This window comes from Ambystoma mexicanum, chromosome 12 (assembly GCF_040938575.1).
Source record: "Ambystoma mexicanum isolate Mex_15411 chromosome 12, UKY_AmexF1_1, whole genome shotgun sequence".
In the NCBI taxonomy this organism is placed as follows: domain Eukaryota; kingdom Metazoa; phylum Chordata; class Amphibia; order Caudata; family Ambystomatidae; genus Ambystoma; species Ambystoma mexicanum.
The window spans coordinates 992,877,496-993,017,464 of NC_090936.1; the positions used below are offsets into that span (position 1 = coordinate 992,877,496).

Consider the following 139,969-nt stretch of genomic DNA (forward strand, 5'->3'; position numbering starts at 1 on the left):
GAATGAGACGTATCCATGAGGTTGGCCATGCTGACTCAGACTGCTCTTTCTGGTTGGTGTCTTTGAATGCGTGTTTTCTGACAAGCTACTTTATGTGCCAGGCACAGCATGTTGAGGTCTGTGCCGGCAGAGACAGGAAGCCTGTGTAAAGCCTTCCATCCAGGCTGGATGTGGTCATGTGGCGTCAACTTGAAGATACTCATTGGCTACTTTGATTTGGTCGAAGTGCACTCCTAATATTTACCTGACCTATCTAGCCCATAGGGATTGTCAACATGTGGTCCATCCCAGATGTTCCAGCAGGCCGGTACAGTTCATATTTGCAGGTTTATTCTGGTTGGCAACCACTGAACCTAAAACAGATGTTGGTCCCGCATTTGGCTTAATATTTTAGAAGATAAGATATATAACCCCATGGCAATGAAACATAGTTTCCGACAGAGGACCCCACATCCACGATCTCTGCCTTAAGTGCATTCATTAATAGCCTACTGCCATTCAACTGAATATTGATTTAGAATTGTCTCATGACCTCAACCGGTTGGCGGAGATAGACATTAGACAGAAGAGGTGAGATGGCCCAGATCTTAGGGATCTCATTGGAAATGGGCAACTAAGGACCAACAATATTCTCTATCCATCACCTCTGAACGGAGACCAGTGAGGACAAGACTTCCATGGATACACTTGCTCAAATCTGGAAATGGTCCAGGTGCACTGTGCGGTCGACTGCATCAAAAGGTGTCAACAGTCTCATAGCACCGGGACTGTTCATTAAACAGTGTGGATGGCATCCTGTAGCTGCTCCCACACATGTGGACTGGCAGAAGCAGTTCCAAGAGAAGACCAGAAGATTGTGATGCTCTGTGTGGCCTGACAACTTCTCAGATCAGCTACCCGGATGACAAGTGGCCAGCCGACATGTGTTTCGACCCCTCAGTGTCCTTTTCAAGGCTAAGGTTTGAATTTTCACGATGGCCAGGTAGAGTTCTGCCAATGTGTACGTGTCCTCCTGATGGTGCAGCACCATCAGGAGGACACGTACACATCGGCAGAACGCTGCCGCACATCAAACAGCCCTAGCGGGCCTTTGCGAAAATTCCAATTTACCATGCTTAAAAGACAGGGGATAAAACAAGCAAACCTGAGTCTTGAAAAGGACCCTGAGGGGTCGAAACACATGTCGGCTGACCACTTATAATACAAAATAGACCTCATAAGTCAAACCATATGTGTAGATATGAAATCAATCTAAAACAAGCACAAGGTGTCCGGGTATAGACTAGCTCCATTTCTAAGAAGAGGTGTGTGGAGCATCTCTAACAACCTTTGACCATGCAGCTAGGTAAATCTAGGCACCAGTAGAAAGGGACAATACAAATAACTTATAGATAAAAGTGTAAAACTATAGATAAAAGTGTAAAACTAATAGAGTGAAGCGCAAGTGGAGACTAAGATCTAGTGCCCAAACTTTCTTTCCAATTCCATGAGTATCTGGACACATTTAAGCTTCTGCATCAGATCCGCTCCGGTTTTGGGCCACTGTCGGCGTCTGCAATCTCACTTATTGAGTCGTGAGATAATATCTTGACCATCGAAGACTGTGCTGTGATCGGTTTCCCAGTTCTCTTAGTCCTCTCTACTTCCTTCCCGGTCATTGATTACTCATCTTACGTTTGCGGTTATCAGAAATTGCATAAGTAGCTACATTTGCTTCTCATTGGCTTGAACCTTTCTTGGAGGATGGAGGGTTGTCAGGTACGCTGGAAAAGTTTGCATAATTATTAACATTCACTGTGTAATTCCTCTTGTGTACATGATATCTCACAAACTGTTAAACAGATACATGCCCACTCATTCTTCACCTTATTTTAATGTTTGGTTTTATATGTCATTCATGTGTCAATGACACGCAAATCTAACTTGGTTCTATGTGTAATAGTCGCCCGTTTGTAGTCCCACTGAAAAGAGGTTATTTTTTTGGCCATACTGGAGCAGCTTCAAAAGGGCTCTGAATACACATAGAAGCCATTCATTGGGGAAGCAGGGGGGGCTCCCCCCAAAACGCATACACAAAGGGCCCCTACCCCTCCATTGCCAGCCATATCCCCTTCACCACTCTGTCTCCACACCCTCTCCTAACCCCGCAAACCCACTAGATCCATTTTGATGGCTTCCCAGCACACTGCCATCACCACTCAAACCCCCCCACCTAACAACGTACCTGCTCACCCCTTCTGCATGACGTACTCCTCCGCCATCTTCCAGGCCTGTACCCTCTGCACCCTCTTCCCCATTGTTAGGCTTTTATGAGTGGCGTTTCCTGGGCAGCCTCCTTTCTGGGCAGTCCAGGACACACAACCCATAGATCCAGAACGTTTACACTACTATGGAAGGTAGAGCTGACCAGTTGGAGTCTCGTTCTTGCGACCTCGCTGGACTCACCTAGACAACCTTAGTCTCACTGATTTCTTTTCCGTCACTCGGATATCCAAGGCAAAGGTGAAGAATCGAGTAGTTTGGATGTGCAGTAAGTGTTCTTTTGGAGCTAAGTTGGAGTTAGTGTACAGCCTGTGTGTATCCAGCTCCAAAGGCGACAATAGATCCTCCCTTGAGTGCCCAGAACTGACGCTACCTGCGCGGTGAAGGATTAGCTCACTCTTTCCTTGACTCCTGCAGTGATTTTATGATGGCCAGCCAGTGTACGGCAGGTGGTGTAGCCTTCTGCAGTTATGCTAGCATGGAGGACCAAAAAGAGGCTAGGTTCCTAGTGTAAATAGATACCTGGAATTGCTTCCTATGAAATTCCCTGTCTCATTAGTGATCAATTACCTAATTCGCAAGGCTCTTTATGGTCACACTACCAAACCTTTAATTAATAAAATCTCTACAAATTGGCCTGAATCAGTGCTTTGGTCAAATGGTCTGGGTGTCTTCTAAATCCTATCCTTCTCCAAAGCACTCTTGTTTAGGCAAGGCCTTCAAATGTAAGGCCCCAGTCTTTGAAATCAACATCCTTCAGACCAGAGTACAATCATCAGCCTTTCGGTACGAGCCGAATAAACATCTGTTTGCCTAATCTTGCAAACCTCATTTGGGATGGTAGCGACTGTTAGTGTGGCAGAAGCGCAACAAAACCTACAGATGGGTGCTTTCTGACATCCTTGAGCAGCTTCCATTTAGCCCTGCAAACCGCCCGTACTGGTAACTGGCTGATACGCAGTTTTAAACTGAAGCAGCGTACAACAGGTTCAGGGCAGAGCAACAGGTAAGATTCGGGTTTCACGTATCGATGGACAACTGATGCCACACAACTGTAATCCTTTAATTTCGTAGAGTATCGTAGTTGCACTGCCAATCCCATAAGGTGGCAAAGACAGCGCATCTACTGAAGTCCGGGAACCAATCAATTTTGTTACACTGCTCCCTAAATCCTTCAACTTGCGAGGTGAAGGCACCTCCAGCTTGGTCAAAATCGTAGCTCTCGCCCAGTTTAGTCAATAAGGGGCAAGATGGTGCAATCCTTGCCTTTAGCATAAGGGCACCACTTCTGGACATTAGCTTTGCTTTCATAGGGAGCACCCCGAGCTCGAGTCGCACATATTTGATTGAGGCAGATCTCGATAACCCCAATACGGCTCTAAAAGTGGCCCTCTACTACATATAGCAACTTCAGATCTCTCATCTTCAGGGCCTCCAGCCCATAGAGAATTGACAGGCAGAACCACTGTTTGTAGAGGGCCAAAACACCTTTTAATGAGAAACCTGCATATTCAATGGATAACTTTTTCAACATACAGGTTATTTGTCTTGCCCTTCTAACCTTGGATTCAATTAAGTCCCCATACCCAGGTTTGGCCGATATCTCAAGACCCAGATATTAGTATGCGTCAGTGTATTCAATTGCACCAACATTAACTGTGATTTTGCATCTATTCCATTTTTTCAGCCAAAACCGACATAACCCGTCTTTTGCGCAAATTTATCGTTAGCTGATTTTCTTTCGAATATAGTTCTAGTTCGTTGTGACCTTCAACCCGGATAGCATGGGATCGAATACGGCCAGGTCATCTACGTACAACATCCCCGGAACCAAGCAACTTCCAATTTTAGGGGAACGTCCTCCACTACCGATCAGACGACCTAACAAATCAGCAATGTAAATATTGAAGAGCAAGGGAGCTAGCATACAACTCTGCCTTACTCCCCTGCTAATTCTCATCTGCTTTGAGAGCCGGTCGTCACCTAACCGAATCTGGGTCGATGTGTTAGTATACATAGCTACAATTACTTCTAGAAGCCAACTCGGGCAACCCCACTTCCGCATTTTCTTCCAGAGGATGTTACAGTCCACATAGTCAAATGCAGCCCTAAAGTCTACAAAAGCAAGATACACTGAGGCACTGGATCTTAACTTTGCCTGTGAGATTATCGTGTCTAGGATTCTAAGGTTATGTACCTAGCTAGACTCCAGGCGAAAACCAGTCGGGAAGGGATATAAGATGCTATTCTCGCTAACCCAAGACTGCAGGTGTTCCAGCATATTGGCGGCAAATACCTTAGCATTGATGTCAAGTAAAGATAACAGACTATAGTTTTCAGGGGCCAATCGATCTCCAACTTTAAAGACTGGCACCAAGATTGACTTTCACCAGGAGTCAGGTATTGTCCTGATGACACAAACTTTGTTGTACAATCGGCACAAAATACCCGCCCATAGTTCCACATTGCCCTTCAGTAATGCGGAAGAGAGCCGGTTAGGCCCGGGTGCTCTAGAGTTTTTAAGCTTTTTCAAGTAAGTACATACATTTGCTGAATTAAACACCATGGGTCATTCAAAACAAGACGTTCCCAGCTCATCAGACCTGTCCTTAGCGTGGAACATTCTACCCTCGATATGGTTGAGCCATACCCTCTCCGAGATGGGATTTAATATCAACTGCTCTGGGGACCTCCTGGCTAGAGACAAAATCCTCCACATACTGCTTACGTTCCCAGTCTTCAATGCCTCTAACAGCTGTTGCCAATTCCCCATCAACCCCATTTTCCGCCTTCTTGCATGGCAATTTCTATATTGGTTCTTCAGCCTGTGGGAATTTCTCCATACAGAGTAAGTCACAGGGTTGTATTTGGATACATCCCTCAACTGCTTACGTAATCTTCTTTTCACCACATTAATCTCAGGATCATAGGAATGGGTAGTCTTTTTCTCAGACCTTGTTATCACTTTACCCCTCCTTATACCAGTTCTACCGGCAAGCATCTTCAACCAATGTTCAATTCGATTTACAGAACAGGATAATAAGTTGGCATTAACATCGTTTAATTCATGCTGTAGTGTTTCACAAGCTCTAATCACATTAAGTTCTGTCCACATCAGCCTAGTATCCACCTGAGCGGGGACAAGAACTACCGGGCCCTTGGGCCTATGCTCCAACGGGACTAATGATCACATCTAAGGACTGCATGATCGCTGGCCTTGCTATTACAGATAGATAAGGAACTAATTCTCTCAGCCATTACATTGTTACATTACACAAATTCAGAGTGGCCCTCCTATTCGCACCCTGCCAGGTGGGCTCCCCTGGAACGTCCCTATCCGTTCTGCCATTTAGGATCGTCAATTTCCATTCACACAAATATCGAAGCCAGTTTTTGCCCCTTACATCCTCTCCTTCAATACCATTTTTCTTTCCTTGGCAACGGTTCCAAATTTAACCACATTCAGATGGTCGCCACACCTGGCATTTAGGTCTCCACCCAAGATAATACCATCCTACTTTGGCACTCTTAGCCAGCTAATAATCACTGCATCTACTTAGGTGAATTTGTCAGTGCCAGCTCCACGAAGGGGGTTATAGATATTAACCAACAATACCTGTTTTAACTTTGGAGCATCCCCCAGTATCACTTCGACAGCCAAGAGGTTACCATCAGGGTCAAGTGGGAACACTAAACTGGATTGTAACTCAAGCTTTATTCCAATCAATAAGCCTCGGAACGGGCACCCCACCATCCTTTTTTTGCCAGAGCCTGGTGAATGCTGAACCCATCCTCCAGGTACTGCTCGGTTAACCATGTTTCTTGGAGCAAAAATACAAAATGATTCAATAATACATTGAGGGAGGCACCTTTCTCAAGGAAATGGGAGTGAACTCTGGTATTCCATGAGGCCACGGTACATTTTAATTTGGCTGTACCTTCAACCCTGTCAAACATACTCTTAAGCCATTGGCAGCCTTGAGCATTGTCAATCACCATGCCTATTGGTTATTTTTTGCCTTTTACGGCAGCCCCCTTAAGGCTGTGCGAACAGGCACAGTGATAACAACAATCCTCCACTAGCGGGACAATGGGTGCCACATCCATCTCATAAACAAGAACTCCAGGGAGTCAGCCTGCGCTCTTATCAAAGAAGCTGTCACTGGTAGGCAGCAGTGTACCTGCGCACACCCACCCAAACCAGTTTTCACAAGCTCGACGTACTCAAAGTCAAATGAGGCCAATGTGCGAAGAACTGGTATTTTCCATGCAGGTACTTAATAGTTCCCTTCTATTAATATGTGGGCTGTGGCCTTTCACTGCAGTCTTCCTGATTGTAAATTTTCTAAGATCAAGTGACTGTTTGCTCACTAGGGCAGATACTGGGGGAATCAGAGCGCCACCTGCTTCAGAAACTGCCATGCAGTGGTTACCCTCCACCCTAGCTCATCTCCCACTGCCGTATGAGCCACCTTAGGCACTTCAGGCACAAAGTCAACCCTTGTAGGGGAGAGGGATCCGGAAGAGGATGCAGTGCCTCCTCATTGTCTTTGAGTAGCCAGCTAGTCAGCGTGCCCACACTCAAAAGATTCTGCTTCTTCTTACGAGCCGCCCTTTTCCTCAGCTGTTTAGATTACTTCCTCTGGCTGACTACAGTCATGATCGTCGAGTTTAGTGGCTGGGAAATATCGTTACCAGGAGACACCACTGGGACAACATTTCTGACGGCAACCTTTTTTAGTTTAGCTCTACTATGAATCTGTTTGTGTGTTAGGTAACATCAAGGAGATTGAGCCGAAGTGTCAATCTGACCGCTAATATCATCGGGACTTTGAGAGGGTATAGGAATAGGCCGATCTTCAAAGACACTAACTCCAATACGTAGGTTACATAGCCTTCCCCCCACAAAAGCCGTAACCTCCTTGCATACCACCTCCCAGCACGCTGCCAGACCACCTTGTATCTGTGCAATGATCTCACTTCACTTTGTTTGATCACATCTTTGTTGATTCAGCTGCATAATTTTAAAATAATTGTTACTGCAAAGTTCAAAACATGCCCTGAAGAGCCCACCTCTAGGCACTCCGTGTGATCATCATAAGAGTAATTAGTATTTCCTGACAGGCGAGTGGACCCAAACTCTTTGTACCGCCGCACCATCTGCTCCTCAGCATGTACTTCAGAAGGAGGTGAGTTGGGAGTATGGAACAAATTGGGTGAGGCCGAAAGTCTTTGGGAGGCCAGTGGGACCACCCCGGGTGGGGGGCAGTAAAGGGTTGCAAACGGGAGCAGGGAACTAGGACATGGGGGAAGGAAAAGACGGGGGTAAGGGGACCGCCAGGGGAGGCCACACCGACAGGAGGCAAATTGACCAGGGGCAAAGGGCCAACAGCCTCCGTGGGGCAGCCGCCATTGCACATCAAGTAGCAAAGCTGTAGTAAAGAGTTATTATGAATATCCCCAAACGATGCGTTTGAGGCTGCCCCTAAGGACAGGGCACTCATAGATTTGTTCGTCTTGGCCTCGGATGCAACTGGAACAGCAGGCTCACACATCACTTTTGCGCTCTTGGATTTAATGTATATAGTAATGTGCCCCTCACATGGCAGCAGAGTCCTCTCCGCCACGTCCAGCCCGTGCTGCACGGGTGCTTGACCTCCTTCGCACTCCTCAATGGGAATCGTTGAGGGCTCAGAAGGAGCAGCACGTTTGTACCTGTTGGCCTTTCTGTAGGGTTTACTTTTGCTTTTACGCAAATTGTATTTCCTTTGCTTGCAAGGCGCTTTGCCTGGCATAGCTAATAGCAGCGCAAAAGACTTAACGCTTGTGCCTTTACCTGCTGGTATTCATTGTCGATGTTGGAATCGAGGTCCTAGTCCTTACCCGCTAACAGCGCAGCAGGCTTATTTGCTCTTCGTAAACAGTAAATCTGGAGCCTGGGGGACCAAAATCGTCATAGCGCACTGGGCTCACAGAGAACACAGAAAATACACTCCCCGCACACCGCGACGCTGCGTGTCCGGCTATGGGTTTATGTGCACATTAGCACAGCAGCAGCAATGGAAAGGGAAAGCAGACTGGTGCACAGTCCTCCAAACACAGAAAACACACTCCCCATACTCCCCGTACGGCTATGGGTTTATGTGCAAATTAGCAGCAGCAATGGAAAGGGAAAGCAGACTGTTGAAAGGTCCTCCAACAGTCCTCCAAACACAGAAAACATACTCCCCCCAAAGTTCACATCATTTTTAATTGGTCAGGAATAATGGGGATTTTTTGCAATGTAGTTCACATTTCTAAAGCTTCTTTTGTGCATGCTGCACTATTAGTGGTATCACATTTTAAGGCATCAATGCTTTGACATATTGACGGTTTTCCAAATGCTGTCTAGTATGAGTATATGACTGTGTCCATGAGGGTATTTTATAACATGGACCTAGCTAGAAAACAACAGACCACTGTACAGGAAGGGAATGGGTACAGAGAAGCTTTCATAAGGGGTCTGGTGGTCAGCGGGTGTATGGAGCAGTGTAGGGGGAGAGAGAGCAGGTGTTTCGCACACAGTAATTAGGGTTTGATGAGGGCATTCTGTGTGGAGCAGGACCTTCAGTTCCTTCATGAAGAGCAGGACTTTGGGCCTGATGAGACATTATTGCAGAGTCATCATGCATAGCAGGAGAATAGCTCTTATCTATTTTCTCCAGTCTGGTGATTTTGTGACTTTGAGTGTTGCATTGGCCTCCAGAGATGGTGAGTTTCTCGGCCAGGTAGGATAGTGCATTGGGTGATATTGTCTTGTAGGGCATGCATTCTGATTTGACAATGATGCAGGCCTGGGCAGGTATCCAGGTGCTGTGGGTGATGTTCAGAGGGATCGGGTAGAACCTGAGATAACCATCAGTCGGTGATCCCACCATATAAGTGGGGGTTGCACCAAGGTTTGAATGTTGGTTATGATGTCCAAGGCAGTGTTAAGGGCTTGATTTTGAGTAGGCATTACATCTGGTATCCAGTTGTTAGTATCCACTGGCAATGGAGCGCAGGTTGTATTTCATAATGAATGCAAGAGATGTTAAGCTAGGCTGTTGTTTCGTAGGAAGGTGCCATCGAGGGTGGTGAGATTTCTCATCAGGTCTCCCTGAGTTACTTGTCGGCCCCTGGTTCATTTAGGGCCATTATATCGCAGGATTGGGGAATGTCGGCAGTGTGGTTAGGGATGTCAATGCAGCACTTGTTCTTTGCTAGTTCTGTAGAAAATCCTTTTCTGGTAAAGTGTTCACTGAAGCTAATCTTGGTAGAGGTTTGTGCCAGGCACTCAACAACTTCCACCAGTATCATATTGAAGTCAGATGTTGATTTATCATTGTGGGTCATTGGAGCTCTTCCAGAGCCTGGAGACTCGGACAAATTGGTCTAATTCTATATTCTTCCAATCCCCCATGGGCTTTTCTGTTAAATAGCAGGACTTTCTCATGTAACTGCCAGAAAGACCCTGCCACGATGCTAATAGACAATCTGATCAAAAGATGGGGATTGCTGAGAAGGTGTGTAAGTTGGATGACCTGTTGAGTGAGTGGAGGGATTGGCATGTCGGTCAAAGTTGGAGACCTTGATAGAAGTTACATCTGTTATGCTTGAGAGTCAACCCTTCCCCTCCCTCACTGAAGTGTTAGAGCCCACACCAGGTGGCTCCATTGTGTGGTAGGTGACACTGCACAGGTAAGCGGTCCCAAGCAGAAGGTGGGGGCCTCTACCAAGGTTTAGGTCACATTGCACAAAGCAGAGCTGGGTGGTAAGGGCTTTAATGCGGTTAGAGCTTGTGCAGGGGGAAAAGGGTAACATCATCTGAGATTTCTGGTGACACAGCTTGTACATGTCTCTTTGATCAGTGTGTATAGATCACAAAGGGAAGCTTTGAGTGAAGCATTTACCAGTGGTAAGAGCCTCTATTCCAAGACTGCTGATTGTCTGGAAAGGTAGACGCCGTGAGAAGAGCAAATGAGACGTATAGAACACTGGCTTCTACTGTGGTTAGAGCCTGGATTCCACACTTTCTGATTGTCTAAATAGGGGAGGATATGCTCTAATAAAATGCTAAAGGCCCCTAGAACGAGGGGGTCTTTAAATTGTCCACTGCTTAGGATTACCTGTTGATTTCATGGGGCCTTAAAGCTTCACACGTTCTGTGCTGTGAATGCTGCTAACCCCATCCCAGCGTGCATATGCTTTGCTTCATATTGCAAATGTCATCAAGTCTTGATTCCACAGACCCTATGTCTCCTGCGTTACAACGCTGTGAGTGGAGCCATGCCTTGAGGAAAACAACAGTCAATCTCATAGACAAACCATGGCCACCCGTGGCTGACTATGGAGGACCCAAGGGTGGCTGTTTGCCAATCCCCATAAAAAACAGGGTGTGCAGTCTCCATGGGGTGGCTCTCAAGCAGGTGTGTGGCACCATTTCCACCGCACTCCGTGGTGGCACCTCAGTGATCTCACCAATGTTCGGGTCTTCTTCATTCCAAGGAAGGAAGAGATACAAATATCTGTTGCGCATTTGCAATAAATATTAGTTTATTGTCTTGCATACACAGTGATACATTGTCATCCATAATATAAATATATAATCTCTCATAATCAAGAAGGCCAAATAAATATAGTTATTATAATTACCGTCATTTAAATATTAACCAGGAGCAAGGTGGAAACGGGCTACAAATCGCGCTATGATCAGTGCACAATAACATTGCAATAAATAGGAGTCGTAAAGTGCTTAGACAGTTCAAGTTTGGCCTGATGAGACAGCATGTGCAAATCCAGGGGCCAAGGACACTCCCTGCTTGGTTAGGACTGGGACTGGGCCAGACTCTCCCGAGAATTGGCCCTAGACCCTGTTCCCAAAAGAGCAAGAGTTTCTTAAATACTAGCCAAATGTCATTAATACAAAACCGAGGGCCTCATTTATAAAAATTGCGTAAATTGCACGGAGGTGACCTGTTATGTTCACGCATGTGTGTATAGAGCTCCTATGCAATTTTCCGCATTTGCACTGAAAAAGAGAGGTGCAAACTGCTGGTGAAATCGCCTTTACGCCTCTCTTTTGCACTTGAGTAAATGCTGCATGCCATTGATGTATGGCAGACAGCTTTTACAATGTATTTCTATGGAATCTGCCTGCTTTCGGCTGGCACAGGAATCCACTGGGTTTCACAACAGCATTAAAACTTCATGCTGAAGTAAAACCAAGTGTTTTATGGCGGGAGAAGGGGAAAAGTGGGGTGGAGACATAACGTCAGTTTCGTGCCTCCCCTTTCAACTTTCAAAAAAGGCAACAATGTCACAGAGTGTAAATAAAGTTGTTAAAACTGCCGTGACAGTTTTATTCCTGATTTGAGTAAATTAGGTTCTAATTTGTCATGTTCCTTTTTGGGTATTTTTTCACTCCAGACCTGGTATCACTTTAAAACGCTACGCCGAGCCGTATGATAATATATTTTTTAGAAACAATTACATTTAGATGTCAAGAAAAGCTAGAGATGTTCTATTGATGGACGAAATATTGCTGACCAAGTGGCACTTCCGGTATTTGACGGCTCACCTTAAAACGGTCTTTTCCTGGAGTATATCATCGAAGTCCATGGCATAGCAGCATATAAAGGTAGACCGGTCACCAGCGGCACAACCTTCTCTAAACCTGATCAGCCACCGACCCTGTGTGTATTGACTCCTCACTACGCGCCCGCATGGCTTATGGGTCCTTAAGGTGCATCATTTAATGAAAACTGTTTTGTGCAATGTGTATGTATACCTGTGCCAAGAAGCTCTTTTTAAGCCCTAGTCATCATTATGTTACACGTTCCAGCATGGACCTCCCTACTGAAACCAAGATAAAGAATGGAATGTAAAGTGGTCTTATATAGTGCTCTTCTGCCAATAATGCTGGCCTCGCTGCGCATGGCTGGGTAATTGTAAAGTTTTCTTTGGAGCGTGTTCTTTTTTTTAGCACAATAGCAACAGGGCCATAATGCACTGAACAGAGAGGTCCGGTAACAAAGACATAAAGAGAATGGAATTAGCTAATAAAAAGTAGCTTACAATTCCAAATAGCAACTTTTCATCAATGTGGGGAGCAGTGTAGGGTACAACTGCTTGCTGGGAACTGCACTAGGTCCATATGGCCACAGGCGGCAAAGAGCCCGCGGTGTGTGCTTTGTCTCGGCTCGCTAAATAGCCTCGTGCTTCAACTTGTGCCATAGAAGTGAAAGGCTCTCCACACAAGTGCCAAAGTCGGGAGCCATGCAGAGCGCCTAGATCTTACACTTACCAGTAACTAGAGAGAGAGAATGAAAGTCCTGGGGCAAGAACTGGCTCCAGACACAAGGGAGCCAGCAAAGTTCCCGAGGCCATGATCACTAAAGCCGCTCTAATCCAACCCAATATTTCAGAAAGCAGATAGCCCAAATCCCACAGAGTCCTCTGGCCAGGATTTGGGAATCCCTGGGCATTGCAAATAAAAAATACAAGTTATATTAATGTAGGTGTTAGTGGCAATGGGGATCTTCTTCCGGGAGACCTGCCCCTTTTCAAAGATCTATCGATCTATCTTTCTTTGAACCCCCAATCCTGTTAGTCTTCTTAAACATGATGCACTTACGAATACATTGCTGTGTCTCCCCAAGACGGTATCATCGTTTCAGGTACACAGAAACTAACTATGCAAAGAATTGCCATGATATGATAGGTTATTTATAACACGCTTAATACCCAGAGGTTTCTAAGCACATACCCGGGGATCGAACCTGTGTTGCTCCGTGTTGTCTTGTTTCCAAGGCGAGCACATTGCCCCTGAGCGAACCTCCCGAGACATCAGCATGAAGGTAATTCCTTTTTTTTTGGGGTGGGGATGATCATGTTTCAGGGGAAAAAAATAATTTGAAAAGCAAACCAGAAGGAAATCTTGTGGGCACAGGGTTTAAGGGACAGCGTGGAAGTGCCCACCCCCTTAATCTGCACTTGGGAGCTCCCAGGCGCCCCTTCGGCGGGGCATTTGTTTAGTGGCCCACTTTTGTTGGCTTTGTGGTCCTACAGCAGTGCACCTTCTGGAGGGTTAGAGCAATGTTTTACAAGGGAGTGTTAACAGTGGGATTAGTTCACGGGGGACCGCCTGCCCTGGACTTATCGCGTAAGTGGCAGCTTCCTTGACGAGCTGTACCTTGGACAGGAGCTCCTGGTCACGTTTTCGGGTGGTGAGTAGTAAATGAAGTATGCGGCTACTTTTTCAAAAACATATTTTTTATGGCTACTGTTTGGCCAGGAGTTAATTCACGATAACAGGCCACAAGTCCTGACCTGGGAGTAATTGACACATCTCGCGTTATCTGCGTATCGGTCCTTGTCGCCCTTTTATGGCCAGGACCAGCGCTGCCAGCTGTGGCTCAGAGCGAGCCCCAGTATGTTCGCTATCTTCTGCGCCCACTCAGAAGAAACAGGCATTGTGGGACTGGGCCAAGTTTTCCCTGGGCCAAGGGTGGAAGAAGCAGAAAAACACTTTGTTTCCAAGTCAGGCTGTACAGTTCCCGAAGCCTGGACTATCTGGAGTTTGCTCCCACAGGAGCACCTAGCATCTGACGATGAGAGCGATTGGCCGCGGCGTTGTGGAGGACTCGAAGCGTTTGCAGTCACCCCTAGGGCGGAGACTCTGCCACTCCTAGTTCTGCAGCAGGGAGACTGTGAGAATTGGTCATGGAAGCAGTGCAGTAGGGTACAGCATATGCACAAGGATAGAAGGCAGGACAGGGTTAAGGAGGTGTGATGAAGTTCGCATAGCCAGGTGAGGTGTTAGGTAGACCAAGAGGAGAGTTATAAGGTGGTGCCGGAAGTGAAGTCTTGGTACGGTGGACAGGAACTTGGGGCGGGGACCCGGTAAAAGGCCGGGCGATGAAGGGCATAGTGGGGAAACAGGTAGAGACTAGGACATGATGTGGTGGAGCACACTAAGGATGCCCAATTAGGCAAGAGGGGAAGGAAGAAAAGGAAAAATATGCAGTACTGGATGCTGCAGTCACCAATGCCTGAAGGAAACATATATATAATATAACCTTCAAGGTGTTTTATACAAGCTAAACGCAGCGGTAAGGGGCTAGTTGGAGGGTAATGGTTGCTTGGTTGGAGGGTGGATGGTTAATGAGAGAGATGGTGTATGCCTGGAGTCCTGTGCGAGATCTCATGGCCCAGGGCTACTTATAAGAGGCGAGGCATTTCAGGGTACTGTGCCTATCACCCCAAAACCCTGCTGCCCGGGAAGCCCAGACTGTAACCCATGGGTTCATACATGCCTACCTCAAGCCCAGGGGAACCGCTAAAAGGACCCCGATGGATGGAGTGAAATCCTCAGCAGATGGCTCTGTGGAGGGGTTGCTCTAAGATCATAGGACCTCATTACACGGTAGGTGGAGAACCATGGCTCAATTAGCGCCATGGTTCATGCCGGTAAAATACCGGCACCGCCTTGGTGGAAAGGGGAATTACCGCCCCATTCCAAGGTTGGCGAGGCGGTAATTCCCCCTTCCACCATTGCCCTTCCCCATTCCCATTTTTGCCCCATAGGGCATAATGGGAAAGGGGAAGGTGCGAATTACGGCACCGCAAATTGCGGTACTGTAATTAGCTCCCTGGGTCCCTTTGCGGGTTGGTTTTAACGCCTGCAAAAAGCAGGCGTTAAATTCCCCAAGCCGCAAAGGGACCTCGTAGTAAGGCGGTAAGGATTTACTGGTACCGGTAAAATACTGGTACCGGTAAACCCTTCCCGCCTACCGTGTAATGAGGCCCAGACTCTTGCGCCCAACAGGAAGGGTGGTGCTCACGGGTGATGGCACCCATCCTGGCATGATTCGGAGATTTGCATAAGAGTGGCACTATTCAGCCTTGGCCATAGGTTGCCAGGGCACCCCGGGTAGGAAAGGTCATGAACACAATGAGACTGAAAGGGATGACCACATGCATGCAATTGTGGTCGTTACTAGAAGTAGACTGGATTATCGAGAAATTATGAGAATTTTTGACTGGCCAAAGGTCAGGGCCTGGGTTGAAGCCTGCAACATGCCAGGCTCCAGACATGTGAACGGCTCTGCCACTGATTCATCACCAGGCGTGGTATGGACTGTCTCTGGCCCATACTTAGGGCCCTTTTTCACAGGTATTGGCTTAGCAGTGATAGCCTACATTTTCCTTTAGTCCAGTTTACCTCTACTGAGTCCCATTCGAGGGGGAGAGTTGACATTCTTTGGAAAGGGAACCTGGGCAACATTTGAGTTGACTATGTCCACTTTCATCTGCTCAAATGTTCTCCAAATGTCCTCCAAATATGAACCCATCAGCCCCGCCGATGTTCCCGTTGGAGCACATACACGACCCATATCTTTTCGTTTGGCATATTACGTGGGACTTAATACTGCCTTATATATATCACCCTCCACATCTTCTTCAAGTCTTATCAAACAGTCACAATTAATGTTATCATGGACGTCTTAGATGTTTCTACGCAAATTCGAAAGTTCCCTAAAATGAGAGCTGTCCAGCTCACGCAGAAACAATTGAAATCCTTAACAGGTCTGACTCCATGACTGCTCTGATAAAGAGTCGTTTATGATGTTTGATAGGTAAGTGTGGCATATGCAGTCTTTACATAGGTGTGGAGAGACCAATGCTACAGACTATCCTCAACATTCCACATGTTCTGTCCAAGCTTAATTTCTTTCGCCACCTGTCTCACTCGAGGCATTGGATGTTGGCTACTGGACTAGTGATGGACATTACGCTACTACAAGGAGGGACAGCAAGAGATTTCACACACAGAGACTGGGGTGTGCTTCAGCTATTTACTCTAGTAGCTATGGAAGGCATTGGCCGGCGGAGAGGAGCTTTTACAGTCAGACAATGGGGCGCACAACTCGCAGCCTAGTCTGTTCCTACGACGAGATGGAAACGGGAGGGCCTCATATCCTCCTGCAGAGTTCCTTGCCGTCATCATTCCGAGGCGTTGCCGACTTCAACCATAGCTGTGCGGGCTGTTGGGGTCAATGGGGGAGGAGTCCTCGCGCCCCGACTGGCCCATCAGCTGCCAGAGCCGGTGGCTGAGGTTCTGGACCTGGCAAGTGCCCAGTGAGCAACCGACTCGCATCAGCTGAGGTCGGTGGCCCCGATAGTGGGCATGGCGCTTCAAGCGAGGGCGAGCTGGGTCGGGGGGGACGGCAGAGCTGGGGGTCCTGTGCGGGAGCCACCAGTGGCTCTTGGTGTTGGTAGGGGATTGAATTCTTCCGTTAAGTGGTCCAGTTGCCTCCTCCATATCGTTGAGAGATAAAGTGCTGCCAGATTCAGTAAGAATACGGTTCAACAAACCCATGTTCTGGTCCAAATATGGAGGCTCTCTGTCGGGGGGCTTCCTGCAGAAAAAAGAAAGAAGGAGAACAAGCGTTAGCATGAACACCCAGTGTGGTACCTCCAGAAGAACTTGCCCCACCATTCAACACAAACTCTATACCCACTCACCCAGCTATGCCCAATGCCATGTTATTATCACAAATCCTCCTAGATCAGAGGTCTGCAACCTTTGGCACTCCAGATGTTTAGGACCATAACATCCATCATGCCTAGCCAGCATGGTGAATGGTGAGGGGTCTTGGGAGTTGTAGTCCCAAACATCTGAAGAGACAAAGACTGCAGACACCTTTCCTATATTATAACATGAACACTTCCCCGTTGACAACGTCCGTAGCACTTATGAGGAGATAAATATTCTCAGCATGTACCACACTACATCATTATAGCATCATTTTAAGAACATGAGTATTGATAGTTATCAAAAAGATGTTCTCTTGTTTTACTATGCAACATAAAGAGTGGACCATTGGAAGGTTTTCGTATAGAATGCACTCAGAGGTCCATGCTTTTTCTTGATCACAGAGGTGGTCGCTGAGTTGTGTCATTTGGAGCTTTGACCTTCAGCCAGTCTATTTTATGGCTGCACTCTCAGCTCGCCTGTGTGTTTGCATTTTGTATTTTATGGAGCTTTTTATAGTGCCTTTGTCAAAGAATTGCACAGAGACAAAAAAGGCAAAATGCACAGTGATCACGCTGAGTACATATTTGTTTTCTTTGTTGTGATTCTGGTTGTACAATGACAACCTTACAAACAAACATCATAAAGTATCATACAACACACACAGACACAGAAACAAGGTTCACGTAAATCCACTTAATACGATATTTCATAGGAAACACATTACAAACTATACAGACCATCAGTACTCTACAATACTAAAGACCATAATGTATAAAACAGATAGAAGAATATAAAATAATAATTTGGTTAAGAAAGACAGGAAAGAAAATAGAATTTACGATGAAAACAAACAAATTGCTAAGGAAGGAGCAGTGCGAACAACAAGAGGATGTGTATTCCATTGTTTAAGAGACAGAAGTGAAAAGAGCGAAAGCAAGATTGATCCCATGGAGGTGTAGGAACAGTGAGGAGAAATTGAGATGCAAGACAGCGGGGAGGCAGATTAAAGGAAACCAGCGATGAGGGGTATGGTGGTACAAGTCCATGGGGTCTCCTTACGACCCGGGCGGTAAGGGATTACCGGTACCGGTAAGGGCACCGGTAATCCCTTACCGCCCTATTCCGAGGTCCCTTTGCGGGGCCTCCCTTAACAGCCAACGGCTGGTTTTACCAGCCGTTAAGGACGGGACCCGCAAAGGGACTTTGGAGGTAATAATGGTACCGCAATTTGCGGTACCGTAATTACCGCCTTCCCCATTCCCATAGAGCCCTATCGGGGCTCAAATGGAAATGGGGAAGGGCCATGGTGAATGGAGAATTACCGCCCCCGCAAACCTTGGAATGGGGCGGTAATTCCGCCATTCACCATGGCGGAATCGGTAGTTTACCAGTGGCAACCATGGCGGAAATAGCACCATGGTTACCGCCTGGGTCGTAATGAGGCCCCATGGGTGCATTTCTAAACAATACAGAAGAAATGTAAAACAAGGCAAAAGTCGAAGAAAATTCAGGAGAAAACTGCGAGAAAGAAGAGAGAAGTGGAATGGCTGAATTGTAAATAGAATGAAGAGGAGAGACTTGTTAGGCAGGCAGTGAATTAGGAGAGCAGAGCAGAAAATATGTATCCTGCAGGCTTTACCTGAGACCTTTATTTGCCCTAAGGCCGCGCTATAAATACATACATCTATATACAGAGCATGTTGGGCGGTCTTTCGAGCAGCTCCAGCCAAACCGTATGTCTGTAAATATATACACTAGGTGGGGCAAAAAAACAGTGCACGGGTGTACAATTTCCCACTCCAGGTCAAGGATATACTTACACAGTTCTGCCTTGCAGGCCTACAGCGTAATGACACGCTGATAGAAAAGCAACATTTGTTGCTGACTGTCTCCATTTTACATCAGTTTCAACTCTACAATCTAGCTTCTTCAGACAGCACTGCATAAAACACAATTTTGAAGTCGAACTGCTTCTCACTGGCAATTTTGAAGATGAACAGCTCGTCAATGGAAGTTATGGCGTTGGGCTGCTCGCCAATGCCCGTTTGAAGAGGGCTGCTAGTCGATGGCAGATTAGACATTGAGGTGCTCGTCAAGGGCACTTTGGAAGATGCACTGCTCGTCAATGATTGTTTTGAAGTTGAGCTGCTCGTCAAGGGCACTTTGGAAGATGCACTGCTCGTCAATGCCTGTTTTGAAGTTGAGCTGCTCGTCAAGGGCACTTTGGAAGATGCACTGCTCGTCAATGCCAGTTTTGAAGTTGAGCTGCTCATCACTGGCACTTTGGAAGATGCACTGCTCGTCAATGCCAGTTTTGAAGTTAAGCTGCTCATCACGGCACTTTGGAAGATGCACTGCTCGTCAATGCCAGTTTTGAAGTTGAGCTGCTCATCACGGGCACTTTGGAAGATGCACTGCTCGTCAATGCCAGTTTTGAAGTTTAGCTGCTGATCACGGGCACTTTGGAAGCTGCACTGCTCGTCAATGCCAGTTTTGAAGTTGAGCTGCTCATCCCTGGCACTTTGGAAGATGCACTGCTCGTCAATGCCAGTTTTGAAGTTGAGCTGCTCATCAAGGGCACTTTGGAAGATGCACTGCTCGTCAATGCCAGTTTTGAAGTTGAGCTGCTCTTCAAGGTCACTTTGGAAGACGCAATGCTCGTCAATGCCAGTTTTGAAGTTGAGCTGCTCATCAAGGGCATTTTGGAAGATGCACTGCTCGTCAATGCCAGTTTTGAAGTTGAGCTGCTCATCCCTGACACTTTGGAAGATGCACTGCTCGTCAATGCCAGTTTTGAAGTTGAGCTGCTCATCAAGGGCACTTTGGAAGATCCACTGCTCGTCAATGCCAGTTTTGAAGTTGAGCTGCTCATCAAGGGCACTTTGGAAGATGCACTGCTCGTCAATGCCAGTTTTGAAGTTGAGCTGTTCATCCCTGGCACTTTGGAAGATGCACTGCTCGTCAATGCCTCTTTTGAAGTTGAGCTGCTCATCACGGGCACTTTGGAAGCTGCACTGCTCGTCAATGCCAGTTTTGAAGTTGAGCTGCTCATCACGGGCACTTTGGAAGATGCACTGCTCGTCAATGCCAGTTTTGAGGTTGAGCTGCTCATCACTGGCACTTTGGAAGATGCACCGCTCGTCAATGCCTGTTTTGAAGTTGAGCTGCTCATCACGGGCACTTTGGAAGATGACCTGCTCGTCAATGCCAGTTTTGAAGTTGAGCTGCTCATCCCTGGCACTTTGGAAGATGCGCTGCTCGTCAATGCCAGTTTTGAAGTTGAGCTGCTCATCAAGGGCACTTTGGAAGATGCACTGCCCGTCAATGCCAGTTTTGAAGTTGAGCTGCTCATCCCTGGCACTTTGGAAGATGCACTGCTCGTCAATGTCAGTTTTGAAGTTGAGCTGCTCATCAAGGGCACTTTGGAAGATGCACTGCTCATCAATGCCAGTTTTGAAGTTGAGCTGCTCATCAAGGGCACTTTGGAAGATGCACTGCTCGTCAATGCCAGTTTTGAAGTTGAGCTGTTCATCCCTGGCACTTTGGAAGATGCACTGCTCATCAATGCCAGTTTTGAAGTTGAGCTGCTCATCAAGTGCACTTTGGAAGATGCACTGCTCGTCAATGCCAGTTTTGAAGTTGAGCTGCTCATCACGGGCACTTTGGAAGATGCACTGCTCGTCAATGCCAGTTTTGAAGTTGACCTGCTCATCACGGGCACTTTGGAAGCTGCACTGCTCGTCAATGCCAGTTTTGAAGTTGAGCTGCTCATCACGGGCACTTTGGAAGATGCACTGCTCGTCAATGCCAGTTTTGAAGTTGAGCTGCTCATCACGGGCACTTTGGAAGATGCACTGCTCGTCAATGCCAGTTTTGAAGTTGAGCTGCTCATCACGGGCACTTTGGAAGATGCCCTGCTCGTCATTGAGCTGCTCATCACGGGCACTTTGGAAGATGCCCTGCTCGTCATTGAGCTGCTCATCACGGGCACTTTGGAAGATGCACTGCTCGTCAATGCCAGTTTTCAAGTTGAACTGCTCATCACGGGCACTTTGGAAGATGTCCTGCTCGTCAATGCCAGTTTTGAAGTTGAGCTCCCCGTCAATGCCAGTTTTGAAGATGGGCTTCTTGTCGCAGTTGTGCATAAGGCTCACCTCCCAGATTGTGTATGTGACTGGGTCATACCTAAATCAATGCATTTAAGTGCACATAGGATTGCATTGTAGAGTCTCAGCAGCGAGAAAAAAGGCAGGACGAACCATGGAAAATATGTGCAAACCGTGGTCAGTCCTGGCGGACGATAGCAACCCACAAATAACCAGGAGTTGCCATTGTTCATGAAAACTGCGTAGAAGCCTGCCCAATGCTTATGTAATTCTTACTCTAGCTCCAAAGAATCCTTTTATCCTAGCACCATGTATGGAGGTTTGCCTGTCCACTGATGGTTTCTCCCCACCTTTCCCTGGGCATCAATCTGCCATCTCTGGATAGACTTTCAAAGAGTTCTTTGCCACCAATTTTTTCATCTCTTCTAGACAGTCCCTGTGGAGCCTGATGTCTCAGGTGGAATTAATTGGGTGTTCTTGCTTTGCTGGTCAATTGGGATGGCCTTATGTTCTTGAAGAACTTTCAGCTGCTCCTTGTATGGACTGAAAATATTGTTGAGCTGAGTCACTTCCTGTTCTGAAGATCTGACAGAAGATGATCTGCGGCTCCTACGAGGACATCTTTTGTTGCCATGGTGCAGTCAGCGGGTCCTGTCCTGGTGAATTATAATTAGTTATTTATAATGCACTTAATACCCAGAGGTTTCTAAGCACAGACCCGGGGATCGAACCTGTGTTGCTCGGCGTCGTCTTGCTTCCAAGGTGAGCGTGTTGCCCCTGAGCTATCCTCCCGGTCAAATGAAGTTAAACGTAGTTCACAAAATGCGTTGAGAACTGGTTTCATTTATATTCCGTTGATTTCATGAAGTGTGACCGGCTGTGTACGCCATATTTACTTCACATTTTCTCTACAATTAATGTTTGCTTTTTAATTACATTCTACTATGAAACATTGCCATTGGAAAAAGCTTTGCTGTTTATGGGCACAGCATATAATGGTGATTACCATTGTAACTAGTTTAGTTGTTCAAATTAAGTGATGGTGATGGTCATTTCCCTTTTAACTGGTCGATTCATTATCCTAATTAAGTGCATGCATCACTTGCAAAACCTCTATGAACCGTTTGTGACGGTCCACTCATATTAGGTGTGTTTCAACCTTCACCTAACGTGTTTGGATAATTGTGAGCGATGGTTTCTCGTGCAATTGGAAGTGGCAAAGTTCTGGAAGTGCCCAACCTGATCAAGAGAACGTCCACATTTAAGGGTGCTAGGCAGAGGCGTTGCTAGGGGGGGGGTGCTGATGGGGCATTAGCCCCGGGTCTTTTGGTTGTAGCCCAAGATTGAAGCTCAGGAGCTACAAGCAAAAGGCTAGCTAGCCCTGAGCCCTGACAGTCCCAACATTAGCACTGCCCCGGATCTTTTCCAGACCTATCAACACCCCTGGTGCTAGGCTTACAAGAAATGCTGGAATGTACCGGTCGAATGGTACCTTACCCTTCTGTCCTTCTGTTTTCTATACACAGCCAATTCTTTAGTAGGCCGCACTGGGCCATCTGCCTGGGCAGCCCCAGAATTCATCTTCTGGAGCTAGACCAGCAGTGTACGTGAACCGAGGTTTCCCCTCTGCCCCTGCTCGTCAATGGCGCTTATCCTCTCTTCCCTAACCTTTTAGCTTTACCCTGCTCCTTTTCCTTCCTCAGACTAGGTCGGGTTTACCCCTCGCCGGGGGCACAATAAACCAACTCTCAAACCAGCTCAGGTGCTCGGAGACTACTATGCTGGTGATTCGGAGCAGTATAAAACTATCAACATCGCATAGGCTGATTTGCCCAGGTCAGCCATCTTGCTGGGCTGGAATAAGAAGGTGCATATTGTACACTCAGGGAACTGCACAGGTCCTTTCAAGAGGTCCAGAGGTTGCTTTACTCATCATGTCCCTTTCCATATGCTGATTCAGAAATGATGCCAACCAGTCAAGAGCCCGGCCAGCATGCTGATGGGAGTGCCACTGTCACTCTGTCCAACAGTCTTTTAGAAATGCCTGCCTGTTTGGGATTCTTTCGATTGTCTAGCGTTCAACTCACTTCGGTCACCCCCTCCAGAACGCACTCCTTTTAGGAAAGTTATTCTCTGTTTTTGCTCTTAAATACTGTCTTCTGTTTTTATTTGCCCTTCCTAGCACTTTTCCACCAACTTGTAAAGCAAAATATTTCAACAACAGCACACTTTTGTTGTAGAAATAAAACTGCAAGCCCACCTAGTTTGCCTATTTCTCATTACCTGTCGCAATACCCTGACCTGAGACCCTATGTAGTCTCCAGCATTACCCTGGATGTCCCATTCTACTTCCCCTGTGAATCATTTCTCACCATCTGTCTGTTGCCAAAGAGGGACCGGTAAAATAGCTCAGTGGGTTATGCACCCGCTGCATGCCTCTGGGTTCAGTCCGCAGGTACCGGGTTAGAATCCCGGCAAGGTGGACTCGTCCATTCATGCTTATGAGATTTGAAGCACAACTGAGGTGAGCCATAGCAACACCTTTCACTTTATTGTGGTGAATTCTACAGACATGGCTAATATCCAGGGCCTAGCCCAGGCAGAGGAATAAACCCGGGCAGGGCCAGACTGGGCCTTAAAATTGTCTCTCGCACCAAAGAAAAAGTGGCCCACAATTGCAAATGGCTATTCATTCTTTTTGTGACACAGTTCGAATAGTACCAAAGGGGGAGTTTTTTTAAATAAAATGTGATGCAAATTGTGTATTTTAAAGAATATTTATTCAGCAACACTGGTCAAAACTGCCAGCCGCATAGTGAAGTAACCCATCAAACTGGCCCACATTAGCAAAAAAAAGTGGCCCACTTTGACCCAAAAAACTGGCCCACATCAGCATTTTGCATTTTTGGTTCGGCCCTGGGCCTATTGCCCTTTAGGCCAGTCCGAGCCTGGACCCGGGACACCCAACTTTCCAAAGCCTGGAGGAGTCTGCGAGAGTTCTTGGATTTTATACAAGAGAATCTTTCATATTGCCAGACTGTGCCGGAAGCTGCTCATCCACACACGCGGCTTTGTTTCACCTTTGATACACTTCTGCTGCTCATAAGGGTCGTTTCAGGAGAGGTTTTTTGAACCATGCATGCATGTTTTTGGGTTCCTCCGCCAGGCGCAGACAGGTTGATATATTGCGCTAGGAACAAACTGTTGCGTCTGGGGGCATTCCATGAGACTATTAACAGTAGGCACATTTAAAAGCCCATTCACAAAATGATAATGATACTGTGGTTTTATAGAGTGTGCATGCTACAAACCGAATTGTTCCTTGGCGCTGGAACAATCAATGTTTTCATTTTATTAATCGGTTTTAGCGTCTGTGGAAGGATGAAAGGATGCCAGAAACGAGATAGGGGGTGAGGGAGGAGCAGGGGGCACTATAAAGCCCACATCGATTAATTTATTTACGGAGTATACATCGTGAAAACCAAGGCCCGAATGCATCTGGGCGCTAGAGAACCTGGCTGCCGAAAGATCAAGTACAGAAACGTTGCAACGGTGCAAGTGCAAAGGTTGCACGGTATTAGCACTAAAGCAAAGTTTGCCCTATTTTTAAAAACACTGGGACACATAAAAAAGAATTCCACCTCGACAAGTGCAGTTGGCATATTAAAAGCACAAGGGCAAAAATTGCCCTCGTGTGCAAAAAATAAATTTCTGATGCATTTTTATATCAGGGCTAAGTTTGCCCTAGTGCTAACACCATTCCGTATTAGCACTAGGGCAAACTTTGTTCTGGTGCAAACATTTTGTGAAAATGCATCAATTTTGCACTAGGGAAATTATTGCATTTGTGCTTTTAATATACCAAACTGCACTTGTCGAGGTGCAATGATTTTTTATTGTGTCCCAGTGTTTTTAAAAATAGGGCAATCTTTGCCCTAGTGCTAATACCGTGCAAACTTTGCACTTACACAGGTGCAAACGTTCTGTAATCTCAGGAGGTTTAAACAAAAAGACGCGTCTTTAAGGCCTTGGAACTAGAGACGATCCGCCAGGTCTCAGAGTTGCGCGGGAAGGGCACTCCATAATTTCGGTGCCAAGACCGAAAAAGAGCGACCCCCACGTGAGCTTTGTGAAACCTGGGAACAACAAATACAATTTAAGAGCAGGCGCACATATGACATCTAAAATACGGCATTGCCTGGAAACTTATATCCATATGGGGGAGACCCTAGGGCACTGCACGGGCAATGGGGCGCACAGTTACGAGATGCAGGGGAATGCAATCAGACAATGTTTTGCTATTCACACATAGTAGTAGGGGGGCGTACATGGCATGTGCGGTTCCGGCATGCAGCTTTGAAAAGTGTGTGGCGAAAGGGGGAGTGGACGAAGTCTCCTCTTGTGACTGAGGAGGGAGGTGTGGGCATCTGTGGGTTCAGCCGGCTGTGTGAGGTGCCCCCAGAGGCCAATAAAGCTGTCCCGAGAAAACCTGCAGCTACTCCCCCACTCCCACCATTGCTTTATCTGGGATGCTGTCACAGAATAAAGCTGCAAGGCGGGTCTCCTAGCATTCACACAGTCCCCAAGTAAGCACCAGTCTTCACAAACTAAAGGCTCTTTCACTTTTAAGGTGTACTTGGCAGAGGATGTATACTAATTGACCTTTTCACAATTGACCTCAGGAGAATTGACCTAATTTGAAAGGTCAATTAGGACATATATGGGGGGGGGACCCCGCAACCCCGGTCCAGTCCATTGACCTAATTTAAAAGGTCAATTAGGACATATATGCGGGGGGGAACCCCCGCAACCCCCGCCCAGTCCAAAAACCCATGCAACCCCCCCACCCAGCCACCTTATATTATTTATAATCCAAAACCAACCCAAGACATATTTAAAATAACTAAAATAAAATAAAGGTCAATTGTGCAGAAGGTCAATTAGGACCACTATAATTAGGTCAATTAGGACAAAAGGTCAATTGTAAAGGGTCATTTTGGGTAATGCCCTTGGCAGACACATGTATCCTTCTTTATCACACACTTTTATTCTGTGTCAGCTCTTTGGTGTGGGCTGGGCACTGCATAGGCTTGGAGAGAGTAATGTAGTGCACTGGGGGCAGCGGGGCAGTGCATAGGCTTGGAGAGAGTAATGTAGTGCACTGGGGGCAGGGGGTAGTGCATAGGCTTGGAGAGAGTAATGTAGTGCACTGGGGGCAGGGGGTAGTGCATAGGCTTGGAGAGAGTAATGTAGTGCACTGGGGCAGTGGGCACTGCATAGGCTTGGAGAGAGTATTGTAGTGCACTTGGGGCAGGGGGGCACTGCATAAGCTTGGAGAGAGTAATGTGGTGCACTGGGGCAGGGGGGCAGTGGATAGGCTTGGAGAGAGTAATGTAGTGCACCGAGGCCAGGGGGCAGTGCATAGGCTTGGAGAGAGTAATGTAGTGCACTGGGGCAGGGGGCATTGCATAGGCTTGGAGAGAGTAATGTAGTGCACTGAGGCCAGGGGGCAGTGCATAGGCTTGTAGAGAGTAATGTAGTGCACTGGGGCAGGGGGCAGTGCATAGGCTTGGAGAGAGTAATGTGGTGCACTGGGGCAGGGGGCAGTGCATAGGCTTGTAGAGAGTAATGTAGTGCACTGAGGCCAGGGGGCAGTGCATAGGCTTGTAGGGAGTAATGTAGTGCACTGGGGCAGGGGGCAGTGCATAGGCTTGTAGAGAGTAATGTGGTGCACTGGGGCAGGGGGCAGTGCATAGGCTTGGAGAGAGTAATGTAGTGCACTGGGGCAGGGGGCAGTGCATAGGCTTGGAGAGAGTAATGTAGTGCACTGGGGCAGGGGGCAGTGCATAGGCGTGTAGAGAGTAATGTAGTGCACTGGGGGCAGGGGGCACTGCATAGGTTTGGAGAGAGTAATGTAGTGCACTGGGGCAGGGGGCACTGCATAGGCTTGGAGAGAGTAATGTGGTGCACTGGGGGCAGGGGGCACTGCATAGGCTTGGAGAGAGTAATGTGGTGCACTGGGGCAGGGGGGCAGTGCATAGGCTTGTAGAGAGTAATGTAGTGCACTGGGGGCAGGGGGCAGTGCATAGGCTTGTAGAGAGTAATGTAGTGCATTGGGGGCAGGGGGCAGTGCATAGGCTTGGAGAGAGTAATGTAGTGCATTGGGGGCAGGGGGCAGTGCATAGGCTTGGAGAGAGTAATGTAGTGCACTCGGGACAGGGGGCAGTGCATAGGCTTGGAAAGTGTAATGTAGTGCACTGGGGGTAGGGGGCAGTGCATAGGCTTGTAGAGAGTAATGTAGTGCATTGGGGGCAGGGGGAAGTGCATAGGCTTGTAGAGAGTAATGTAGTGCATTGGGAGCAGGGGGCAGTGCATAGGCTTGGAGAGAGTAATGTAGTGCATTGGGGCAGGGGGCAGTGCATAGGCTTGGAAAAAGTAATGTAGTGCACTGGGGGCAGGGGGCAGTGCATAGGCTTGTAGAGAGTAATGTAGTGCATTGGGGCAGGGGGCAGTGCATAGGCTTGGAAAAAGTAATGTAGTGCACTGGGGGCAGGGGGCAGTGCATAGGCTTGTAGAGAGTAATGTAGTGCATTGGGGCAGGGGGCAGTGCATAGGCTTGTAGAGAGTAATGTAGTGCACTTGGGGAGGGGGGCAGTGCATAGGCTTGGAGAGAGTAATGTGCACTGGGGGCAGGGGGGCAGTGCATAGGCTTGGAGAGAGTAATGTAGTGCACTGGGGACAGGGGGCAGTGCATAGGCTTGGAGAGAGTAATGTAGTGCACTGGGGGCAGGGAGCAGTGCATAGGCTTGAAGAGAGTAATGTAGTGCATTGGGGCAGGGGGCAGTGCATAGGCTTGGAGAGAGTAATGTAGTGCATTGGGGGCAGGGGGCAGTGCATAGGCTTGGAGATAGTAATGTAGTGCACTGGGGGCAGGGGGCAGTGCATAGGCTTGTAGAGAGTAATGTAGTGCATTGGGGCAGGGGGCAGTGCATAGGCTTGGAGAGAGTAATGTAGTGCATTGGGGGCAGGGGGCAGTGCATAGGCTTGGAGAGAGTAATGTAGTGCACTCGGGACAGGGGGCAGTGCATAGGCTTGGAAAGTGTAATGTAGTGCACTGGGGGTAGGGGGCAGTGCATAGGCTTGTAGAGAGTAATGTAGTGCATTGGGGGCAGGGGGCAGTGCATAGGCTTGTAGAGAGTAATGTAGTGCATTGGGAGCAGGGGGCAGTGCATAGGCTTGGAGAGAGTAATGTAGTGCATTGGGGGCAGGGGGCAGTGCATAGGCTTGGGAAAAGTAATGTAGTGCACTGGGGGCAGGGGGCAGTGCATAGGCTTGTAGAGAGTAATGTAGTGCATTGGGGCAGGGGGCAGTGCATAGACTTGGAAAAAGTAATGTAGTGCACTGGGGGCAGGGGGCAGTGCATAGGCTTGTAGAGAGTAATGTAGTGCATTGGGGCAGGGGGCAGTGCATAGGCTTGTAGAGAGTAATGTAGTGCATTGGGAGCAGGGGGCAGTGCATAGGCTTGGAGAGAGTAATGTAGTGCATTGGGGGCAGGGGGCAGTGCATAGGCTTGGAAAAAGTAATGTAGTGCAATGGGGGCAGGGGGCAGTGCATAGGCTTGGAGAGAGTAATGTAGTGCATTGGGGGCAGGGGGCAGTGCATAGGCTTGGAAAAAGTAATGTAGTGCACTGGGGGCAGGGGGCAGTGCATAGGCTTGTAGAGAGTAATGTAGTGCATTGGGGCAGGGGGCAGTGCATAGGCTTGTAGAGAGTAATGTAGTGCATTGGGAGTAGGGGGCAGTGCATAGGCTTGGAGAGAGTAATGTAGTGCACTGGGGGCAGGGGGCAGTGCATAGGCTTGGAGAGAGTAATGTAGTGCACTTGGGGAGGGGGCAGTGCATAGGCTTGGAGAGAGTAATGTGCACTGGGGGCAGGGGGGCAGTGCATAGGCTTGGAGAGAGTAATGTAGTGCACTGGGGGCAGGAGGCAGTGCATAGGCTTGGAGAGAGTAATGTAGTGCACTGGGGGCAGGGAGCAGTGCATAGGCTTGAAGAGAGTAATGTAGTGCATTGGGGCAGGGGGCAGTGCATAGGCTTGGAGAGAGTAATGTAGTGCATTGGGGGCAGGGGGCAGTGCATAGGCTTGGAGAGAGTAATGTAGTGCACTCGGGACAGGGGGCAGTGCATAGGCTTGGAAAGCGTAATGTAGTGCACTGGGGGTAGGGGGCAGTGCATAGGCTTGTAGAGAGTAATGTAGTGCATTGGGGGCAGGGGCGGTGTATAGGCTTGTAGAGAGTAATGTAGTGCATTGGGAGCAGGGGGCAGTGCATAGGCTTGGAGAGAGTAATATAGTGCATTGGGGGCAGGGGCAGTGTATAGGCTTGGAGAGAGTAATGTAGTGCACTTGGGGCAGGGGGCAGTGCATAGGCTTGGAGAGAGTAATGTGCACTGGGGGCAGGGGGGCAGTGCATAGGCTTGGAGAGAGTAATGTAGTGCATTGAGGGGCAGGGGGAGCGGTATGCGGTCGCCCTTGGTGGCAAAATCAGGGACATCACCCAGTGGAGTTTGAATTAGGGGACATCTCCTTTATGATCTATGCGCCACACAGCTATTTCAGACTGGATTGCCTAGCTGTAGGCAGGGGCCCCCAAGCATCCTCTTGGAATGGGCCCCCATGGTTCTTCAGTCGGCCTTGAGTGGAACCCAAGCGCACAGAGCATATGTGGCATGCGTGCAACGATGTGCAGTGGAAGACAGCTATTGAAACGCAGGCAACAGTGCCAGGGACAGGTGCCACAACACATACAGTGACAGATCAAGGCAAGGTTTAGTGACAGACTCGGCGAAGGGCAGCCGCATAGCGACAGACAGAAGCTGAGTAGAAAGAGCTAAGGCATTGGACGGCCAGAGCAGACACAGGGCTCGGTGGGGTGCAGTGCGGCTCCGCACGCACACACCTGGGAGGGCTCAGAGCGTGTGCATGGGAGTACGGTCTGGTGAGAACATGCCGACTCCCACGTAGGACCTCGGTGACTCACAAGGCACTGTCTGTCAGAGGGGGGAAGAAAGTGCAGCTCTGTTAGCCGGGGGAAGGGAGGGGCGAGGGTGGAGACATAAAGCCGGCGTTTATGTGTCACTCTGTGTGCCAGTTTGCGAGTGACGTTCCTTGTATAGCACACACTCCGCACGCTGACTCGCCACGTGCGCATCAGCGAGTCCAGGGAGTGCAATTGGTGCTCGTGGGAGGTGCTAAACTGAGAAGGATGAAGAACGGAGCCCTCCTCACCAATGAGAGCTCCCCCCAGCGAGCACACTTATTTAACCCCTCGCTGGGTGAAAAGGATTTGGTGCGTAGTTCACAACTTCCGTGCAGGGGCAAAAGTACATGCCAACGTGCCTCATGCCAATCGAGAGAGACTTCTGCAGCGCAGTTTTTTTTCTCCATTTTTTTTTATTCAGGGGCTTTCTGGTTTCACAATGGCTAAAACAGAAGTACATGCCCAAAAATGCAAAGAGGGAAAAAAAGCACTGGGCAAGACTAGGCCATGTGGTCATGTTTGGGCACTTGAGAACAAACATTGAAACACAAACGTTTCAGCCTTAACCAGTGGTCGAAGTGTAAACAAAAAAGGAGTGGGACTATGCTCTCCTTCCTCGCCCAATCCCCCACAATGCAAACACCATACCCTCTTTTTATCCACTGCACCCCACAAAAGTACTATTAAGACAGACTAGAACACAACAAAAGAAAATGCAGCATTTAAATTACAACCATTAGTTGGTGTGACGAATCAACTTCCATGGCACCAGTGTTCAAGGGATGAATATCGGTTTCTAAACTTTCAATCAGCCCCATACCTCTAGTACACCAGAAGGGATACGAACAGATTGGAACACAAGTAAATTATAAACCTCCTTGTCCAATTTTGGTAATGTGGACGGAACAGCAGGCTTATCTCCGCTAGGTCCTGGATCCTTGGTTAGTTGCAACACAGCAAAAATACAATTATTATCCAATGATAAAAGGGACTGTCCAGTCAAGGTTGTATCTAAATATCTACTTTATTAGTAGGACAACAGACACTTGTAGCATACTACAAAATACACCCCACCCTGTAAAGTACACAGAGGACAGACAGTTTTACCAAGGAAAGGGATGCACTCTGGATACTGACAGGAGGGTAGTCGGTAAAGCAATCAGTCTTACTTGTTGAAGGTTATTTGGTTTCAGCACCAAGGAGGCAAGGGGTCGTAAATGTCACTATGGGCTTTCGGAGAAAGGACCAGGGGACAGAACCACAATGTACCTGGTTCTTGAGATGATCTTGATGCTCGACAGCGTCAAGTTGGTTCCAGGATGCTTTGCAGCCCCTGTGATAGAGTTCAAGAAGGGAGACAGTTGCGGATATCAGGAGGCAGGCAGTTTGGCAAGTGAGGCTGGACGGATGGCTGCAGGCAGGCCTACACAGCGGCTCAGGGTCTCGAATGGTTGTCTCTGTGCTGCTGGCAGATCTGGAACACTGGTTGAGGCATCTCGGGCTGCTTTAATGACTGCAGCACAACAACAGTCAGTGGTGCAGGCGGTCGCGGTTCTAGGGCTCCACTGCCTCAAAAATATTCTTAAAATATGGACACTGGTTGATGCTTGTTGTGGCACTCCTAGCTTCTTTGCAGAGCTTGTATCGTCCTTTAAGGTGGATGGGCCACAGCTGAGGAAAATGTTTACAAGCAACAGACTTGTCCATTGTTCAGAGACTATCTGGCACTTTGAACCTAGGAAGCTTGCTGGCAGAACCTAGCGGGGCACGCTGTATGCTGGTTGGATACAGGTTCTGGAGCTGCTGGACGGGTCCTCTGAGTCCAGTATCTTCCTATGTTCCCTGGGAGATGTTTAGGGGAGGGATCTTGCTTCCCTCTTGGAAATCCTGTCCTTCCTTCTCTGGCAGAAGTTGTAAGGTAGACTGTACCTTGAGCCAGTGTCCAATGCTGAATTGCTCTTTCCTGATTCTGTTGAAGGCTTCAGATGATCATGTAAGTGAGGGGCTCAGCCCTCCTTTAAAGCCAAATGGGCCCCAGTGATTGGTGCACGCTAAGCCTACCTCAAGGAACCAATCCAGGGTCCGACCAACAATCTTCTGTTATACGTGAGGTCAGGACTAGAGTGCTTTGCAACAGGAAAGGTAAGAGGTGAGAACATGTACTCCTAAGTCCCACCCATCTTCTGTTGTAGATCAAAGTGTCTCTCTGGTTAACTGAGCCCTCTGAGGCTCTTGATCAAATTGCAGGCCTCCCTTGAAGTTTGTGGTGAGTACAGACATCTATCTCCCTCAAATCACATACTTGGTCCCTCTGAAAGGGAGTTTGCCTACTGTAAACAGTTGTCCCAGACATGACATTCACTGCCCTTCATACAGAGAGGTGGGAGCAAGCTTCAAGGTGTTCGTTTTCATGCCCATTGTTAAGTTCTGTGACCAGGCCTATTTGCAGGCGTGTTTCAATTAACTCTAATCAGTATTCACCGCCACCAACCATAACTTAGACAATAGAACTGGGTTGATTCATGGAGCCTTTCATATTTTAATTAGGCTGCCCATGCCCAGAGGATGGTGTCGCCTTCCCCCTTCTTGAGATGCTTTTGATGTACCCGTGGCTGTCACATTGCAGCTGAACATGGCAGGGGAGGACAGCGCCTGTAGGCTGTGTCCTCCTGGAGCACATGTGAAAATGCATTTCATGCAGTGAGCAGGGAAAATATGCGTGAAATGGCCTCACACATTTTCACAGGTTGGTCTAACATCATTCATTTTTATTTTAAAAAATCAAAAAAGCCCAGGCGATCGCACACTCCCTGTGCAGATGGTCGAATTCTTCACATTTGGTCATTGTCCCCAGCAGCATGCAGCTTTAAGCCATCTCCCCCTTCCAATCACCCACCATTCCTACCTCTTAAGGGACACGCCTAGGGCAATAGCCACACACCCTTGTCCATTATTTGTACAAACACTGTGTCTGCAGCAATCCAAGATTAATTGCAGTAGGCACATATCATTGCTGAGAATGGGGCTTTGTGACTGCTTGACAATGAGTGTTATGTCCCAGGGAGTCTATACAAAGAAAACCCAGCACCTGCAAGATAGCTCAGCATGGTGTGCCACTAGAGGGAGACCCACACAACCCAGGTTAAAATCGCCAGTAGTGAAGAAGTTACTAAATACATAACCAAATGTGTCCATCACTGCTCCGGGTTAAATAAAGTAAGAGAATGATCAGTGATTTCCCCAAAAACGAAGGGAATGTTGTACCCTTTAGCTCCTGCCCACTTTGACCTCTGGCCCTAACCCCACCACCTCGGCCAGAAAGCATTCGAGACAATTCAGCGTAGACAGATGTGCTGCTCTCATTAATTGACAATTCATGAGTTGTCCATTCATTCACAGCGGAGACGTTGTGACTGTTCAGATCTTGGCTTCCCAGCTACAAATTCTCACGCTGCAATAATTTTGAGCCAGTGGTATGGCGGTTTTATGGGAAACAGCCTACGAGAGGGTATACGTATCGCAGAGGGAGAGATCAGCAGAGAAAGCAATGCTTTTGGGATAAGTGGTAGGTAGGAGGGTGATACTAGGGGATGTGAGACACCTGAGCTTGAGGGGCTTGAGTGTCAGGTGCAAAGGGACATAATGAGACTTCAACAATTCCAAAGTCTTTAAGGTAAGTTTCTGGGACACCTTGCAAATCACTTTCTGCAATGGGCTTGGTTAATGTCTCTGAACCAAATTAGGAGCAGCCTGGAGCACCTCGGATTGGCCCACAATATCTGCTGCCATAGTCACAAAAATTCATATTCACTCTTTTGGCGATCTCAGAACGATATCTAAACCTAGAGCAGGAGCAGTACTGGAGATGCCAGGAGCATCTATAAGACTGGACCAGTTCGAGAGATGTCTGGGGCGTCTACAGGACTGGAGAAGTTCTAGAGATGTCAAGAGCATCTACAGGACTGAAGCAGTTCTAGAGATGTCAGTAGCATCTACAGTACTGAAGCAGTTCTAGAGATGTCAGTGGCATTTACAGGGCTGAAGCAGTTCTAGATATGTCAGGGGCATCTACAGGACTGGAGCAGTTCTGAAGATGGTAGGAGTATCTAAAAGACTGGAGCAGTTCTGAGATGTCAGGAGCATCTATATGGCTGGAGCAGTTTTGGAGATGTCAGGGGCCTCTATAGGAATGGAACAGTTTGTGAGATGTCAGGAGCATCTATAGGAATGAAGCAGTCCTAGAGATGTCAGGGGCATCTACAGGACTGAAGCAGTTCTAGAGATGTCAGGGGTATCTACAGGACTGGAGCAGTAATGGAGATGCCAGGATCATCTATAATACTGGAGCAGTTCCGGAGATGTCAGGAGCATCTACAGGACTGAAGCAGTTCACGAGATGTCAGGGCCTTCTATGGGATTGGAGCAGTTCTAGAGATGTCAGGGGGATCTACAGGACTGGAGCAGTAATGGAGATGCCAGGAGCATCTATAAGACTGAACAGTTCTGGAGATGGTAGGGGCATCTATAAGACTGCAGCAGTTCTGGAGATGTCAGGACTGTCTATAGGACAGAAGACATTCTAGAGATGTCAGGGACATCTATACGATTGGAGCAATTCTAGAGATGTCAGGGGCATATACAGGGCTGGAGGAGTAATGGAGATGCTAGGAGCATCTATAAGACTGGAGCAGTTCTGGAGATGTCAGGAGCACCTATACAATTGGAGCAGTTCTGGAGATGTCAGGGGCATCTACAGAACTGGAGCAGTAATGGAGATGCCAGGAGCATCTATAGGATTGGAGCAGTTCTGGAGATGTTAGGAGCATCTTTAGGATTGGAGCAGTTCTGGAGATTTCAGGAGCATCTATAGGATTGGAGCAGTTCTCAAGATGTCAGGAGCATCTATAAGACTGAAGCGGTTTCAGGGATGTCAGAAGCATCTGTAGGACTGGAGCAGTTCTGGTGATGTCGGTCATATATGGGATTGGAGCATTTCTGGAGCTGTTAGGAGCATCTATAAGACTGAAACAGTTTTAGAAATGTTGGGAGCATCTCATCTCTATTACTGGAACAGTTCTGAAGATATCAGGAGCATCTATAGGATTGCAGAAGCTTTGGAGATGTCAGGAGCATCTGTAGGACTGTAGCAGTTCTGGAGATGTCAGAAACATCTATAGAACGGTGGCAGTTCTGGAGCTGTCAGGAGCAGCTATAAGACTGATACAGTTTTAGGGATTCCAGGAGTATCTCTGTACTGAAGCAGCTCTAGAGATGTCAGGGCCATCAATAGGATTGGAACAGTTTGTGAGATGTCAGGAGCATCTATAGGAATGAAGCAGTCCTAGAGATGTCAGGGGCATCTACAGGACTGAAGCAGTTCTAGAGATGTCAGGGGTATCTACAGGACTGGAGCAGTAATGGAGATGCCAGGATCATCTATAATACTGGAGCAGTTCCGGAGATGTCAGGAGCATCTACAGGACTGAAGCAGTTCACGAGATGTCAGGGCCTTCTATGGGATTGGAGCAGTTCTAGAGATGTCAGGGGGATCTACAGGACTGGAGCAGTAATGGAGATGCCAGGAGCATCTATAGGATTGTAGCAGTTCTGTAGATGTCAGGAGTATCTACAGGACTGAAACAGTTCTAGAGATGTCAAGAACATCTATAGGACTGAAGCAGTTCTAGAGATGTCAGGGGGATCTACATGACTGGAGCAGTAATGGAGATGCCAGGAGCATCTATAAGACTGAACAGTTCTGGAGATGGTAGGGGCATCTATAAGACTGCAGCAGTTCTGGAGATGTCAGGACTGTCTATAGGACAGAAGACATTCTAGAGATGTCAGGGACATCTATACGATCGGAGCAATTCTAGAGATGTCAGGGGCATATACAGGGCTGGAGGAGTAATGGAGATGCTAGGAGCATCTATAAGACTGGAGCAGTTCTGGAGATGTCAGGGGCATCTACAGAACTGGAGCAGTAATGGAGATGCCAGGAGCATCTATAGGATTGGAGCAGTTCTGGAGATGTTAGGAGCATCTTTAGGATTGGAGCAGTTCTGGAGATTTCAGGAGCATCTATAGGATTGGAGCAGTTCTCAAGATGTCAGGAGCATCTATAAGACTGAAGCGGTTTCAGGGATGTCAGGAGCATCTGTAGGACTGGAGCAGTTCTGGTGATGTCGGTCATATATGGGATTGGAGCATTTCTGGAGCTGTTAGGAGCATCTATAAGACTGAAGCAGTTTTAGAAATGTTGGGAGCATCTCATCTCTATTACTGGAACAGTTCTGAAGATATCAGGAGCATCTATAGGATTGCAGAAGCTTTGGAGATGTCAGGAGCATCTGTAGGACTGTAGCAGTTCTGGAGATGTCAGAAACATCTATAGAACGGTGGCAGTTCTGGAGATGTCAGGAGCAGCTATAAGACTGATACAGTTTTAGGGATTCCAGGAGTATCTCTGTACTGAAGCAGTTCTAGAGATGTCAGGGCCATCAATAGGATTGGAGCACTTCTGGATATATAAGGTGCATCTATAAGGCTGGAGACCACTTTCTGCAATGCTGTGGTTAAATCTTTCAGGTCAGTCGAGGGTGTGAATTTTATGTATGACTTTTACACAGATGGGCAGTTTGTAACCAAGTACAAGGTACAGGAAAAGTTGGGCAGCGACTTTGGGCTCACTTTTCAGTACTTCTGTTTAAGAGATACATGTCATAGATGGACTCCTAGTTTCTCACAGGAACCTACTATGATTTCACCTATGAAATCTGTCGTGAATTCAGCTGGGGTATGAAGTTAAGTGTCTGGGTTATATCCAGGAAGTGACCCCGTGGGAGGACCTCTGTTGTAGACAGAAATGGGCAGAAGAAGTGGGTCTGGAGCTAGATGACAAAGTGTAAAGGTACATGTGTGGGTATAGTCACAGGGTTGCCTTGAATGGCCGGTCTAAATTGATTCAGTATAAAATATTGCATCGTTTGTATTTGACCCCACCTTGCCAGAGCAGATTTGATGAGTCGGTAGATGGGAGATGTCCCAGATGTAAGGGACTGGAGACAGGATTCCTCCACATGGTGTGGCTGTGTCCTAGGCTCGTGAAGTATTGGGATCAAGCTCTTGACATGATTGGACAGATGTTACAAGTTGTGTTTACCATACAGGTGGATTGTTGTATGTTTGGGTGGTGTTCGGAGCTGGGTAAGAGTGCTAGGAAACACCTCTCTGTCGGTCTTTTGTTGGTGAAAAGGTGCATACTTATGGCCTGGAACAGTTGCGAACCACCAACAGTGAACTAGTGGCTGTTAGAAATGACGTGGTGTAATGACATGGAAACTGGGTTTTTCCTGGTTGGCCCCAGCCTGCTCTAGATCTACCGACATATGAGAATCCTTCAGGGACTTCCTAAGGTGTAGACAGCCACAGGAGGAGGATGCAGAGCGCATTGAAGGAGGAGGCTGGAGGAATAGACAGATGATATTGTGATAGGTGCTGAGGTTTCGGGATAGGTTATGCAAATGGATATTGCTCTTTTCGCTTTGATTCCGGGAGAGGGGGAGTGAGGAAATTGGGAATTCAGAGCTCAACATTGATGTTTCAATGTCTTCTTTGTATTATCCTGGTCGAATATATGTATATGTTCTTCAGCAATTGTTGTGGTAGCTGTACTGCTGGTTGTGTTTGATGTGAACCGAACTAAATAAAAGGTTTTATTTTTAGACCTATAAAGCTGAAGCAGTTTTGGAGATGTCAGGAGCATCTATAGGACTAGAGCATTTCTGGAGATGTCAGGAGCATCTATAGGACTAGAGCATTTCTGGAGATGTCAGGAGCATCTACAAGACGAATGATTGCATTGGTTAGATGCTTTGTATTTACACTCACACAGACTGGGTGTTTAGGCTTTGCCTGTGCTATTTTTTAACACTACTCTCTTAACCAAATATATTGAAAATAAAGCATTTATAATAATAATTAATAATTTCGCATTTATATAGCACTACGAACCCTCACGTATCTGAGCGCTGCTTATTATTACCCACGGTGTGTGGTGCTCATTTATCGACCTCGGAAGGATGGAAGGCTGAGTTTGGCCCTGCCGGGATTCGAACCTGCATCAGCAGACTCTGCACTGATGTCAAAGCGGGTGATCTACCTGCTGTTACACCCAGTTGAAGCTTAATGTAACCAAATCCTTGAAGATTATTCCTCCTAGTAAGCTCATTAGTGACCTACTATCCTAATTATGTTTCCTCATTATAATGAATACATACAACAAAATACTACTTATATATTTGTTGCTACTGCCACTCTTCTTCCTCAGTGGATGAATTTCGTCATATAAACAAGTGATTAGGTACCTGGTCACCTGCCCTGACCCCCAAGAACCAATCAATCATAAAACATAATGTCAAGACACCAATACAAAAATACATATTATTTTGACTTCAACAGGTGTTTTCTGGTGGAGCAAATCTAAAAATTCATTGATAAAATCAGAGAAATGAAACAAAAATATCCCAGAAACTTTACGGCAAAGCTAATTAAAGCCACATTATCAGCAGACCTCCATTGAGGTGTTGTGGGTATTTTTTTAGAAGAACCTTTGCCCGCTAAATCAGAACATAGAGATGTTAATACCTACATCCCATGGTGTCTGGAAATTATGTCATTTTTAAGGTTTAGAATTTTGAACCATAATGTTTTTTAATACAATTAATATATTTTCGTAAAGGAGGTGTGCCGGATATTTTGGCTTTTATTAGCTTTGCCCTAAAGTATTTTGGATATTTTTGTTTCATTTATCTGGTTTTATCAATTCATCTTTAAATTTGTTCCACCATAAAAGATTACTTGAAGTCAAGATAATATATATTTTTTATATTTCTTCATATGCAGACTCATTCTTGTTAGCTAACAAATAGGTTTGACTGTTCCCTTATCTGACCTGATGAAGACTGGTAAATATCTGGACGATGGACAAAACATATGTCAGCATCTCTTAATATGGTATCAAACGCTGGGACCCAAAGAGGGCTAAGACCCCAAAGAGGCTGATATTTTGTTTGGCCTTAACCCAACCTATGTGAAAAAAGGTTTTGTTTTTTTATACATCTTTTTTTAGGGTTTGGGTTAGTGTTACCGCTGTTCAAACAGCCTTGTCTTTTCAAAAAAGGACATTTTTGTTTGTAAATAATTCTCTAATTTGATGACGGTACATTAGCTATTTAACATTACCATAAACAGCACAAGATGTTCCCAAGATAAATTATGCAGGTGTGCCAGTCCTACTGCATGCCATTGATGCATTCTTCTCATCCATAAACATAATAATGGCTGCAAGCCCAGTGGGAGGCCACGAAGGCCTGATGCAGGAAAAACAGTCTGAAGATCAACACAAGTACACCCAGAATTCCCATAAAATATTAGCAGGCTAAAATAAATTCTGGAAGCGAACAAAATAGAATGCATGATTGGACATAACAGAAACCCCATGCTACAACCCACAACTGCAGGCCGAAGAAAGAAGTATGGGGGCAACATCGTGGTCAATCTAAATGTTACTGCCAATGCGAAAGTGAGTTTGATTGACTGCTACAGCACCACCATCTGGGGCTTGGAAACAAACGCAGAATCAATGGGCCAGATGGAAAGAAAGTTCTGGAGAAGGACGCAATCGAGCCGGGGCTCATCGAGGGGGCGTGGCCTAACAGCGCGGGTCCTGCTGGCCCGTGAGGCCACGCCCCCTTGACAAGCCTCGGCTCAATTGGCTACTGGCACCCCTGCCAGGCAGCCTTTTGTAGAGATCAGCACCCTCTCTCCCCATGAGGGAGAGGGTGCTGATCTCTGCATTTATTTTCTATAGGCTTGCCTGGCAGAGGACAGCGCCTCGCCTATTCAGCCTTGATGGTGGCGCTGCCCCTCGCCAGATGGGGAGGGGCAGCGTCACCATTAAGGTTGAAAGGGTGCGGCCGCTGGAAGCAGAGGCCTTTTTCCTAAATACTGAAACTCCCGCGAATCCGCGGGAGCTTCAGTATTTAGAAAGCAAGGCCTCTGTTTCCAGCGGCCTCACGTTTTGTCTATAATGGTGGCGCCGGCCCACAGGCATCCCTTGATTAAAGGGATGCCTTGCAGGTGCGGCGCCACCATTATGGCTAAAAGGCATTTTTTTCTGAAGCCTGAAGCTCTCGCACACGAGCGAGAGCTTCAGGCTGTAGAAAAAAAGCCTTTTCGTGTAGTGGCTGGGGCTGCCAGGGGAGATTAGTGGGTCCCGGCAGGGCCCCGCCTCAAAAAGAAATTTCGGAGCCTGCCGGGGCCCAGCCCCGGCAGGCCCCGGCCCACTTAAAGCCCTAACTCTAGGCTTTAAGGGTCCTCTCCAACAATAACCATATAGGCGGACCTGACGTACCTCTCAATACAAGAGCAAGAAGTCTTTAAGTCAATTCAGTATGCAGCAGAAAGACACCTCAATGCCACCTGCTTGCCGGATAGACCTCAGGGGTACTGTCACTGAGGCGTTCTCGGTCACAGACTGCACAACACTTCAGGTTAAGCACTTGAAAGCACAGAACTGCAAGGTGACCTTTACTATCCTCCTAATGTACCCTTTGGGGTAGCTTATTCTTACAAGGACAAATTATAAAATGACACATTTTATGTTGTGATTATACCCAAAGCAATGTAGTGGAATTAATTTCAATTTACTGTTGGATAAACGATGATTTATTTTATAGTTCAACAATTTTGATACAAGTGAGAAGCAAGGCCAGCCTTTAGTGAGGAGCAATGAATATGCCTAGAGTGAGCATCTAGGATGGACAATGGTTGAGGAGAGGAGGACCGGCCTCGGGTGAGGACCAGGGATGGACATAGGCCAGGAGGAAGAGATAGGCCTCGAAGCAGGGACCGATCTTGAGCGAGGGTCATGCATGGATAGACATTGGAGCAGGGATGGGTTTCTGAGCAAAGATATGGCTCGTGTGATGAGTAGGAATTTACCTCGGGTGAGAAGCCTGGAAGTTACATGGGTGAGTACCTGAGATGGACTTTGGGCATGCAGCAAGGATGGGTTTTGGAACAGGCATATGGCTTGGGTAAGAAGCAGTGATCGACATCAAGTGAAGTGAGGGTTGGGAGATGGAGCTCAGGGGAGGATCAAGGCGTTGACAGTGAGTAAGAAGCAGGAATTGGCCTGGTTGAAGTGGTGGAAGGACCACTTGTATGGAGGGGGGACAGACCTCAGAGGTGAGAGACTGGGCCTTAGGTTGAGAGCATGGAAGGGCCTAAAAACAATGCTTGGTAATGTCACCTGTATTGGAGAGAGCAGTAAAGCAGCCTCGCATGTAGAACCCAATGATGGTGGAGATAATGGAGTGTTGGAGATAATATGGTAGCCCAATGATGTTGGAGATAATATGGTAGCCCTGTCATAATTACTGAATGATCAGAAGACTACCATATGTACTTTCTATATGGATCATACATTACCTGTTATTAAATATACATAAACCTACAACCGAAACATAGAAAAGGGTCAACACAGAACTTCTAAAAGAGCTAGGCATGAAGAGAATACAGAAGAAACATGATACCCGTAACAGAGATGAATGCCAAGGCCACAGTGCCCACCACATTCCCACTTGACCAATCTGTAGACCACTGAAGCGAATCATGTATTGCATGGTTTAGGAACACGCAATATCATTTTAGTGAGCAACAATGGAAAAGTGAAACGACTGAGGTGCGAGCAACTAAAAGATGAGCAAAGAGAAAGGCGCCTCTGGATCACACCACGTCCTCCTTTAAAGAATCGATGGAAAGAGAAATGGGGGGCGGGGGGATTGGGTAGAGGGAGATGAAGCCTTTTGGCAGTGGGTTTCTTTAGGAGCCATGAAGGAAAGGGCTAAGTAATCACAAAGATTATCCATTCAATTAAAAATCTCTCCTGGTGTGAAATTAGCACCCTTTTTGGAACATTGGTTGTGTCTCAGCCAGTCGTATGGTAGCAATTCAGGGCACTATTAACCAGTAGTTCCCCAGAACTGCTGCTTGCCTGCAACTGTGTGCAGCCAGCATGCCTTCTCTGCTTGAGGTCGCCGTGAGTGCCTGTTCATTTCCATGCTGCTGCTCTCCATGTCTCTTAAGCAATGCCTTCCCTCATGGTTCCTTCGCTCCCCTTGTGGTCAGGTGGTCCTGCAGCCTCTCGCCTACAACCCATTCGCCGGATTACCTGTATGCGACGACATAGTCCACACCGTTGCGCAACGACACAGTCCACACCGTCGCATGCTACCTCCTTTATTCACAGCACTGTGGTTACCTTGACCAGGATTGCTGCTCCAATGCGTCCTTATGCTTAAATAATTAATTTTACTACTTTTTTATTTAAGCCACAGGATGCCACTTCGACAAGAGATGGCATACATATACACCACCAACAGATGGCATAGTACCAAATAAGTCCAGAGTCTCAGGCAGGGGAACAAGACTTAAAAAATCAGGCAAAAAAGTCCTAAAGGTTAGGTATAACATGGTAGCCATTTACACATGTGCGGACTTGTGTGAGGCAGGTGGGTGTAACACATGGTCTCACAAGGTGTATAGACTGTGGAGTAGCAGGGGCTCCTTCAGACATTAGAAGGTGGTGTCTAAGTCTTGTTTTAAAGAGTCCCACTGAGGAAACAGCTTTGATGTGATGTAACGGGGAGAGCAGTACAGTGGGGCGGGGCTGGCAGGCAAAAGGAGTGAAAGCAGGAGTCTGTGCTGCTGGGGGACCAGTAGGTTGCAGTGGGATAAGGAGCCGAGATGTAAAGAGAGATGCATTCTGTGAAGTAGTCGGGACAACACCCTGGATGGATTTAAAAACTAGGATCGGTATTTTAAAGGGAGATTTTGCATAGACAGGTATCCAGCGTAATGCTTGGTGTAGACATGGGGGAGGAGCTGCACAGATTGAAAAGTGTTCTCTTGCAATGTTGAGAACTTCGCTGATTGGAGCAGAAGAGTGGAGAGAGAGATTAAGGAATATGCTTGCTCAATAGTCGAGCTTGCCAAGCACTTGAGTTGAGATTCAAGTTTTTTTAGAGTGCTGGGTGAGGTGCTGGCAAATTTGTTTGATTTTACGAAGGTTGCATCAGGCTCTGGTGCCAAGCTAGGTGATGAGTTGGGAGAATTTTAAGTCTGCCCCAAAGAGAGGCCGACTGTTGCAAACTATGGAGGCGAGGGAACCTGCGGTAAAGACAGAGGAAGGGAGAGTTTGGTTGGTGTTGGAAGCATGAATACATTTGGCTCCAGAGACAGCATAGACCCAGCCAGTGTTAAATGGCATTTGGGCAGTTGGTTATGCATTCAGAGACTGAAGGCAGGGACGTAATTTCATCAAAATGCCAGGAGTAGCAGAAGTGACACCACCTGACCCTTGACCTCTGATGACATCACATGACGTGATGTCATTTGACTGCACCCTAAGTGACATCATGGGAAGTGATGGCACACAATCTTTCACCCTTAGACAAAACAGGAAGTGGCATCACATAGCATTACTCCTCAGTAAACTAAGAAAAATATGGTTACAATATCACTATGATATGATATACATTTCATACAAAAACATATCACCATATGTAGCATTAATATCAGTGTGTATAGGCCCATATTTCCAAATTACTGTGAATATAAGCAGACGTCCAAGCCAACAACCTGGACTATTGTACATCACTCGGACTAAACTGTAAACAGAGCATCTCAAAGAAGTCTAAACCCCAAAACGCAGACATCCAGCGCCTGCCAAGTGTCTGGCCACAGACTGGAAACAGCAACTGGCCAACACAAGTCCAACCAGAAAATAGTGGTCTAGAGGGTTGCCCAGAGGTGCGCCAGTGGTTATGAATGATTTGAAACCTTCAAGCCATCACCTTTCTGTTTTGCTTATTTGGTAACCTACTGTTGTTTTTGTTATATGGGAGATAAAGGGGAAGGATGGGTTGCAGGTCACAGTTATTTTAATATGTTAACAGCAGCAGCACCTCCACAACATCACCACTAGAAAAGGCCCATTGGATCATTTTCTTTGGTCCTTTATGCCAGCCACCGCCAGCTTCTAAGCACTGGAACAGGAACTGAACCCATTTTCCACTGCACCCTCTTGTTCCCAAAGCAAGTATGTTGCCTCTGAGCTATCCTTCCAAATATATATATATATATATTTTGCTTGAGGAAGAAACATATGGTTTATTTAAAATGTGGAGGGCAACTTCATGTACAAAAATTATCTCACCTTTCATCTATCTACAGTGTGCCTGTGATGCAGGTCTGGCAGATCGGGGTCAGGTCACACAGTAACCAGGCCGGAATGGTGGCAGATGCCACTGGGGCACACCCCTCATCACAGGCTCAGTGGCTCACTGGATGGGCAAAACAGACAATGAGAAACACTTATGAGATTTGTGTTCATGCTGTGCTGTCATCGAGTACTGCAGGCTGCCTTTACCCATTCCCAGCTAGCTAGACCTAGCCCCCATACCCTTCCTGTTGCTACAGTACTGGGTATGAGCTGCACAGACAGCCCCGCCTCTGAACCCGACCATTCAGGCATACTTCACTAATGGACTGCCAACCTGTTAGTGATGGCGGCTTCATTGTTTTTCCTGCTTCCCTGTTATTTCTCCAGCTAACGAGATCGAGATTCCATGTGAAAAAAGCTGTGGCACATTAAGCTGTATTTACATCTGCCTTTTTCAGGTGCAACACAAATATCTGCTCTTGGCACTGCCTCTTTGTCCAGTGACCATGGGGTTGCAAGGACAGGTCTAGAGGTAGCAGAGGGGGATCCAGGGGTAGCAGCTGCTACCCCAGGCAATCCCCAAATGACATCCCTGACTGCAGGGCTAAAAAAGGGGAGAAGAGAAGAAGATCTGGGTAGATCCGAGACTGTTTGATTGTGCGGACCCTTAAATGCAGCAGTAACACCGTTACTGTCACATTTAAGGGCTACTGCCCAACTCGTGATCAACCGGGCCTCATTACGACTTTGTCGGTATCCTGGCGGTAATTCTGCCAGGATACCGGCAAATGGTAATACCATTCCCGGCACTGAGTCTGGCGGTATTACCACCGGATCATGAGTGCTGGGTTGACGGAGTAAATCCCCATTCATGGAGTCCCATAGGACCCCATGGGGGATTACGGACACCGTAGGGGTGCAGAATTACCTCCAGCTTTCAGCTGGAGGTAATTCCTCTACCCCACTGGCAAATTTGTACTTGGCTGGTTCGAAAACGGTCCTGGTATACGATAATATCGTAATGTTAATTCCGTACCGGGTAAGTTGTAACAATGTCCAATGTCTGCTAAAACCCAGTTAGGTGAAGCAATGACCTGCACATCAACACTCAGTTTTCTGCAGGCTGCCCTTTGGCGATTTAGGGCTTTACAAATATCAAATAATATGACAAATCATCTCCTTGCAAGATGCTGGTTTGAATGTTTAAAGTCATTCACAAAGAGTACTAGAGAATATACCTCATTACAAGTTCTGAGGTGCGAGAAAAAATGGCTGTAAAATGGTGGTAATTCAATTACCATCACCTTAGCTCCAGTTTCCTGCACAGCCGAATTTTGAGGTGGGTGGTGAAGTAGGGGATTCGACTTTAGCATATATCCTGAGGTAAACCCTCCACTCTACCTACAGAACTCTAAAGAAGTGCACGTTGATTCCACATACAGTGCTTATATAGCAGAACCAGAGAACAAGGGGGTCAAAACGCCCTCAGTAAGTCCCTGGTCTCCAATGATGTCATTGTTCTCCTTGCTTTTCCAGTTCTTTTGCCCAGAACGCCGAGATCAAAAGCCTGTCATTACCCGACCTAAACGTACAACGGTGAATCTGATAAAGGATTTCCTGTACCAATTAACATATCATCAGACAGAACCTATTTTAGGAAAAAGGTCTCCCTGCGCATCAATACTGCATACTGAGCTGCTGAGAAATATGTAGCAATCAGAATGTGATGAATCAACTTCCAGGGCACTAGTGACCCAGGAATGAATAGTGGTGTCTAAACCATCAATCAACCCCACACCTCTAGTGCACCAGAAGGGATCTGAACAGATTGGAATACAAGTGAATTCTAAGACCTCCTTGTCCAATTTTGGTAACATGGACAGAACGGCAGGCTTATCTCCGCAAGGTCGTGGATCGTTGGTTAGCTGCAACACAGTGAAAAAACAATTATTACCCAATGATAAAAGGGACTGTCCAGTGAAGTGTGTATAAAAATATCTACTTTATTCTACAACAGACGGTTCTAGCACACTACAAAATACACCCCACGCTGTAAAGGAATACGGAGGACAGACAGTTTCACGAGGGAAAGGGATGCACTCTGAATACTGACAGGAGGGTAGTCTGTAAAGTAATCACTCTTACTGTTCAAGGTTATTCGGTTCCAGCACCTAAGGGGCAAAGGGTCGTAACTGTCTCTAGGGGGGTTCGGAGAAGCACCAGGGGGGCAGAACCACAATGTACCTGATGCTGAAGAAGTTCTTGGTGTTCGACAGCGGTGAGTCGGTTCCAGGGCGCTTTGCATCCCTTGAGACAGAGTTAGTGATGCGAGACAGCTGCGGGTACCAGGCGGCAGGCAGTTCGGCAAGCAAGGCTGGACAGATGGCTGCAGGCTGCGCGGCGCGGCGGCTCGGGGCCAAGGATCGTTGTCTCTTGTACTGGTTGGCGGATCTGGCCTGCTGGTCGAAGCGGCTTGGATGGCTCTTGCGACTATGGCATAACAACAGTCAGCGGTGCAGCCGGACGCGGTTAGAAGACTCGACTGTCTCGAAAATGTCCTTAAAAGATGGATGGTGGATTATGCTTGTGTGGAACTCCCACTAGCTTCTTTGCAGGGCTCATATCCTTTCAAGGTGGACAGCCCAAAGCTCAGGAGAGTGATTGCAGGCAACGGCCTTGTCCTTAGTCCAGAGACTCTCCAGCACTTCCCACCTAGGAAGCTTGCTGGCAGAACCTAGCAGGGCATGCTGTGTGCTAGCTGGGTACCGGTTCTCAAGCTGCTGGACGAGGCCTCTGAGTCCAGTACCTCCCTCTGTTCCCTGAGAGATTTTTAGGGGAGGGATCGTGCTTCCCTCTTGGAACTCCTGGCCTTCCTTCACTGGTGGAAGAAGTAAGGTAGACTCTACCTTCAGCCTGGGTCCAAATGAGTCCTTTTTACTCCTTTCCAAGTCGTCGGATGATCTGTCAAGTGAGGGATTCAGCCCTCTCTTAAAGCCAAATGGGCACCAGTGATTGGTGCAGGCTAAGCTTACCTTAATGAACCAATCCTGGGTCCCCACCAACACTCTTCTGTTATGCATGAGGTCCGGACTAGAGTGCTCTGCAACAGGACAGACAAGAGGTGACAACACAAACCTAAGTCCCACCCATCTTCCTGTCTGCTTTAGATCGAAGTGTCACTGTGGTTAACTGAGCCCTCTGTGACTCTTGAATAAAGCACACATTTCCCTTGAAGTATGTGGCGAGAGCAGACTTCTTGCCTCTCCCAAATCACATACTTCTCCCCTCTGAAACGGGTCTGCTCTGCAGGGACATTGCATGCCAGAGGGGTGTTAGCCCCACCTTTCCTGTTGTCAGTTCGGCAACCAAGCCCCTCCTCTAGGTTTGCTTCAATTATCTCGTTAGCATGTATTGCCACCAGCCAGATTAGACAATAGGAATGCAGATCCATAGAGCGTTTGATATTTAAATGAGGCTGTCCATGGATGAAGCAAGGTGTGACTTTGCCCCTTCTTGAGGTGCTTTGATGTTTACATTCCAGCTGAGTATGACAGGGGAAGACAGTGCCTGTAGACTGTGTCTTCCAGGAGTAAACGTGACTACGCGTTTTGTGAGGGACACAAATTAAAGGTGTGCGGAATGGCCTTGCACATTTCTCCGAGGCTGATCTCCCATCATTCATTTTCATTATTAAAAAATCAAAAAAGCCCAGGTGAGCAAACTCTCCCCATGCAGATGGTCGAATTCCTCACACAGAACCTGGGAAGAAGTGCTTATATCTCACTGGATATATACGTATGCATATAATACACAGACGCATCCATAAATCTATGTGTGTCAGGGAAGTGATTTGACCAAAATGGCTGGGGTAGCAAAAGTGACATCACATGACCCTTGACCTCTGATTAAATCGCGGGAAGTGATGTCATTTGATCCCACCCTACTTGACATCACATGAAGTGATGGCACACAACATTTCACCCCTTGACAAAACAGGACGTGGCATCACATAGCATTGTACACTAAGAAAAATATGGTTCCAATATCACTAACATGATGTACATTTTATACAAGAATGGATCACCATATGTAGCGTTAATATCAGTGTGTATAGGAGGGGGCTTCACTCCAGCAGAAGTAACTGCTGAATTTCAGCAGCCTGGAATATGATGACAACACCTGGAAAATGAGGTGAGTAACTGGGCATTTCAAACAACAATTTGACTTACAGGCGTACATTAGATGGCAAAGCATGGCATATGGTTTAAATACCCTGGTATTTTCTGTCATCCCATAAAGTGTAATTAACTGGGTACATTATGGCAAAACCTGACATATGAAGTGAGTACTTGAGTACTTGCCACATGATGGCAACAGTTTTCAAATTGTGTGATTTCCTGGGAAATGGAGGCAACATCTGGCGTATGATACGAGTATGTGGCTATATGATGGCAGAACCTGGGGCATGCTAGTCGTACTTGAATATACATTTCGAATTTCTTGGCTATACCAAAAAGGAGGGTGGTCGGGTTTGTTGCTTCGTATGGTGTCATTTTGTGACCCTCTTCCTAGGAAACTGGGGCACATTTGCTGCTTTTAATCCTGGGGGATGCCCCATTTGGACCCCGTACTCAAGAGTGCCCTAAGCCTGTTCAAAAAAGAAAATAAATATATATCTTTCTGTTTTGGGCCAGGGTTAGCAAGGGAGACAGAAGGGTCGCAGATGTGATCCCTAGCGACCCCTGAACGATGACCCTGGTGTGTGTATGTGTATTATATGTGTAGCCGGGGCACCTCCACACTAAATCATTTGGTGAAAATCTGTTAAACGCTTCAAATGTTATGAAGAAAACAAAAAGTGCTGTTTTCAGCCTATTCCAATTCATGTTCCCATAAAGAAAAAAGTGGCTCCCAGGAACACCTGTGACTTGAAATCCCTGGGTGGGTTATCGCCAAATAAGAAACAAGTAGGACAAAAAGCGTCGCAGATGTGCCTTTTCTCGGTTTTGTGTAAATTCGTACAGTAGTTTTTAAAAGATTTTACAGAGGGCGGGGTGTTCCCTTTTCCACCAAAACATATTTTAATCTCCCGTGTGTGCACTTTTCAGTCCATGCGTGCTAATGACAGCACCAGTGGGAAGAGAGTGGGGGATGGTGGAAAGGAGGAAGAAGGTGGGCGGGGAGTTCCCTTTTTGGGATGGCACCTATGGATATGTTTTCCTAAGAGTGGGCAGGAATTTCTGGAAGACTAAGTCTTATGATGAAAGGAACAGTGGTGCCAGACAGAGGAGCTCGTGATATCTGTCCCCTCCCCCTCCATCCCTTGTCTTCTCCCTCCATGCACCATGGTCTGGATACCCCTGGCGGGGGCCCAATACGCCAACTCCCAGACAAGCCTACGATCTGTACTGTGAGACCACTACGGTGGCGATTTGACACAGTATAAAAACTTCTTAACATACCATAGCGTGTCCTGAATGGGATTAGTTGGTTGGGCTTTCCAGAACTTAAGGAAATCTGTTCCCCCTGAGCTAGAGTGAAAGAGTGTTCCGGAGGGAGGAGCCCAGAGTGTGCAGGGATCAGCCACCAAACCACTTTGGAACCGGTTCTGCAGATGGACATAAAATTCCTAGGCTGCAATTGCATGTTTTTTGTTGGTTTCCCAAAGGCCTGTGGCCTCGGCCTCTGGCAACGCTCTCTGTTTAGTTTCCATCCACAGGTCAATGTTGCTCCTGCTTGCCCTACTTGCCCTGCTTGCCCACTGACTAGGCAGGCCTTTCCAGGGCCTGCTTTTCATAAAATGTGACTTTTGTTCTGTACGGTTGACGCTTGTGGTTGTGCTGCCAAGCACGCTGGCCACACTGAACTCCCCACCGCACAACACACCCTTCTGCAGGACCATTGTGCATCGAGTTGCAACAGGGAGGGGCCAGCACAAAAAGAGCTCACCAAGTATTTACTTACTAATTGAAGGATGGAAAAATGTGTGTCATACAACACTAATTCCCTCTTCACCTTCATAAGAATGAAAAGCTGCAGCCGAGGCTCGTGACAGGTCCACCCACACAATTCTCAAATAACACCCTCCGAAAGCAGCTCACACTGCTCTCCATTATACCTAAATATAGAACTACACCTCGTGGCTTGAGAGTGGTGAACATAACCTGGAAGCCATTAGCGAGGATTTCCATTTCCGATTGCTTTATTCTCCTGCTGTGACAATATACTCAGAGGATTATGAACTTCATAGTGTCTTTTTATTTTATTTATTTATTTACTTTGTGTTTACTTGATTCAATTTACAAAAAAAGTTACACGTTTTTTCATCCATTAGTCTCCTCCTCCCAAATAAATATAAAAAATAAGTTATTTTCAACCACAACCCTTTCTGCAGTCCATGCTAGAAGAGGTTGCAAATTCATTCCGTTTGGACGGTCACAGCCAGTTCTCTTTCCATATCCCCCTTCCTTATCTTAAAGTTTTAGGTGCTGAAAAAACTGCGAAACCGCTATCACAAAAGAAGTTTTATCCCCTTCAATTAGTTGTGGCCACCAAACGTCCTCCTCCCATATTCTTCTGTCTTGAAATATGTGTTTCATGTGAGTTGTTCTCACAGTAGTCAGTCCTGTGCATGATAATAGGAGATGCCTGATTGTCTCCTTTTCTTCCTTATTTCTACAGAAGCGGCAGATGTTATCCTGAGCCAATCCTCTGATGGCTCTGATCTCGTTGGTCATTAACAGGTTCAGACGTATTCGTAAGAACGTATTCCTAAGGATCTTGTTTGGAATTTTCGTCATGTAGACTGGCAGTTCATTTATTCTCCTTGTTATTGGTGGTAAGCGGCTTGTTAGTTTGCTTCTTGTCATCAAGGCTATCGTCCGTATCCAGTCACCTTCACTCAGCTTTTGTTTCGTCTTTTTAAATAAGAATTGTATTGTGCTATTAGATGCACTAGGCATCCTTACAGAACATGTACACAAATGAATAGTTTTTTTGCAATATAAAAAAAAACGAGATCCCATTTTATCAACTTAATACAGGCAATTTCAATTTAAGACAATGTTAAACTAGATCAAACTTTCAACAAAGCCCATTAACAAACAAACACAGTATAAAAGAATGCACACGAGAAACAACATTATGGAATTCCTTATCAACAGCTATCATCTCACTGCAGGGGATACAGCCTTTTCTCTAGCAGGTATGTTTCCCTTCCTTTGCAGGTTACTGAGTTGAGAGGGAGCCTTCTATTCTTATATGTTCTAAATAGTCCACTCGTGCCTCCACTTGACCCCCCCTGCAATTCTGGTCCCTACTGGAGAGTGCAGTGGGTGAACAAGTGGTACCGTGGGGCAATGCACAACATAAACTTATAGATGAGTATCTCTTTAAACTATTGATTGCTTTCCACCTCAGTTTCAAGTGACATCGTGGACAACTGGAGTATCAGGGGAAATTCTCAGACTGCAATTCCAGGTTGCTTGTCGGTGTCCCCGGAGGCTAGAAGCTTCAGCCTCCCACAGACCTCCCTGTGTAGGTTCCACCTGCAGGTCAATAGTGGCCCTGTCTGCCCAGGGGTTTCCAGCGTCTGCTTTCAATACAATGCAACGTTTGTTCTGTATGGTTGACACTTGTAGTTGCGCAGCCAAGCACGCTGGCCACACTCATCTCCCCACTACACAACACACCCTTCCACAGGACCTTTGTTCATTGAGATGCAATGATAGAGGCCGGCACTAAAAGACCTCAACAAATATGTGCTTACTAATTAGTGGTTGGAAAAACCTGATCCTTATGAGACAGTGTGTGAAAAAGTCATGCTGGGGGTCATGTACAACACAAGGTTATAGATGAATAACTTTCAAATATGAGGTGTTTTGCACCTTAGAGTTCTGCGGGACATCATAGACAACTCGAACTTTGCTCTTGCTGTCTATCAGATGTTATTTGGAACCCCTTGGTGGAATATATCACACTAATTGATAGTTACCCATCAACAATACTTTATGTGTTACTGTTGCCCAGCTTAATGGTACTCATTATAACAGCGCCGGAAAGATGGAAGGTGCATAGAGTTTATTTAGTGGGTGCATTCATCGAATGAGTTGCATTACTGGCTCTGGAAATGGGGATCATGTCCCCTTAAAGAAACATATTTTTTCTCTCTTTTGTGATCTTCGAGGCTGCAAATACCCATAGTTTGCTGCTGCCCCTAAATCATGAGGCCAAAGATCACCACAAAACCCCAACATATATGATGTAGTGTGATAGCATTCAGCATCCTAGAAATGTGCCCAGAAAGTGGTCCCATAAAAAAACTCCCACTAGTCCTCCATTCAGAAGGACTCTTTAGTGTGGCACTGCCCATCTGTGCTTTTGTGGTTCCAGGGTTTGGAAATTCGTGATGTGGTGGACTTTCTTTGTTTTGGTTAGGGTTATTAATCATAAAGAGAGGACTTGTGATGATCAGCAGAGAGCTGAAAATAGCCCAGAGGTTAATGGAAAATTACTAGTTAAACTGCCCAGGCTGATTCAGTAATTGTGTGTAAGAGCATGGGTAAAGGAGACAGGGTCAAATCCTTATAAAAGAAAGTTGAGGGACTCATTAACATACAAATTGAATGTGGTGTCACCCGAAATTACCTTATCGAGATGCCACCTGAAAAAAATGGGGGAACTCCGTCCACCCGCATGTACCCTCGACTTGAGCTCTTTAAAAGGAGAGAAATCATGTGCAAGAGCATTGGGCAGCCGGGGAGATTCGGAAAGCCTGTGGAAGAGTATTGGGCAGCCGGGGAGATTGGGAAAGCCTATGGAAGAGTATTGGGCAGCCGGGGAGATTGGGAAAGCCTATGGAAGAGCATTGGGCAGCCGGGGAGATTGGGAAAGCCTGTGGAAGAGTATTGGATGTTGAGGAAAAGTTTGCAGGTTGTGTCCAAGAGCATAGAGTGGGGAAGGGAATTCAGGAGGGGCAATTCCAAGATTATGGACAAGAGCCTCCAGCATAAAGGTGATTCAGAGATTGTGTGCAAGAGTGTCAGGCAGTCAAGGAGACTCAGATAGTGTGTGCAAGAGAATTGGACAGTTAGGGAGCTTCCAATCTTTCGTACAAGGTACAAGCTTATTGGGCAGTCGGGGGCTTCAGAGATTGTGTTCAAGAGTTTGGGGAGGGTTGGGAGATTGAGAGGTTGTGTGCAAGTGTAGTGGGCAGTTAGGGAATTTCTGAGCATGTGCACACGATTACTTGGAAATTGGGTAATTCAGAGACTGTGTACAAGAGTTCTAGCCAGTTAGGGAGATTCAGAAATTGTGCACAAGTGTAATGGGTGGTTTGCGCAATTCAGAGATTGCGTACAAAGTGTATTTGGCGATTAGGAGATTGGGAGCATGTGCAAAAGCATATTGGCCAGCTAGGAAGATTCAAAGATTATCTTCAAGAGTAATGAGTGTTTCCGCCGATTCAGAGATTGTGTACAAGAGGATTGGGCAAACAGGTAGATTCAGATCTCATGTACAAACATCTACGAAAGCCAAGGCGATTCTAAGATTGTGTACACATGTTTGTGGCGATTCAGAGATTGGTTATAAGATTGCTAGGCATTGATTATGTGCAATAGTATTGAGCAAGGAACGATTGGCGGTGGCCTTGAAGCAGAAAGGGGTAACGAAAGTAGTGTGTTGGTTAGTTAATCAACTCCCCTACCACGCTAGCCACAAAAGGGAGACTTCTGGAGGTGTGGCCATCACATTCCTGTTCTTTGGAGACCATTCTATCTGTTTTTTCATTTTCATTTATTGAGGGAACAGTGTGCTTCAACCAGAAAAACGTACAGTGCGCAGATGCAGTATTCAGGTGCCGTACAATAGCACTAATGTGGTGGAAGCACTTGACCAGAAGTACATAGAGCCGGGATGAGACATGATACATGACAGAGAGTGGTCCAAGTGGATGGGATATGCTCACTATGTGCAGAAGGGAAAGGAGTTGGGCAGTCAAGGGCTGGGAGAAGTGTTGTGGCAAGTCACGGGTTCACCTTCACTGTTCTATGCAGACTCTAGCTGGTCTCCCCCAAAGTGGGACAAGTCCCCTTGGCTTCTGCTGGCCAGCTGGTATCTGGTTTCCTCTTCTACATGGTGTAAGGAAATGAGTCACTCGCTGCATTTCTGGTCGATAGTAACTTCCTAACTTTCAAACTCCAGAGGCCATTCGTTTCATATGTGTTCCACCCTTGTTCCCACCCAGGTGTCCAGGTAAAGAATGAAACAGTGTGGAATGAAGCCCTTTTCGGAGCACCCTTGACTCACATAAACAAGCAATTTATTGGCTTTGACAAGGCTAAATTTGACGCAGGTCTACAAGAACATACGTACAAAATGGGAGCGGCAGCAGGAGGACGTGTGCAGTGACGCTCAAGCCCTCCCTCCACTTGAGTAGCTGCAAAGGACAGATCCGCAGAACATGTGCATACATTTAGGAGATGCAAAATGCTCTTGGATTGGGATTTCCAAAATTAAGAATTTATAAAATTAGGAAGAATTCTCAAAATGACCAAGCCACATTCAAATGGGCATTGGGGATCCAGAAAGCACAAGTAATGGGCATTCTGAATCCTCACTGGCAATTTGAGGCATGGGGTGGTCAACTTTGACGGGCAGTTCCTGATCAAGGTCTAAGATCCCCTCTTGGATATGGTCAAGTGTCAAGGACGTTTGATTTGTCATATTATTATAAACTGGGACACCTTTTCACAATGGATATTGCACCATGACCATGACTGCCAGATGTATCAACACCTGCACGAACTGGTGTAAGTTATTAGACATACAGTGTACAGCTGAAGAGTCCAATAAATTATGCCATTTCTTGCTTGTGCCTATGTCTGGCTTGGCAAAAGACTGACTTCTCCAGCCCTACCGGCATTTCCGTGTCAGACGTGCCTGACTCTCTACCAGCCCTACTGGACTTTTAGAGGCAAGCATGCCTGACAGGTGCTGATTCTCTACTAGCCCAACTAGCCTTTCAGAAGCAGTCTTGACTGTCATAGGTGACTGATCCTCTACCAGCCCTACTGGCGTTTTGGAAAAAGGCTTGCCTGACATGTGCCCTTCTCTCTACCAGCAGCAGTCTTGACCATCAGAAGTGACTGATCCTCTACCTGCCCCATTGGCCTGTCAGAGTCAGTCTTAACTGACAAATGACTGACTTTGTGTGAGCCTTTGTTGTATAATGATCAGACCTTCAGTAGCATTGTAACTTAGGCTTTAACAGTAATAACTGTTGGCATCATATGTACAGTAATTTACAAGACACGTTTAGCATAACTGCCTTATAATTTCCAAGTGTCTGGGGCTTTCTTGCAGTCTCTGTGTGCTTGGGTAAGTCTCTGGCTCCAAATGCAGGAGGAGCACCGGGAGTTGCTTCTGCTTCGTAGCTCTGGAGCCCTTTCAAAATGCAAATTTTCAAAATTCTATGGCTTTAAAGAACGTTGCTCTGAAAGGCGACTCCTTACAATCCCATAGGTTATTAGTACAAAAGTACTTTAACTTGAATAAGAGCTTAAATGAAATTTCTTATATAGCTATCAGAAATCCGATCCAAGATGTCGCAGGTCAACTGTATAAAGACAGTAACAAAAGCCTAACCGTCCCAGACACAGTAAAGAATCAATGAGAATACAGGACTCTGCGCCATCAAATATAAAGGTAATTTTATGTCATTATTCCTTTGTTGTTCATCAAAAACGTTGAGCCCATAAATGATGGTGCCGTGACTCGTAGTCAAACCGAGGTTGCAGCTACCGCTTCCTGCGCCTTCCACGCTTCTCGAATCAAGACTCTTGAGAACTCGGCATTGCAGAGTCTCGCGAGTAATCCTACATATCTCCCTTTGATAACACTGACAAAGGTTTTATTCCATACTATAGTAATTATACTTCACCAGTCTTCTAAGCTCTCGGCCGATCCTCCTTCTCGCATTCACCAACCGGCTTGTGGATTGCTTCGTATGTCACCTCAGGCAGCTCGATCTCGGTCTCACTTTCTCTGTGGGGTGCCCTCTGTGCTTCTGACTCCTGTTCCCCTGCTGCCTCCTGGTCTTGGTTTTCTCGAATGACTGACTCTTCTCGTGCTCTCTCAGTTGGCTGATGCCTCTCAAACATTGCTACATGCTCCACATTCCCTGTGCGGCCGTCTTAGGTGCGGACATGGTTGGTCCCTCTGTGTACTACTTTGATTGGTCGACTGAACTTGGATCCCATCACTTGATCTTTGAGCGGTAGGCACATTTTGATCCAGTCCCCCTCTCTGACTTCTCGACCTTGGGTCGCTCTCCGCCGATCGCTCCATTTCTTCATTTGGGCCTTGCTGTTCTTTATCCTCCATACCACATCTTCCATATTCACCTCTTCGTCTTCCCTTACGCTAGCCAACCACAGAGGTACTAGCACAGATGCTGCCCTCCTCCCCCTCAGCATGCGGAAGGGTGACACTTGGGTGACACCATGAAGGATCAAGCGGTGGGCTGCTACGGCTTCTTTGACGGTTTTCAGGGGATCTATTCCGGATGCCGTGGCTAACTGTATTGCTCCCTTGATGAACTGGTTTGCTTTTTCCACCAGCCCATTGGCCTGGGGGTGGTACAGCACTGCTTTTATTTGTCTTATGTTGTGCTTTTTCATGAAAGTCTCCATTTGTCTTGAGTCTAATTGGACTCCGTTGTCAGTGACAATGTCCTTTGGTAGCCCTTCCCTCTGGAACACGGATGTCAGTACATCTAATAAGGTTGATGTGATGATATTTGATACAAATTTGGCTTCCAACCACTTTGATAAATAGTCGACCAATCCCTAGCGATGTTCAGGGGACATTGTTTCCAGGGGGCCAATAAAGTCTAGTCCTACTTTGTGCCACACTCCTTCAGGAACTTCAATAGGTATGAGTGGCACCTGTCTTGTCTTTAACCTCTTATCGCTGTTCAAGCACTTGTGACATCTGTCGATCATTGTGCAGATCTCCTGATCCATGGCTGGCCACCAGTAGGCCTCTCTCACACAGCGTTGCGTCATGGTGTTCCCTAAATGCCCCGAGTGGGCCCTACAGAGGGTGACTATTCTCATGCCCACTGGTGGAATCACCTGATCGCCCTTGATGATCAGTCCTTCCACCTCAAATATTTGCCTAGTTGGATGGCTCTTTCCTCCGGCCACCCTCTCCTCACCCATTCACTGAGCCTCACCATTGTGGGTTCTTTGCAGGCTTCCTCGTTCAAATGGCCCTCACTCATTTCCAGGAATTCCGCACTCTTCATATCCTGAATGGACGCTAATATGCACTCGTTACTAAGAACATTTTGGCCCTCTCTCTGTTTCCTGGTAGCCTGGAGATAAAGTCAGCCTGGGCATTCTTCCACCCTGCTATGTGCGCCATATCAAATGTGTACTCCTGGATCTTTGTAGCAATGTGCGATAGTCGAGGCGTGGAAGTTTTAGTTCCTCTGGGGCTCAGTATGTGGATCAAGGGTTATGATCCGTGACTTACTTGAATTTGGTGCTCCAGATTTAGGTTCTGAACTATTGTACCGCCCATGCGCAGGCTAACATCTCCTTCTCCACTGTCGAGTAGTTTTTTTCACATTTGGATAATGCCTTGGATGCAAATGCTACTATGTGTTCAGAATCCCCCCTCTTCTGGGTCAGCACAGCTCCCAACCTGTACACACTGGTGTCGGTGGTGATGATCGTGTCCCACTCAGGATGAAATGGTTGTAAGCACAGGGCTTTCACAATCCTTTCCTTTATGGCCTCGAATGCTTCCTTCTGCGCCTGGGACCATGTAAACTCAGCTCCTTTCTTGAGCAGATCTCTTAATGTTCCGGTGACCTCAGAGAAGTTGTGAATAAACTTTGCGTAAAATTCCACAAGCCCCAAAAAGGATCTTAACTCATAGTTATTGGCAGGTTCTGGGGCTTTTACGATGGCCTGCACAAGTTTCTGCTTGGGCTTGATCCCCTGACAGAATATCTTGTATCCTAGGTATTCAACTTCCCTTGGCCCTCAGAACACACTTATCGTAACTCAGCTTCACACCTGCATATTGTAGCTTGTTGAGGACTTTTCTTAGTATAATGTCGTGTGCATGCTGGTCTTCAGCGTAAACTAATATATCATCTTGAAAATATGAGATGTTTCCCACATCCGCAGCAACGAATCCATCATCCGTTCGAATGCAGAGGCCGCTGATGATAGGCTAAATGGAATCCCAATGAATTGATAGGTGCCGAACGGGTTGATGAACGCAGTTGGGGTCCTAGCTTCCTTATGAAAATGTATCTGGTGATAGGCATCCCTCATGTCCATCTCGGAAAATACTTTGGCCTCCTTCATCATTAGTATCCGTTCATTTATGCTCGGGAGGGGATAGCTGTATGTAATGACCTCTAGATTGTGGCTGCGGAGGTCTATACATACTCTCAAATCCTTCGACTTCAGTTTTTTTATTAGCACCACCGGACTTAGCCACTCCAAGGCTTCTGCTTCTTCGACAGTGCCTTCTTTCACAATTATTTTGAGTTTCGACTTCACTATGTTTCCTGCCGTCGCTAGCACAGGATGCACTTTGTGCTTTACAGGAACTACATTGGTTTTGAGCATTATCTTGTGCACATAATTCTTGATTCTTCCCGGCCCTTCGAAAAACAGCTTGTGGAAGTCTTCTTTCGACACCGGAACTTCTCCCACATTGACTGCTAATACTCCGTGCTGGGATCCAGCTTAATCTTTAGTCTGGCTTCATCGTCCCACCCCAGGACTGCTGGACCTTCCCTGGCCAAATACACTCTGGTCCTGGTCTCTCTTCCTTTAAGCTCTTCAACACTGTTGATGTATCCCAACAAACCTACTGAGGCTCCTTCAAACACTGTGGGCTTGTGTTTTGTGCTGAGTACTTCTACTTTATCGCTTTCCACCATCTCTTTATATGTGTGGATGGGTAGCATTTTTAGATAGGAGCCCGAATCAGCTATCACTCTCGTTTCCATCCCGTCCTCTCTGATGACACAATGGGCCTTTTCTCTCCTGGCTCTAGAGCTGTTGAACATTATGATGGCGGGTCTTCCTTCCTCTTCAGACAACGTGTCTCCTTCCTCACCTTCCTCCCCATGTACAGTAGCCACTTTTTTGTTGCGCCCCCTGCATCCAAGTGTGAGGTGTCCGATCCTCTTGCAGACTGAACACTCTTTGTCCCACGCAGGATATTCCCTGTCATTTGCCAAGTGCTTTGTGCTGGTGCATCTATGACATTTGAGGGGTTCCTTTCTCCCCCACCTTCCTTCTCTGGGTTAAGCCCTTCCTCCCTCTAAACGTAACAGCCTGGACTTCTGCTATAACCGAGCAATCAGCAAACTCTTTGCGTCTGCCCGCCATTTCTTCGACCGCTCTCGCAATCTCTCTGGCTTTGTCCAACTGGAGTTCTTTCTCCATGATGTACTTGTCCTGCAGCTTCCTGCTATTTGTGTGTACCGTCAGCATGTCGCAAATCATACCTTCTGCATAGTTCCCAAAATTGCAAAGCACTGCCAACTCATATAGCTTTCTGACGTAGTCATCAACCGGTTCGGAAGCTTCTTGTTTGCAACTGTAAACCTAATTCTCTGTAATACAGTGTTTTCCTTGCTGGCAAATCTTCTTACAATCCTCCCCACGGCTTCCTTGTACACATCGTCATTCTCCCCTGCCTCCACTTCTGGTGTGAGACTGGCAAACACTCTTTGTCCTCTACTCCCAATGCATTTAGAAGCCACATACGTCGTAAACAGGGGTTCCCATTAAGGCCATGGAATTGTGGGCCTGCCTTGCATGGTGGGTTGCAGGGTTTCCATCACTCCTCGTCGCCAATTATGTTGTACAACGATCCGACCTTCAGTAGCGTTGTAACTTAGGTTTTAATAGTAAGAACTGGTGGCAACATATGTACAGTAATATACAAGACACGTTTAGCTTAACTGCCTTATAATGTCCAAGTCTCTGGGTCTTTCTTGTAGTCTCTGTGTGCTTGGGTAAATCGCTGGCTCCAAATGCAGGGAGAGTGCTGGGAGCTGTTTCTGCTCCGTAGCTCTGGAGCCCTCTCGAATGTGGCAACCGCTTCCTGTGGCTTCTGTGCTTCTCGCATTAAGCGTCGCGAGAATTCGGTGTTGCAGAGTCTCGCGAGAAATCCTACAGCTTTTAAAAGCAGATCAGTCTGCTGCATGGCTGGTGGCATGCCAAGCTCAAAAGGCTTTCCAGAGGCGAGCTTGCCATGCAGATAACTTACATCAAGCCTTGAGGTCTTTCCGAGTGGGGCCGCACAGAGGATCTGGAGTTACAGTCTGCCTTTCCCGCCTTGATTTCACCATGGACAGTAGGTGCACAACCTACACTCAACTTCTTGTGGCACAATACAGCGGCAACCTTGAACATTGGTCTTCTTTCAACAGAGGGAGGCGGAATGTGACCGAAACTGGAAGAGGGGGGCACGCCAGGAAGCTGAAAAGGAATCAATGTCCATAGGATATCCTTGGAACTCTCCCGACTCCCCCGCTTTTACTAAAGCAGATAGAGGCAGAGACATTTTCTGCTCAGTTCCAGGGTGGTCTGTAAGCGCATCACACACTCGTTATGCGCTACACATAGAGTGGAGCAGCAAACGCGAGAGAACCATCACACCACCTGAAGAAGAGGTACTTTTTTTAACAATATACTGGGACAAAATAGTATGATTCAATCTCAAGAGAGACAAGAGCAACAAAGACTAGGCCTCTCTGCAGAAGGATTAGTAACTTAGGTAAAATGCAGACATTGAAAGGCTTCTGTTGTTTTCGCCATAGTAATATCAAAAGTTGGAAAGATAAACTAGCTATGCTAATATCAGTGAGGTCGACTAATAAATAGTGTTATTTCCTTATTCTACATTTAAAACACACATACAGACACCAACAGCACAGATATGGCTGCACATGCATGATATTGATCAAGATGACTGATATTGATGTCATTCCTCACTCACAGCAGGGAGTGATGTTTCTAAAAGGCTCGTGCTGACATTTGCTTTGGGCGAGTAGATAACATGGCTTTATAGGGAGCTTATTATTGCAAGTTGCCCAGGAACCAATGCTTTTTATCCACATTGACTCGCCCCTGCAGACATCGATCGAAGCTGGGTGCTCTGTTGCTGTTGCAGGTTCATAGGGATGCAGCTGATTATGGATGGCAGAGGAGAGTTGAGAGAGCACTGTTATTACATTCGAAGGATCACTGACTTTCAGGGCAGGATGGTAAACCCCACCAAGTCCGAAAGCAGACCCCAAGCCCTCATCTTATTGGGAGGCTCTACCAGACAACAGGTGCGGGGCTAGTAGGCGAAGGAGCGACCAGAGGCGGTGTTAGGAATGCAGTGACAAGAGTATTGATCCAGACATGGTGTTTCCAACACTGACATGTCAGTTTCAGGAAACAACTAATGGGATGGAGTCTCAAAACGAGTGCAGAGGCAGGAGGAGGTGGTGTATCCTTACACCATTAGAGGAGTCACACTGTACTATATTATTGTGGCCACCTTTCAATCAAAACTACTGAATGGAATTGGGGAACAGCAGCACGGTCTTACTGTGCTCGCTGCAGGTGGTGGGAAGTCACCTGCTTCCGCGATAGACCAACCCAACAGAAGAAAGATGAGAAGAAGAGTTGCATTTTTGGCGACATGTATTTTCATTGGTGCAAGATCAAGGCTGGTCTTTGCAGTGGTGCATTAGTAACGCTTTTCAACTTTCGTTTTTACAAAAGTAAGGCTAAAACCAAGCAGATGGGAAGAGGTGGTAGGGGGATTAAAAAAGCAAAGGGGACATGGGCCTTTTCCTCCATTAAGCTCAAGAAAATGCACAAGAAAATGCAAAAAAATAAATTTGGAGACGTTACTAGTAGACCGATCGACTATAAATTCCACGTTAGTCTTTACATGAAAAACATGGTATCCTATTGTTTGCATTTTCTTAAAGGTCAATGTATGCATTGTCATGTTAGATTTGGGCGCAAGGTGTTCTGACCTTGTCGTTGAGCTCATTAGCAGAATGGAAGTTGAGGCTGTTCTATGTTTTCGGGCTCACTGATGAGGACGTTTGTTGGCCTGCTGACTGTAGGCTGGTTCTTGGTTTTGGCCAGTGGTCGAAGTGTACCAAAAGAAGTAGTGGAACTATGTTCCATGCTGGCCTGCACCACTCCCCACAGACCCCCTCACCACGCCCCCTCCCATGCACAACACAAACCCCAATAAACATGCACTAGCTGTTTAAGGGAATGTACAGTGCAGTGCACTAAAAGTGCAAGTTTCAACTGCTTCCTACACTTTTATTTTAAAACAAAAACCATTCCGGAACGGTTTCTTTTTAAAATAAAGTATAGGAAAACTTAATTAAAAGACATAGAGGAGCACCGCTCCCAACCGCTGCTGCCCACTTGGACCACTGGTTTTGGGGCTAGCTCTGGAGGTCAGGGCACTATGCAGCCGTAGCACAGATCAACGTGTTCTCTGTACGTCGTCGTCGGTTTCGCCGGAGATGGCCCTTTGAAAAAGACATTTGTAGCCAGTGCTGCCATCTGTATGTTATGCTATGTGATAAGAATGTATTAAGCGCAGCTGTCACCGGCAAGGGCATCATGGCGCTGAGAAGCTGGAAATATGGATGGACCAGAGAAACCTAGAACAAGAACGTTATTTAGCAATGCAACGGAAAGTCAGAGGATCAACAGTAGGCGTAATGGCGCGGGGGAGCTTGTTCCATAGCACTGCGGCTGCAACGGAACAAGCCTGGCCCCCATATCCGCTCAGTTTAAATCGTGACACCGAGATCAAGAGTGCATCTGCAGATCGGGGGGGGGGCACACAAAGGCGCATAAGGATGAAATTTGGCCTGTAAGTATTCAGAATCCTTGCCATAAAAGGCACGATGCACTATACACAAGGCTTTGAAATCAATACGCTTCAAGACAGAAAGCCAGTAAAGAGTGCGAAGAACTGAGCTAATATGAGAGCGTAGGGGAGTGAACATGGCTGCGCGGGTGGCAGAGTTTTGAAGGGGGTGGAGAACATAGAGAGGTTGGGCAAGATAAAGAGAATTACAGTAGTCCAAGGTCCCTAGAAGAAAAGAAGACAACATAATAGCACATAGTTGAGTTGGAAGAAACTGAAGAATTGGCCTCAACAACTTCAACTTGAAATGCCCTGCCTGGCAGACCGCACTCACCTGTGCCTCGGCAGAAAGAGAGGAGGAGAATTTAACACCAAGATCTTCACCCAGAGTGACTGGAGTGGGCAGAGAGCCAAAAGGCTGGGGTCCAGACAGCAGATGCAGAGGGGGGACCCACCACCAACATCTTTGTTTTAACTACATTTAGAGACAGCCAATTGTCACTCATCCAGATATTCACAGCAGGAAGGCAAATGCGGCAGCACTCAGCTGTGTCAAGATGGGCCAGTTCACGCCACATGATGATTTGCAATATCATCAGCGTATGAATAACAGAGAAAGCCAAAATAGTGGATATGTTTCCCCAAAGGTTGGATACATATATTAAACAAAACAGGGGAGAGTGCAGGACCCTGGGGAACCCCACAGAGTATATGGGCAGGCGCAGAATGATAGGGAGGGAGTGAGAGAGTTTGGGATTGGTCAGAGAGAAAAAAGAGTGAAACCAGGCAAGGACCACGCCAGAAATCCCAGCTGAGGACAACCTGCTGAGCAAGATGACATGATCAACAGTGTCGAACGTGTATAGTCGGGCAACATAGTCTCATCCCCCGAGGCCAGCCATCATCCAATCTGTTCAGATTTGTCCAAACTGCTCCATGTGGTCACCATCCATTGCAAGACGGGTGTATGGAGAGTTAGAGCAATTCAGAAAGGAGTTTCCTGGATAGGTTTTTGGCCATCCTATCTGCTGGGAAATTCTATGTCTTTGCCACCTCCTTTACTTTGGCCTTCCAAAATCTCCAGTGATCCAAACAAATGATCCTGCACTCGCAGTGGTAGCCAGTGATGGTGCAGACCTGAGCCTTTAAATCTTGACAGTGGAGATACTACAATGTTGGTCTTCTCTGCTGGGAAGGTACAAATGATTTCTACAGTATCCAGTGGCAGCATATGGGATTTTTAGACATACTACAAGAAATCACTAGCAGAAACGACAAGAGAATGTCTACCCGTGTGTTAAAAATACCAACTGGATCCTACAGGCATCGATAACCAGTGCCAAGACGTGACTGGAATCAACTGGGCATTTCCCCCGTAACCATTCAGTACATGTCCAATACCCACATCCATGCCAGCAACTGGATTAAGTAGAAAGCATGTGTAGGTTGACAACTGGAATGGCTTTTCGTCCGTTTTTTACTCAATTGCGAACCTGGTTCAGGAGATAAATTCTGTTTTCCGAGGCGACTTGGCAGGATTTTTGGTGGCAGAATGCCTTGACCCGTATGCAGGGAAAGGACATCTTTGGCTGTGAGGGTTATGATTTTGGATTTTCTAGGGTTGGAGGTTTAGGCAACTAATCTACAGGCAGAATATTTTTTAAAAAATAGGGATCAGTTTAATTTGCAACTTTTTATGAAGATTAATTTACAATACAAATGTTTTTCCAATGTTCATGCTCCTTTTATTTTCTTTCCTTTTTCATTATCTCGTATAAAAGAATTTAGCATCATTAAATCTTGTGTGAAAATTACACAAGTGCATTGGTATGCAAAAACTTTGTGTCATCTTGTTAACGTATTATAAGCAGGTGTAATGCATTCCGCACGCACGCATCTCAAAAACAGCTGCTAACACCTGCTCCTTTTGTGTAAATTACAGCCAGGTTCGGATATCTTGGAGGCAGTATGAAAAGATGCGCGTTCTGCTTTTCCACCCACTCTATTGCATTTGCAGGGATTTAGAAGCAGAACCAAGTTTGAGGTGCACACTCGGGAGGGGCTTACCATAAACGCAGAATCCAATTGGGGCGAGGGAGTCGTGTTATGCTGGAGAAAGGGGATGATGGTGAAGTCCTGTGTAGAATAAAGATAACGTTGGTGGAGTCCTGTGTAGGAGAAAGAGGATCTTGGTGGAGTCTTGTGTAGGAGAAAGAGGATCTTGGTGGAGTCCTGTGTAGGAGAAAGAGGATCTTGGTGGTGTCTTGTGTAGGAGAAAGAGGATCTTGGTGGTGTCTTGTGTAGGAGAAAGAGGATCTTGGTGGTGTCTTGTGTAGGAGAAAGAGGATCTTGGTGGTGTCCTGTGTTGGAGAAATAGGATTTTGGTGTGGTCCTGTATAGGAGAAAGCAGATCTCTGTGGAGTCCTGTGTAGGGAAAACAAGGATTGTGGGGGAGTCCTGTGTAGGCGAAGGAGGGTGGTGGTTGAGTTCTGTGTAGGCAAACGAGGATAGTGGTTGAGTCCTGTGTACGGGAAAGAGGATCTTGGAGGCATCATGTGTAGGAGAAAGGTGGTGGTGGTTGTCCTGTATAGCACAAAAAGGATGATGGGGTCCTCCATGGGAATAATAGGATAGTTGTGGAGTCCTGTGTAGGAGAAATAGAATCTTGGTGGAGTCCTGTGTCGGGGAAAGAGGATGGCGGCGGAGTCCTGTGTAGGAGAAAGAGGATCTTGGTGGAGTCCTGTGTAGGAGAAAGAGGATCTTGGTGGTGTCTTGTGTAGGAGAAAGAGGATCTTGGTGGTGTCTTGTGTAGGAGAAAGAGGATCTTGGTGGTGTCTTGTGTAGGAGAAAGAGGATCTTGGTGGTGTCCTGTGTTGGAGAAATAGGATTTTGGTGTGGTCCTGTATAGGAGAAAGCAGATCTCTGTGGAGTCCTGTGTAGGGAAAACAAGGATTGTGGGGGAGTCCTGTGTAGGCGAAGGAGGGTGGTGGTTGAGTTCTGTGTAGGCAAACGAGGATAGTGGTTGAGTCCTGTGTACGGGAAAGAGGATCTTGGAGGCATCATGTGTAGGAGAAAGGTGGTGGTGGTTGTCCTGTATAGCACAAAAAGGATGATGGGGTCCTCCATGGGAATAATAGGATAGTTGTGGAGTCCTGTGTAGGAGAAATAGAATCTTGGTGGAGTCCTGTGTCGGGGAAAGAGGATGGCGGCGGAGTCCTGTGTAGGAGAAAGAGGATCCTCATGACGTCTTGTGTGGGACAACCAGGAATTTGGTTTTAATAGTCAAAAACTGGCTTGCTGGGGTCGAACTCCGTGCATACCTCTGATGCCAAGTATAGCGAGACTCCCTCCATGTAGGGTGGCGCTCCTTATGCTTTATGCTCTGATTTAGCAGAACACAAGGTACCTCTTTCATGAAACGCTATGATGTGTGTCTCCTAGCAAAAGCCCCATTATAACTAGAGCAGCTCAATTGGAGGGAACTACAAATCTGTTGGGTACTTCAACGTGGGAGGAACAAATCCTCAAACCTGATAAAAAAAACTCATGATTCGCAGTGTATCCTCAGCCAAAGGAGTCTCACTACTCAAACAAATTGGCCATACATGTTTTCTGTGTAAGCCAATGATGCAGACCCCAGTCCACTGACCCACCAACAATGGATTCCTCATGATATCAGGTGTGGCACCCATTGAACTGCTCCAGAGTGCATAGGCGCGTGGTGAGATGTTAAAATCTTCCCAGTGCCAGTCAACGGGGCGGAGGTGAATTGTTTCCCAGTTCTTGTCCTAAATGGTAGATGTTAATGGCTTCACAGCAGCAGATTATGATTTCCCAGTACAGAGTAGTGAGGGCTGATGAGAATGATTACATACTGAGAACAGATGTTGATATCTTATTGTGGCAGCTGCTGATTATTTGCAGTGGGGACATATGTTGATGATTTCTCAATGGGGCAGATGTTGATGAATCCCAAGTGTGGGCAGGTGTTGAAGGTATCTCACTGGTGGTAGATGTTGAGGATTTCTCAGTGGGGACAGATGTTGATGGTTTCCTACTGAGGCAAAGGTTGATGGTTTTCGACTACGCTAGATGTGGATGGTTTCTGAACGGGGGCAGGTGTTGATGATTTCCCAACGGGAGCTGATTTTGCTGGTTTCCGAGTGGGGGGTGGTGGGGAATTTTGATGGTTGTTGCAGCAGGTAGGCATGTCTTCCCAGGGGCAGTAGATGTTGCAGATTTTCTAGTAGGGGCAGATGATTATCGGTGGGGGGGAGAGGACGGTCATGTGTTGATGAATTCTCAGTGAAGTTCATTTGGCATAGATTATTGGTTTGTTTACTGGATGTAAGGGGGGCAGGAGTAGATGGTACCCAGTACAGTACAGCGGGGTACCATAATGCTAGTTTATTTAGTGCAGGTTAGTGGGGAAGATGCAACTGTCTTTTCCAGTGGAGGGCAGCGAGGGCAAATGCGACTCCAAGTCAGTATGGGCAGATGTTAACGATTTCCCAGTGGGGGGTGGGGGGGCAGGGGCACATGTTGGGCATTTCCCAGTGGGAGTAGATGTTGATAGTACCCCAGCGAGAATCAATGTGAGTGTGGGCCAGATGTGGATGGTTTCTCAATGCTGGTCTATCAGGGCAGTTGTTAATGGAGTCCTAGGGATGCAGTATGGGCACATTGCTGCCCAGTGCAAGTTTTAGTGTTTTATAAAGTGTTACCATGCTGCCTTCCGCCTGCATCCGAGCACTTTGAGACACTGCAGCTTGCTACGCTGCCAGAAACAGCTATAACGAAGCAAGAGAGCCTCAGTAAAGAACAAGATCTGTTCTGAGGTTTGGTGTCCGGGGTTCTGGGCTGCTGAAGGGCCCTGTCCTATAGACAGAATAGCTGTGCTTCCCCAAAGACACTCTCAAGTGAAGACAGACTCCAATTTGGAAGGTACCAAATAAGTCTGCTCGGTTCCTGAACTACTGTAGTCCTCGCACCCAGCCAGTTACCTTTAGGGACAATCAAAACCAAGCTTTATCTGGGAAGTATCCCTCGCTTCCGGAAACAAGAGGCACATATTGTATAAAACAAATGTATGATACTGCACATCCTAAAATACGTATTTTGAAATGTCAGTACTAACCTCAGTTTTGTCTCCAACTGTAACAGAGGCTTTACAGGTTGCTAGGAAGACACTGTTCCCCTAATAAAAGTTGGAACTGCATAGTTTACTGCTAGTGCTTACCCCTTGATCAGACAGAGCATAGCCCGAAAAGAGTTTTACAAAGGTAGCGGGCGCCCCTCTCTCGCAAGAACAGACATGATAACCTGTTCAGTGGTTATTAACCACTTGAGAGTTCGCAGCCACTGCTTTTACTCACTGTGCCTTTCACAGATGGGAAATATCCATTTGCATATCAGTCTTTGTCCTGCCCAGGGGCAGTCCAGCACCGAAATACAATGGCAACTCCAATCTGAACGAGAGTACCACCAGCAACCCCATACACGTGTTTCACCCTTGTTGGGGATCATCAGTGAGGTGAAGCTGATGCCTCTCTAAGCACAGTGAGAGGGAGACCACGTCTGGTTGCCCCCAGGAGACCTAGGGTTACCAATCCCAGGTTCCTTAGAAAATAGTTTTACAAAGGTAGCGGGCGCCCCTCTCTCGCAAGAACAGACATGATAACCTGTTCAGTGGTTATTAACCACTTGAGAGTTCGCAGCCACTGCTTTTACTCACTGTGCCTTTCACAGATGGGAAATATCCATTTGCATATCAGTCTTTGTCCTGCCCAGGGGCAGTCCAGCACCGAAATACAATGGCAACTCCAATCTGAACGAGAGTACCACCAGCAACCCCATACACGTGTTTCACCCTTGTTGGGGATCATCAGTGAGGTGAAGCTGATGCCTCTCTAAGCACAGTGAGAGGGAGACCACGTCTGGTTGCCCCCAGGAGACCTAGGGTTACCAATCCCAGGTTCCTTAGAAAATAGTTTTACAAAGGTAGCGGGCGCCCCTCTCTCGCAAGAACAGACATGATAACCTGTTCAGTGGTTATTAACCACTTGAGAGTTCGCAGCCACTGCTTTTACTCACTGTGCCTTTCACAGATGGGAAATATCCATTTGCATATCAGTCTTTGTCCTGCCCAGGGGCAGTCCAGCACCGAAATACAATGGCAACTCCAATCTGAACGAGAGTACCACCAGCAACCCCATACACGTGTTTCACCCTTGTTGGGGATCATCAGTGAGGTGAAGCTGATGCCTCTCTAAGCACAGTGAGAGGGAGACCACGTCTGGTTGCCCCCAGGAGACCTAGGGTTACCAATCCCAGGTTCCTTAGAAAATAGTTTTACAAAGGTAGCGGGCGCCCCTCTCTCGCAAGAACAGACATGATAACCTGTTCAGTGGTTATTAACCACTTGAGAGTTCGCAGCCACTGCTTTTACTCACTGTGCCTTTCACAGATGGGAAATATCCATTTGCATATCAGTCTTTGTCCTGCCCAGGGGCAGTCCAGCACCGAAATACAATGGCAACTCCAATCTGAACGAGAGTACCACCAGCAACCCCATACACGTGTTTCACCCTTGTTGGGGATCATCAGTGAGGTGAAGCTGATGCCTCTCTAAGCACAGTGAGAGGGAGACCACGTCTGGTTGCCCCCAGGAGACCTAGGGTTACCAATCCCAGGTTCCTTAGAAAATAGTTTTACAAAGGTAGCGGGCGCCCCTCTCTCGCAAGAACAGACATGATAACCTGTTCAGTGGTTATTAACCACTTGAGAGTTCGCAGCCACTGCTTTTACTCACTGTGCCTTTCACAGATGGGAAATATCCATTTGCATATCAGTCTTTGTCCTGCCCAGGGGCAGTCCAGCACCGAAATACAATGGCAACTCCAATCTGAACGAGAGTACCACCAGCAACCCCATACACGTGTTTCACCCTTGTTGGGGATCATCAGTGAGGTGAAGCTGATGCCTCTCTAAGCACAGTGAGAGGGAGACCACGTCTGGTTGCCCCCAGGAGACCTAGGGTTACCAATCCCAGGTTCCTTAGAAAATAGTTTTACAAAGGTAGCGGGCGCCCCTCTCTCGCAAGAACAGACATGATAACCTGTTCAGTGGTTATTAACCACTTGAGAGTTCGCAGCCACTGCTTTTACTCACTGTGCCTTTCACAGATGGGAAATATCCATTTGCATATCAGTCTTTGTCCTGCCCAGGGGCAGTCCAGCACCGAAATACAATGGCAACTCCAATCTGAACGAGAGTACCACCAGCAACCCCATACACGTGTTTCACCCTTGTTGGGGATCATCAGTGAGGTGAAGCTGATGCCTCTCTAAGCACAGTGAGAGGGAGACCACGTCTGGTTGCCCCCAGGAGACCTAGGGTTACCAATCCCAGGTTCCTTAGAAAATAGTTTTACAAAGGTAGCGGGCGCCCCTCTCTCGCAAGAACAGACATGATAACCTGTTCAGTGGTTATTAACCACTTGAGAGTTCGCAGCCACTGCTTTTACTCACTGTGCCTTTCACAGATGGGAAATATCCATTTGCATATCAGTCTTTGTCCTGCCCAGGGGCAGTCCAGCACCGAAATACAATGGCAACTCCAATCTGAACGAGAGTACCACCAGCAACCCCATACACGTGTTTCACCCTTGTTGGGGATCATCAGTGAGGTGAAGCTGATGCCTCTCTAAGCACAGTGAGAGGGAGACCACGTCTGGTTGCCCCCAGGAGACCTAGGGTTACCAATCCCAGGTTCCTTAGAAAATAGTTTTACAAAGGTAGCGGGCGCCCCTCTCTCGCAAGAACAGACATGATAACCTGTTCAGTGGTTATTAACCACTTGAGAGTTCGCAGCCACTGCTTTTACTCACTGTGCCTTTCACAGATGGGAAATATCCATTTGCATATCAGTCTTTGTCCTGCCCAGGGGCAGTCCAGCACCGAAATACAATGGCAACTCCAATCTGAACGAGAGTACCACCAGCAACCCCATACACGTGTTTCACCCTTGTTGGGGATCATCAGTGAGGTGAAGCTGATGCCTCTCTAAGCACAGTGAGAGGGAGACCACGTCTGGTTGCCCCCAGGAGACCTAGGGTTACCAATCCCAGGTTCCTTAGAAAATAGTTTTACAAAGGTAGCGGGCGCCCCTCTCTCGCAAGAACAGACATGATAACCTGTTCAGTGGTTATTAACCACTTGAGAGTTCGCAGCCACTGCTTTTACTCACTGTGCCTTTCACAGATGGGAAATATCCATTTGCATATCAGTCTTTGTCCTGCCCAGGGGCAGTCCAGCACCGAAATACAATGGCAACTCCAATCTGAACGAGAGTACCACCAGCAACCCCATACACGTGTTTCACCCTTGTTGGGGATCATCAGTGAGGTGAAGCTGATGCCTCTCTAAGCACAGTGAGAGGGAGACCACGTCTGGTTGCCCCCAGGAGACCTAGGGTTACCAATCCCAGGTTCCTTAGAAAATAGTTTTAGCCCGAAAAGCTTTCCTTAGCCAACCAGCTTTAGGCAAAGGCTTCAGCCAGCGCGCCCTCTGCCTCCTAAAATGTGTACACCACAGCACAGAAAGAGCCAAGCTCTCCTTATGGAGATCACACCACTACTGCACCGATTTTACTGCGCCAGCCTTTTCACTGCATTTATGTGTGGGGGCGGGGGTGGGTACAGTGAATAATTAATGTAATGGGGGGGGGGTACGAGGTGTGGCAGGGGTCTCCTCCTGCATAAAAGTCGACATTTTCGGCTGGCGCAGTAACATCGGCGCAGTAATCACAGATCTGTCCTTATGCTGCCGCACACAGTTGCGCACTCTTCTTGGAAAAAATACTCCCTTTTCCATTTGTTGCACCTGTTGCCTGTTTTAAGCTGATTTAACCGCCCTTCTCAGAACAAAGTCCTAAGCTCTGGGCTCATTATTTCCATGCCCCAGGCCATTTAGCAACCGGATCCCAGGATAAGGAGCTGGATGCACAAAGAGCCGTCCATGATGCGTCTCCTACCCTTTCCTGGAAGTGAGCTACCACCATGGTCACAGCGACATCAATGAACTCGGGTGCGCCTAAGTTATCTATCAGCCTTATGGCCTGCTTGACCCAAAGTGATCTCGTATCACCCTGCGGTTCCTAGTCGCATCCGAATCCTCTGGAGGAAGATGTCTTCATGTTCAGCCAGTTTCTTGGTACAGTAAAGCACCGGGACCAAGGAAATCTTTGCTGGCATCGCTGTCCTTCTAGTTCCCAGTACATTGCTGCCCTGGGGCAGGACACAGGTAGGTTTGTCTCGGATTGTAGCTACTATAGTATTCGGGGCACCAGTAAGTCTCAACCCCAAATGTCTTCACCATTCAGTGATGCTGCTGCATTACTCTCAGCCATGCCCATACATGATACAAAAGTGGATGATGCTGGCACTAGACTTTTTCATTTTGTTTGTAACAACTTCAGCATGGCGCTCCCAGGGTCCATCTTCTAAAAAAAAGTATTCATGGGACTGCCCAATACTCATCCACGTGAGCCTTTGGCCTATTCTCTTTGGTTCCCCTTCCAATTTTGTTTTGTTTCTGCCAAATGTAGCTCAGATCAGTTCTAGTTTGTTCTACAAATAAATATTCCTGAGAAGACCTAGGTCTCTTCTTCGGTCCAATCTTCACCCTGTCTATAATTACTGCATAATTACTGGGAGTGTTTATCTACATTCTTGTCAAACCTGGGGGAAAGGTTTTTCCTTCTTGGGTAAATTTGCCCCAAATCTGCAAGACAACGCAGGAATAAAAGAAAGGATCAAGGATTCAGCCGTGTCTTACCCTTTTCTCAATTCTAAAAGCTTCAGTCAGGGCCCCTTAACTTACTTTTCCAATTACATCCCCGTGCAGGGCTTGGATGATCTCAGGAAGACCCTTGGATAGAGCTAACATCCTTAATTTAGAGTCAAGGTGAACTCTATTGACCTTATCATATGCTTGCTTATAACGTGGGCCGCGCGTCTCTCCCTTTACTCTTTGCATATGTATCGATCATCGTTGAAAGTAGACTGGTTTTACCGATTGTTGAGCAACCTTTTTGAAATCCGTCGCGCAGTGGCAGAATCATCTTTTGTCTCTTCCACCCACTGCTTAAGTTGGCTTAATATCCATTTACTACATATTGTACCGTCTGTATCCAGGAGAATAATTGTTCTGAGGAGATTCTCTTTTGGCCCCCTTGTTGTATACCGAGACCAAAGCCTCCACCTTCCAAGCTTCGAGACTTTGGCACCCTCACAGAGACCACTTAGCACACTTGTTAGCAGCGGCTCCTGGAATCCAGATAAAGCTTTAGAAAGATCACTTGCGAGACAGCTTTCCTGCATTGTAGGTTATCAGTAATTCTCCTCATTTCGCTGTCAATTTGTTTTGCAGATCGGCGACCATCTTTTGATATGGGTGGTCTTAGTTTGGATGCTCTATGTCTGAGGCCCTTTAAAGCATTAATGTATGAACAGAAATATAGTATTTGGTCCTCCAACTCTGTAGTAAACAATCCCAAAGGGCAGTTATGCGGGCAATCTCTATTGATCTGAGCTTGTTTTTATATTGTTTCTCCCCTTCCACCACTCTAACTGGAGAACTGATTGTGCCACCATGCTTTAAAGCGACTGCATTCGTCATCCCACCATTTGGAGACCTCTTGGAGAGTACTACTTTGGTTCACTTTGTTGTTTTGAAGGGATTATCGCACAATGTTACGTGCTTCACCAGGCCCGTATAACTCCTCTGTGCTGTTTCTCTTTTTGTTGTAGGATCATTTCGTTTTGTAGTCCACCGATCTAATCGACCGCACTCAATCTGCTTCATCAAGGTGGCTAGATTGCATCTTGCTCACTTTGTTTGTTTATTTGTTTATTTATTTATAACGCGCAAAACCATCAGGCCCTGGGGCATCAGGGCGCAATTTGTACAGGGTTACAAGAATGAAACATACAGGCAGGAGAATACAATACGAAATTAAACAATGCGAATATAAAAATAATCTTATTAATAACATATATTACATAGGTTACAATGCATCTGGGAGAAACAGAGGATATAACCTGGGTGAACAAAAGGTTGGCATAGGTAGCAGACGGGCAGAGAAGTAGGACAGAGAGAGTCGGGCGATTCTTATTACTGGTCGAAGAGCCAAGATTTGGTTTTAGTCTTGAAGGTGTTGAAGGAATCTTCGGCTCTGATGGTAGCAGGGAGGGTGTTCCAAAGTTTAGAGGCTAGGACAGGGAAGCTAGTGCCTCCTGCTTTCTGAAGCTTAAACCTGGGGATAGTTAGGCAATGAGTCTGAGCAGTTCTTAGTGGTCGGCCTGTAGAGTGGCGCGAAAGCCGACTGCAGAGATAGAGAGGGGCCTTGTAGGCAAGGCATTTATGCGTGAGGGCAAGAGTTTTTAGGGCAATTCTCTGCTTCACAGGTAACCACTTTAGGCTAGTTCTGGCTACTGAGATGTGATGGTTGCGGGGTAAGTTCAAGGCCGCTCGAATGGCATTGTTCTGTGTGGTTTGAAGTTTGGACAGGTTCTCTTGGCTAGTGCCTAAGTAAAGGGCATTGCAGTAATCAATTTTAGCCAACAGTGTTCTAGCTAGTGTGACACTGTTAGGGGTGGTGAGAAACGGTCCGCAGGCTGAGATAAGTTTGCACGTGTAGGCAGAGGCAGACCTGACTGCCTTTGTTTGTTTCGTTAGGGATAGGGTAGAGTCCAGGAAGAAGCCTAGTGTTTTAGTGTCTTTCGAGACTCGTATGGTATTGCCGTCTATGGTGAATGACTGATAGGACGGCTCAAGTTTGCTCAGGCGTTGTGAGGTACCCAAGATAAGGAGCTCCGTTTTATCGTCGTTCAGACATAGCTGGTGCTGGGCCATCCAAGCTTGGATGACCAGGTAGACGTCGTTGAGGGCCTTGGTGTCAGCCTGATGATCGCCTGAGATAGGAATGAGTATCTGGGTGTCGTCCGCATAGTTGGTGTAGGAGACACCCAGATAATCAAGCACATCAAAGAGTGGTTTCGTAAAGATATTGTAAAGTGTAGGTGACACGCAAGAACCCTGGGGTACGCCGCAATGAATAGGAGAAGGATCCGCTGCTGCGGAGGGTGCGAAGACCCTCATGGATCTATTGACGTTGGCTTCCGCAACCCCCTTCCTTGCCCGTCTTGTCTTGCTTTTACTCTGGGAGACGTGCACTGCTAACTCCACTGGCAGATGGTCACTCTCAAGCCATGCAGGAATCAGTGGCCCCATTACTGCAACAACTCTAGTCTCCAGCTGCAATTATTGCATCATCTAGAGTAGCTCCTAGTCCATGGCAATGAAATGTGTCATTGGAACATGCTCTCCCTGGGCACCACTTAAAATGAGTTATTCGCTCTTGCAATGCGTGCATGCGGTACCAGCCTCTTTCATCCGAGTGAGCTGTGGGGCTGATCGGGATAGGATGATCTAATGGGGCCCAGTTTTGGATTTCCTTGTGCACCCTTTGATTCATCATGGGTAATTCTAGCATTAATATCGCCAAACAGCATTATTATAACTTCAGATCTACTTTCCAACAGTCTGTCCAATCGTGACACCACTTGTGGTCATCATGCTCTTTCCTTGCCTGGGTACGCAAGGATTCCAGTTGTGCTGTGTAGGCACGAGCTCACCTAAACCGGTGCTAGGCTCTTTGGGATACTGGGCACTGTTTTCCAGCCTATCTCGAGCGCTGGGAAAGAATTACCCTAGCTGCCAGTGGCTGCGGGAATAGCTTTAAGGTAATCTCCTTGACCCACAAGTGCCTCTATGGAAATGCACCCGCTTACCTCAAACATAGTCTTAAACTATATGAACCATGTAGAGCTTTGCTCTCAAGCAACAGCCAACGCCTAGATAACCCGAGAACTAAAAGAGTGACGGAGAATGGCGCGGTCTTTCCCAGTTCAAGCGGCCCAGGCCTGGAACACCTTGCCTGTAGATCGACGACAGGAAAAACACCTGTTGCCCTTCTGAAAACGCCTAGAGGCTCTTATCTGAGTAGTAGTCTTCTGAGAACTGATCCTGGGTTACATCCCGTCATCTGAAATGTCCTTGTGTTGATGCGCGCCCTGATGCCTGCAGGCTATAAATAAAAACAAAACAAAATGAAAAGGTTAGAGGGGAACCGCGATGGTGTAGTTTAGGGGCTGAGGGCCTGATTCACAGAAGCGCTTTACAATGGCGCAATGCCATAGCAACACACTCTGTGAATCAGGCCCTAAATCAGAGTGGTTGGGAGTCCTGGTCCCTTTAAACAAAGGTTCCAAGTCCGGTGGGGGAGTTAGAAGGGGAGGCATGCGTCGTTCAATTAGGGAATTATTAGCTACAGGTGTAGCCAGAAACGGAGAATCTGCAAGATAGTGAATGCAAAAGTGCGTATTTGTGCAACCTTGAGATGTTTTGCACTGAGCGCCTATGAGGGGGTGCACTGTTTAGTCAACATTTGCAGCTTTGTCTTTGTGCATTGTGACCCTTTGATGGGTTCCATTTAAATGGACTATTTCTTTGTCTGGAAATGATGTTGCGTGCTGTGTGCCAGCTGTGGTTACGTTAAAGGGTGTGTCCAGCTTGTGGGGCATGGTCGGATGCTGGTGGTCTTTAATTGTGTCTCAATGTGGCCGAACGAGACCACCCGCAACCAGAGACATGCCACTGCAAAAGGGGAATGACCATATGCAAACTAGGCGTGGTCCCATGCCCGGCGTCCAATGTGGTCCCTTGCAGAACGGTGTGACCTAGCACTGTGGGCTGCACTGGCCCTTTTACGTTGAAGCCTGGTTAGCATATGGTGCTTCTGTAATGGCTTCACAGGAAGAAAAAAGGATGGTCTGGAGGGTTGCCCAGAGCAATGGCAGAGGTTATGATGTATTCAAAAACCTGCAGCCAGCATGCTTCCGTGTTGTTATTTTCCAGTGGCGGCAGATGTTAATGGTTCTCAGTGGTGGTCAGTGGTTTCCCAGTGGGTACAGATATGAAACGCTTCCAGAGCCAGCCGCTAGGGGCTGATACTTATAGTTTGTCCACTTGTGTTTATACACAAGTGGACGCTTTTCCAGTGGTTTTCCAGTGCAGGTCACTGGGTACAGAAGTGGACGCTTTTCCAGTGGTTTTCCAGTGCAGGTCACTGGGTACAGAAGTGGACACTTTTCCAGTGGTTTCCAGTGCATCTCACTGGGTACAGAAGTGTAACGGTTTTCTAGTGCAGGCCACTGGGTACAGAAGTGGATGGTTTTCCAGTGGTGTTCCAGTACAAGTCACTGGATAGAGAAGTGGACACTTTTCCAGTGGTTTCCAGTGCATCTCACTGGGTACAGAAGTGTAACGGTTTTCTAGTGCAGGTCACTGGGTACAGAAGTGGATGGTATTCCAGTGCAGGTCACTGGGTACAGAAGTGGACACTTTTCCAGTGGTTTCCAGTGCATCTCACTGGGTACAGAAGTGTAACGGTTTTCTAGTGCAGGTCACTGGGTACAGAAGTGGATGGTTTTCCAGTGGTGTTCCAGTGCAGGTCACTGGGTACAGAAGTGGCCACATGGCTTCTCAGTGGTGGTATCAGTGGTTTCTAGTGGGTACAGATATGGAACGCTTCCCGAGCCAGCCACTAGGGGCTGATACTTATATTCTCCCACTGAGAGGTTGGGCCGAGGTTTGTTTTAGTCTGAGCCAGTGGGTACAGATTATAATTGTTTAGCAGCTCTCTGGTTAGTGGTTACAGATATTAACACATGTTCCAGTGCAAGTCAGTTTGTACAGGTTTTGATGAGTCTCCAGTGCTGGGCGGGTGTGGAGGGTTTGCAAGTGCCGGCCAATTGTGGCACTTTCCTAGTGTCGGTGAGTGGATACAGGTTTCAGTGGTTTCACAGTACTAGTTGGTATGGGCAGATGGTGACCGTCTCCCAGAGCGCGTGAGTGGGTTCCTTTGTTGACATTGCATTGCTGGTTATTGGGTACAGATTCAGAGGATTTCCCCCCGCAGGTTAAGTTGGCAGAGAAATCAAATTTTGGCACACTGCTAAATAGTGGGTGCAAGGCTGGTCACTGTGGGCAGATGTCGATGGTTTTTCAGTGCCGGTGAGTGGGTTAATTTATTGGCAGTAATTGCCGGTCAGTGGGCTTAGATTCTGATGATTTCCCGGTGCAGATCAGTGGTTAGAAAAGTGGACGCGTTTCCAGTGCAGGTCACTGGGCACAGAAGTTAGCGCTTGGATGCTTTTCCAGTTGTTTTCCAGTGCATGTCACTGGGTACAGAAGTGTAACGGTGTTCCGGTGTTCCGGTGCAGGCCACTGGGTACAGAAGTCGACGCTTTTCAAGTGGTTTTCAAGTGCATGTCACTGGGTACAGAAATGTAACGGTGTTCTACTGCAGGTCACTGTGTACGGAATGGACGCTTTTCCAGTGGTTTTCCATTGCATGTTACTGGGCACAGAAGTGTAACGGTTTTCTAGTGCAGGTCACTGGGTACAGAATGGACGCTTTCCAGTGGTTTTCCATTGCAGGTCACTGGGCATAGAAGTGGACGCTTTTCCAGTGGTTTTCCAGTGCAGGTCACTGGGCACAGAAGTTAACGCTTGGATGCTTTTCCAGTGGTGTTCAAGTGCATGTCACTGGGTACAGAAGTGTAACGTGTTCTACTGCAGGTCACTGTGTACGGAATGGACGCTTTTCAAGTGGTTTTCCATTGCAAGTCACTGGGCACAGAAGTGGACGCTTTTCCAGTGGTTTTCCAGTGCATGTCACTGGGTACAGAAGTGTAACAGTGTTCTACTGCAGGTCACTGTGTACGGAATAGACGCTTTTCAAGTGGTTTTCCATTGCAAGTCACTGGGCACAGAAGTGGATGCTTTTCCAGTGGTTTTCCAGTGCATGTCACTGGGTACAGAAGTGTAACGGTTTTCTAGTGCAGGTCACTGTGAACAGAATGGACGCTTTTCCAGTGGTTTTCCATTGCAGGTCACTCAGTACAGAAGTGGACGCTTGGAAACTTTTCCAGTGGTTTTCCAGTGCAGGTCACTGGGTAGAGAAGTGTGACGGTGTTCTAGTGCAGGTCACTGTGTACAGAATGGACGCTTTTCCAGTGGTTTTCCATTGCAGGTCACTGGGTACAGAAGGGGACGCGTGCATGTTTTCCAGTGGTTTTCCAGTGCAGGTCACTGGGTACAGAAGTGGACGGTTTTCCAGTGGTTTTCCAGTGCAGGTCACTGGGTACAGAAGTGTAACGGTTTTCTAGTGCAGGTCACTGGGTACAGAATGGACGCTTTCCAGTGGTTTTCCATTGCAGGTCATTGGGCATAGAAGTGGACGCTTTTCCAGTGGTTTTCCAGTACAGGTCACTGGGTACAGAAGTGAACGCTTGGATGCTTTTCCAGTTGTTTTCCAGTGCATGTCACTGGGTACAGAAGTGTAACAGTGTTCCAGTGCAGGTCACTGGGTACAGCAGTGGACGCTTTTCCAGTGGTTTTCAAGTGCATGTCACTGGGTGCAGAAGTGTAACGGTGTTCTAGTGCAGGTCACTATGTGCAGAATGGATGGTTTTCCAGTGGTTTTCCATTGCAAGTCACTGGGCACAGAAGTGGATGCTTTTCCAGTGGTTTTCAAGTGCATGTCACTGGGTGCAGAAGTGTAACGGTGTTCTAGTGCAGGTCACTATGTGCAGAATGGATGGTTTTCCAGTGGTTTTCCATTGCAAGTCACTGGGCACAGAAGTGGATGCTTTTCCAGTGGTTTTTCAGTGCAGGTCACTGGGTACAGAAGTGTAACGGTGTTCTAGTGCAGGTCACTGTGTACAGAATGGACTCTTTTTCAGTGGTTTTCCAGTGCAGGTCAATGGGTACAGAAGTGTTACAGTTTTCTAGTGCAGGTCACTGGGTACAGAAGTGGACGGTTTTCCAGTGGTTTTCCAGTGCATGTCACTGGGTACAGAAGTGTAACGGTGTTCTAGTGCAGGTCACTGTACAGAATGGACGCTTTTCCAGTTGTTTTCCATTGCAGGTCGCTCAGTACAGAAGTGGACGCTTTGACGCTTTTCCAGTGGTTCTCCAGTGCAGGTCACTGGTTACAGAAGAGGACAGATTTCCAGTGGTTTTCCAGTACAAGTCTCTGGATACAGAAGTGGACACTTTTCCAGTGATGTTCCAGTGCAAGTCCATGGATACATAAGTGGATGCTTTTCCAGTGGTTTTCCAGTGTATGTCGCGGGGTACAGAAGTGTAACGGTTTTCTAATGCAGGTCACTGTGCACAGAATGGATTATGTTCCAGTGGTGTTCCAGTACAAGTCACTGGATAGAGAAGTGGACACTTTTACAGTGGTTTTCGAGTGCATCTCACTGGGTACAGAAGTGTAACGGTTTTCTAGTGCAGGTCACTGGGTACAGAAGTGGATGGTTTTCCAATGCAGGTCTCTCGGTACAGAAGTGGCCACATAGTTTCTCAGTGGTGGTATCAGTGGTTTCCCAGTGGGTACAGATATGGAACGCTTCCCGAGCCAGCCACTAGGGGCTGATACTTATAGCCTCCCAATGAGAGGTTGGGCAGAAGTTTGTTTTAGAATGAGCCAGTGGGTACAGATTATAATTGTTTAGCAGCTCTCTGGTTAGTGGTTACAGACATTAACACATGTTCCAGTGGTTTTCCAGTGCAGGTCACTGGGTACAGGACTGGACGCTTGGACGCTTTTCCAGCGCAGGTTACTGGGTACATAAGTGGACGCTTTTCCATTGTAGGTCACTGGGCACAGAAGGGGACGATTCTCCAGTGTAGGGCACTGGGTACAGATGTGGATGCTTTACCAGTGGTTTTCCAGTGCAGGTCACTGGGTACAGAAGTGTAACGGTTTCTAGTGCAGGTCACTGGGCACAGAAGTGGATGCTTTTCTAGTGGTTTTCCAGTGCAGGTCACTGGATACAGAAGTGTAACGGTTTTCCAGTGAAGGTCACTGGATACAGAGGTGGACGATTTCCTAGTGAAGTTCACTGGATGCAGAAGAGGACGCTTTTGATTGATTGATTTATTATGTGCATAGGGAAAGACAGGACAAACGATCTTACTAGGCATGGTACATTCAGATTATGCAGGTGAACATAAAAGGAAGTGCGTGGGGGGGGCAATAGGGACAAGTGCGCCCAGTTCCGTCACAACATAGGTTAAGTGCAGAGAGATACCACTCTCATGGGTCCAAACCAAAGTGCAGTAGTGCTGCGGGAAGTGCAAGGCCTGAGAGCAAGTGCAGGGGACTGGAGAGGAAAGCTTGGGACCTGTGAGGCTCTGAAGGTTCACCAGGCAGACAGTCAGGGAAACTGAGCAGAAGTGGAGGAGAGAGAGCAGAAAGAGGTGGTTAGCAGGGGAGGAGGAGAGAGAAGGAGGAGGCGAAGAGGAAAGTCTTGAGGAGTTTCCGGAATTTAAGGAGATCCGGCTCAAGGCAGAGAGAGGCAGGGAGGCTGTTCCAGACATAGGAACCTGCAGAGGATAAAGGATAAAGATCTCCCCCCAAGTCTCTGCTTGGAGAAGCGGCTCACCTGCAGAGAGTTGGAGGAAGATGCGTGGAGGGCTCAGGAAGGCGAGTATTTAGGAAGAGGGTGTTGCAGATAGATTGGTACCAGACCCCAGAAAACCTTGTGGACAATGCAAATGGTCTTGAACTTAATCCTTGCAGCCACAGGGAGCCAGTGAAGGGATTTCAGTGCCGGAAAGATGCAGTGCCTGGGCATGAGGCCAAGGTTAAGTCTTGCGGTTCTGTTCTTGATGAGTTGAAGAGGACGGAGGGTAGAAGAGGGCAGGTTGAGAAAAAGGCTGTTGCAATAGTCCAGCCAAGAGAAGAGCAGGGCTCTGGAGACGGTGAGTCTCTGGGGGAAGGTGAGAAAAGGTAGAATACCTCTGAGAAGGTGCAGTTGGTAGTGGGAATTTTTAGAGATGTCCGCGATGTGAGATGAGAAGGAGAGAGTGGAGTCAAAGATGACCCCCAGGTTTTTGGCCTCGTTGGTAGGTGGAGGCGGTGGGTCAAGGGATGCCAGCCAGAGAGAAAGGGAAGGTGGGAGCAGGGGTCCCAATGAGGACAATCTCTGTTTAACTGGCATTGAGGCAGAGGTCGTTTGCAGCACACCACACCTGAATTGTGGCAGGTCAAGTAGGAGTGAGGAAGAGGCAGAGGGTACTCTGAAGGAGAGCTACGTGTCATCCACATAACACTGAACGTTAGAGGTGAAGGTGGCTATCATCCTGGGCAGGGGAACCATGTAGCCATTTAAAACCCATGGGGATAGGTTAGATCCCTGGGGGATACCGGAAGTAGAGAGAGTGATAGGGAAGAGGAAAGGCCCAAGTTCCACCTGGGATGGGCGGTCAGAGAGACAGGAGGTTAGCCACGCCAGGGCCTTATCAGTGATGCCCAGGGTATCATGGAGATGTGCAATCAGGGTGTTGTGGTTCACCATATCGAAGGCAGAGGAGAGATTGAGTAGTATGATGACAGAGGGAGAGTTGGAATCAAGTTTTGAGATCAGATGTTCACAGGTGTTCAGAAGAGCCGTTTCCGTGCCTCTGGATGCTCTGAAGCAAGACTGGTGGTCATGGAAGCATCTAACAGATTCAGTAAGGAGGGTAAGCTGGGAAATAGCCAGCTTCTCTAGGAGTTTTCTCAGGAAAGGAGTGATAGAGATTGGCCGATAGTTTGCTGTAATGGAAGGGTCCGCAGAAGTTTTTTTGAGGAGAGTGTGCACAAGGGAGTGCTTAAGAGCAGTGGGTAAAACTCCCGTGGTGAAGGAGAAGTTGAATCAAGGTTGTCAATGATGGTTTTGGAGGGACGGGGGTCCACCTGTTTGTAGGAGGCTTTCATAGACCGCACCATCTAGTTGCCTTCTCAAGTGTGATGGGGGAGATAGAAGAAGGGGAGATGAGGTGGGGCCAAGGGTCATACAAGAGATGTTGGTGCATGAGGTGGTGAGGAAGAGAGAGATGATAGGATAGCCTGTATTTTAGAGGTGAACTGTGCAGCCAGGGCCGAGCAAAGGGCCTGGGTGGGTGCAATGGTGGGGGAGGCTGCGGTAGGGTTGGCTGGTTCCCTGCAGACTTTGAAAAGTTTGGCCGTGGTATTGGATGGCGCAGAGATGGAGGTTTGAATAAAGACTCTTTTCTTGGAGTGGATGCAGAGCCTATATTGCCTTTGGAGGAGGCGGCAGGCCAGTTTGTCAGAGGGTGTGCCCGAGGAATCCCATTGCCATTTGGTTGCCCTGCACTTGCGTTTAAGGGCAGCCAGTTCAGAGTCATACCAATAGTGGCACTTTTTGGTAGGCTTCAGTCGTACCCTTATGACAGGGGCAAGAATATCAAGAGCTTTTTCCAGTGCAGGTCACTGGGTACAGAAGTGGATGGTTTTCCATTGGTTTTCCAGTGCTGGTTACTGGATGCAGAATTGGACGGTTTTCCAGTTGTTTTCCTGTGAAGGCCACTGGGTATAGAATTGGACGGTTTTACAGAAGTGGATGGTTTTCCATTGGTTTCCAGTGCAGGTTACTGGGTACAGAAGTGGATGGTTTTCCATTGGTTTTCCAGTGCAGGTCACTGGGTACACAAGTGGACGGTTTTCCAGTGCAGGTTACTGGGTACAGAAGTGAATGGTTTTCCATTGGTTTTCCATTGCAGGTCACTGGGTACAGAAGTGGATGGTTTACCATTTGTTTTCCAGTGCAGGTTACTGGGTACAGAAGTGGACGTTTTTCCAGTGATTTTCCCGTGAAGGCCACTCTGTATAGAAGTGGACAGTTTTACAGAAGTGGGTGGTTTTCCATTGGTTTTCCAGTGCAGGTTACTGGGTACAGAAGTGGATGGTTTTCCATTGGTTTTCCAGGGCAGGTCACTTGGTACACAAGTGAACGGTTTTACAGTGCAGGTCACCTGGTACACAAGTGGATGGTTTTCCATTGGTTTTCCAGTGCAGATCACTGGGTACACAAGTGGGCGGTGTTCCAGTGCAGGTCACTGGGTACAGAAGTGGATGGTTTTCTAGTGCCGGTCACTAGGTACAGAAGTGGACTGTTTTCCAGTGGTTTTCCAGTGCAGGTTACTGGATGCAGAAGTGGATGGTTTTCCAGTGCAGGTCACTGGGTACACAAGTGGACGGTTTTCCAGTGCAGGTCTCTGGGTACAGAAGTGGACTGTTTTCCAGTGGTTTTCCAGTGCAGGTCTCTGGGTACACAAGTGGACTGTTTTCCAGTGGTTTTCCAGTGCAGGTCACTGCATACACAAGTGGACGGTTTTCCAGTGCAGGTCACTGGGTACAGAAGTGGATGGTTTTCCAGTGCAGGTCACTGGGTACAGAAGTGGATGGTTTTCTAGTGCCAGTCACTGGGTACAGAAGAGGACTGTTTTCCAGTGGTTTTCCAGTGCAGGTTACTGGATGCAGAAGTGGGCGGTTTTCCAGTGGTTTTCCCGTGAAGGTCACTAGGTACAGAAGTGGGTGGTTTCCAGTGCCAGTCAGTGGGTACAGAAGTGGACGGTTTTCCAGTGCAGGTCACTGGGTACAGAAGTGGACTGTTTTCCAGTGGTTTTCCAGTGCAGATCACTGGGTACACAAGTGGATGGTTTTCCAGTGCAGGTCACTGTGTACACAAGTGGACTGTTTTCCAGTGGTTTTCCAGTGCAGGTCACTGCATACACAAGTGGACGGTTTTCCAGTGCAGGTCACTCGGTACAGAAGTGGATGGTTTTCTAGTGCCGGTCACTGGGTACAGAAGTGGACAGTTTTCCAGTGGGATTCCAGTGCAGGTTACTGGGTACAGAAGTGGATGGTTTTCCATTGGTTTTCCAGTGCAGGTCAATGGGTACATAAGTGGATGGTTTTCCATTGGTTTTCCAGTGCAGGTCACTGGGGACAGAAATTGATGGTTTTCCAGTGGTTTTCCAGTGCAGGTCACTGGGTACAGAAATGGATGGTTTTCCAGTGCAGGTCACTTGGGACAGAAGTGGATGGTTTTCCATTGGTTTTCCAGTGCAGGTTACTAATGCAGAAGTGGGCGGTTTTCCAGTGGTTTTCCAGTGAAGGTCACTAGGTACAGAAGTGGGTGGTTTCGTGCCAGTAAGTGGGTACGGGTGCATCAGTTGTACCCAGAGCCTGGGGGTGGTGAGATTTCTAGCTTCCTCTGATATAGGTTTCAAAAGTCTACACTGCGCCGGACACTACCACTGAGCTACGGCCTTTAACCTGATTTCCTCCTGGTCAAAAGGGACAAAGGTCAAAGTGATTACAACAGAAATTCATGCGAGCCACCCTGTCAGCTAGACATGCTTTCTCGAGAGAGCCTCGCTCCTGAACATTTTGTTTTTCCAACGGTTAAGAATAATTAGATAAATGACTTGTTTTGTACAAACGTGTGGTCCAACAAGGGGACCGCGCAAGATTAAACATTAAACTGCTGCACAAAAACAAACCGTTTATCTAATGACGTGTAAACGTGCTGTATGTTGGACACATTAAACTCTCCCGCGCCAGCATCACTCATTGCCCTGACACCCCAGGGCCGAGAACATTGGCCAAACAGTGCTATGAGGAAACAGCAGCAGAAGAAACGCGCAAGGTCACACAGTACCTGTGGGCGACATGTCAGCAAACTGGCCTCTCAAGATAGCAGAGACGCGGTGCCTTCCGCTGCACTGTCTGGGAGCAGAGGCGGCGAGGCACAGCCTGGGGGTTGGTGGGGGATGAGGGGGGGTTATTACACACAAGGGGGTTCATGCAATCCCTTGACTAAAGACAATAATTGCAGTGTTCTGGGGGGGGGGTCATCTGATTTCTCATTCTAAAGACCCCTTTGCATTTGGAAGGGTTGTATATATGTACTTTGTATCTCTTAGGGCCCAGTCGGCCCTGCCCAGCCACTCCAATATGCTTTCATCGAATCAGCTGGTTTGTACTTCACTGCGTTAGTTTGAATGTGGAGGGGACAACCATCAGGGGCCAGGGGATTGTGTATCTTTCGTCCTTTTCCATATCATTTTGAGACAAAACACCAACAGAATTGGCACATAATGGGCCCCTGTTGCCAGTCTCGGCATAAAGGGCAAGCTAGGATTAAACAGGGAAGGAGGCAAACTCCCCTCTGACTCAATGGGGCCATTTTTCACCTCACTGTGAGGATAGTTCTATAGATATTTACTGGTTTCCTTTATTATATATCCCAATTTCCCGCCAGCCCTCCTCCATTTTATCCCCCCTCTCCTGATTTAGGGTGTGTTAATCTATGTACAAATTGTTGTCAAGCTGCTTTCCATATCATAGACGTTGTAGTCACAAGCATTACTTGATCGTTGGCCTGACTGCTGTTGTCATGGCAGTGCAGCACTGACAAGTGACACAAAGTTCAGGGCTCTTTGCAGGCCGTGGGAACATGTATGATTGACCAGCGCACACACGTGATACAGGATCAGCGAATCAGCGCAGCAATGCTTTGCTCCAGGTCTTCTCATTAGCCGAGATTTGCCGCTGAGATTACAGACTGTCTGTAGCTTTAACTTGTAGCTTTGACATTGGTAGTTGCCATGGCAGCACTGTGGCCTTCACCTGAGTCAGTGTCGGATCTCCTGGGAATCAATAGCATTCACGGTCTGGGGAACATTTCAAATGAAAAGACCGAAATGCCCTTACGCTGGTGACCGCCCTGATCAGCGAAGCACTGCATTTCCTCAGACCATAATAGATGTGTTTTATGTAGCTCGAGGCTCAGCAATTGTACCCCTCAAACCAAAGAATTTAGGGGATCCAAGGATCTCTGTTAAAGATGGAAGAAGGAAAAGCAGCAGAGCGAGAAAGGGTATGAGGAAGAGGGGCCCAGAGGATGGAGAATATGCAAAAGAGAGAGAGAGAGAGAGAGAGAGAGAGAGAGAGAGAAAGAAGTGGGTGGAGGAACATCTAATAGAGGAGGTTGAGGAGGAAGACAGAGGGAAGCCAGTACTGGGAGGAAGAAGAGAGGTAAGGAACTTGTCAAGACCTGAGCCATGAAAGTGCTCCTTAGCTGGTGGTGACGGGCCAAACCCAGAATTTCATACTGATTGAGTTGATCCCATTGGCTACTATAATGGTTATTATCAATATAAAGAAGCAAAAGTATGGCCAGTTACACCACTAGTGAGGCTTTTCTAAAGAGCATGCCATGAGAACTAAATGGCACTTGGGGGTTGACAATTTTGAAATATTTAGGGACTGGCCGTGTTAACAGGTTAGACACTATGAGAGTAAATGAGTTGTCCAAGTTCGCACACGATGGCTGTGTGGTAATGCTGGAATTTGAGCCCAGTCTGTAATTTTGACACTTGACCACATTCTTTTCCAATTCTTTCCATACAGCACTTTTATGTGTCAATGTTTTCAAGAACCAAAATAATATCCTGTTTTGTAGAGCTGTACACAAATCACATGATTAACCGACATGAGAATATTTTAAAAACAATCCTTATAAAAACATGTTGTGCAAACGGAGCATGATTATAGGTGTTTTTTCTACATCATAAATTGAACTGTTAAAGTACCAGAATCCTAACAGATGGGAGCCTAAAGAAAACTCATCTGGGGTTTCGGTAGGTTGGGCCTCATTGCCAGTATGGAGTTGTGGTATAAAATGTGTCAAAAATTCAATTACTGCTCCTTTTCCCAAACTGGCATTTCATGCAGATTGAGTACTGTGAAAAATCTCCAGCCGAATGCAGGTTTTTCCTCCCAGCTTACTATCTCAAACACTGTTATGCTATGTTATGTTGATTTACAGCACGCACCGCTACCACCCAGGGGCAGTCTCCTGGTGCTCACGTGTCTCTGAAAGAGAAGGTTGTGTTAGTGACGATAGGATAATAGGATAGGTTCAAAACCAGGAGAAACTGGCATCTGTCTGCGTTGTCTTGCGTGTGGGAGTCGGTTGAGAGGCCTGGCTTGTTGTAACCGTAGGGGTGGGACTCGGATGAGTACTAGTGTTTTATGTTCGGTATGTAGGTCATAAGCGGTTAGGGTGGAAGTACGGTCGTGCGCACAGGTTAGTTGTATCCATAAGGGGAGGCCCAGTGTCGCGACTGTCTGTTAGGTGTTTGGCGGAGTTGGTGTGCGTTTGTGTGTAGTGTGGAGGGATTTATGCATTGTGTGCACTGGTATGTTGCATCTAAGTTTATGTCCAGAGTCTCTCATGAGAGTTATTTCAGTGCGAGAATTAGATAAACGCTAGGTGTGTCTATGTGTAGTGTGGCGAGCCCATAGTTGTGTATAGTGGCGTAGGTTACGTTGGAGGGGCAGGAATGGGGAGGATTGGTCAGTACATCGGTTAGTTTCGAAAACACAGGGCAAAATGTTCCATTTTCACAGGAACCTAAGACAGGCTTACAAGTGCACGGCCTTGACTTGAGGGTGGCCTGAAGAGCAGGCTTAGGGCATAGCACTCACCCAGAAGCCCACTCTCCCTTAACAGTACTTTCAGGGCCACCAGCAAATCAGGGCATTCGTGGGACTCTGGGGTCCCTTAGAGGCCCCAAAGCACAGACACGTTGGTGCAGTGATGCATACTACCACTGGTAGATGTGTTGGGGCATTACACATAATGCAGAAAGGAAGATGAACATTCCGCAATTTAAACTTCAAACAGAGATTTTAAAGGAAACGTTTCAGTGCCTGACAATACTTCAACAACTTTGTGTTAATTGGCTGGGTGGGAGCAAGACTTTCCCAGCAATTTACGGCGGATCAAAACGACACCTGGCTCCATGACGCGGCATTGGGACCCCCCCTCCAACCCTAATACCCATGTCTTCCCAAAACCCCTACCTACTCAGGGCCTGAAACCACCAGTCCCCTCAACGACCCCTCCCTCAAACTCGCTTAGCTCTTGGCTCTCCAAGTAAATGCACCCATCAGGGAGAAGGTTCTGGAATCATGCAGGTTCTGTGTGTGGATACTGCAGGGGCAGGTGGGGGGGTCTCCTTATCCTCGACCTCTCGGGCCCTGTTCAATGTGCGCCCCCTATTGAGCTTTGCTAAGGGCTAGTGCGTGGTGCTGAATTCCCCATAGGAAAGCTTGGTAGGCTCCGCCCACTCCCACAGTTAACTCACAGTCAGAGCCTGATTCGTTCCAATGCTTTCCTGGTTTGATTTATCTTACAACCTCGCGCCCTGCTTCCCTCTTTTCTATTTCCCCGTTCTCCTTTTTCCCTGCCGATATCTGAAGGAGCCTCAGGAGGGTATTAAATGCTAGAGCATTTTGGGAATGTACGCGTGTTTCCAGGATGTCTCAAAGAGCCTTTCTCCTGAGACCACCACGAGTACCCCATATTTACTTCAATCAAATAAGGTAGTGCAGCTAAAGATGTTTCTGATATAAATACACCGAAAAGGCAGTATACATCAACGACCTGATTTTAACCTGCAGCACTGCCTCGTAAAGGAGGGGCACAGAAGTCCTCCATGAACCGGACTGTAGCAGCACTTCTGTCAGTCACTGTGACTTCCCTGATGACCCCCCATCTGAGGGGTCATCAGGGAAGTTACAGTTCCTTTGTTTGCCCTCGCCAGGTCACTGACCCTCAGAACCTGCAGGCTCCATGAGCTAATATGCAGATTAGATCACGGAGCCCGCGGGTTCTCAGAGGGTGAAAGGCGCCTCGGGCTCAGTGATCTATCTGCTCTGAGCAGAGATCACAGAGCCCGAGGCGCCTTTCTCCATCGGCAAAGCTTTATAAAAGATGCCTTGAATTGTATACGTTTCAAGCCATCTTTTATAAACGTAGAAATATTTCTATGTTTATAAAAGACCGCTTGAAACGTCCACAATTCAAGGCATCTTTTATAAAGCTTTGTCAATGGACAAAGCCACCTCGGGTTTTGTCCGTCCTCAACACTTTATAAAAGATGGCTTGTACGTTTCAAGCCATCTTTTATGAACATAGAAATATGTTACAAATGTCTATGTTTATAAAATGTGGCTTGAAAAATACACAAACCATAGTAAGGTAAGCACACAAGTGTGCGTAACTTACTATGGTTTGTATACTTTCAAGCCACCTTTTATAAACATAGAAATATGTAACATTGCTATGTTTATAAAAGAAGGCTTGAAAAATACACAAACCATACTAGTACGCATACAAATATATAAATGCTCTACCACATCTATATATTTGTTTGCGCACCCTACTATGATTTGTGCACTTTTAGGCCACGCCCACAGCGGATGCCACGCCCTCAAACGAGGGCCCCCCCTCAATTTCTTACCCCACTTAAAGCACTGCTCATTCCTACCCTTATCTACACCTAGCTCTGCCCCTCACCGCCACCCACATCACCCTGACAATCAGGGGGGGAGAGAGAGAGAGAAAGAGAGAAAGAGAGAGGGAGAGAGAGAGAGAGAGAGAGAGAGAGAGGTGGGGGAGCGTTCCCACAGTAAATTGTTCATTTCCAGGACTGGTGGTAAGAGCATATGCAGTCCTTTACACAGATGCTAAGGCACACTGATGTCTTAACACCAATGGAAAGAAATGTCACTGTGCAAAGGTCTGAAGATGTTATCAAGCACAAATAGTTTCTCAGCCCATAAAGATGCAATTTGACAAAGGGAATTTTACAGCCAGAGCAAGGGTCCACCCCGCAGTCTACAGCAGCCTTCAGGCCGTGGGGATGTTAAACGGCACTTGGACTCCGTTGACCTTAACTGGAACCACCCCAGCACCTGGTTAGCAGAAATCCACTATCAGGAGCACCACTCTGAGTGACAAGGATTCTCCTCTCTGAGCCGTGCACCACCCAATCTGAGTAACATGGATTCTCCTCTCTGAGCCGTGCACCACCCTATCTGAGTAACAAGGATTCTCCGCTCTGAGCCGTGCATCGGCCAATCTGAGTAACACAGATTCTCCTCTCTGATTCATGCACCGCCCAAACTGAGTAACAAGGATTCTCCTCTCTGAGCCGTGCACCGCCCAATCTGAGTTACAAGGATTCTCGGCTCTGAGCCATGCACCGCCCAATCTGAGTAACAAGGATTCTCCTCTCTGGGCCGTGCACTGCCCAATCTGAGTAACAAGGATTCTCCTCTCTGAGCCGTGCACCGCCCAATCTGAGTAACAAGGATTCTCCACTCTGAACTGTGCACCACCCAATCTGAGTAATAAGGATTCTCCTCTCTGAACCGTGCACCACCCAATCTGAGTAACACGCATTCTCCACTCTGAGCCTTGCACCACCGTCCTCTCTGAGCCATGCACTACCCAATATGAGTAACAAGGATTCTCCTCTCTGAGCCGTGCACCACCCAATCTGAATAACAAGGATTCTCCTCTCTGAGCCGTGCACCGCCCAATCTGAGTAACAAGGATTCTCCTCTCTGAGCCGTGCACTGCCCAATATGAGTAACAAGGATTGTCCTCTCTGAACCGTGCACCGCCCAATCTGAGTAACAAGGATTCTCCGCTCTGAGCCTTGCACCACCCTCCTCTCTGAGCCATGCACCACCCAATATGAGTAACAAGGATTCTCCTCTCTGAGCCGTGCACTGCCCAATATGAGTAACAAGGATTGTCCTCTCTGAACCGTGCACCGCCCAATCTGAGTAACAAGGATTGTCCTCTCTGAGCCGTGCACCGCCCAATCTGAGTAACAAGGATTCTCCGCTCTGAGCCTTGCACCACCCTCCTCTCTGAGCCATGCACCACCCAATATGAGTAACAAGGATTCTCCTCTCTGAGCCGTGCACTGCCCAATATGAGTAACAAGGATTCTCCTCTCTGAGCCGTGCACTGCCCAATATGAGTAACAAGGATTCTCCTCTCTGAGCCGTGCACTGCCCAATATGAGTAACAAGGATTGTCCTCTATGAACCGTGCACCGCCCAATCTGATAACAAGGATTCTCCGCTCTGAGCCTTGCACCACCCTCCTGAGCCATGCACCACCCAATATGAGTAACAAGGATGCTCCTCTCTGAACCGTGCACCACCCTCCTCTCTGAGCCGTGCACCACCCAATCTGAGTAACAAGGATTCTCCTCTCTGAGCCGTGCATCGGCCAATCTGAGTAACAAGGATTCTCCGCTCTGAGCCTTGCACCACCCTCCTGAGCCATGCACCACCCAATATGAGTAACAAGGATGCTCCTCTCTGAACCGTGCACCACCCTCCTCTCTGAGCCGTGCACCACCCAATCTGAGTAACAAGGATTCTCCTCTCTGAGCCGTGCATCGGCCAATATGAGTAACAAGGATTCTCCTCTCTGAGCCGTGCACTGCCCAATATGAGTAACAAGGATTGTCCTCTATGAACCGTGCACCGCCCAATCTGAGTAACAAGGATTCTCCGCTCTGAGCCTTGCACCACCCTCCTGAGCCATGCACCACCCAATATGAGTAACAAGGATGCTCCTCTCTGAACCGTGCACCACCCTCCTCTCTGAGCCGTGCACCACCCAATCTGAGTAACAAGGATTCTCCTCTCTGAGCCGTGCATCGGCCAATCTGAGTAACAAGGATTCTCCGCTCTGAGCCTTGCACCACCCTCCTGAGCCATGCACTACCCAATATGAGTAACAAGGATGCTCCTCTCTGAACCGTGCACCACCCTCCTCTCTGAGCCGTGCACCACCCAATCTGAGTAACAAGGATTCTCCTCTCTGAGCCGTGCACCACCCAATCTGAGTAACAAAGATGCTCCTCTCTGAACCGTGCACCATCCTCCTCTCTGAGCCGTGCACCGCCCAATCTGAGTAACAAGGATTCTCCTCTCTGAGCCGTGCAACCCCCAATCTGAGTAACAAGGATTCTCCTCTCTGAGCCGTGCACTGCCCAATCTGAGTAACAAGGATTCTCCTCTCTGAGCCGTGCACCACCACAATCTGAGTAACAAGGATTCTCCTCTCTGAGCCGTGCACCACCACAAATGTAACCCATTGAAAGAAGCAATATGGCCAAGGACTCAAGAGTAACAAGCATCGTATTTTACATGTTGGCCATGATGGTGCTACCAGTGGGCGAAGCATTTGCCAACCCAAGCTCAACAAAGGATATGCTAAATTAAAAATACATGCTAAAAACAGGTGGCTCCATTATCTTGCAATGTTCTGAAACAACCAAGGAGCCACTGTATTCATTAATGATATTCTGGTCAGGGATAAAATGAAGCCTTCCCCCAGAAGAAAGTGCTACCAGCTCCACCTAGGCAGGGTCTGCACCTTTTGGCTCGCCAGATGTTTTGGACAAACCCCATAAGCCCTAGTCAGCATAGTCTATGCTGTAGGCGCATGGGATTTCTAGTGCAAACCATCTCGAGAGCCACATTCTGCAGAGCCCTGGCTAGGTGTTGCCTGCATGTGCCCCCCCCCCCCAATAAGTCGCTTAGTACATCACATGCTTACACCATTAGCTTTTGCTGGCATTAAGTTGACATGGGGTACAAATAAACCTTTAGTGTGATTGTTTTAATCATTAAAAAGAAGCAGGGTGCACCTACAAGTTAGCCGTAATTAGTCATGCCAGGGGAGACCACCATGAGCAGATAGATGGAAGCTGGCAGGCTTTCCTAGCCCCGCCCCCGCCCCCGCTGTACGGGAAACCTTACTTACTGGGCGTCCTCATGAACATCTACAATAATAATAATACTAATAATTTAGCATTCATAAAGCGCCACGCATCCTCGGGTATCTGAGCGCTGCTTATTATTTCCCACAGTGCGGGGTGCTCATTTATCGACCTCGGAAAGATGAAAGGCTGAGATTGGCTCTGCCCGGATTCGAACCTCCATCAGCAGGCGCTGCACAGAGGTCAAAGCGAGCAGGCTACTCGCTGTGGCTATGCAGTGTGTAGACGACTACTGTAATCTGTTTTCATCTTTTTGCCATTTGAACTGTTTAATAAAATAGTATGTATGTATGTGTTATCTGAAATTCATTCTTTGGTAAGCTTTACATTTCTACCCTTTAACCTTCCCCTTTATGTAGTAGCACCTTCCTAGATCTGCATTGTGTTTATATCAACCTTTCCTTGGTGCTTACAATCTTTATCTTTTGACTGTTTTGCATTCATGTCCGAGTGTGGATTCCCGCCTCACCCATAATCGTGGGCAGAGTTTTGTGAGTTATGGGAGGTCAGTGAAACGGATGATATTTGAGCCACGTTCCCATCTTTATTCTGGGAGCAGCGTTTTCACGGTGTTTCTGCTGATCCATGACAGTTGGGGCACGCATGAAGGGCCATTGCTTTGCAGGTGGCCCCTGATAAGGCATTGCAAACACGGGCACTGAGGCGAGAAACCCAATGGAAGTGTGTTTGTTCTGCTTTGCAAGAGTCTGAGAAGATGGAAAGTGGCAGATGGATTTAAGGATGCCGTGAGCAGAGCCAGGAAGGAGTGGGGTGCAAAAGGAAAGAGAGAGCAGACATTCTACATTGGCCATGGCGAACAGAGAGGCTCTTCGGAGTGTCACCAAACGGTTGATCTTAGTGATGTATCCAGGGCTCAAGTCGAGGGTACACATGGCTGGATGGACGGAGTCCCCCACTTTTTTCAGAAGTCCTCCCACTTTTTTCCGGAGGGCACCTTGATATGCTAATTTCTGGTAACACCGCAATCAATTGGTATGTTAATGAGAGCCCACTTTCTTTAGGATTTCAACCCTGGGTGGATCTAAACTAATGCAGCCGTGTTTTGTATAGAACAATTTCTGCTATTATGGTGCTGCCCCCCACCGCTTGTGCAGGGCAGAGTGGACAAAGTGGAATGTGGGCTGTGCTAGGGGGGCCCCAGACCAATCAGGGCAGCAGCCCGCTCTACTCAAGCAACCAAATCAAATGCAGCTGAGGGGGCAACCACAGGAGAGTCTCAGTCTTGGCGATTTGCATAGAAGCAAAGAGCATTTTGGGAGAATTAGCAAAAGCACAGAATTGTATTTAAAAGGTGTCTGTGGTCGTTATTTAAGCATGAAACGCTTCTGAGAGAGTAATGCAAACTGCTCTCTGCTAATTTCATTTGTTACAACCCTCAACCTAATAATAAACGGCCTCTTATCTACGAGCCATATATAGGTTTTTGGGCAGTCTCTCTGAGGTTATGAGAGAGAGAGCGTTTTCATGTTGGGGCAGAAGGCAAAGCTTAAAAATCTGAAGCGGGTGCAACAGGGCTCGGGGTGATGGGGGTTGACTGGTGCAGTAAAGGAAGACACGGAGGTTCTTCTTCCTTGGTCAGGTTGGAAAAGAATGAGGACCGTGTACAGGGCATTGCAGTGCACAGTGTCCTCGGCAGGGGAGTATGCAGCATTGCAAAAAGTCCTGTTACTTTTCGCCCCCAAATGCAGTGCGCGCAATTCCATATGGTGTCATACGCGACCCCAAACCAGCCACACCCACCTCAATCTAATTTTTTGGTAACATTAGTGGCAGATGGCATTTTAACACATAACAACAACAAAAAAACTGCATAAACATTACAGATGCAGGAAACTCGTCTACTAGAGCCTGTCCAGGAGCTTTGGGGCAAAATACATGCAAACCTCCAACTGTGCATATGGTTTGCCCCAACAGAAGTGACTTCAGAGATAAGGGCACTTTAATGTTCTGGGAGGATAGCTCTGCGGCAACTTGCTTGCCTTGGAAACAAGAAGACGCAAAGAAACACAGGTTCGATCCCCAGGTGCTGCTTAGAAACCTCTGGGTATTAAGCGCATTATAAATACGCAACTAAGAGACATATTCCTGTAACAGCGCCTCGATGCTCCCGGGCTGTTTGAGCACTTTAAAAATGCAAATAAATAAATAAATGAGCATCAGCATTGATACTTGGAGACACCATGGAAATTACTTTAGAATAAGTTGCCATAAGAAAATCAAGCGGCAAATAGCTTTGTGGTTCTAAATTGCACTATTATTATATGTGGAGCAACTGTATAGTCACTGGGCTTTTTTATATAATAGATGATATATTAACTTAAGCTATGAAGTAAATCGGAATCACTTACAGAGCTGACGATAAGACACGGTGTGATTAAGTGATTTGCCCAGGATCACACACTTTGTTTAAATGGTGAAACCGGGATGTGGACAATTAAAGAAACTGAGCACATCTTGCCAGGTTTAGCTGATATACGACTTTATTAAGGTTTTGCGTTACATTTCACGTGCTTAAATAATACTTTATTTATAGCAATGTCTTGGAAGTAGACCATATTACATAATAATAATTTGATAGTAAACTAACTATACGCTACATACATTGTCATAGAAATAAGTTGAGCAATAAGAGTATGGCCCTCACTAGGACCCTGCCGCTAAGTGTTTAACGGCGCCGTAAAAGGCTGCGGCGCCGTTAAACACTTATCACCTTACTACTAGGTCCCTTTGTGGGACCCGACCTGAACGGCTGGTCTAGACCAGCCGTTAAAGTAGGGACCCGCAAAGGTACTCTTGAGGTAAGTACGGTACCGCAATTTGTGCTACCGTACTTAGCGCCTTCCCCAGTCCCATTGAGCCCTATGGGGCAAAAATGGGAATGGGGAAGGGCCAATGTTCAATGGGGAATTACCGCCCCGCCAACCTTGGAATGGGGTGGTAATTCCCCATTGAACATTGGCGGACTCGTTACGATAACGGCACCAACCATGGTGCTAATAGCGCCATGGTTTAGCGCCAGTATCGTAATGAGAGCCTATGTCTTCATTTTTACTCTCCCCTCCTGCATTCAAAGTTCACCTAACAAAACACCCTTGGGTTTCAAAGCCACTTTATTTCATACAGCATGCAACATTATGTATGCTTATCACTCCCTCCCATTCACATTTCCAAAGGGACTAAAAGTCCCTGCTAATAGTCCCCCACCCCCACCAGTGCCTAATGGCTCACATTCTAATGCTCTGTTCAGACAGAGCAACGTGACAGCCCCTCTGCTGCCCGGAGCTCCTTGGGGCATTGTCCTGGCAGCAGGACACCTCTCCTGTTCAGATCCCGAGATCCGGCTAGAGAAATGATGATCCAGCAAAGTCGCCCGCGCTGTTTATTTATTACTTGTGTGTAAAGCCCAATCCCGGAGGGATCAGGAGAAGCAGCATCAAAGTACAGGTTAAAGTTAGTCATATTTGTTAAAAGGCCAAGTTTTCTGGAAGGTCGGAGTGGGCGCGCTGGCTGTCTATAGGCGATGCTGTTGATCCGATATAAAGGAGCTTCATTATAGATACAGCAGTGAGCAATGGTCAAGGTTTTAAAGTTGATGCAGGCTTTAATAGGGAGCCAGTAGCCTCTCGCTGTGTAGCTCTAACATGGTAGAGCGATGAAGACCCAGCGCTGAGTGCAGGGCTTTATTTTGGAGGAGTTGGAGCTTGGCCAAGTTGGTCGGCGGCGTGCCCATGAGGAGAGCATTACAGTAGTCCAATTTGCTAAGTATGATTGTTCTGGCGAGCGTGCATCCCCGAGAGGTGAGATGCTGGAAGTCTTGAAATTACGTGCGTGTCTGGACGAGAGCATGACTGTGCAGCTGCTGTCTCTGAGTGTCAGATGTGGGCAAGCCATGCGAGGCTCGGGCAGGCATTACGTGGCATATCCACGTTTTCCAGGCCACACTCTTGGCTCGGCTCTTACAGCCAGGTCATGCCCCCGGCTCGCTCCTCGCCATGAATACCCTGGCTCCCCAGCCCGAGTGTGTACAGACACACTGGACACAGCCTGCATGGGCGAGGTCATAGAAATTCCAACACTAAACCTCAAACCCATGCTCTGTGCTGGGTTACTTAAAAAAAAAAAACACCTGCGATGGCACGGAGCAGCTCATTGCTGCCATTAGCACTCTGCTGGCTCCGCCCCCTAAGTGTGCACAGCAGGACTTTGATACTTGTCACAGCTGCAGGACACGCAAACTGTAACTTCCTCTGGTGACCCCGTGCACGGGTCACCAGAGGAAGTTACAGTCCTCAACCATGGCACAGTTTATTTATTTATTTATGCAATGTTTGTCAGATACATGGACCTGGATTATTTATTTATTTATGCCATGTTTGCCGGATACTTGTATCCAAAAAACATTGCATAAATAAATAAATATACAGGTATCCGTCAAACAATGCATGAATAAATAAATACCCCTATTAACATTGAAACTATCCCACGCGATGCAGTCACCCAACTGCTTTCAGAGGAGAGCTGCAGGCGCTGTGCCGGGTGTGCTTCAAGTAAAAGAAAACGTTGCTAAAGGCGAGCAGAAATCACCTCGTTTCAATAGTACCTAAGGGGAAGTTTATTTTATAAAATGGGATGAAAATTGTGTATTTTAAATAATATTTACTCAGCAACACTGGTCAAAACTATTATCCGCATAGTGAAGTAACTCATCACTATTGCCATGGAAGTGGTTTAAAGTTGGATTTATATATAGATTGGAAAAGGAGCAGCATGAAAGAAATTACACTGTTCTAAACTATTATTTTGGACATTTCCTTTGATCGGAGGTCAACTACCATCTCCTCCACCCCCACCCCCACACCCGAAACCTCGCATCCTCGGGCACCGCGCACTACCCCAACAAACACACCCCGGACCTTGTCGGATCCCATTCGCCCACCAAATTGTTTTCATTTCCACCACTGGATGAGAAACTGTGCATGCTTACAATGGGTGCCTGCCAGTCCTACAGGGCCGAAAGGCTGGCAGTGCCCAGCCCCAGCCGTAGGAAAAGTAAAGACGGCTCTTGTCCAGGAAGCAATGGGGAAAGGGACCCCTCCCTCAGGAGTGTATTCTGTGCCTGTGCAAGGTCGAGCAAGACCCCGACGTTTCTCGATCCACAGCCTGATCAGCAAAAGGGCCTAACCCCCGACCCGGGCCGCGGCTAATCCGTTCCTGGACAGTGGCAGTTAAGCGGAGAGCGAACAATGGGCGAAAGTCTTTACCTGGAATATCTCGCTGGCTCGGCGCCCGGGCACTGAGCGTCTGGATTAAGCTGGCGAAGGCTTTAATGTCACCCAGGCTCACACCGGCCCGGCTCTCTGGCTACGTGGACGTATAATGCATTCTGCAAATACGTGTGTCGCCGGATGCAACGCTTTCATTCAAACGTCTGTGGGTACTTCTTGGTGGCACCGTGGGGTAGGTGCTTCCGAGGCTTCCTCGAGCCTCTCACGGGTCTCTCATCCTCCGACGTCATGATTAGACCATATTGTGCAGGTGTTACTTATGTTCACTTATATATCGCTAGATGTCACTATGAATCTGTTCGCTTCAAAGCGCCATGTGACCGGGGATTGGGAAGCATAGTTGCGCCACACAAAATAAAGGGCACCCCCGTCACACCCACAAAATGTGACAAGACTCCTGCCACCCATAGACATAGACAGCCCTTGGTCCAGTCTGGGAACAACCTCATTGTGTTGGTGCCCTCGCTGCGCACAGGTGCCCCAGACAAGGCGCAAGAGTCTAATTTCCATGTGCGGTGAGGAAAAGGCGGGGTACGAGTGCGAGTCTGGACTTCACAGGGTCAGGTTCAGGGTGTAGGTAAAGTGATAATGAGTTCCAGAGGGGTGAGCACTGATGATGGACAGCCCTGCCCCATAAGCAAGTATTTGAGTGTTTTTTTCCTAAATGAAAAGCTATGGGAAGCTGTCCTTAGACATAGAGGATGGGTGCCACGGTGCTGCCCGGCTAACAGGATCTCAAAAGCAGGTGGGACGGGTAGTCAATACTGTATTTTGGGGAATTGTGAACATCCATGAATCGTTTTTGGAAGAACCTCTACCTCAAAATAGTGTAAAAAAAATGTGTCTATGTTTAGCTTCAACCACTGATCTAGAGCCTCAGAGTTGGTGCCCGATTGAACTTGGCAAAATGATAGAGGTGGTATCCTCCTGCCTCAGACCTGAGGCCACATTGCACTTTGCAAAATGCTAGAGGTGGCATCCTCCTGCCTCAGACCTGAGGCCACATTGCACTTTGCAAAATACTAGAGGTGGGATACTTCTGCCTCAGACCTGAGGCCACATTGCACTTTGCAAAATGCTAGAGGTGGCATCCTCCTGCCTCAGACCTGAGGCCACATCGCACTTTGCAAAATGCTAGAGGTGGGATACTTCTGCCTCAGACTTGAGGCCACATTGCACTTTGCAAAATGCTAGAGGTGGGATACTTCTGCCTCAGACCTGAGGCCACATTGCACTTAGCAAAATGCTAGAGGTGGGATACTCCTGCCTCAGACCTGGTGCCACATTGCACTTGGTCAATAGCTAGCAGTAGGAAGCTCTTGCCTGATACCTGGGGCCACAGTGCACTTGGCAAATAGCTAGAGGTGGGATACTCCTGCCTCAGACCTGGGGCCACATTGCACTTGGAAAATGGCTACAGGAAGGAAGATCTTGCCTCAGACCTGCGGCCACGTTGCACTTGGCAAATTGCTAGGGTTGGGAAGCCCCTGCCTCAGACCTGGGGCCACATTGCACTTTGCAAAATGCAGGAGGTGGGATACTTCTGCCTGAGACCTGGGGCCACATTGCACTTGGCAAAATGCTAGAGGTGGGATACTCCTGCCTTAGACCTGGGGCCACATTGCACTTGGTCAATAGCTAGCAGTAGGAAGCTCTTGCCTCATACCTGGGGCCACATTGCACTTGGCAAATTGCTAGAGGTAGGATACTCCTGCCTCAGACCCGGGGGCCACAGTGCACTTGGCAAATGGCTACAGGAAGGAAGATCTTGCCTCAGACCTGCGGCCACATTGCACTTGGCAAATTTCTAGGGTTGGGAAGCTCCTGCCTCAGACCCGGTGCCACATTTCACTTGGTAGCTGGCTACAGGTAGGAAGCTCTTGCCTCAGACCCGGTGGCACATTGCACTTGGTAAATGGCTAGAGGTTGGAATCTCCTGTCTCAGACCCGGTGCTACATTTCACTTGGCAAATTGCTAGAGGTGGCAAGGTCCTTCCTCAGACCCGGGGCCATATTGCGCTTGGTAAATTGCTAAAGGTTGTATGTCTCAGACCTGTTGCCACATTTCACTTGTTAGATGGCTATCAGTGGGAATCTCTGGCCTCAGACCTGGGGCCACATTCATTGCACTAGGTAAATGACTAAAGGTAGGACGCCCCTGCCTTAGAGCTGGGGCCACACTGCACTTGGCAAATTGCTAGAGGTGGGAATCTACTGCCTCAGACCTGGTGCCACATTGCACTTGTTAAATGGCTACAGGTAGGAAGCTCTTGTCTCAGACCTGGTGCCACATTGCACGTGGTAAATGGCTAGAGGTTGGAAACTCCTGTCTCAGACCTGGTGCCACATTTCACTTGGCAAATTGCTAGAGATGGCAAGGTCCTGCCTCAGACCCAGGGCTATATTGCACTTGGTAAATGGCTGCAGGTAGGAAGGTCCTGTCTCAGACCTGGGGTCACATTGCACGTGTTAAATTGCTAGAGGTTGGATATCTCAGACCTGGTGCCACATTTCACCTGTTAGATGGCTATCGGTGGGAAACTCCTGCCTCAGACCTAGGACAACATCCATTGCACTTGGTAAATGGCTAGAGGTGGGACGCTGCTGCTACCTTTTCTTGCAAGCAGCCCGCTCGCAACTCTAGGTGAATATCCTTTATAACCTACTACCGGCAACATGCTTTTTTCTTGTACAACCCTTTCACCAATCCCATCTTAATATTTGATCTTCTGTAGATCTGATGCTTTGCAGCTATTGGGGACCGGGCAACATGCGATACAGGTAATTGACTATCAATACGTCGACCACATGATACGCTGCAGCCCAACACACAATAATCCATCCTATTAGGCGTACAGTTACCAAGGACCTCCAGCAAAGGCACTGTGAGCATTTGGCCTCCTGTTTCACACAATGTGTACATTACCGTGTTCACCTCTAATCTATCGGTTTCATTAGTTAATGGACTTATCATGTCTTGTCACTTTCTTTTCTTCCTCTCCACGTTTACGATTCTAATTGGCGGTATGTATACACTTCTCTTTAAAAACTGCCATTTATATGCACACCCTATTTGTAATCCATGTGTTATAACAAGATGCATATGTACATTGTTCTTGCAACCGTGTCTTACAATGATGTAATGCTCAGCCCTGAAGATGGAAAACATGTTTTCTGAAATGCATGGGCTTAGGAGCCCACACTGCTGAGAATGCTGTTTGCCTTTCTTTAATCCTTATTAAATGCAATTTTGACACTTCATCTAAAAGTATTGAGGATTATTCTTCAGATATTGATTAACATATGAAGAATATTTTCTTACGATGAGCAACAAAGCAAATATTTCTAAAATGTACAGCAGCGTTTCACAAGAGCATTCTGTGAGCCTCTGATTTACGGAGTGGTTTCACCCAGTTTCCGGCTTTTCATGGCGGTGCCAGTCCCCATTTATGGAGACAATAGGACTCCATGGGGATTTCGGCAGCATTACCGCTGGTGGTAATACCGAAATGGCCGAATTATGCCGGTGGAATTACCTCCATCATTTTGCGTTTTTTTTTCCTGCACCTTAAACCATACTTGTAGTTGGGTGATGCAGTAATGCGGCGGTATACAGTATTACCACTGCATTTTACCCGCATCACCCAACTTGTAAAGCTATGAATATTTACTGGTAATCTTCATTACTCCTAGTCTTACTCTTCCTCATCCGCACGTGGAGGTAATGAACCCCAATGCCTGGCGAACCAATAAGTAGCCAGAAAACATTCATGCACTTTATTATCAACCACTTTCTGTCACTTCTGCGACTGGCGAGTGGATGCAATGCTGCCGTGGCAGTTTCCAGTGGTAATTGCAGATCGCAGTGTCCATTTTGTACATTGTGACCTAGGACTTTGCATTAGCAAAGTCTGCCACTTTCAGCAGGGCCGGCTTTAAGTGTTCAATTGAGTGCAAAGTCCATCTCGTACATCTGGCCTCTGTTTATTCTGTTAATGTGTTCGTTTCTGACTTGCGCGTAAAGAAAGGTTAGCTGCTGATAAACGTATAGAAAACATAAACAAAACAACGGAGCAAATCTGAAATACTTCGTTCAACGAGGTGCTTATCGCGTAGGAAACTTGCTTTGCTTTATTTGAACAGCAGGTGCTAAGCTTAACCTTCACTTTGGCCGACTATTGGACAAACTATCCGCCAAATTGATGAATATTAAATCTGCTAGCTTGTGCTTCCCGTACAAAAAGAAAGCAACGAAGCGTTTATCCTGAAACAACCAACAAATGTTGGTGCAAGAAACCAATAAAACAAACAAATGGACTATCTGAATGCTCTGTTCGGAGATCTGGGAATTTGGGAAGAGCTAACCAACGTGCCACCAAAGTGACCTCAGGAGCCAATGAGTTGCATCGATTCATTTGTATGTAGCCAATCGGATGGCAGGCCGCTGTTATTGCTTGCTGCGCCCACGCTAACCTTTTAATCTCACCCCTCCCTATCTTCCCCTCTCTCTTCTTCTGACTTCGCTATTTCACTTCTAAAGTCTCCTGTCTGCAGTGGTCTTTCACCCCTCCCTTCTGTCCCGCCCTCTTCCCCTCCTCCCTCCCTCCCTTCTATCCTCTCTTCTTTCTGATTCTGTTACTATCGTTTATTTAACATGTGCCCACCCAGCAGCCTCCCCTTTAGATCCCTTTCCCTCCTCTTTGGTCCCTCCAGTCTATCCTCGGCTTCTTCTCTATTTAACAGCCCTCTTCAATCTGTCTATCTCCACACATCCCTTCCCTTCTTTTTTAAGCATGTGGTCCTTCACATCCTAAAAACCCTGCCTTGACTCTTCCAGCTAACTTCCGTCCCTTTCCTGGGCCTACCCTCCCTCCTTCCTGCTTTCCAGTCTGGATTCCGTCCTTCTCCTTGCACAGAATCAGCACGGACTCCGCTATGTTGAGAACCCGCTGTTCGCTGCCCGTCATGCCCAGCATTCTCCGATTCGTGGACCCTTCTGCTGCCTTGGACACAGTTGATCACTCTACTCTCTTTTCCACACTCGCCACCCTCGGGTGCTTTCCTTTTTGAGGGAACCTGTTCTGTCTCCTGGCCTGAAAACACCTCCTCTACACTACCTCTCCAATCGGGTGTTCCCCAATGTTCTGGCTGAGTTCTCTTATACTATTCCCCTTTCTGCTCTTATCACATCATTTCATCTTTTGTGTCGCTTTTTCGCTGTGGATTCCCAGTTTTTCTTTCTCATCTTTCACGGACTCCCTCTCTGCACCATTCTGCCCAACTGCTTCTTGCCTATCCAATCCTGGGGGATTCCCCCTTTCTCCATCTTAGCTTGACTTGAAAAAAAATAACAAACACCCACCTTTGCCTTCTTCTGCTGTCGCGCTCCCTCCCTCCTCTCTATCCTTTTCTGCCTCTGCCCACAACCTTGGTGTCATTCTGGACCCCTCTCTTTCTCTTTTCATATCTACAATATATCCCCAACTTATTGCTTCCATCTTTGTCACATTCCTAGAACTTGCCCCTTCCTTTCTTTTCATGCAACTAAACTGCTTATCTCTTCTCTTATATTGTCCTATCTTGGCTATTGCTCCCTTCTCCTCGTCGGACTCTTTGCACCTCACCTTACCCCTCTTTGCTCAGAATCTAACTCTGCTGTTCTTCCGTTCTCTCTCCCGCCCGCTCTCTTATTACTCCTTCGTTCCTCCTATTTCCCTGCTAGCCTTCAATTCTCGTCTTTTATGGTCTTGCTCTGCTTTATCTGTCCTCCTTGATCCCCCCCAATCCTTACACCTCCTTTCTGTCCCTAGACAGCCTTGTGCGCAGCCTCGCGTCCAAGCTTTTCGCCTCCTTGCCCCTAAGCACTGGAATTCCCTGCCTTGATCAGGTCTATCGTCTACCTTGTTACCAACTCTGATACTGCATTTTCCTTTGGTTTTTCTACCTCTCCGGACCTCCCATCTTCCACACTCCTCTCAAACCTCATCTTCTCTCTTGTCTTAATGTTCATAAATCCCTTCTGATGTCTTGATTTTTTAATCCATCAATAGTGCATATGTATTGTCCCCCTGCTATTAAACTGTTCAACGATTTGAAGAAAGCCGAATATTAATCTCAATAAAACACAAATAAAAAAAATCGCATATCAACGGCCCAGGTTAAACCCAAGGAAATAACGAATGCCTACCTTTCAAAGGCTACAACCCTGAGTTCAGCTGTACCTGGATAAACACAAGAGGAACAATACAGGCCTGGCTTCAATCCTAGCGTCGCCTTCCCCTGGACCGGTGGGCGGGCTAGAGCCCGTGTAACTACGCGCATCGCGATAACAGAGCTGGTTTCCCTGGCCTGTATTATTGGCGCCTTTGTGCTGTATGGAAAAGTGGGGGCAAAGACTGCCTCTGACTGTTTCTGCACTCAGCTGGCCTCAGGACCCAAGGGTGAATTGGCTTCAGGGGACATGGGAACAATTCCCATGCCGTTGTGCCTCTGAAAGAACCACCAGGCAAGCACAAGTAAATGACTCTGCCCCAGCCCCACCGATCCCACGTGGGCAGTCACGCTCTGGGTCCCGTATCAAACTGATTCAAGTAATGCCCAGTGTTCCACTGCACCCGTAGTTTTGGGTCCTCTAACACTATATGCCCAGACTTTACCACACCTAGATATGGCCAGTGTAATTCTCTGTATGTCCCACTGCACCCTTAGTTCTAGGTCATTATTTCTCAGCGTTTGCCACTGCGCCCTCCCCCACCACTCCTTTTGAGTCCTGTAAACATTAAGCATGCCCCACCTCCAGATATGGCCCATGTGATTCTCTGCGTGCCCACTGCACCCGTCCTTCTTGGTCCTGTAAACATTAAGCATGCCCCACTACACCCACCCCTAGACATGTCTCCTATTCTTCTCTGCATGTCCCACTATACACCTCTAATTCTGGGTCCTGTAAACATTATTAAGCATGCCCTGCTGCACCCACCCCTAGATATGGCTCGTATAATTCTCTGCATGTCCCACTGCACCCCTCCTTCTGGGTCCCGTAAACATTAAGCATGCCCCACTGCACCCACCCCTAGATATGGCCCATGTGATTCTCTGCATGTCCCACTGCACCCACCCCGAGATATGGTCCATGTGATTCTCTGCGTGTCCCACTGCACCCCTTCTTCTGGGTCCTGTAAACATTAAGCATGCCCCGCTTCACCAACCCCTAGATATGGCTTGTATAATGTTTTGCATGCCCCACTGCACCCCTCCTTCCGGGTCCCGTAAACATTAAGCATGTCCCACTGCACTCACCCATAGATATGGCTTGTATAATTCTCTGCATGTCTCACTGCACCCCTCCTTACGGGTCCTGTAAACATTAGGCATGCCCCACTGCACCCACCCCTAGATATGACTGATATAATGCTCTGCATGTCCCACTGCACCCCAGCTTTTAGGTCCTGTAAACATTAAGCATGTCCCACTGCGCCCACCCCTAGATATGGCTCGTAATTCTGAGCACGTCCGACTGCACCCCCCTCTCAGTCCCACAAACATTAAGCATGCGCCACTTCACTCACCCCTAGATATGGCTCGCATAATTCTCTGCATGTCCCACTGCACCCCTCTTTCCAGGTCCCGTAAACATCAAGCATGGCCCACTGCACCCACACCTATATATGGCTCGTATAATTCTCTGCATGTCCCACTGCACCCCTCCTTCCGGGTCCCGTAAACATTAAGCATGCTCCAGTGCACCCACCCCTAGATATGGCTCGTATCACTCTCTGCATGTTCCGCTGCACCCCTCGTTTGGGTTCTGTAAACATTAAGCATATCCCAGTGCACCCACCCCTAGATATGGCTCGTATAATTCTCAGCACGTCCCACTGCACCCTTCCTTCCGCATCCTGTAAACATTAAGCATGCCCCACTCCTCCCACCCCTAGCTATGGCTCGTATCATTATCTGAATGCCCCAATGCACCACTCCTTCTAGGTCCTGTAATCATTAAGCATGCCCACTGCACCCACCCCTAGATATGGCTCGTATCACTCTCTGCATGTTCCGCTGCACCCCTCGTTTGGGTCCTGTAAACATGAAGCATATCCCACTGCACCCACCCCTAGATATGGCTTGTATAATTCTCTGCACGTCCCAATGCACCCTTCCTTCTGCATCCTGTAAACATTAAGCATGCCCCACTCCACCCACCCCTAGCTATGGCTCGTATCATTCTCTGAATGCCCCAAAGCACCACTCCTTCCAGGTCCTGTAATCATTAAGCATGCCCACTGCACTCACCCCTAGATATGACTGGTATCATGCTCTACATGTCCTGCTGCACCCCTTCTTTTGGGTCCTGTAAACATTAAGCATGCCCCACTGCACCTACCCCTAGGTATGGCTCGTATCATTCTCTGCATGTCCTAGTGCACCCTCCTTCTAGGTCCTGTAAACATTAAGCATGCCCCACTGCACCTACCCCTAGGTATGGCTCGTATAATTCTCTGCATGTCCCACTGCACCCCTCCTTCCGGGTCCCGTAAACATTAAGCATGCTCCAGTGCACCCACCCTGGCTCGTATAATTCTCTGCATGCCCCACTGCACCCCTCCTTCCAGGTCCTGTAATCATTAAGCATGCTCACTGCACCCACCCCTAGATATGGCTCGTATCACTCTCTGCATGTTCCGCTGCACCCCTCGTTTGGGTCCTGTAAACATTAAGCATATCCCACTGCACCCACCCCTAGATATGGCTCGTATAATTCTCAGCACGTCCCACTGCACCCTTCCTTCCGCATCCTGTAAACATTAAGCATGCCCCACTCCACCCACCCCTAGCTATGGCTCGTATCATTCTCTGAATGCCCCAATCCTTCCAGGTCCTGTAATCATTAAGCATGCCCACTCCACTCACCCCTAGATATGACTGGTATCATGCTCTACATGTCCTGCTGCACGCCTTCTTTTGGGTCCTGTAAACATTAAGCATGCCCCACTGCACCTACCCCTAGGTATGGCTCGTATCATTCTCTGCATGCCCTAGTGCACCCTCCTTCTAGGTCCTGTAAACATTAAGCTTGCCCCACTGCACCCACCCCTAGATATGGCTCGTATCATTCTCTGCACGTCCCACTGCACCTCTCCTTCCGGGTCCTGTAAACATTAAGCATGCCCCACTGCATCCATCCCTACATATGGCTCGTATCATTCTCTGCGTGTTCCACTGCACTCCTCCTTCCTGGTCCTGTAAACATTAAGCATGCCCCACTGCACCCACCCCTAGATACGACTGGTATAATTCTCTGCATGTCCCCCTGCACCCCTCCTTCCGGGTCCCGTAAACATTAAGCATGCTCCAGTGCACCCACCCTGGCTCGTATAATTCTCTGCATGCCCCACTGCACCCCTCCTTCCAGGTCCTGTAATCATTAAGCATGCTCACTGCACCCACCCCTAGATATGGCTCGTATCACTCTCTGCATGTTCCGCTGCACCCCTCGTTTGGGTCCTGTAAACATTAAGCATATCCCACTGCACCCACCCCTAGATATGGCTCGTATAATTCTCAGCACGTCCCACTGCACCCTTCCTTCCGCATCCTGTAAACATTAAGCATGCCCCACTCCACCCACCCCTAGCTATGGCTCGTATCATTCTCTGAATGCCCCAATCCTTCCAGGTCCTGTAATCATTAAGCATGCCCACTCCACTCACCCCTAGATATGACTGGTATCATGCTCTACATGTCCTGCTGCACGCCTTCTTTTGGGTCCTGTAAACATTAAGCATGCCCCACTGCACCTACCCCTAGGTATGGCTCGTATCATTCTCTGCATGCCCTAGTGCACCCTCCTTCTAGGTCCTGTAAACATTAAGCTTGCCCCACTGCACCCACCCCTAGATATGGCTCGTATCATTCTCTGCACGTCCCACTGCACCTCTCCTTCCGGGTCCTGTAAACATTAAGCCTGCCCCACTGCATCCATCCCTACATATGGCTCGTATCATTCTCTGCGTGTTCCACTGCACTCCTCCTTCCTGGTCCTGTAAACATTAAGCATGCCCCACTGCACCCACCCCTAGATATGGCTCGTATCATTGTATGCACGTCACGCTGCAGCCCTCCTTTCGGGTCCTGTAAACATTAAGCATGCCCCACTGCACCCACCCCTAGATATGGCTCGTATCATTGTATGTGCATCCCGCTGCACCCCTCCTTCCGGGTCCTGTAAACATTAAGCATGCCCCACTGCACCCACCCCTAGATATGGCTCGTATAATTCTCTGCACGTCCCGCTGCACCCCTCCTTTTGGGTCCTGTAAATCTGCTAGTCCGACTGTACTGCGCCCTTAGGTCTAGGCTTGTCCTGAAACCTTCCGGGTGTCACCCAGCGCCGCTCGTGTAACTCCTGGGGTGCTTTGCACGCATTCTGAGAGTCGCGTGCCCCCTGCCATGTAGTAGTTCTTCCGGTCACGTGCCTTCGAGCTGGCCCTGAGGCTCGATCCCCGTGCATCCCGATACTTCCCTCAGGACGGACCCCGACGTCTCCACCCCCCCCCCCAACCCCCGCCCTCCCCTGCCGCAAGTCTTCGCTCACCAGCTCACCAGGCACCACACACCCCTCTAGTCCATGGTGCTTGTGCTGTCTCTGCCGCTCAGTGGCTAATCCCTTTCAGGGGTGTTCTTGCATCACCCAGTGCACGAGGTCTGGTTGCATAATGGCTAGGATGCAGGGTTGCATCGCCCAGTTTAGGACTGGGGTGTAGGGGTGCGTTACTCAGTATATTGATGGGTGCAGAATGCCATTGCCCATTGTCAACGATGGACATCAGCCAGTGCATGGCTGGGTTGTGGGGCTGCATTAATCTGATGCGGGGTTACATCACCTTGCAACGTTGCTTTACTCTCATGCAGGATTGCATATCACAGGGCATGGCTGAGCTGCATTAATTGGAAGCAGGCCCATTCCCCCGTGCAACACCTGTCAGGGTTGCATTTCTCCCATGCAGGATTGCATCTCGCATGCCATGGCTGAGGCTCGCGGGTTATCTGGCTGAGCCTGCTGTGCACTGGCTGATGCAACCCTGCATGCTTGCATCACCCAGTGCATAGCAGAAATGCTAAGTGTCAGGACGCAATGAACGGCACGGATGCAGGTTGCATTACTCAGCCCCGGGGCTAAAGCATGGCGGTGCTTACCTGGGCTCAGGGGGCAGGTCCTGGTACCTTAAGGCCAGCGTCCGCGCCCGGCAGGCCGACAGGTGCAGGCACAGCAGGCTGATGCAACCCAGTGCAACAGGCAGCAGCAGAGACTTCATGGGCAGGCGGCGGGCGGCAGAGTCCTGATCCGGGAGGGGAGGGACCCGGCGGGAGCACGTGGAGGAGCGGACTGCTGAAATACAAGGAGTGGGACAGGAGTGAGAGCGGTGGGAGGGCATGCCCGAGGCGAGAAGAGGGGGGTGGCATGGGTTGGAACGGGTGGACCAGGAGAGGGCAGGAGAGAAAGTGAAGAGGGAGGAGGTAGAGGGGCAGCAGAAGTGGGCAAGGGAGGAGAACAGTAGAGGAAGCCGAGGCAGAGAGGAGAGGAGACTGTGAATGGAGTGGAGAGAGGTAGGCGCGAGAGAAAGGGAAGGAGGTAGAGGGGCAGCAGAAGTGGGCGAGAGAAGAGAACAGAAGAGGAAAGTGGCGGGAGAGAGGGCAGAGGAGATGGGGAATGGAGAGGAGAGCAGGGGGGCAGGAAAGAAAGTGAGGAGGGAAGGAGGTAGAGAGGCAGGAGAGGCGTGGAAGGAAGGAGAAGAGAAGAGGCAAGTAGTGAGAGGGAGGAGAGAGGAGAGGAGACTGGGAATGGAGTGGAGAGAGGTAGGCGCGAGAGAAAGGGAAGAGGGAAGGAGGTAGAGGGCCAGCACAAGTGGGCAAGAGCGGAGAACAGAAGAGGAAAGTGGGGAGAGGAGAGAGGAGAGGAGACTGGGAATGGAGTAGAGAGGGGGAGGCAGAAGAGAAAGTGAAGATGGAAGGGGGTAGAGGTGTCAGAGGAGGTGGGCTAGGGAGGCGAACAGAAGAGGCAAGTAGTGGGGGAAGGGGTGAGGAGAGAAGACTGGGAATAGAGTAGAGAGCGGGAGGCAGACGAGCAAGTGAAGAGTGGAGGAGATAGAGAGGCAAAAGAGGTGGGGAAGGGAGTAGAACAGAAGAGGCAAGTAGTGGGAGAGAGTAGAGGAGACTGGGATTGGAGTAGAGAGCGGGAGGCACGAGAGAAAGTGAAGAAGGGAGGGGGTAGAGAGGCAGGGGAGGTGGGCTTGGGAGGCAAACAGAAGAGGCAGGTAGTCAGTGGTCGAAGTGTACAAAAGAAAGTAGTGTTCCTCTGCCCCGCCCCATTTAATGCTCCACCCCTTTTTCTGCCCCCATCAATCACCCCCTCCCCCTCAATGCAAACCCCCTACCTGGGTCCTTCCTTTCCTTCCCTCCACCCCAGAAAGTTCTTGCAAGTCGGAAGAAAACGCGATGAAAGAATATGCTGCCCATTAGTGTGGCATTGCCCCCTTAGCATCCAGCTTTATGTAGTCTGGCCTTCCCTTCACCCACCATTCGCACCTCTGAATGGATATGCCCTTGCCCATGACTGTAGCCACTGATTCGCTTCTTCCATTTACTGCAAACACCTCTGTGCTTGCACAAGCACCCCAACGCCTCCAGCAATTCCCAGATTGCTGTGAGAAAGCACAACGTGGTTTGACACAGGATTGTTAACAAAGGATCACATCCCCAGCAGGGAAACTGTTATTATTATTTTTTAGAGTGGCCTTTCCTACCGCCCTGGAACAGTACTCCGGGTCACATAAAGTAAGGGGACTATGCCCGGTTTCACTGAGAAGTAAGGGAACGTCGTACCCTTTAGTTCCCTCCCACTTTGACCTTTGCAAGTAGTGGGAGGAAGGAGGGTAGACAGGAGACGAGGAATGGGGAGCAGAGTGGTAGGCCGGAGAGAGAGTGAAGAGGAAAGGAGGTAGAGCGACTAGGGAGGAGAACGGAAGAGGCAAGTAGTGGGAGATAGTAGAGAAGAGAGGAGACGGAATGGAGTGGGGAGCGGGAGGCAGGAGAGAAAGTGAAGAGGTGAGGGGGGTACAGAGGCAGAAGAGGTGGGGTAGGGAGGAGAACAGAAGAGGGAAGTGGTGGGGAGGAGAACAGAAAAACAAGAAGTGGAGGGAGGAGAGAAGAGAGGAGACTGGGGGTGGAGAGCGGGTGGCAGGAGAGACAGTGAAGATGGGAAAAGGTGGGCTAGGGAGGAGAACAGAAGAGGGAAGTGGTTGGGAGGAGAACAGAAAAACATGAAGTGGGGGAGGAGAGAAGAGAGGAGACTGAGGATGGAGAGCGGGAGGCAGGAGAGTAAGTGAAGAGGTGAGGGGGGTAGAAAGGCAGAAGAGGTGGGCTAGGGAGGAGAACAGAAGAGGGAAGTAGTGGGGAGGCGAAAGGAAAAACAAGAAGTGGGGGAGGAGAGAAGAGAGGAGACTGAGGATGGAGAGCGGGAGGCAGGAGAGAAAGTGAAGAGGTGAGGGGGTAGAGAGGCAGAAGAGGTGGACTAGGGAGGAGAACAGAAGAGGGAAGTGGGGGGAGAGAGGGGAGAAGAGAGGAGATGGGGAATGGAGAGAAGAGCGGGAGAGGAGAGAAAGTGAAGAGGGCACCAGGTAGAGGGCAGGAGATGGGGCTAGGGAGGAAGCAGAGGCAAGTAGTGGGAGAAAAGAGGAACGCGGAGAGGAGAGCATGAGGGCAGGAAAGTGAGGAGAGAAGGAGCTAGAGGGGCAGAGGAGGTGGGCTAGGGATGAGAACAGAAGAGGCAAGTCGTGGGCGAAGGGAGAGGAGAGCATGAGGGCAGGAGAGAAAGTGAGGAGAGAAGGAGCTAGAGGGGCAAGATGGGTGGGCTAGGGAGGAGAACAGAAGAGGCAAGCAGTGGAAGAGAGGAGAGAGAGGAGACTGGGAATGGAGTGAAGAGCGGGAGGCAGGAGAGCAAGTGAAGAGGGGACGAGCCGAGATAGAGGACCAGGAGAGGTGGGCTATGGAGGAGAAAAGAAGAGGGAAGTGGCGGGTTGAAAGAGGAGAGCAGATGGGGAATGGAGTGGAGAGCGAGAGGAGGGAGAACGAGAGAGGAGGCGGGCGGTATCGAGAGGGTGAAGTTGGAGGAAAGGAGACTACGGGGAGAAAAGGGATGCTAGCTAAGATAAAAGCCAGGCTCAGCAAAAGGAATGTGTGACACTAAGAAGAGAGGGGGAGGGATGTGAAGTGGGAGAGAATGCGAGGGCAGACAGGCTGGGGGGAGAATAAGGGGAAGACGGAGGATAGATAGGGAACAGAAAGACGTGACGAGAAAGAAGGCCCGGAGAAAAGAAGGAAGGAATGTTGTGGACCGTTTTCATTATTTCTCATAATCCGAGATCTACAGCAGGGGGCGGATTCGTGTGCACGCTCTCTTGACATTAGTGCATGAACTTTATTAAAGAGCAAATAATGAAAGGCAGCAACAGGGCGGTGTGCAAACCCCGTGCAGCGTCGGGAGCTCCGCATGACAGAGGCGACAGGAGGGACCCAGCGACTCTCTTCCAGGCCCAAAAGAGCGTGGCACGTCGGAGAGGGCGCTGGGGGTTCGCGGTGCGCACAGCAGGGAAGAGCCAGAGAGTAGGGGCAGGCGAGAAAACGGCAGAAAAGAGGAGGTTAGAGAAAAGAGGCAAAGTGGGGGAAATGGAATAGAGTAATGAGAAAGAGGGCGAGGGGCTAGGGAATTTAGAGAGGAAGCGGCAGAGAAACAATAAGAAATGGCCAGACCAAAGAAACAATGAGAAACAGGTGGAGGGTAAATGGGGTACACAATCAGAATGAGAAACAAAGGGGGCAGAGCCAGCACGAGAAACAGGACAGCGTCTGAATGAGAAACATTGGGCGAAGATGTAAGGATCTGCAGAGAGACGGAGAAAGGAGAAACGACAGTGACAGAAACAAGAATGGCAAGGGAAACACAGAAAGAGAAACGGAAGGCAGAGATACAGAGACACACTGGAAGAGAAACAATGGGAACCGACCTGCTGTAAAACAGAAAGAGAAACAGGGGGTCTGGAGAAAAAGAATGAGACACAGAGTGGCAGAGACAGAACAAGAAGCATAGTATCAGAGACAGAAACCAGGGCCACTAACAGAGATACCTGTCAAGGGCCACGAACAGACAGAACAGGGCCAATAACAGAGAGCAGCAGAGAGGGAAACGACATCAAGAAATGGGAGAAAAATAGAACGACAAGCAGAGGGGGCACAGGTAAAATGAGAAACAGCGGTGGCATAGATCAAAAGAGAAAACGCAGTGAAGCAACATAATGTAAACCAGAGGGGTCAGAGACAGAAAGAAAAACTGAAGGGGTAGAGAATGAATGTGAGGCGGGATAGGGTAAGAATGAAAAACAGAGGCAACCAACAAGGAATTGGGGGTTCAGAGACAGAAATGGGAAAAGAGACTGTAAAACAAGGCAAAGAAAGAATGAGGAGTAGGGGTTAGACACAAAATGTGAAACAGCAGGCAGAGATCGAAAGAGCGGTGAACAGTGAATGGGAAACTGGGCAGAGACATAATAAGGAATATGGGTTAAACGCGAGAAGTGAAACAGCAGGCAAAGATAGAAAGAGGGGTGAAAAGTGAATGGGAAACTGGGCCGAGACAAAATGAGGACCAGGGGTTAAACACAAAACGTGAAACAGCAGGCAGGGGCAGAATGAGGGGTGAAAAGTGAATGGGGAACTGGGCAGAAACAAAATGAGGAATAAGGGTTAAACACAAAACGTGAAACAGCAGGCAGAGGCAGAATGAGGGTTGAAAAGTGAATGGAGAACTGAGCAGAAACAGAATTAGGAATAAGGGTTAAACACAACACGTGAAACAGCAGGCAGAGGCAGAATGAGGGGTGAAAAGTGAATGGGAAACTGGGCAGGGACAATATGAGGAATAGGGGTTAAACACAAAACGAGAAACAGCAGGCAGAGACAGAAAAAGTGATGAAAAGTGAAGGGAAACTGGGCATAGACAGAATAATGAATAAGGGTTAAACACAAAACGTGAAACAGTAGGCAGAGACAGAATGAGGGGTGAAAAATGAATGGAAACTGGCCATAGACAGAATAATGAATAAGGGTTAAACACAAAACGTGAAACAGCAGGCAGAGGCAGAATGAGGGGTGAAAAGTGAATGGGAAACTGGGCAGGGACAATATGAGGAATAGGGGTTAAACACAAAACGAGAAACAGCAGGCAGAGACAGAACAAGTGATGAAAAGTGAAGGGAAACTGGGCATAGACAGAATAATGAATAAGGGTTAAACACAAAACGTGAAACAGCAGGCAGAGATAGAAAGAGCGGTGAACAGTGAATGGGAAACTGGGCAGAGACATAATTAGGGAATATGGGTTAAATGCGAGAAGTGAAACAGCAGGCAAAGATAGAAAGAGGGGTGAAAGGTGAATGGGAATCCAGGCAGAGGCAGAATGAAGAACGGGTTAGACACCAAACGTGAAACAGCAGGCAACGATAGAAAGGGGGTGAAAGGTGAATGGGAAACTGGTTAGAGAAAAAATGAGGAATAGGGGTTAAACACAAAACGTGAAACAGCAGGCAAAGATCGAACAGGGAGTGAAAAGTGAATGGGAAACTCAGTAGAGACAGTAAGATAAACAGGGTAACAGAAATGATTACAAATTTAAGGGCGAAAAAGAGAAAGTGAAATAGAGGAAACCAAGACAGAATGAGAAACAGAAGGTCCACTGGAGAGAGAGAAACAGAGGGGCAGACACTAAAGAAATAAAAGAAGTAGAGACATAAATAAAACCATGGCTGTCAGAATGAAAAATAAAGGGAGGAGAGACACAAAGCGAGACGGGGAGACATAGATGAAAAGAGAATACGAGGGCGCGGAGACAGAAAGATCAACCAATGGTTCAGAAGCAGGATCAGAAACAGGGTCAAGAAACAGAAAGGGGGAAGAAACTCTTATTGGGGGTAGTGCCTCGAGGTGGAAAGGTTAAGAGACCAGACAAGAGAAACACGAATTGGAGCCATTGCTAAGTTCTTAAGCATCAACGCCTGGACTGGAGCATCAAAGCCAACACCGCAAATCCTAGAGCCCCCCCTTTACTCCCAACGCTCTAATGCCCCGCCTTTGCCAGTAGCCTTGTATGCACTCCAATGAAGCTCACAAAGGTCACAGCAGAAGCCGCCCATGCTTACCCCAAGAGCTGGGCACTGGTCGAGCAGGTGGGACGAGTCCCGATGTATCAAGTTCTGATGGTGCGGATCACGGATTCCTGGGGAGCTGATTCCCGAAGTCCCGGTTCATGGAGCTCTGCTTATTAGTACTCGCCCCTCCCCCGCCCTCCCAGGGTCAGGGTCAATTTCTGGATACCTGTCCCCCAGGACCCTGATCGTTGAACTTCTTCTGACTGGTTTATATCGTAAACTCGGATGAGGAATGCCTCAGCCAGAATCCGAGAGCCCGAATCCTGGACCCCGGATGACCCCCGTTACTTTGATGGTCTGTTCCTGGAGATCCTATTCCTGATTCGGCGCTTCCTGGGCCTCCTACCTCCAGATTCGCGAAGCGCGCTCTCTCTGCTCTGAATGTTTCATGCACCGGCTCGAGCGCAGGTGAAATACTTCCCCGGATCTGAAGTCCTCGGCCGAGGCGGAGTTAAGGAAAGTATAACTCAGTAACCCCTCCCCCATACCTACCGTCTCCAGCATGTTAAGCTCGCTTTGCACTGTCGCCCTCTTCCTCTGCTGCCCCCACTCAGCATTGCAAGAGTGGTGGGTGGAGGGAGGGGTTCGAGCCACGAAAAGAGTCCTGCCACTCCCATGGGCGTCATTTTAGGGGGGGGACAGGGGTGCTTGTCCCCTCCAACTTTCATGGCACACCATTTTGACCCCATTCATTTTGCTGGGGCACCTTTTCTTCAGATGCCATGCCCCCCCAACATTTTCAGCCAAGTTACTCCACTGGCCGCTCCCCCCAACCCCCCACCCTAAATGCAGTGTGCACATTCCATATGGTCTCATTCACGCCGCCAAACCGCCCACCCCCGCCCCAATCTAATGTTTGGGTAGCATTAGTGGCAGGTGGCATTTTAACACATAACAAAAAAATAAACCTGCGGAATCATTACAGATGCAGGGAACTCATCTATTAGAGCTCTGCCCAGGCTCTGTGGAGCAGCATACATGCAGACCTCCTAATTTGCATATGGATTGCTCCAACAGAAGGGACTTCACAGAAAAGGGCATTGCAATGAGACTTGGGGGCACCATGGGAAGTGACTTTAGAATAAATTGCCATAAGTAAGCCAAGGGGCAAATAACTATATATATGGAGCAACTCTATAGCCATTAAGATTTATAAAAAATAAAAAATAGCATATTAACACACGCTATGTAGTGAATCACTTACAGAGCTGCATAACAGACACAGTGTGATTACATGATTTGACCAGGATCACCCACTTTGGTTAAATGGTGAAACCGGGATGTGTACCATTTAAGCAACAGAGCACATTGCAGAAGGTTTAGTTGATATAGATATTTATTAAGGTTTTGCTTTGCACTTCATGTGCTTAAATAATACTTTATGGCAATGCCTTGGAAGCAAACCACATTACATATTCTAGCTTTTCATAGAAAAACTGTACACTATATGCATGGTCATAGAAATATGTTGAGCAATAAGAGTATGGCTTTCGTTTTATTCTCCCCATCCTTCATGCAACGTCGTCACAATTGCATCATGTAGATTAATGTGAGCCTAACAATCCCCCATTGGGTTTTAGAACCATTATTTCCTAAAGCATGCAACATTATGCACCCTTCCCACTTCTGATAACTCCCTCCCACTCTCACCCTAAAGGGGAAAACACTGCTAATAGCCTGCCACCTACCATCAGTGTCTAACGGCTCACACTGAAATGCTCTGTTAACACAGAGCACCGTGACAGCTCCTCTGATGCCCAGAGCTCCTATTCGAAAGGGTAAAGAGTCCTGCTGCCAGGACAATGAGAGTGCTGAGCAGGAATTGCTCAGCACACACTGTCCAGCTGGACATCTTTCCCGTTGGGCACCCTCATTGAGGTGCCCAACGGGAGGGGTGTCCCACTGACAAATGTCCTGGTTAGGCTCTCACAAGAGCCTCTGGGGCAACTTGCCCCCCCTGACCCTCCTCGCTCTGTAGCCACTGCCTCCACTCTCCCATCCCATACACTTTCTCTGCACCCTCTTACACCTCACCATCTCACAGACTTCCCTTGCCCCATGAACTCACACTCCTCACTACCGCACTCTACTCTCACACCAGTCACAATCTACCTACGACCCATGCATATTCTCACACTTTTTCTCACAATCTCGCACACTTTTTCCGCACCCCATAGTCCATTTCACTCTTTCTTACGACCTCACACGCACTTCATATGCTCTCACACGTTTCACTATCTCCATCTCTTGCTCCGCTCCCTCACAACCGCTCACCATCTTGCACTCTACCTCTTCTCTCAGTACTCTCCTGTATTTCTCTCGATCTCACACACTTCTTTTGATGCTTCTGCTCTCACTTAAAAACACAATCGCCAAAACTATTTGTGCTGTCTCACACCATTTCTCACAATCTCAGACACGTCTTTTGCTCCCTGTACTGTCACACTTTTTCACAATCTCCAGCACTTTTCTGCTCCCTATACGCTCTCTTAATCTTTCGCACAATCTTACAATCTCAAACCCTTCTTCTGCTCCCGCTCTTCTCTCACTACAATTTCACACATTTCTCCTGCCCCCTGTACTCTCACTTACTCTTTCTCACAATCTCATACCTCTTCTGCTCCTTTTAATCTCTCACACGTTTCTTACAATCTGGAACCCTTCTTCTGCTCCTGGTCTTCTCCCTTACCCTTTTGTACAATGTCACACATTTCTCCTGTTCCCTGTACTCTCTTTTACTCTTTCTCACAATCTCATACCGTTTCTGATCCTTCCTCTTTCTGACACTCTTTTCTTACAATCTGAAACTCTTCTTCTGCCCCCTGTGCTGTTTCTTTCTCTTTTTTACACTTGGACACATTTCTTATGCTCCCTGAACCCACTCTTACTCTTTCTCACAATCACATACCTCTTCTGCTCCGTCTAATCCCTCACACTCTTTTCTTACAATCTCAACCCCTTCTTCTGCTCCCTGTGCTTTTTCTCACTCTTTTTTTTACACTTTCACATATCTTCTGCTCCATGTAGTCTTTCTTACTCCTTTCACTCTCTGGCACACCCCTTTAGCTCTATGTACTAGCTCACACTCTTTCTCACAACCACTCACACTTCTTCTGCTAGTTGCACTCGATCACACTCATAATCCCCAACTCGTCTTCTGATCTATGTACTCCCACACCCGTTCTCACACCCACACTCGTCTTCTTCCTTCTTCATTGGCCCACTTTGTCCAAGGCCCACTGCAGCAAGGCCATCACCTGTTTAGGTGCCTGTTCGTGCCTGTGTCTGCCGTCTGCCAGACCCCCTATCCATCACACTCCAGGTAACTTTTGCAACACCCAGCAACCTCTCTATCTTCTACGACCATGCTTTCCTGCGGTACTACAGGGAACATCATATATTGTGCAATATCTCTGCGCACCGCCGGTCTATCTCCTCGCTAAACATTGCCACTTGAATGCCTATCGATCAAACTGCTCTCATATTGTCTGCTAACGTCTTGATTAATTCACATTAGTGTTTTGGACCTTGACTTTGCCGAATGCACAAAATGCCAGTTGCCTCGACCCTGAATGAATGCTCTCACTATTGCCAGTATACCAGACTTAGCTCACAAAATCTAGATGCTTTCTGCTGCATCTTTTCAGTCGCTGCCAATTCTGACATCCAGATAGTCATTGTAACCTAGCGCAAAAGTCCCTCAGCCATCTTCCTGACTTTGATTCTTTGCCTCTGAATCTAGGCGAATCTTTGCCCTCCCTAGTCAATGCAATCCAATGTGTTCTAGCTGCATACGTGATTTTTGAATCTAAGTGAATCTTTGCCCTCCTAGTCAATGCAATCAAATGTGTTTTAGCTGCTTACATGATTTTTGAATCTAGGTGAATCTTTGCCCTCTTTAGTCAATGCAATCCAATGTGTTTTATCTGCATACATGATTTTTAAATCTAGGTGAATCTTTGCCCTCCTTAGTCAATGCAATCCAGTGTGTTTTAGCTGCATACGTAATTTTTTAATCTAGGTGAATCTTTGCCCTCCTTAGTCAATGCAATCCAGTGTGTTTTAGCTGCATACGTGATTTTTGAATCTAGGTGAATCCCTGGCCCACTCAATCATTGCAACTTAATGTGTTTTAGTTGTCTAACTGATTCTGATCTCAGGTAAGATAAACCCTAACAACCCAGGAACCAGCTGATATTAGTCACATGCCCATTGCTCGCACCTCCGCCCACTAAAATGTACCTACCGGGTACATATTCAGCACTGCTGAGAGTCATCATCCACCTTATCTACGCAACTAGTCATCCCAGCCCCCCCCTACAAGTCCTGTCCAGCATGGTTACCACCACTCCACTCACCATGCACCTCTCTGCTCCGTGCAACCTCACTGCCAGAAACTCCAAACTACGCGCCAGACTCCCCAAAATATACGAGCCCAGAGCTAGGGATTCCTCCCACACTAAACCACTGATTTGGCCCCAGCCTTACATCCTCCCCAACAAAGGCACAAACCTACCGAAACCCACCCAAACCAACAATACGACCAAAGATAAGTCTCGATCCCCAACCTCTACACCTACTACCTGTAAACATGCCACCGCACCCATAAGAGGGGCTTTAATCAATGCGAGATCTGTAGTAGCCCACGCGACAGACATAGCAGACCTCATCCTAATGGAAGAAATAGACATCTTAGCCATCACTGAGACCTGGCTTCATGCAGCAGCCAGCCCAGCGCTTACGCTAGCCATCCCTGAAAACTTTTCCATCCTCCGAGCAGACAGAACTGACTCGAGAGGCGGTGGCCTCGCTATAATCGCCAAAACCCACCTTAAACCTGTCACTACCGATCACTACTCATCCTGTGAATTGCTCACTGTGATGCTGGAAATGCATCAGAGGGACAGGGCCTCTGAATCCTTGTCCTTTACTGCTTTTTATCGTGTGATCTGTCATGTTTTCTGCCCAGGAGTCCATGTGGGACTCCAGGCAGTGCAGCTCTCTCTTTTGGTTTGGTGAACAGACCCATGGGATACCCTTATGGCACCCATGGGTAGGGGTACAACCCTGTACCCCTAGTGTATGTTTTTGGGCACCTGTGGGTGGCCCACAGAGCAGGGTATGGGCTGGTGGCAGCTCCATGCTGAATTTGACAGGTGCTCTGGGTGTCCTCCATTTTGGGATACCCAGGCCCTGCCATGGGGATCAGTTGATTCCTGATAGGAAACAAGATGGCCCCTGGGGCCTCTTGCTTTCTATTGCCTGTTACCTTGTTTTCCCAAAGTCCTGGGAAGCCCTGACTCTGTCCCTTCCCCCTGACTGGCTGTTGGGTGGAAGTTCCATATATGGTGTTGTTGTGAAGGCCCAGCTAGACTGACTGGAGCCTTCCCAGTGACTGTATGTTGTGGGTACCTCCTGTGGGTGGGACCTGGGTGAATGGAGTATGTGACCAATATACACTCCTTGTTGTGGTTGTCTGGTTTCTGGCATGAGAGACAAAGACTGAGACAGCCCTGCCCGAAACTGGCCTGAATGCAGTATGTAGTGTTGAATGGCTGGGTACTTGTCCCAATCCACATTCCTTGTTGTGAGTGTCTGAAAGGGAGGAGTGTGGCCTGAATGCACTGTGTGCCTGATTGGCTGACTGACTGCATGAATGCCCTTCTATATGATTGGCTGCTGAGTGTGTGCCAGCAGTGTCGATGAGAGACAGAATAGTATATTTGGGGACCTCTCACCACTGGTAGAAGGGTTCAGGGAACGTTCAGAAGCGGTCAGAAGCGTTCTGGAGCTGAGTCTCCACTCTAAGAGTAACTGGAACTGCCGATCCTCGACGTCCAGCTGGAAGAAGAAGACTTGCTGTGGCATTTGCTTCGACCGATCCGAAGGCTGCCGAAATGGTGGAAGACTGACCCGAGAGAGGACCTGGTAAGGCGCCCTCTTCCCGTGCTCCGAGGGACCATCGAGCACCGCTCCATCTTCGCCGAAGCGCCCTGGAAGACAGACCCTCGAAAGGCTGCCGACCCGAGACGGGACCGCCGAGGAGATTGAAGTGAAGCACCCGGACATCGCCGCCATCGAAGTCCATTGCCATCGACCAGGGTTCGCAGGTTTGTGTAACCGCTGGAGGCCCGTCGAAGTTGTGTTGCCCAGCCGTGGGAACCACTTGACGCCGTGCCGCCGACGACCGGAGCCGTCCGCTCCTTTGCCTAAGAACATTCGAATCGAAGGACTCCCTCGTCCGCACCGTCGACCGCTTTATCCTGCCGGAGAAAGTCGAGGACGACCAACGCGCCGAGGAGAAACCTGCCGGTGGGTTTCCCGCCACCCGAAGACCACAAAGACTCGAAGGACTCGACGCCCTTGCTGGGCCTCCGTCTCCACAATCTTTGCGGTCCAGAACTATTGTCACTGAGGTGCCCCGCACGCCTCTGCCTTGCAGGACGCCGACGCTCCGACGCCGACGAGCACCGCTCGGACGAAGCTGCCGCCTCATCGACGCCGTTCTACCCTGTTTGTCGACGGACGTTCGACGCCCCGTGTCTCCCGCTTGAGAGGGAAGGCATTCAAGAAGGGCCGTCGATTCCCCGTCGCCGAACACCGAGTTCCTCGACGCTTCTCGACGCCTCTCGATGATCTGTGACTCCCGCTTGAAAGGGGGTCGCTCAAGAAGGATCTGTCGACGCCTCTTCGAAGAACTCGACTCCACCAGGTACATTGGGGGGGTAAAAACATTATAGGAGGGAATAAGACTTGCAGAACAATATATGGACTGGGCTTGTGTTATATCTCTATTTTACAGGTTGCCCAGGTGGGGGGATCTCCACACAGAACTGTGCCTAGTGGTAGGGGCCAGTATTCTGCCTATTGCTCAACCATCTTATTTTCTGTCCTCTCTCTATTGTTGGTTTCACTCTATTTGATCTGTGTGACATTGTTACAGTATTGTTGATGCACTTTAATAAGATCTAATACAAAGGGTGGTACCACTTTAGAATTGTATATATTTGCCATTGTTGATTTTCCTGAGTACAAAGTGAGTTATTATGATAAGTGTACATAACCTTGAACATTGATTATATAAAGACTGTGTTCTAACCAATACAGTGTGTGGACATTCCTTTGTGGGGGCTTGGGTACACTGTACTTAAGAACCAGCCTGCATCACCTCCTGAAAAGCTAGGCCTTGATTGCTCGTCCATTGCTACCGTAACAGAGAATCTTGGCTGGGGTCCTCTGTGACTCTCTTCTACCATATAGAGAGCAGAAGTACAGACACCCCCACCGGTCATCTTTCTTTACAGCTGGTGGCAGCGGTGGGATGCTTATGGTTTTAAGAATCAGTGTATAACCGTGCCACTTACAAAGGATATCCGCACTTTATTAAATTAAGGTTTAGTTGTGTACAAGGTAACTGCATTACAAACAATGGAGTCTATTGCAAATGGCAAATTGACTCGGATGAGCTTGGAGGCTCTCCAGAGAGCTTGTGAAGCCAGGGAGTTAGACTTTGTGGATAAGTCTAGGGCTGAGCTGATAGCTGCCCTGGTGGACTACCAGACTGATGGTGAAACTCTTGATGAGGGGGGAATGCAACCAATGAGGACTCTGCCCCAGGGGTTTCTGCTGAATCTGTTTCTGGGAATGCCACCATTCCTGCTGCCTCTGTTCCAAACCCCAGCAATTCCTTGGAGCTTGAGTTATTAAGGATGAAATTGGCCTTTGAATACCGCAAGTTGGAAATAAATGCTGAACTTAAGAAAGAGGAGTTGGCTCAACAAGTGGAACTCAAGAGCCAGGACACTGAATGTCAGAGAATCCAGCTAGAGAAAGCTAGAGTGGAGACTTCAGTTAAGACCAGTGAGAGTGTCAGGTCCCCAGCCACCAAGTTTATGAAAGATTTGGTTGGTGTATTTGTGGAGGGTTCAGATATCCTCCAATGGATTGAAGCGTTTGAAATGGCTTGTGCGATTCATGATGTTGATAAAAGAGATTGGGCTAAGTGTTTGTTAAGCAGAGTGCCTCAAACTGGATATGACTGTATTCTAAAGCTGAGTGTGGAAGAAAGGGGTCAGTATGAGTGTATGAAGTCTGCTTTGATTGCCAAGTTTGGCAAGACACCTACCCAATACCTTAGAAGGTTCAGGGATTTTAAGAAAAGAGAGAATGTGTCTTGGGTTGACTGGGTGAGTGCTGCGCACATGAACATGATGGGGTGGATCGATGGATACAAGGTTACGACTTTTGTTGAATTGTCCCACCTCTTGTTTTTTGAGCATTTTTCTGAAGCCTGTTCACCAGAGCTGCGTCAGTATGTGGCTGACCAGAACATTTTGGACCCCTTTAAGCTGGCTAGGTTGGCTGACAAGTTGGTCTCCCACCGGGTGTCCCCTAAGGACTCCAGTGGGAAGGACAAGGACAAAGAAAAGGGGGCCTATCAGAAAGCTGAGGAGTCCCACAAGCAGTCACAGTCGGGTAAACCTAAACCTTCCTCTCCCAAGACCCAAAAATCTAGTGGGGATAAGTCATCTGTGGGTGGGAATAAGAGTAGTGGTCCACCTGCTGCAAAGCAGGCTCCTGGTGGTTCCAGTACCGTACCCCGCACTCCTGGCGCTTGTTGGGACTGTGGGGCTCTGGATCACAAAAGGGGTGACTCCAAGTGTAAAGGTAAGGTACTTGGAGTACAGGCTGTCAGCCTGACCTACCCTTACCCCGTGTCTGAGGTGGAGGCCACTGTCCTCCCCTCCTCTACCGGGATCACATTTGGTGCTCCGGTAGAGATTTCCTTAGTGTCCCTTGGGGCCTGGGACCAGTATGCAGAAGTACTGGCGACTATGCCACAGAACACCCGTAGGTTTTTGAGAAGTGTCCTCTTGAATGGCCAGCCTTCTACTGGTTTGAGAGACACTGGGGCAAGCATGACAGTGGTGGACAGGACCCTGTTCAAGCCAGAGGACTATGAAGGTGCTCCTCTGCAAACCACCAGGTTAGCTGGTGGGCCTCCCAAATTATCACCTGTAGCCTTAGTCACACTCATGATTGGAGACAAGACAGCCAAGCTTCCTGTCCCGGTTCAGGACAATGTCCCTGCTAACATTCTGTTAGGAAATGATCTAGTAGAGTTGGGGTTGATCTCGGATGGTCTTCCCATGACTGCTGCTGCAGTCACTAGGTCACAGCTGACACCGGGTCTGGCTGTGGGTCAGGTACCCGAGCCAAAGGCGAGGCCGAAGTCAAGAAGAAGGAAGACCAAGAAGGCCACCTCTGTGGAGGGAACACCTTCTCTTCCTGCTGTTCCGACAGCACCCATTGGGATCCATGCTCCGGGCGGGCTGCGTCCAGTGGAAAACCCAAACTCAACTCCTGTGGGAGAAGAGACAGAAGACTCTCCTGTGGGAGAGGTTCTCAACCTGGAGGATCATCCCGACCTTCAATGCTTGTTAGCTGAAGGGGGACCCTCCCGGGCAGACTTCTGTAAGGGACAGAGAGAGTGCCACTCTCTCGAGGGACTGAGGAACAGGCCCTGTCCCAGGCACAAGGAGAAGTGCCTAGGACATTCTGGATTTATTGGGAGGGTGAGCTCCTTGTTAGTGAGCCCACTAAGCCTGAACCTGGTGCCCTCAAGAGGTTGGTGGTACCCCAGGTTTACAGGCCCTTCCTACTGCAGTTGGCGCATGAGATGCCCTTGGCTGGTCATCTTGGGACCAAGAAGACTAAGCAGAGGCTCTCTGCCCATTTCTACTGGCCACGGATGGGAGTAGAGGTGGAGTCCCACTGCAGGACCTGCCCAACTTGTCAGTTGTCTGGCAAGACTGGAGGCAGGGTCATTGCCCCACTGCAGCCCTTGCCAGTGGTTGGCACACCATTTGAGAGGGTGGGCATCGACATCGTCGGTCCCCTTGACCCTCCCACTTCAGGTGGACATCGGTTCATCCTGGTCTTGGTAGATCATGCCACCAGGTACCCTGAGGCAATACCCCTTCGGACTGTTACTGCCAAGGTGGTTGCCAGGGCTCTCCTGGGCATTTTCACCCGTGTTGGATTCCCCAAGGAGGTTGTCTCTGACAGAGGATCCAACTTCATGTCTAGTTACATGAAAACCATGTGGAAAGAGTGCGGGGTAACCTACAAGTTCTCCAGCTCTTACCACCCCCAGACCAATGGTCTGGTTGAGAGATTTAATAAAAATCTCAAGGGCATGCTAGGGGCTTTGGAAGAACCCCTAAGGAGAAAATGGGATCTCCTCCTGCCATGCCTGCTGTTTGCTTACAGAGAGGTACCTCAAGAGGGTGTTGGTTTCAGCCCCTTTGAGTTACTCTTTGGACAACCCGTGAGGGGGCCCCTCGCCTTGATCAGAGAAGGCTTGGAAGCCACCCCTCCAGGTCCCGCCAAGCAAGTGGGGGACTATGTGTTAGGCCTCAGACGGAGGATGACACAGATGATGGGTCAGGCAACAGCAAATCTGAAGGCCAGCCAGGAATTGAATAAGTACTGGCATGACCTTAAAGCCTCGCAAGTGGACTGGACTCCGGGACAGGAAATCCTTGGGATGGAGCCTACCAAGCCTAGAGCTCTGGCAGACAAGTGAACTGGACCCTTCAGGATCATCTCCAAGATGGGCGAAGTCAATTATCTGGTTGACATGGGAGCCTCTGGGGTAGCCCCTCAGATATTCCATGTCAACAGGCTCAAGCCTTTCCACCGGCGAGCAGAAGTCTCATGTCTCTTGCTAGCTTCAGGGCAAGAAGAGGATGAGAGTGAGCCCCTTCCTGATTTGCTGCATAGCAACCCTCAGGATGGCTCAGTGGAGGGAGTACATCTCTCTCTGGATTTGACAACAGAGCAACAGAGGGCCTGCAGGGCTTTGCTCCAACAGTATGCCTCTCTGTTTTCATTGACGCCAGGCCTTACACCGTGGTGTAGGCATGAAATTGACACTGGTGACAGTGTGCCTGTCAAAAGCAGGTGCTACCGTATGTCAGATACCGTCAAGAACCACATCCAGGCTGAGGTCGCCAAGATGTTGGATCTGGGTGTTATTGAACCCTCAACCAGTACCTGGTCCAGTTCAGTGGTCCTTGTCCCCAAGGCAAGTTCCCAGGCGGGTACCAAGGATTGGAGGTTCTGTGTGGACTACCGAGGAGTCAATGCCGTCACCAAAACTGACGCGCACCCACTGCCCAGGGCTGATGAGCTCGTGGACACCATAGGTGCTGCCAAATTTGTGAGCACCTTTGACCTTACCTCAGGCTATTTGCAAATAGCTCTGACGGACCATGCCAAGGAAAAGACGGCCTTCTCAACACCTGAGGGACTCTACCAGTTTAGGGTCATGCCTTTTGGGTTGAAGAATGCCCCTGCCACCTTCCAGAGATTGGTCTACCATGCGCTCAGTGGGCTGGAAGCCTTTTGTGTGGCTTACTTAGACGGCATTGCCGTCTACAGTTCCACCTGGAAAGAGCATTTGACACATCTGGATAAGGTGTTGCAGGCCTTGAAAAGGGCTAACCTCACTATCAAGGCCACCAAGTGCCAGATAGCTCAGGGGAAAGTTACCTATCTTGGTCATGAGCTAGGAGGGGGTCAAATCCAACCTCTCTCCAGTAAAGTACAGGATGTACAGAACTGGGAGACTCCCACTGCTCAAAACCAGGTGAGAGCCTTTTTGGGCCTCACTGGGTACTATCGCAATTTCATGGCAGACTATGGAACCATAGCTGCACCCCTGACAGCTCTAACTTCACCCAAACAGCCTAGGAAGGTTAATTGGACCGAAGACTGTCAGAGGGCCTTTGGTGGCTTGAAAGAAAGTCTGTGTAGGGCACCTGTGTTGTGTGCGCCTGACTACAGCTGACCCTTTATCGTCCAGACGGATGCCTGCGACACCGGAATTGGAGCTGTCTTGTCCCAGTTAGATGACAAAGGGAGAGAACATCCTATCATATTCATCAGTAGACAACTCAAGGGTAGAGAGCTTAGGTGGGCTACTGTTGAAAAGGAGTATTTTAGCATAGTTTGGAGCCTTAGGCGTTTTAGGCCCTACCTTACGGGTCTACCTTCAAGGTCCAAACAGATCATAAGCCCCTGAAGTGGCTTATGCAAATGAAGGGTGAGAATCCGAAATTGCTCAGGTGGTCCATTAGCCTGCAAGGGCTAGACTTCACCATAGAGCACAGACCAGGGAAGAGTCACGATAATGCAGATGGCCTTTCCAGAAGGTATGTTGACCGTCTGGATGAGGGTGTCTATCCCGTGGGAGATTAGACACCCTCCACCTCAGTCTGGGGGGGGCGACTGTGATGCTGGAAATGCATCAGAGGGACAGGGCCTCTGAATCCTTGTCCTTTACTGCTTTTTATCGTGTGATCTGTCATGTTTTCTGCCCAGGAGTCCATGTGGGACTCCTGGCAGTGCAGCTCTCTCTTTTGGTTTGGTGAACAGACCCATGGGATACCCTTATGGCACCCATGGGTAGGGGTAGAACCCTGTACCCCTAGTGTAGGTTTTTGGGCACCTGTGGGTGGCCCACGAAGCAGGGTATGGGCTGGTGGCAGCTCCATGCTGAATTTGACAGGTGCTCTGGGTGTCCTCCATTTTGGGATACCCAGGCCCTGCCATGGGGATCAGTTGATTCCTGATAGGAAACAAGATGGCCCCTGTGGCCTCTTGCTTTCTATTGCCTGTTACCTTGTTTTCCCAAAGTCCTGGGAAGCCCTGACTCTGTCCCTTCCCCCTGACTGGCTGTTGGGTGGAAGTTCCATATATGGTGTTGTTGTGAAGGCCCAGCTAGACTGACTGGAGCCTTCCCAGTGACTGTATGTTGTGGGTACCTCCTGCGGGTGGGACCTGGGTGAATGGAGTATGTGACCAATATACACTTCTTGTTGTGGTTGTCTGGTTTTTGGCATGAGAGACAAAGACTGAGACAGCCCTGCCCGAAACTGGCCTGAATGCAGTGTGTAGTGTTGAATGGCTGAGTACTTGTCCCAATCCACATTCCTTGTTGTGAGTGTCTGAAAGGGAGGAGTGTGGCCTGAATGCACTGTGTGCCTGATTGGCTGACTGACTACATGAATGCCCTTCTATATGATTGGCTGCTGAGTGTGTGCCAGCAGTGTGGATGAGAGACAGAATAGTATATCTGGGGACCTCTCACCACTGGTAGAAGGGTTCAGGGAACGTTCAGAAGCGTTCAGAAGCGTTCTGGAGCTAAGTCTCCACTCTAAGAGTAACTGGAACTGCCGATCCTCGACGTCCGGCTAGAAGAAGAAGACTTGCTGTGGCATTTGCTTCGACCGATCCGAAGGCTGCCGAAATCGTCGAAGACTGACCCGAGAGAGGACCTGGTAAGGCGCCCTCTTCCCGTGCTCCGAGGGACCATCGAGCACCGCTCCATCTTCGCCGAAGCGCCCTGGAAGACAGACCCTCGAAAGGCTGCCGACCCGAGACAGGACCGCCGAGGAGATCGAAGTGAAGCACCCGGACATCGCCGCCGTCGAAGTCCATTGCCGTCGACCAGGGTTCGCAGGTTTGTGTAACCGCTGGAGGCCCGTCGAAGTTGTGTTGCCCAGCCGTGGGAACCACTTGACGCCGTGCCGCCGACGACCGGAGCCGTCCGCTCCTTTGCCTAAGAACATTCGAATCGAAGGACTCCCTCGTCCGCACCGTCGACCGCTTTATCCTGCCGGAGAAAGTCGAGGACGACCAACGCGCCGAGGAGAAACCTGCCGGTGGGTTTCCCACCACCTGAAGACCACAAAGACTCGAACGACTCGACGCCCTTGCTGGGCCTCCGTCTCCACAATCTTTGCGGTCCAGAACTATTGTCACTGAGGTGCCCCGCACGCCTCTGCCTTGCAGGACGCCGACGCTCCGACGCCGACGAGCACCGCTCGGACGAAGCTGCCGCCTCATCGACGCCGTTCTACCCTGTTTGTCGACGGATGTTTGACGCCCCGTGTCTCCCACTTGAGAGGGAAGGCATTCAAGAAGGGCCGTCGATTCCCCGTCGCCGAACACCGAGTTCCTCGACGCTTCTCGATGCCTCTCGACGATCCGTGACTCCCGCTTGAAAGGGGGTCGCTCAAGAAGGATCTGTCGACGCCTCTTCGAAGAACTCGACTCCACCAGGTACATTGGGGGGGTAAAAACATTATAGGAGGGAATAAGACTTGCAGAACAATATATGGACTGGGCTTGTGTTATATCTTTATTTTACAGGTTGCCCAGGTGGGGGGATCTCCACACAGAACTGTGCCTAGTGGTAGGGGCCAGTATTCTGCCTATTGCTCAACCATCTTATTTTCTCTCCTCTCTCTATTGTTGGTTTCACTCTATTTGATCTGTGTGACATTGTTACAGTATTGTTGATGCACTTTAGTAAGATCTAATACAAAGGGTGGTACCACTTTAGAATTGTATATATTTGCCATTGTTGATTTTCCTGAGTACAAAGTGAGTTATTATGAAAAGTGTACATAACCTTGAACATTGATTATATAAAGACTATGTTCTAACCAATACAGTGTGTGGACATTCCTTTGTGCGGGCTTGGGGTACACTGTACTTAAGAACCAGCCTGCATCACCTCCTGAGAAGCTAGGCCTTGATTGCTTGTCCATTGCTACCGTAATAGAGAATCTTGGCTGGGGTCCTCTGTGCCTCTCTTCTACCATATAGAGAGCAGAAGTACAGACACCCCCCACCGGTCATCTTTCTTTACACTCACTGCTAAACTCCCCACCACCAATTCCCAAACCACCACCATCCACTTACTATACAGACCCCCAGGACCTCTAGGCTCCTTTGAGGAAGACCTTAACTCCATCCTCTCTAAAAACTTAAAAAATACCTCTCAATGCCTCCTCTTAGGAGACTTTAACCGTGGCTACAATGACCCTAAAGACACCCAAGCGTCAGCCATTAATCACTCACTATCAGAACTAGGCTTCACCCAAAGAGTGTCCACCCCCACACATAACAAAGGGAGAACGCTTGACTGGATAGCAGACCACAACTGCGCGATCTCCATCACTGCCATCACCCCGCAATCTTGGTCTGACCACCACCTCCTCTCCTTCACACTCAAAACGGCCAGCCCTATCACTAACATCTCCCTAGCCTCAGCCATCCCGACGAGAAGTAAGAAAAATATAACTGTGGAAAAACTCATCCCTCTCATTCTACCTACACTGAACCAACTCCCTGCCAACTCCAACCCCCACCACCTGTTTGAGAGCTACAACAATAGCATGCGCCTAGCCCTAGATGCCATCGCACCTTTAAAACTGAGAAAACCCAAGCTGATAAAACACCTGAATACCTGGTTCACAGCCCACCTAAAAGCCCTCAGACTAGAGAAACAAAAAAAGGAAAAAATTTGGAGACAAACTCCCACTGACAGCAACAAGCCGATCCTCAACAAAATAGTCTCTACCTAAAAAAAGAAATCCTCCTCGCCAAACAAGAATTTTACAATCTGAGAATACTGCATGCCCAATCTAGCACGAAAGAATTGTTCACCATTTTAAAGGAGCTGGAGACACCCATTCCGGTCCCAGACACCTGTAAGAAAGACAAACAATGGTGCACCAGCATCCAAAACGCCCTCTCCAAGAAAGTCGCAGGCCTCCAAATTAAAATTAACAACAAGAAAGAGACTCTATCCAACACCAAACCTCTTAACACCCCCTCACGCACCATCCCTCAACTTCCTCCCCCCAACCCCCTCTCCCGCTTCAGCTTTTCCAAAGTCACCACGCTAGAAGTAGAAAAAATCATACTCGGCCTCAAGCCTTCTAATTGCCAAGGCGACTTATGCCCACCTCAAATCATTAAAGACGCGGCCAGAGACCTATCTCCATTCATCACCAAACTCATTAATGCCTCCTTCCCTTCTGGCACCATCCCCAACAACCTCAAAGAATCCTGGGTCCTCCCCCTACTAAAAAAAAACACACTCGACCCAGCCTTACCCACTAACTACAGACCCATCACCACCGTCCCCTTCCTACTCAAAATCCTCGACAAGACAGCCTACCTAGAAATTTAGAAATTCCTTGAACAAAACCACCTCCTTGGAGTCCGGCAATCAGGATTTAGACCCCAACACGGCACAGATACCGCACTCATCAGCCTCAAGGCCAAAATTGACACTCTGAGAGATAATCGGAAAACAGCCTTATTGTTCCTTTTAGACCTCTCGGCAGCCTTTGATCTTGTTGATCATAAAATCCTATGTAGCCACTTAGATTCGGCGGCCCATTTCTCCCAAGAAGCTATAGGCTGGATCACATCATTCCTAAGCAATAGATCCATGCACATCTTCTCCACCACGGCCTCCGCTGACCCTATCCCCATCACATGCGGGGTCCATCAGGGGTCATGTGTCTCCCCCACACTGTACAACGTGTTCACCAAGCCCATGTTTGATGATCTCGACGGTTTGGGTATCACCTACACTAACTATGCTGATGATACCCAAATCCTCATCCCGCTGACGGGAGATTACAACACGGATTTGGCCTTGGTGAAAAAGGTGTACCTCATCATTCAGGCATGGATGGCCTCCCACAGTCTATGCCTGAATGATGACAAGACCGAACTCATCATCCTGGGTTCAGCCACGAACTTAAACAAACTGGACCCCAACTACGCCAGCTTCACCATAGACGGCAACCCTACTAAGGTAGCTAAGGAAGTGAAAACCCTTGGCATCTATCTTGATTCCACCCTCTCCTTCCATAAACAGGTCAGCTCCTTGACATCCACTACAGCCTACACATGCAAGCTTATACACTCGGCCAAACCCTTCCTCTCCACCCAAAGCTGCATTACTCTAGCCAGGGCTCTCATACTATCTAAACTGGACTATTGTAACACACTCTACGTAGGCGCCAACAAACAAATTACAAATAAAATCCAGATCCTACAGAACAATGCTCTCAGAGCTGCGCTTAGCTTCCCTAAAAGAGAACACATCTCGAACACTAGGAGAACTCACAACTGGCTCTCTACCTTGGACAAAATCCAGCTTAAGGTAGCATCCCTCACCCACAAATGCCTTAACAATGCAGCTCCCCGTTATCTCTCAGACAGAATAACCAGATACATGCCTAACAAACATACCAGAAATAGCAATGCTAACTTGCTCGCTGTTCCCAGATTCAAGCGCTCGAAAATGTGCAGCAACAGCTTCCAGGTGAAAGCAGCCCAACACTGGAATTCACTACCCCCCTCCGTCAGAGCACCCCAAACTTACCACCAATTCAGGCGTAACTACATCCAGTGGCTTAAGTACAAAGACCTACAATGACACCCTACAACTACTACTAAATTGTTTAACCTGTAACCCTCTCGTAATTCCACTCTGCATCCTTGTAACTGCTTCTACTGACTGCACCCTTGTATAATAATGTAAATATTGTACAGTTTTTTAACTAAGTTTGAGAATATACCTGTAATGCATACGCCCTACTGACTGCACCCTTGTATAATAATGTAAATATTGTACAGTATTGTAAATAAGTTGAGAATATACCTGTAATGCTTGCGCCCTCATACCTTCTGGTCCGGTGCGCCATATAAATAAATAAACAAACAAACAAACAAACAAACAAACATTCTCTCTCACTCTCTCACAATCTCACACACCTCTTCTGTTCCCTGTGCCCCCACACACTTCTCATCACAATCCCTCACACATTTTCCATTAACTGTACTCTATTACATTCTATCACACTCACAATTTCCAACACTTCTTCCCCTCCATATATCCTCTCACACCCTTTCTCACATCCTCGCACATGTCTTCTGTCCCCTGTATTCTTGCTCACAATCTCCCACACCCCTTTTGTTTTCTATGCTCCAGTGCCCACCATAGCTTCCCCCTGGTGCCCAGGGCGCCCCCAGCCTCCCGCTGGCACCCTAGTATCTGCCCCTCTGGCACCAAAAGCAGGCTCCGCCTCTGCTGTGCTCCGTCACATCTTTCTCACAATCTCACTAACATTACTCTGCTGACTATTCTTAACGAGGAAACTTAGCAGATCCACATAGTTCCCTTTGGTAACGTGGGCCTTGCTCAAGGCTTATTGATAAGGGCATGAGAGATGCAACCCATTCAAAACTTTCAAAACGGACAGCATTAGAAATCAACATTGAAACCAGGTCATACAAATAACCAATTTGTATTACTTAATGATCATAAAATGATTGTTAGGAAAAAACACAATGAATGGGGACCCATTACAAAATCGCAATTGTTCAAATTAAGTCAGTGAGGTCACAGCATCGTTTCCTATGGGGCAACATGAAACACAGAACAAAATGAGAAACAGGCATTGGCAAAGCCACTCGTTTTGGCATTTATGGTTGCCTATTACATTTTGCATTTATAGTTAAGAATGCAGTAACTACTCGAACTCTATACTTAGCTAGTGATTCCAAACATGTCTGCAAATTAGTGCTTGCAAGAGGATAACATTAGTAATAGACACAATAGAATGTTTTCCCTTCATCTTAGTCTTTTTTCTATACATATTGCTAATGTTACATGTCAGCAAACACTATGTGAATTTTAAGGTAAGGATAGTGATTTTAAGGTTGAGCTATGATGACAGGGTACAGGTCAACTAAGCTGAAAGCAAGGAGGGGTGAAGTGGGGGTGTGGGGGCGTATAGTGCATTTGTGGTGTAGTGAAAGTTCAGAGTAACAGAGTGTGTTGTGTGTGTGTGGAGATGGATGTGGAAAGGTGGTGAGGTGTGGGGGTGCAGTTGTGTTGAGTGGAGGAGTATGGTGGGGTGGTGGATTAGTGGTGTGGAGGTGTGACATGAAGGTGTGCAGTGGTGGTGTGGAATGATGCGCAAAGCCAACAGTTTGGGCTCTGTGTAGGTACGGGATAGGCATTTGCTAGGCACTGATATAATGGTACTACCTGGCCATAAGGTTGCAACAGCTGGAAAATTACACCAGTACTCATTTACAACTGCAATTAAGCCATTAACTCTCAGCAGACTGCTTAGAAATAACACTACTAGGATAAAACTTTATATCACTGCTTTATAAAGCAAGTTCAGAGTGATCCAAGGAGAATGTGTTTTGGGTGCGGAGGGGCAGGGAATAGGTGAGAATGGCCATAGGAATTAGCACGGCCCTGAGAAGTCAATGGGAGTGTAAATAACAAAACAACACTCAAAAGCTGTGTGTCCCTCCTCATTTGTCATCTCCCTCCTACCTGTACTCTAATGCAATTGTTTCAGCTTATAAGTGGTACTTCATCTCACCTAATAGCCCAAACTAAAAATGACCAAGTCTCTAACATGGAGTGAAAAAATCATCAATCAGGGGCGACCGGAGTGAGGGAGTAAAAAAGCTATATCCAAACGGGATTCAGTGAAGTCTGACAGCCCTGCAGATGTCTCCTGATAAGCTCTCCGTTTTGGAAGAAAAAAACTCTCACAGGATTTGTTTCACTGTTCATTAAGGTCTCTCTTTCAGTGGACGGGTACATGGGGCTTTGTATCAGTCATCCATCAGTTGTTTTCAGTGGTTTGCAGGACTCCTTTGTAGCCTTCCTATTTACGGGCAGATTAATACGTCATTCATAGCTACTGCCCCTCCCCCACCCCAATACCACATAGGCGAGAAACATTACTCACTAGGGCGGCCGTAACACCCATATCCCAGGAAGGTACAGCGTGAAATGGACCTAATGTAACTAGACATGGTGAGAACAAACAAACTCACAGTGAGATAAGATACATGCATGCAATAGACAGAAAGTAAATATGCACTAACCATGGAGAAACACGCACACTAGGTCAACTATGCATTTATATACAAAGAATATTGCTTGCAACCGTAAAGGCATGAAGAACATAACACAAGCAGGGTATAAGTTGAATGCAACAGGAATGACACGCGTATATAGCTCACTAACATAGGAGCACAACAGTACTGAGCAACCATATTTTTCAAAAAGTAAGCAGTAGCACGTATTGAAATGAATGAAAGGCCTTGAGGCTTTGTGAAAACTGCTGAATTTTATGAAATACAGTCCCATACAGGGCACAGACAGTGGGCCTCATTCCGACCCTGGCGTTAACCAAGGCGCTATTAGCGCCTTGGTTGACGCCGTTATCATTCCGACTCCGCCATGGTGAATGGCGGAATTACCGCCCCATTCCAAGGTTGGCGGGGTCGGTAATTCCCCATTCACCATGGGCCCTTCCCCATTCCCATTTTTGCCCCATAGGGCTCAATGGGAATGGGGAAGGTGCTAATTACGACACCGTAAATTACGGTGCCGTAATTAGCTCCAAGGTCCCTTTGCGGGTTGGTTTTTTAACGCCTGCAAAAAGCAGGTGTTAAGTTCCAACCCGCAAAGGGAACTCGGAATAGGGCGGTAAGGGTTTAAAGGCACCGGTCTCGTTACCGGTGACCGTTAACCCTTACCGCCCGACTCGGAATGAGGCCCAGTAGCTGCGTGGACCCAGTTAAGATTACTGAGAAATTAGGGTGGGTCTGGACGGCTCGGAGAGAACACGCAATAATTATTCCCATGGCACAAGACATATTTTCTAAGATTAATTCAAGAACAACCAGCCTTTGAACACCAGGTGCAGAATAAGTATAAGCTAAAACCTTCATAGTAAATAGATCAACCAAGTCCCTAATGTCCGAGAAAGTAATGACACTCGCACTTATATTAGCTAAAATCCTATTAAATGCAGGGTGAAATAATTCAAAACGTGGTTCTCTCACACATGACCCATAATTCAAGAACACTGTCTATTCATTAACCCTGGACACAGGTAGGGCACCTGCCTTGACTCCCCACATATTCTCAGAAATGAGGCACCTTAGAAGGTTACCTACAAATAATCACTCTGGCTCATGGCCTAGGAATAAGGGCTAGTATCTTTTTTCATTTGAAGGAAAGCAGTTCCTGGGCCTCTCTCCCCCTACTCCTGTCCGCTCATGTGTTGAAGACCTGTCATTTGCCCAAGTTTGGTCAGTAAGATTCCAACCAATGAAAATCGCAGTGCTAGCCCAGCCAGTACATGTTGCACTAACCAATCACATATTGTAAAGATGATGTGTATCCAACATTATTAATTTAGAGGTGGTCTCAGGTGGAGCCTCCCGCTGGTGCCCTAGTATCTGCCCCTCTGGCACCAAAATCTTTCTCACAATCTCACTAACATTACTCTGCTGACTATTCTTAACGAGGAAACATAGCAGATCTACATAGTTCCGTTTGGTAACGTGGGCCTTCCTCAAGGCTTACTGATAAGGGCATGAGAGATGCAACCCATTCAAAACTTTCAAAAAGGACAACATTAGAAATCACCATTGAAACCAGGTCATACAAATAACCAATTTGCATTACTTAATGATTATAAAATGATTGTTAGGAAAAAATACACAATTAATGGGGACCCATTACAAAATCGCAATTGTTCAAATTAAGTTAGTGGGGTCACAGCATCGTTTCCTACGGGGCAACATGAAACACAGAACAAAATGAGAAACAGGCATTGGCAAAGCCACTCGTTTTGGCATTTATGGTTGCCTATTACATTTTTGCATCTGTGGAAGATGTGATATGATATGATTGTTTATTTATTTAGCGCCTATACACAATGTGTTTCAAAGCGCTTCAAGGCAAGGGAGAGAACAAGGGAAAATACAACCACATTCTTACAGGCCATGAACAGTAAGGATGTGAAATTAACTATCGTACTCGGCCTGGTGACATTTCAGATAGTGCAAGAGCTAAGACACAGATAAGGAAAGGAGGGGGAGAGTGGGAAGGAAATGGAAACAGACAGGCGACTACCGTACTAGGCCTGACAACATTTCTGGTAGAGCCGGAGAAAAACAAAAGGTGAGGGAGAGGGGTGCAGAAAGGGAGGGGAGAAACAAAACAAGCGACTATCATACTAGTCCTGACGACATTTCAGATAGTGCTGGAGGGGTGGTGGGGAGGAAAAAAACAGTAATGGGAGGATGGAGGAAACAGACGAGGTTGCTATCATATTAGGTCTAGGGACAATTCTGATAGAGTAAGGGCATAGAAGCAAGTGGGGAAGAGACAAAGGAAGCACCTGTGAAGGAGTGCATGCTTAATCAGCATGAAGGGGAGGGCACAGTGCCCTTGGTTCCTCCTCCTCCTCCTCCCCAGAGTACCGAAACGCCTCCCAAAACAGAGGGGCTGTACCCATTACAAGAATTAAAAGCAGCGGCAGCATACACTAACCTCACATATGCTCCCCCCACCTCCAACAGTGAAGATATTATAAACGTAGTAAAAATAAATAAACAAAATTCGGTGTCTGTACACAATGAAGATGGTGAAGGCTGTGAGTTACAGGCAAAACTGACATAGGCTGAGGAGGAGATCCAGACACAAAGAGGTAGGCATGGCAATAGGCAGAAGACGGCGATTGCCCCAAATGAATGGATGGGAGGACAAATAATGTTTAAATTAGATGGAAAGAGTATGGACAACTTTAAATAAAGAGAAAGGGAAGTTAGAGAAAGACTGGAGATGAAGAGAAAAGAGAATAATAGAAAAGAGAATAGGAGAAAAGGATTGGGAAAGAAGGTACAAAGAAGAGAAGGAAAGGTAAAAGAAACAAGAGGCAGAAAGATAGGAGAGAAAAAGAGAAGAGGAAAAGGAAAGAGAAAGGCAAACAGATGCAGAAAGGGAAAAGAAAAGGAAAAAAATAGGAGGAAAGATATAGGCAGAGACAATTAGATATTGAAAGAAGCAAGAAAAAACGAAAAATAGAGATAGATGAGGTTATCAGGGGATGTACGGCCCTGGATAAAGACAGAGACAAAATGTAGGAATTGAGAGAAAGAGAAAGGATTTGGGAAAGACGCATAAAGGAAGTAGATGAGATACTCAAAAAGCCTACTCTTCCAGATGAAGATGAGGGAGAAGCCATGTGAAGAATGACTGACAATGTATAGAGAAGCAGAAGGGATGGGGCAAGTAACCAAGCAAAGACAAGAGGAGGGTTTCCAAAAGGTGAGAGAAGAAACGTATTGGAAGCGTTTATGAGTGGGACATATGTAATGAGTACCCTTAAAAGACTGGATTTTGAGGACAGGGAGGACGATGAAGGTGTGCTCTAGCACCTTGAAACATCTCTTGTGCTAGATGGAATTACTAATAAAGATCTCAGACCAAATAACCGGACAGACTCAAGGAATATGGCAAAGTACTACTTTATTCTCAATTTAACAAATAGGGGTAACCTGGCAGACATCGGACTGATGCTTGCACACTCACAAACAAACTTTATTACACAGAGGTCTTATACCCCAATATGCATCATCAATGATGTCATGCTACATGTCAAACTGTAAAACCAATTGAAGGGAGGGATTGTTTAGGGGAACATATCTACTTATAGAATACATATGGGTTAGTACTTCATTGGCTTCCCCATATCTGTAGGAAACGCCTTGAACTACCTCTCAATATGTATAATATTGCTTATAGCGGACAAAATGTAGTGGATTGGTCTATGCAACATTGTATAGCAGGTTGTTCCA

The 139,969-nt window shown here is 47.9% G+C and overlaps 1 protein-coding gene across 3 annotated transcripts; it reads right to left on the reverse strand.

Moving 5' to 3' along the window:
• Positions 1–10,811: 10,811 nt before the first annotated feature.
• Positions 10,812–116,837, reverse strand: ADM2 (adrenomedullin 2). 3 transcript variants are annotated; one of them, XM_069629501.1, is made up of 3 exons: positions 116,751–116,837; positions 110,343–110,535; positions 10,812–16,703 (listed from the first exon to the last, which is right to left on the reverse strand). In XM_069629501.1, exons 2-3 carry the CDS (start codon positions 110,459–110,461, stop codon positions 16,310–16,312), a joined length of 513 nt encoding a protein of 170 aa, XP_069485602.1. In that variant the 5' UTR covers positions 110,462–110,535; positions 116,751–116,837; the 3' UTR covers positions 10,812–16,309. The 3 variants fall into 3 exon arrangements, with proteins under 3 accessions (XP_069485602.1, XP_069485601.1, XP_069485600.1); XM_069629500.1 differs by having other exon boundaries at positions 110,343–110,532; positions 116,396–116,815; XM_069629499.1 differs by having other exon boundaries at positions 116,396–116,815.
• Between the last annotated feature and the right edge of the window lie 23,132 nt (positions 116,838–139,969).

What these genes read in the sequence shown, in the direction of transcription:
- ADM2 (XM_069629501.1), bottom strand. Translation starts at nt 110,461, where the DNA reads ATGAAGTCTCTGCTGCTGCCTGTTGCACTGGGTTGCATCAGCCTGCTG. An exon ending in GACCTGCCCCCTGAGCCCAG is followed by an intron (nt 16,704 to 110,342) that starts GTAAGCACCGCC and finishes TTTTTTCTGCAG; the next exon opens with GAAGCCCCCCGACAGAGAGC.